This window comes from Nesoenas mayeri (assembly GCF_963082525.1).
Source record: "Nesoenas mayeri genome assembly, chromosome: 6".
Classification (NCBI taxonomy): Eukaryota; Metazoa; Chordata; class Aves; order Columbiformes; family Columbidae; genus Nesoenas; species Nesoenas mayeri.
Genome location: NC_137545.1, coordinates 24,558,075 through 24,699,088, shown reverse-complemented (window position 1 = coordinate 24,699,088; position 141,014 = coordinate 24,558,075). Strand labels below are relative to the sequence as shown.

General features: G+C 36.5%; 3 protein-coding genes across 3 annotated transcripts in view; all 3 read right to left on the bottom strand.

Annotated features, from left to right (window-relative positions):
- Positions 1-7,134, bottom strand: part of GALNT3 (polypeptide N-acetylgalactosaminyltransferase 3) — a gene marked incomplete at both ends in the record, with an annotated part of 11,228 nt that extends 4,094 nt beyond the window's left edge. Inside the window, 7 exons of the mRNA XM_080346541.1 lie at positions 459-590; positions 1,708-1,908; positions 2,299-2,416; positions 3,180-3,414; positions 3,721-3,870; positions 5,112-5,284; positions 6,623-7,134. Of these exons, the coding sequence (XP_080202667.1) occupies positions 459-590; positions 1,708-1,908; positions 2,299-2,416; positions 3,180-3,414; positions 3,721-3,870; positions 5,112-5,284; positions 6,623-7,134 (1,521 nt within the window). The remainder of the gene's footprint in view (positions 1-458; positions 591-1,707; positions 1,909-2,298; positions 2,417-3,179; positions 3,415-3,720; positions 3,871-5,111; positions 5,285-6,622) is intronic.
- A 12,380-nt stretch (positions 7,135-19,514) lies between these two features.
- Positions 19,515-53,819, bottom strand: TTC21B (tetratricopeptide repeat domain 21B). The gene is made up of 29 exons (XM_080346543.1): positions 53,654-53,819; positions 53,294-53,423; positions 52,199-52,309; positions 50,834-51,000; positions 49,276-49,398; positions 47,237-47,394; positions 46,786-46,870; positions 45,165-45,263; positions 44,474-44,666; positions 43,362-43,459; positions 42,651-42,851; positions 40,690-40,819; positions 40,093-40,250; positions 38,496-38,720; positions 37,485-37,723; positions 37,134-37,206; positions 36,014-36,124; positions 34,943-35,081; positions 32,695-32,801; positions 31,706-31,894; positions 30,546-30,656; positions 29,326-29,407; positions 28,408-28,558; positions 27,765-27,926; positions 27,185-27,380; positions 25,247-25,471; positions 22,446-22,566; positions 21,173-21,240; positions 19,515-20,238 (listed from the first exon to the last, which is right to left on the bottom strand). The coding sequence occupies exons 1-29, from the start codon at positions 53,672-53,674 to the stop codon at positions 20,161-20,163; spliced, it is 3,951 nt and encodes a 1,316-aa protein (XP_080202669.1). The 5' UTR covers positions 53,675-53,819; the 3' UTR covers positions 19,515-20,160.
- A 3,864-nt stretch (positions 53,820-57,683) lies between these two features.
- On the bottom strand, positions 57,684-109,135 carry LOC308041661 (sodium channel protein type 1 subunit alpha; the record flags this gene model as incomplete). The annotated part of the gene is made up of 24 exons (XM_080346540.1): positions 57,684-58,852; positions 59,203-59,473; positions 59,838-59,962; positions 61,596-61,737; positions 62,062-62,115; positions 68,988-69,269; positions 80,489-80,611; positions 83,204-83,377; positions 85,650-85,804; positions 87,281-87,398; positions 90,778-91,260; positions 91,962-92,318; positions 92,951-93,124; positions 95,195-95,433; positions 96,288-96,420; positions 97,597-97,977; positions 98,703-99,008; positions 99,492-99,698; positions 99,853-99,994; positions 100,605-100,668; positions 106,157-106,429; positions 107,341-107,432; positions 108,141-108,269; positions 109,056-109,135. The coding sequence occupies 24 exons, from the start codon at positions 109,133-109,135 to the stop codon at positions 57,684-57,686; spliced, it is 5,673 nt and encodes a 1,890-aa protein (XP_080202666.1).
- Positions 109,136-141,014: the final 31,879 nt, after the last annotated feature.

Sequence of the window (141,014 nt, the reverse complement as noted above, 5' to 3'; positions counted from 1 at the left end):
AAAATGTATGTATAACTATAAACACACATTTTCCTCATCATAAACCCAGTTCTGAGAAGTAAACAACTGTCTAGTTTTCCTCATGAACATGAAGTAAAAATTCCCTCAGACTACTTACTATATAAAGCTACATTCACCTTGATAGTTCAGGAAATGTCTCACCACTGGCTTAGTACTTTGGTGTCACTTTAAAGTGACTGTTAGTGATGGTCAGAATGTTGCTTATCTTAACAGGTTTCAAGATCCCATTAAGCTAGGCTACTGTTAGTTATTAAGAAGCTTTGCTTAAATTTCATATCATCATTGACAAAGTTATAAAATATTCAAACAGCAAGGTATGCAGAAGAGATTCTTTGTCCAGAGCAGCGACAGAAAACCCTAGAGCTATAGCTAAGGTAGCAAAAAAGATTAGCAAACTTCCTAGATTACAGAAGACTATAGAAAATAATTAAACTTACATATCCAGAAAACAAAGGATTCAGGTCTGGCACATATGCTTCTGGATAAACATTACTGAGATACCAGGTAAAATTTTTACACTGCAGACGCTGCCTTAAATCAAGTCTTTTTGAGATGTCTCCAAATGTTTTCTGTTAGAGGAAGGGAAGTTAAGGAAGGATGGAAAAGAAACATACTAAAATTACTAATAATGATTTTGTACATATAAAAATCTATCATGTTCTGTATTGCAGTATTAAACAAGTTTTACACTTCATTTGGTTGTGGGTTTGTGGTTTGTTTTTTTTTTTAGTACTGTACTACTACGGTTACTCCTGTTTATTTTTCAAGATCATAACATCATTGACTTCTTGCCTTCAGCATTTCAAAGCATGTGCAAAAAACCTGCAACATGGAAAAAAACAGTAATATCCTTAGTCCTAAGAGGGTTCTAACACAGTGCCATGAAGTGGGAAAGTACAAACACGACCATACTGATGACAGCTATGAAGCTAACTTATCTCACTCAAAAGAGTGAGCTGAAATAAAGAATTAGATTAATTAAATAATTAGCATAATAGTCAGTACAATGCAGAATCTCCCAGACAAAATTCTGTTGCCTATCTGCTATCATGCTTATAAAATCTAATGCTACTAGTAATACGATATTCACAAAAATTTATCACACAACGGGAGGAAAAACAGCTTCTTGAAGAAAAGTCTAGATTCTATCCGGTGAAAGACCAAAGTTCCAGAAAACCTGCAAAAATTAATAAACCAACACCCACACCCCCTGAATTTAACTTAAGCTTTCAAATAGATCGAGACAGGACAGATATCTATCATTGAATAAGCTTTTTTCTGCAGCTAAAGAGCAACAAAACCTGCTTTTTAAGTAATAATACTAAGCAACTTGTGACTAATGAGACACTATGTTTCTCACTCCAAGTTAGTTTGCATTTTCTGTGCTCAGTAACTTTTTTCATGCTCTTCTGGCAGCTGCAGTAGCTGTTCAATGCAAACATGCCAGGATTTAAGAGAATGTATGAAAAAGAACTACCAATCGAAAAAACCGCACCACACAAAACACCATCACCACCAGACACTGAAGTTTTTCATGCTTGTTGGTGCTACAGCATTAAGAAACTGAACTGTCTTTTCATTAAAATATCTGGAATCCTTACATACTTTGTCAGTAAATAACTTTTGCTCACCAAAACTTTCAACGCAGCAAGTGTGATTTCTAATACCACCACCACCACCACCTACTTGTTTCACAATTTTTGCTGCCTCTGTGTTTCTTCGGTAAAATATTTCTTTATATTCATCCATCCAGACTTCTGCAAGGCGGACTTGATTACGTGTGATCACTTGTGTACCTTTTGGGAAAGTATGAGGACTCTTGCTGCGAAAGACATGGCCAACAACAGAGCAAGGCATGATCTCCAACTGTCCACCACATTGCCACACCTAATAATAACATTTTTGTGTAAGTGCACTGCAATTAGAATTAAGTGAGTGGAAAAAAATTCAGCAATGTTAATGTTCACCAGAAAAACACCCAAACCGCTAGCAAGAGTGCATATATCAGGCATACCATAAGTGAATTTCCTAATCAGGTAAACCCTGGAAATATACATTTCAGTTATTGAATCTAAATACATTTTAAAAAAAAGAAAAAAAAAAAACAACAGTTCAGTGATCATATTTGTAGTTTACTTCATAGGTCATTAGTAATTCATTTTCCATGTTCTAGTTGGCTGATTCAGCAAAGAACTGAAGATATCATACTAATTTATCCTCAAAAATCCTGTCCACTTTCAGTATAGAGACAGCTGATAATTAAGTAGCTAAACTTACTCTGAAAGACATTTCTATATTTTCACCTCCCCATATTTCCATTTCTTCATCATAGCTTCCAATGTGTTCAAAGTAGTCTTTTGATATTGAAAAGAGACCTCCAGCAAAAGTAGGTGTTCTGCAAAAAGAGAAATTTACTGAGGAAGACAGAATTCAAATAGGTAGGCTTTAAAAAATACAGATGTTTTAAAAACATTGTTCTAAACATGTTCTAGGACGTTTCTGGGTATTTGTCAGTGTTTCACTACATTGATACATTTTCTTGGCATAGATAATACTTCAATTAAATCTGCCCACATTGAGTCTCATTTGACAGTTTTACTGTAATTTATTATCAACCAGTTTAGACTAATAACCGCTGGTATAAAAAGACAGCACCAGGAGAAATAACATATTTTTCCTGTATGTAGGATATCAAGCAAAGTTATTACTCCTCCAAGCCAGTAACCCATCCAAGACCAAAGCACATACAATTATCATCAAACACACCACTGTAACGGTCTAGTATTTTGGTGTTTCTGAACTTTTGTTGTCATCCTTTCGAGGATGATGAATGGGGAGCCAGAATCTCTGGTACTGTCTCTGAAAATAATTGTTTATAATCCTCTTCTCCCCACTCCCTCCTGATGAAAAAAAATTTTATCGAAATTCCTTATTATGTTTCTAGTGTATGTAGAAAAAAGATAATGCAGAACAATTACTGTCTTAAGGAGGTTATATTTCTGTGAAATTTTAAAAATTAAAATGTGGTTCTTAAAGAAAATATTACAACAACTATTTAAGACTTCTGATCAAAATCATCTGAAGAATTAGTTCATTTACAAACTGCTGCTCATTAAAAAAACCTGAATTATTTAAAATATTAATCAAATTATGTTTACCTAATTGGATAGGTTTCATCTTTTCTTCTTTTATTCTCATGTTTAGGTAGAGACTCCCATCCAAATGACAAACTCCAATCAAAATTTCCTCTGTTGTGGCCATGCCCATAAGGAGATGGTTTAGTGAATTCAAAAGTATTGAGATCTATAGAAGCAATATCAGGGCTTACAACAGCAACCGGGTTCTCAGCTATTCTTGCCAATAATGGCTCTAACCAGCCATAAAAGCATTCACCTATGGAGGAAATGGGAACAAGCACTGAACTTCTACTTGTCTATAAAGTAGCACACAGCAACTATTTTAACATGCCCACGGCAAGCCAATATGCACTGCTTTTAAATAGCATTTGCTAATTATACTTTCAATAATGTAAAACTGGAAATAGGAATATATATAAATAACAATAGGAAATATATATAAAATAGGCAATATGAAAGATGATCCATTGCTAATGTCCATGATTCATAAAAACCCTGCAATGTTAAATCAATGACAACAGTGTTATAAATCAGACCTGGCACAGTCACAGGTTACACTTACAATGAGCATCCAGGAAGGTCAGGGTCTCTCCTGTTGCTACTGAAGCTCCCAACAACCGTGCAGTGATTAGACCTTTTCTTTCCTTTTGACGGACTACTTTAACTATTTGAAATTGTTTCACATATTCATCTAGTTTATCATGCAAGTATTCTAGAAAGAGAAATCAATTTCAGGATATTCAGTGTATATCAATGCCACTGCTTAGAATTTTACATTATAAACTAACGGGATAAACTATTCACACTAATCCCAGGAACGACCTCAACATCAAAGCCATAAAAAATTCCTGATTGTTGAATATTATTTTTAGGGGCTGAGTTTTTTGGGTATGGGGGTGTAGGAAGAGGTGACTAGCAGAGAACAGATGATGGAATACTAAAAATATTCTAAAAGAGAAAGGTTGTGCCAGTGCATCTCTTCTGCACTATCAACAGTTTGAATATCAATTCAACATCCATTTTCAGAGCAAACAGATCACATACTTACTTACTCAAGTTATCTGCAGAACATGCACATTTTTTCCTTAATGACGGCACATTTTACACAGAGTTTTCAAGTGCTATAGTATTTACAACAGCAGCAGAAGTTATATAAAACTCTTTAAATGTGCAAAATTTGAGCAACAACCCCACATCCCTCATTAAATATCCCATATCATCTTCCTTCCTCTGCCCATCCTTAGTATTAAACTGTACAATCAAGCATACTTTATACCAAAGTGTGACAGTGCACTAAATACAGACTTGCAAAAAGTGTAAATAAATTAATATAAGCATGTATGTATAGACATGTCTATCCAAAGTTAAGCATATAAAGTTTTTTGAACTTGCATTTGTGATCACACTCAGTATACATTCAATTACTTTTGGCAGTCAACTTGAGTATCGAAGATTTTTTTTTTCCATTAATAACTTCACCTTCTAGGAAACACATTTCCCTTCATATTAATGAAATTAATTTGCATAAAGACAATCACTATGATGAAATGCAAACTGGTACAAGCCTTGGCAAATTTATCCTTGGATACTTTGTTCTATAAACTGTAATTCTTTTGAAGCACGAATTATAGATCTACTTGTCATGCAACCAGTTATGCAGTTTAAGCAGCACTAGAATTAGAATAATCAGAAATAGGGTTTAAAAATTCTTTAGAGGACAAGAATTCCATATTTGACTACCTTATAAAAAAAGATGGGGGAGAACTAATTTCTAGAAAAAGAAATCAACAAAACCACTTAGAACACTTTATACATGTTACTGGTCATAGTGATATCCTCTTTTAACAAATTTATTTGCAATTCCAACATGCCTTAAATTAAAGTGTGTATATATATATATATATTATAATAATATATAAAATCAAATCAGAAGAAAATAGAAAGGCTTCTTACCATCTACACTGGCATCATCCACCAAAATAATCTCCTTTAGTAGTATGGCAGGAGAGGTATACATCACACTGTGAACAGTTCTGAGCAGAGTAGACCATGCTTCATTATGAAAAACTATTATAATACTTGTGGTTGGCAATGGCGGGCAACGCTTAAACTTTTGTTCGATACATCTACAGATTAGAAAGTGTTAACTATTAGAAAATGGACAAAAACTTTTGACTGAAACTCTTAAAAGAAACCCTCTTCTCATACCCTGTAAGTATGGACATTAAATATTTTAGCTTCTCCACTTTCTGTCCCAGTTTTGGAGCACAGAGGCAGGTACTGCAATTGAAGAAGCTGTACAAAATATTTTTTAAAAAAATATGACAAAAAAGAATTCCACTTGAACAACTGACTTAGTTCTGCTGCTACATCACAAACGTTTGAGTATGTTTCATAGAGCACTCAAGTCTCCTCAAAAACACATGCTATTATATTGAGAGCGACAGATACTGAGCTGCAAAATTAGACTTTCAGTCACTATTACTGTTGAAATACAAAAATACAATGAAGAATATTTATTAGAAGAATGCAGAGTTTTCAATGAAAAATAGGACAGATCTAATTCAGAACTTCAAAATCTTGTACAAATAACATATAATCCTTACGGCAAAATATCCCATTCAAGGGATACAATTTTAAACCCCCAGTTTTTCAAGGCTGATGTAGTCTGAACAGAACTTTAAATCCAATTGCAAGACAAGTTGACATGTCAACACTTCTGTATTCAGAAGCTGCTTGCTTACTGTTTATTGCCGGTCACATTTAGAGACTGGAACACTCCCTAGGGTAATTACCACAGCCATTGCCTCACAAAATAGGCAAAAACCCAGCAGTTACGCTCTAGCAAAGGTTATTGTGAGTGGCACCACGTGTAAGGTGATATTCATACTGCCAGCAGCAGCCCAGTAAGGTCAGTCACTTCTGACACAGACAGCTGAGAACACATAATCTGGCTGTGACAGAGACTGCTCATAACCAAAACTCATTCTGCGCAAGTCCTACTGTCTTCATTAATAAAGTTTATCAGTATAACAAGGCACATGAGATGTTCAATTGCCTTCTTTGATAGTTTACAGTTACTAATTTATTAAACTATGCTGGTGGTTTTATTAATGCTGAATACTTAAAAAAATAAACGGGGGGAGGAATGGTCTTCAAATTCAAAAAGAGTTTAAACCACATTTTTAGTTTTCTTCTAAGTAAAACTTAGCAGGCTTCCAGAAAGTTACTCAGAAATTGCAGCTTTAAGGCAAAAGCATGAAACTTTATTTAAAAAACCATGACAGAAGTGAAACTTTCTAAACATTCTTGGCTTCCGCACAGTGGATCATTAAGTACAGTCACTCATTATTTAAAGCTAGCAGACTTTCCTAAACTATCACCTAATGCTGAACTCAAATCACTTTGCAGTCTGCATTTCTGGCAAGTTTCTTAACTGTCAGGACATACACATTTCAACATACTCAGGAGGTCGAGTGTCTGGTCCAAGATCTCGGTGTAAAGAAATCCTGTCACTTGCAAATGCATTAAAGCAGTGCTTTTCTTCTCCACGCTGTTTTTCTTTCTGTTCTTCTGAATTTAAGCTGATGGTTTTAAATGCTTTACCAGAAGCTCCAGGAGAATTAGGATCTTGAAGAGGTCGATCTAGAAAGGGTTTTAGTTCCACTGCAGTATAGTATCCTGGCAAACAGTGGCCTTCTCCAGGAACCTTAGTTTGCCTAACAGGTGCTTTTATCTGCATTTTTGGATTCGCACCTTTGATATTGTTCATAGCATTTAACATGAGACCTAATACATGACTTTTCTTTCCAACAACTGGCTCGATTCGTATTTCATCTTTAAAATCTTGAACACCCACTTCTCTTTGCAATAAAAATAAAAATACCAGAAAGACAAACACAATAATACTAAACTTCCAAAGTTTCCAGTGAAAAAATAGTTTCTTGAATAGTTTAGGTGTCTTTTTCAAAGCCATTCTAGTTTTAAAAATTTGTCACCAGACAAAAGTTTTGTGAATTATGTTCTCCAAATAGGTCACTGCATTTCTTGAAATTATAAGACCTGTAAATTAAAACAAAAAGTATACATTTCAACATCTAGTATGTTCAACAATGTAAAACCACAATAAAGTAATAGACAGAAATTAATTCACAACTCCCAACTGTCATACGTGATGTGTCCATCACTTAAGGTGTAATTTTAGGACTGTATAAATGTAACTACTTCTATTTCTATACAGTCCTAAAATCACATTTGGTCCTTTGAAGGCAACTGCCAGGCCGATGTGGCCACTGGTGAAAATGAGTTTGACAGCCCTGACTTAAAGATAGGTTAAATCTATCTATAAGATACCCAAGATACACTTTGCCTGTTTGTTTGGGTTTTGTTTGTTTGTTTGTAGTTTTTGTGTGTGTCTGGTTTTGTTTGGTTGGTTTTGGCTTGGATTTTTTGGTATGTTTATTTCGGTTTTGTTTTGTTGTCGTTTTTCAAATATACTTTAAATAGAAGAACAAGAAAGCAGGCATATCACTAAGAATAAAACAATATTTTTACACAATGTCACTACTTCAGATTAATTTTCTTCCACATCTTGATCATAAAGTTGTTCTAAATTGAGAAGGGTGTTGTCTTAAATCTTCTAGAAGCAGGGAATTTTAGTCGAATAATGAGACAGAAGGAAAAGAGATGGAATCAATACAGTAAGTTCAAGTTGCATGTAAGAAAGATCCACATTAAAAAGTGAACTATAAAGTTAGCAAGGACTTCTCAGTCAACTCATTTCAATAACATTGACATTTCTAATATCTAAAAAAAAAAATCCATTTCAAGATTAGGCTGAAGTAATCAGACTTCCAAGTGGGAAAATTTTGCATTAATTTAGTTATCTAGTATACATATTCAATGCAGATTTAATACATGTAATTTGAAGTAGGTTACTTTAGCCTGAGGATCAAATCATCAACCTTTTTCACTCATTTGTATTGCATTTTCGGGCATGTGCTGCTGTAGCTCATCAAGAGAACATGTCAAAGAGCTCTCCTCTTTCTGGAACTCTGCCACTATTTTTTTCACAGATAAGCAATTATTCAGTAGTTTTCAAGATGGGCAACTATGAAAAACATTTGAGTACTACCAGAATCCAAGTGATTTGAATTAAATTCTGTCTGCAAAATTGGCACTTTACTAAAAGGGTAAAAATAGCAACCATTTTGAACTTAAAACACAGCTTTATTTTTGTGCAAGTGGCATGTACGTGAACTGAGAAAAGAAATAAGCAGCATCTAGATAAAAGCCACAGTTAATTTCCACTTGCTAACTACCGACCACAGAATTACAAAAAACTACTTTTCTGTTTCATCCTTTAAAATTCGAATAGCTTCTGTATTTATTAATTGGAATAACATATACCCAGGAAGAGTTATAGTAAACAGAAAAAACCTCACCTAGTTTCCTTCAAGAACTTGCAGGATAAATTAAGCATCTGGACTAGTTCACATTATTATTTATTTCAAGGCTTAGGTCAGCTTTTTATAATAAACCCATATATTCAAACCGCAGTAGTTTTATCATAGAACTATTGCTGTGAGAGTGCAGATGGGAAGCTCATTACAGCATTGCCGTATAAATACTAAAAGGTACCAAAAATGTGCTTCACAAGGCTCCAAAAATTTCCAAGAAAACACATTAAAAAAAATCTCCATGCCACTTCCGTCTCACACATTATTTTCCCACTTTTCTCTAGCGCTGAAAAATTTGTACTACAATAGTGGTACTTAGACACTGCAAGACTGAGAACAAAAACTTTCTTTCCTGGTTAAAGGATTGCAACCAATTTAACAATCTGCCCGAATAAAAAAAATGCCTTGTTTCCTCACAATGTCTGGTGGGTTGATGTTGGCTGGCTGCCAGATGCACCACCCAGCCAGGACAGTGAGATCACTTTCCAATTACTGTTGCAGGGAAAACAGAGTAGGATGGTGAGAAACAAAGACAAAACTATAAACCAGCTTCCCAGGTTCATCTTGACTCCTTCATTCCCAGCTCTTCTTTCTCCAAAGTGATCTGCCAGGATCTTGCTCCTGCATGGGCCCTCTATGGGCTGCAGCTTCCTTCAGGGGATATCCACATGCCGCGCATGGAGTCCTGCACAGGCTGCAGAGAAATACCTTCCATGGGCTGCAGGGAAATATCTGTTCTGATGTCTGCAACACCTCCTCTCCTCCTTCTACACTGACCTTGGTTTCTGCAGGGTAGTTTCTCTCACATTTTTTTCTCTGTCACAGCTGCTGTGCAGCATTTTTTACCCTTTCTTAAATACATCATCACAGAGGCACCACCTGCTATGCTGGGTGGCTGAGCTTTGGCCAGCAGTGGGTCCATTTTAGAGCTGGTTGGAACCAGCTGTGTCCAGCACAGGTGCAGCCCCTGGTCTCTTCTCACAGAGGTCACCCCTGCAGTTATCCCTGCCTCGCAGCCTTGCCATGTAAATGCAATATGCAATGTAAAACACTAAGCATATATAGAAGTCAGCACCCAGCAAGGAGATGCTAACTTGTAGAACTACCATTGCTGAATCTGCAAGGGCTGTGCCCAAGTCTACAGCTTCTGCAGCCTGTAACCAGAATGTTTTCATAACATCATAAAAAATTGCATTACTCTTCCTTAGTGCACCATGCACAAGCACATATATTAGTAAATCTTAAAGCTTCGGAATCAATAAAACAAACAAACCCCAGATAAACAAACCTCAAACCCCAAACAAAAAAGTATATATTGTTTTACATATATTTGAGAGAGCTGGCAACTTCTTTATCTCACAGGCAGTCATTAGGCATAGTCAATCAGAAAACACCTGGAGAGGGGGGCTGGCTGATATGTGTCCAAACACTGCTGCCCTCAAATTTATTTTGTATCACTAAACAAGCAACAAAGTTGTCCAACTTCTCTAGGCCTCTTCCTCTCAGTAAGGAGACTTAAATTTGTCTGTTGCAAGAGAAAGGTAATTAATGAACATAATGGTATAAGATCTGTTGTGAAAAGACAGGTTAAAGTTAATTCTACATAGCAACATTGACTGTTTTACACTGAAATTATGCTGAAATTTGAGAACTTAATCAGTATTTGAGTCAAATATTTATATCTGTCTCTTCTTGTTTTAATAAGTTGGCATGAGACTACTCGGGGTAGAAAAATTACATGGTATGGCTATATATCAGTTATCCACCTTAGTACCACAGAAATCTTTTAACTAATTTAACAACTACTTCAGAGAGCTATAAGTTGCAGTTGTCAGATTTCCACTGTCCACCTTCAGCATTTCAATTAATTCAGCAATGTTTACTTATGCTAAGCTCACTATGCCATAACTTTCTAGTTTTATGTTTACTACATGAAGTTCAGCTTCACTGTCTCCAGCAACAAAAGCAGAAACAGACCAGAAAGCAAAGATTTCTTCCACAGAGTTTTAGCACACACTTCGGACTTTTGCTGCTGCTGGCTTTGATGCTGACACACTGACCTATTCTTCACAAAAGGTCAAAAGTCTATATGGACATTTAACCAAAAACTTAGACTAAATTACCATTAATTTTATTTGGGATTATTTCCTTCACAAATTGAGCATATACAAATCATTAGTATATTAATCATCAACACAATAGTCAAGATATCTACAAACTAAAATAATGAAAATCTATAATCCATCCAGAATATTTCTTGCACTACCTGTGTTTTACATACATCTGTCTTCCGAAACATAATTCATTAAAGACCATAATAAGCAGATCTAATGAGCAAACAAGAACATAGAGTAATTTATTTAGCATTTGGTTTCCTATGTAACTATATTCATTTTTATCTGTAATACACTCTGACAACATATTTCCTTGCATTGGATACAAGTGTCTTAGCTGCTCAGGTCTAAAGTAGACCAGGCTGCCATAACACACAGGTGAAATGTGTCTGTCCCTCGAAATTAAAAGACAATTCACCTGAGTCGGGTAGGTCGTGCAAGCAGAGCAACACAACCCCATGTGGACTAGCACATTCCAGCACACATGGCAGCATGCTGCGCACAGAAAGAAGTGCAAATGCTCTTTCTTTTTTAAAGAAACTATCAAGTGACAGCCTTGGGATATTATTTGCAGCAGAAATGAAGTGGACAAACACAGGCTTGTTTTTGTTTGCCACAAATGTACAGCAAACTCTTTGATATCGACAAATGCTGAGTGTTGTTTTACTGAGAAAATCTTACTGAAATACAGCTTACAATAAGGGAAGAGCTCTTAGTCATATAAAATAGCAGTTTTCAGAACACAGACTACATTGTCCAAAGAACTTTTGCTATGAAAGCTGTATCTCTTCCTTAGGGCTTTTACCAGGATAATTTTGTGGTCAAAAATTAATCTTTATTTCCCACAAATGCCTCACACATTTTTATGGCATAGCAATATCAGTAAGCACAGAACAAGCTACTATTCCATCCTCCAGGACACACTGAAGAAATATGTGGTATGGTTAAACTCCCTGAGGTGGCTGTTTAGCAAAGTGTTTCATCTTCTACTCATTAGTGTTATTTTCACTAATAGTAGTCTGGATTCTTACAGCACTTGGAAGTAATTAGCCCTAAATACCAGAAGCTGGAATTTAGGGAGGTTTGTGGGTTTTTATTTTATTTTTTTGTTTTGTTTTTTAAAAGAAGAAAATAACCAGAAAACCAATATGTACCACAAAAGTCTTCTAAAAAGTGACAAAAATCAGCTGGCACACTACTTCAAACCACATCAGATGAGTAGCGTGTGAATTCAATACACGGTCTATGTTACATTATGCCACCCACTAACTAACTCTGATGTCAGACTGCAAATACTCTGGCTTACAAGAAAGCCTCACTACAGTAGCCAACATGTAGACAACTCTGACTTTTTGTTACCTTGGTCTGAAAAACATTGTAGACAATCATTTAGAAAAAAACAAAAGTCAAGATAACCCAAATCAGCAGAAATTCTTCCAGACCATGCCAGTAGGAGAAATTTCTTGGGGTCAGTAACAACAATATACTTGATCTCATTTATTTAAACTAAACTGTCTTAAAATTAACTTTTCTAAAATTTGAATTATATATAGGCTTCTAATGTTTCCTGAGAATGTTGCTTATGAAACATAAAAATAAAGAAATAAAACCACTGAATATAAAATTAAAAACACTTAAGAAAAAAGTTAAAAAGAGAAAAATAGGAAAATATTATAATCATTCAGAATGACTAATCACAACTATTTAACTACACAACTATGTTTCACCCTTAATCCTATTTCTTCAGTAACTCCAGGCAATCAAGAACATTCAAAAGCACTTCAGAACTTGGGGAAAATGAAAACAGTTACTTCAGTTTACTAAACTATGCTACTGTATACAAGAATACTAGCACTTGGCTTCAATAAAGGAACAAACTATATAATGAAACATAAGTAAGTTAAAAATTAAGGCTTCACATGAAAAGGAGACACAGAATCACCTGGCCAGTTTCTGTCTCTACAGTTGTAACAAAAGATACTTGCCTATCTGTTCCCCTAAGAATTCCCACTGAATACATTCCTAGCTGGGGCACACATGCCTAAAGGAAATAGAGATTCACAAATCCCAGACACCGTTCCTCTGGGTACATTCTTTGAAGCTCAGCCAGTGGAAATGTGGTTCTACTCCTGAAAAAAAGTAAGCTTTAAGAGGAATACTGAACTTCTTCAGTTCCTGAGTCTTAGTTTTAGAAACATTATGAGCATAGGTTATTCTAGCAAACACTGGACGTAATCTACCCCAGTGACTATTACAGAAAAATCAGAAGCTGTAACTAGATGATAACACAACAGGCTGAAGAAATTCAGAGCAGCAGAAGCCCAGAACACCTAACCAGAATACAACTTTGCAAACTATCTTGTTCAGCAGTTTGAGAAAATAAATACAACACCCCCGCCCTCACGTATTCTGAGGGAAGTACTTCAAAAAACTCTTTCAAAATAAGCAGTAACACTATTTTTCTACAGCAAAGCACTGTAGATGATAGGCAGAAATAGATAGTCCCCTGTGACAATAGATATTATATTAAAAGTATATATTAACCATATACTGTAAAAATTATTTAAGGTCTACTTTTACAGTCTAGAGACCATAAATATGCACTTATCTCAAATTTAAATTTCACTCAACTCTGCAGCTTCCCTTTTTTATTGGCCAGATTGGTTTGGGCCTCTCTTAAAATCATTTTATACTGTCCCTAAAATGCTATGATGACAAGTGAGCACCACAGCAGCTGTAAAGTGCTGTTTTAATATAGCATCTGATTTTCACTTAAGCACCAGAAAATAATCTCTGGATCATAACCAAGGGAATCTTCGTGATTGTAGTAATGTTTGTAAGATAACAAAACCATTTAAGAATTAAAAGCATAGGGCTTGAAATCAGTTTTACAGCCTAACTGGCCTATAAACTTTTAAGTTGTTTAAATTACGTATGTAAAGCAAAGCGACTCTCATCACTGATTCTTGGAGATTTACAGAGGTTTATTGGGTCAGTGACTGCTAAACTAATCTTTGTCAGAATCTCCCAAAGGTGTCTTCACTTTCCTCCTCTCCCCACTTCACTGGTTCTTTTCCAGCTACATTTCATGGCTGAATAACCTTACCTAATAACAAATAGTCACTTGACTATAGAATTTAATTACTAAGTCACTGTCAGTAGTTTTGCAACATGACTTCTCTGTTTGTAAGCAGAACTCCTTCCTATAGCACGTGATATCAGCAAATCTTAGGCAAAATCAGACAAAAGTAAGACAGCAAGTGAAAAAAATCTTGCCTTACACAGGTGGACACAATCTAGCACTTCGTGGTCTAGAAACCTGAGGAACTTTCAAATCTTCTAGAAGATCTGGACAGAAATTAGCAGATTAGCACTCATCAGTGCTGGCAGGCACCTGATCAGCAAATCATATTATGAACGTGATTCTCTACATTGATTCAAAAGAAAGGAATAGATATTAACTCTCAGAACAGACAGACCAGGCAACAAAGCAAAAAGGAATGTCGTGAAGCAACACAGTTTGTCACCTACAACTGCAGACTTTGGGGAAATGTCACAGATAGGGTAATTATATCTTGTTCCTATTTTGATCTAAATCAAGATTACCCAGGCTGATACTGGAATTGTCCCAACTTCCCCCTCCCCCCCCCCCCCCCCCACAAAAAAAAAGGGACAAAGTTAGATGGTAACAGCAGTTACAAGGAGGAAAAGTGATGGTCTGCTCCCTCCCACAGTGCAACAAAAATAGTAATTTTGGCTCTCTGTAACCAACTCAAATTTTCTTTGCTATGTTATGGAGAAGCCTTGAGATGATAGTAGCAGATGCCAAACTGACCAGCCCACTGAGCAAACCTAGTTAAAAAAAGAAACCAAAAGCCATAAATTGGCTGCTCTGTCTCAGTCTTTAATTCTGTCGCTTGGCTCAGCAGAATAACGCTACCTTTAGTCAAGACTAAATAGATCAATATAATTCATTTTTTTTTAAACAAAAGACGTATTGTTACAGAAAACTAATATGTAAAACACTACTGAGCTGCATGCATAAAATGCATATTTCCAGTATATTTTATTTAACCAATAAAAACATTAACACTTCTTTATACAAGCATATTTTATACAAAGTTAAAAAAAACCCACAACACACCTCTATGAAACTATGGCTACGTTACAATTAATTTTTCCTATCAGCTCTCCAGAGCCACGAAAATATGTCAGTACCATCACCTACTGTGTAGAACTAAGACTAACAAACCGATGGAGAAAAGTGACAATCTAGTAACTTAAAAGTACTTCATATAGGATTAAATACGCCAGCAGAAGCTGGCAACGTACACAAAGAAACGATCACCCTGCTGTTATCAAATCAATGCGGTTCTGTGGACAAATACTTGGGTGGGATCGGTACGTGTCAAGGGACACCTCCTTCAGTCAACACTTTTGGTTCGCACAGTGCGCTCGGCCAGCACTTCACTTCCCGGACCCCGCACTTACTTCCCGGAGCCCCGCTCGCCCAGCTGCCGGGCAACAGCGCCCTTCCCCGCAGCCCCGGCCCCGTCCCGCGCCAGCCCGGAGCGGCGCACACAGCGCCGGGCGGCCCGGGGGGAACCGGAGGGGACGGTGCGTGGGGCGCGTGAGAACGCGCACGGCCGGCGGGAGCGCGTGCGAGCGCTGTGTGAGGGGGACCCCGCGGGCAGGCCCCGGCCCCGCGTGTCACGCCTCCCTCCCGCCCGTTGTGCCCCGCGCGCAGCCGGGCGGCGGACGGGCACCGGAGGGGCCACGACCGGTGGCTAAGCAGGAGCGGAGCCGCGCGGGGGCTCCCGAGGCCAGCGAGCCGCCCCCGCCCGCGGCCGCCGCACTCACCTGGTCCGGCGGGGAGAAGCCCGAGGCGCGGCCCGCGCGCAGTGCCCTCCGCCGCACAGGCCCGGCCGCGAGGCCGCCCACGGCGCGAGGAGGCTGCTGCCGGGCGCGCGGCTGCGGCTTCCGTTCGGCGGCCGCCAGGTGCGCGCGGGCGGCCGGCCCTGCGCCTGCGCGCGGCCCCGCCCTCACCTGGCGCCCAGGTGCGCGAGGCAGCTGCCGCCGGCGGGCCGCGCGCGGAGGAGCGGGGCACGGGACACTCAGGGCCGCGCGGGTCCGCCCGCGCCCGCAGGAGCGGCGGCGCGCCCGGGCACAGCTCCCGCGGCGGTTCCCGCTGCCGCTCCCGCCGCGCCTCCCGCGCCCCAAGGGAAACCAACTTTCAGACAATTACATAAGGCACAGCGCAGCGGGGCACGGCCGGCGCTGCGTGCTGCAACACCCAACTTACAGAGTGCAGTTTAAGCATCCCAGCAGGGTGCTGTGAGCTTTTTCTTCAGTCACCTAAGTGTTATGCCGTGTAAGATGTGGTTGACCAAGCACTCCCAGCTCACGTTGCTGGGAAACAGAACACAAAATCCCTTAGAGGTGAGATCAGAGTTTGAGAGAAAGGATATCACACTGAGCTCCCTTCCTTCACAGGGCTGAGGTTCCCAGAGGATCAGATATAAAACCACTTTTTTATAAAAGCACAGTTTAACTTTGGGGAGGAAAAAAAAATAAAGCAATAAGCACACAAAGTTTGCTCCTAACTTCCCCTAATATAGCATAGTTTCTCTCTTTCTTCCTCCTTTCAAATGGAAGTTGCACAACTGCAGTCTCAGCTGTGACCTCAGCTGATTTCTTTCAGTTGCTGAGCAGCAGGTAGGTAAATTTGCTCAGCAAATACACAGTGAGTTCACAGTAATTATACTGATTCTACAGCAGTGATAAAAATGCAAATACCTGTATTTCATAATGGAATTCATCTTCCTCAGGAACACTTCATGAAGATTTAGACCAGAATTAATCGTAATTCATGTGTTCTGGTACTTCTAGCATGTTAAAATCCTTCCTTGTGCCTTTAAAAGTTGAGGCCTGAGCTGTACCAAGTACTTACATCACCTTATACAGGCAGAGCCAATATGCAACTTTTTGTAGCACAAAATTCAAGTAAGGCAAATTTCTAGCATGAACCTTTTAAAAGCTGCTATTTTCCAGAATAAAGCCTGCATTAACAGTCATACTGATTCCTAAAAAAACCCCACCAAAACCAACAACAACTTCAGAACATGATTTAGACCACTCACTTGGCTCCTCTTCTAGCAAGCATCATGTCACATAATTACCAAACCAAGTTTAAGCAGAGATAAAAGCATGTAACTTTTGCAGTAGCAGTCTAATTCTAAACAATTTAAGGCAGGTGAATTTCAAGAAAATTGTTTCAATTTCACTGCAAGATGAAGCAAGAGAGAAAACCATAGAGTGAATGAAGCTAGAAATGAAAATCACAGTTGTTAAGGAGCCTAAACTGACAAAATAGCGACCTTACTTTAAAAAGTGACAGAGTCACTGATGGAGAAGTACTTGATAGTGACATTTTTCCTTAATTTCTTTTCCTGTTTTTCCCTGTTCAGTATTGTGTAGGGAACACACTATTGAGTTCTTTATGATCAGCTTCCTAAGAGCCAAAATCCACCCCCGCCATCGAGCCTCTCCTGAAATGTCTCCTGGATCACTTTCAAAGATAGTTCATTCAGAAAATTTTAAATTCTCTAATACCATAATCTCTGTTTAAACTACTATGTTTATAAAGCTAATTACTCGTCTAACAGCTACCAAGATTTAAGGTTTAGATTACTAAACCTTATATCAGTTGCCTGATTTATGAGCCTTTCTAAAAACTGTTCTAGCCACTTTTGAGAAATTCCTCAGGATAGTCAAACCTGGTCCAAAAAGAGGAGAAAATCCCACAAATTACTTTTACTCCAAGAGTCTTGCTAGTTTAGTTATGTGAGTTATATACTAGTTATTTTACTTAATGATACTTTCTCAGCCATCTTTCTAGTATTGGTACAAATCTGAAAAAAAAACACAGTAGGGATTTAAAACAGAAGTATTATTGAGTACACTGTTACAAAAAATGTTTACATATCCTCTAGAAGATATTCTAGCATTCTGTACCTACAGGGGAAAGAGAGGAAGAGAGGAGAGGAAGAGACACCTCTGGCTTATGTTGCTATAGCTACGAGATGCTTGAGTGGGATCGGTACGTGTTGATGATTTTCATTTTCAATGAATGAATCAATAGAAACTGCAGCTTCGCTCTCCTCTTTTATTCACCAAAGGCAAATCTGGAAGATGGGTTGCTAAGCAACACCACACTAAAGACTGCAGCCTTTGAAATCAGCATTACTGACTCCCCTCCGCCCCAGGAGTCTCTTCCATTCAAAACCATTTATTAAGAAATTGGCTTAAAAAAAAAAAAAGCCCTACCAGGACATGCATTTTTAAAATAATCTGTAAAGGCAGAAGGAAAGCTGAAATTAACACTCTCCATTGCCTGGAGTAAAGAGAAGTGAAACAAAGCCATGCCATTCCTTGTGCAGGGAAAGTAAACAAATATTTAGTAAGGACAGGAAAACTGAAATTGGTTTATATAAACCAAAATGGGAAGGCCATTTATTTCTTCTGGAAATACTATATTAGATGCAAGATTTTTCTCTAAAGGACTATTTATAGTCACTTTTTTTTTTTTTAATTGAAATGCAAGATGTGCCTCATTGGCACTCTCTCTTTGAAGGCCTCATCTATAAAAAGACACCAGTGGCTAGATATGCTCAAGATGGTTAATAGGAATTCAGAAATCTTTTACCTGCACCATATACAAACAAAGCTCTTCACCAAAAATTCACCATGAAAAGCTCAGTCTCAGTTCAACTTCTATCAACTAATTTCTGTATCTTACAATTGTCATGACCTAATCTGTTACCCATCTTTTGAAAGAGTAATGCCTATCTTATGTTCATTATAAAACCAAAATAAAGTAGATGTAGATGCAGATTAGTTTTTCCTTTTTTGAAAACATCTTGCATGTATTGATATAAAGCAACTTATTTTTATTCTGAACTTCAGCTAAATGTTATTCCAATGCTACTACGGAAGCAAAACCACATAGATCCTGTATCAATAGGGCAGCATACAAAGAACTCCTGTTTTACTGGTAACTGCCTTGGAAAGGCCTGTGTACTAATGCTTTTAGAAGTGGAACAACAAACTAAAACAGCATAGTTAAACAATTCAGAGTGTACTGACCCCTAGAGCCCAGGTCCCTTATACTTCCCTCCAATCTCAGCATCTTCCAGATGCTTCCATATTTCTCATTCCACTCTCGTATCATTGTTTTTTCCCCAGTCTCCTAAATCTTCTTCCCCAGAGCTCTGTCACACTGCACAACCTGCAGGCAAAACCCAGGGAGCCTGTAATGTGCCCAGTATGGTTATGGACCCAACAACTGCCAGTGCTCAAACACACAGGATAAGGCTACAGCGTAAGTTTCAAGGTTCCCTAGGGAAGGAGAGGCCACTTACTTGGATCTTTTCTCAATTCTAATATTCATACAAAACTTGTAAAAGTGTTACAGTCCTGATGTACATCTATTAATTTTCGTTCAGCTGACCAACAGCTCAAAATTTACTGGAATGCAGAGCCTGGAAGCCACCAGTAGGCAGCATCATTGCATAAATGATGCACATCAATCTACTTAGGAAACAAAGCTATAAAGTTACCCAAGATACAGCACCCAGTTATTCATAAGCAAGACTAGATATGATTGTAAACAGGCTCCCTTTTGTAGGCTTAGCATTCAGCTGTTGTAAAAAAATAAACCCAAAAACCAAAATAAAGTCACTTTACATCATGTCAACATGAAAAGCTAAAATTGCCTAAGGAAACTGAAATTGGTTATTTAAGAAAGTTAATCATTAGTATTAAAAATTCTCTTTTCATGCCAAAGCATTACTTTTCTAGTCAAATACATACAAAATCAAGTGCTGTTTGAAAACCAAATACAGCAGTGTAACAGTGGTTTTTGTCAGGCATTTGTGTTTTTGCAGTAACCCTGCATGGACAAAAAGCCTGATCCTTCATTTATGACAGGTTATTGCTCCCTTAAACATCCACAGATTTATTTTCTATGTGTGAAAAGATCATGATCCCCTGTAATCAAAATCATTTACCCAGAAAGGTGTTTTATAGAGATTAAACAAAGTGACTGCTAACTTCTGCACAAATGACTGCACTGTCAACACATACAATGTTTAAAGACTAAACACTCCAAATTAAAGGTGTTATACATTTCTCTTAATGGAAACCTGACAGGTAGATAATGGAAAGCATGAATGGAAAATCAATTCAAACACAATTTCTTTCAGGGCTACAGATTTTTCATTAAAATAATCCATATCTCTAGTATAATTAAATATATTCACAATACTTTTGTGCTGGTATGGTCTTTGTCAATCCAGTATTTAATTCATAGTTTCGGAAGTCAGATTAAACAAACAAGTCCCATAAGCGATATAAAAAAAAAAAAGAAAGTCATGTTCTTAGTGATGCACGGGCCTTGTCGAGTATTTCCTTTTTGATCTTCGGATAGTTCGGATGCACTTCAAGGACCTGTCAAAATACAAAACAACCCAAGAGTTCTGTGTCTAAAAGGAAAGAATATTTTGTTTGGTTATCCCCCTCATCACTGAGCTTACACATTCAGAACTAAAATAACAATATGACAGGTTTGTTTTAAGAATGCACACATATTTAACTGTGCTAGAGACTACCACCTTCAGAGGTCAAGAACAGCTTTATCAAAGACACCTTTCTCCCCTTGCACACTGTCCTGTCACCTTGGTGCAAAAAACTCAAGGGTCAAGGGCTAAAGCTTCTGGGTGGCTTGAAACACCTGCAGCCAGCACAGTGACCCCAGAAGACATTTCCAAGGTTTTAAGTACACTTGCTCTGCCATGATAAACTGCTTTTATGTTTTCACTCCCTCAGGCTCTTTCTTATCCTTCCATTCAATTTGTCCTTTCTAGTTATCTTTATTTCCCCCCAAAAGAACAAATATAATTCATTTTATTATTGATAATAATAATTATTATTAATTCATAGTGTTCACTCTGCTTCTGCAATAGTAGCCCTTCCTCTTATTCTGCATCTGCTCTATTAATGTTAGGACCATACAAAGATAACACTGGAAGTTACTTTCTAACAGTGTGACTGATATTATGATTTGATTAAGTTCTTCAGCCACACTTCCCTATGGATTTACCAAGTTGCAACCAGAGGGCCAAAAGAAGGTGCCACTATTTGAATATGCTGTCACATATGATAGCCAGTCACTTTACCTCTTATTTACCCAGTGGCCAAGGAGCTCAAGATAAAGCAGATTATGTAAAGGATATATAATTTAATCAAACTTAGTAAATAGGGAAACTTTCTGACATTAAGCCATGTATTTTAGAAATTTAAACTCAACAACAAAAAAAAGGATCATTAAGTAAAAGAATGCTGCTACCATAGACAGAGTATTAAGTACATATACAAATTGTACCTTATGACAAACATCGATTGCATCAACATATCTCTTTCCTTTCAGGTAATTGAAAGCCAGCTTGTAACCTGTACGTAAAAGAGGGGGGAAAGGTGACAATTTCAGTTTTTGTATTGAATAATGAAAATATCACATTCAAATTAATTTTGGTCGCTGTATGTTTCTATAGTTAGCATATTTGTTTCCTACTATTCTCTCATATAAGCCTGTAGAGATCAAAATTGCTACTGAAAATCACCTCAAGAACTAAGTAAAAGTCCTTCACACACTGATAGCTAATATGTGAATCAAAGGGAGACATTATTCTGGAGAGCATGTGTTACTCCAGAGAATACATCATGGTTGCCCTCTTTCAATTACTATGGTAACCCACAGAGCTTCTTACTGTGACCTACAATACACTGTCCCTCTCTAAAGGCAGTTCCATTATCAAAGGACAAAAGAAGGAAAAAAAAAAATAATCAGGATAGCAATAACAAACTAGGGAATTAAAAAGAGACCACAAAGTATGTATTTTTGAGGGACCACAAGCATAGCTCAAAACCTGGAATAGAATCTGTGGAAAACACCAGCCTTCAGACCTAGAGACAGACTCTAGGTATTGAGTAAGAAAAGGCATTTTATCCTATGTATAGGGTTCATAAAAGTTTTCCTACATCAAAACAGTCTAAAAATGAGACAGCTTAGCATAGGCTTCAATTAACTATCCACATTGGAACTTGAATTGTATCCCAAATTTCCAGTTAAGCACCTTCATTAAACTGGATATAGTTAAAGACATTTACATAATTTATTTTTTCAGTCCTTACACATGTATATAAAACCTTATCCATATGAATAGATAATCTGTCTGATTATCAAAATGAAATAATTAAATCAATGATCTGCCACCATCAGCTATATATTGGGTATTAGAAAAGATTCTCTACCATAGACAGTACATACTGCATTACTATAAATACATTCTTAAAAATTAATACTGTACTTAAGGACAAAGTTGTTCACAAAGAGCAAACTAAAACTGTTTCAGACCAAACCTTGTACTAAAACAGTATGCAGAAACTGCAGAAGGATCATAAAGCTGCTACCTCTGGCCACGGGGGCGTTTCAAGTGACTGTTAAATACACCTTTGTACATCTCTGTGTTTTACGTGAAGAAAACCAGTGATACTCTATCTCTGTGGAAAATTAAAAGCAGTCTTTTAAGCAAAGGGTAGCTGTTCCATTCCTACTGCAGTGCATGAAATCATACATATAGCTTCTATATACATGCCTATTGTCGGATTTGTTTGGTTTCCGTATTTCCAGGCCATCTCATAATTTATTGCTGCATCCTTATATGCTTGTTCTTTTTCCATTATGTATCCCATGTATTCGTAAGCTTTGCAGCATGACTGCAAAATATAAATATTCATTCACAATTTTACTTAGGAAAGCTTATATATAATAATACCAACAGCTTAATTTCTTAAATACTTCAAATCTGTGCAAGGGGAAAGCATCAGTGATATTTGTACTATGACAACAAGTTAGTCTTGACTTAACACATCTGTAATACAAATCAGTTATATGGAATTCTGCACAGCAACTTCTTAAGTTACTCTGAGTCAAGTACAGAGTTCATCACAGAAGACACTGCAACTACTCTTAAAAATGTTTAAAGCCTCCGGGAACACTGTAGATACCCCTCTCAGCTAATCTAATAGCCCTACATCAGCCATGTGTCAAGACCAGCCGGAAATCATTTTATCTTCCACAAATATTGCTTCACTTTTTATTAAAAAGGTATTTTCACAGCCTTATTTTTGGAAACAGTTTTGCATTGTGATTTTCCATTTAAAGCTGAAGACAGACCCAAATATCCTGAAGATTACATAAACCATTAAATATTTCATTTTGTGTAACTCCAATCAGCAAGCTACAAGCATCCAAAAACTATTAAGCACTAGATGAAAATATTAGCTTTGATTATGTTACACATACATGTAAATCGATTTAACGCCATAAAAGTTAATATGCAAGATACAATAATTCATATGGAAATCTTACATTTAATTCAAAAAGTGGAAAAAAAAATTCAAAAGTAAGCAAAACTAACTACCAGCTGGCCTTACTGCGAACAGCTTATATTATCATGCTGCCAACAGGTCCAATATTTTCAAGAGAAAACTGAAGCTTCTCTAAAAACGTGCACCTGGTTTACATAGGCAGAGTAAAGAAATTCTGAGATACAAATTACATTCCATCTTCACTATTTCCAATTAGGTTTCTAAAATCTACAGATGAAAAGCTTTCAAATCACAGCATGCTGGGATAAGTAGTATGGGAATGCCTGGAAGATAAAAATACACTCCTCCTCTCATTTGTGATCAACAAAAATATGAAAATCAAGACGAGCAATCAGTGAGAAATCCTAATTTCATAGAGGTAATCTGCTCACTGGGATGTTGCTAACCAAACCTAAGTCTTTTAAAATCAAAACAAACCCATATTACAAGATAAAAGATTTCTATGAAGTTTTCACTCACCGTATTTACTTAAATTGTATATACAGATCCACATCATTCAATTCTCATTGCTAAAAAAAGAATCCTAAAAACTAATTAATCACAATAACATGTTTTCTCAATCTAATAAAATCTTCCAGATTGCAGAATACCACGCAAAATATTGTGTTGTGAATTAACAAGATAAAGATCTAAAATATTCAGCATCTATTTGCATAGTACAATTCCTGCTTAGCTGCTCTGCTTGCACGTTGGAGAAAAGTCAGTATTTTTACTGTGCTGTTTTGTTAAGGAACTGGAGTTGGAGACTTGTAATTTGCCATCCTCCTTACTATAAAGCAGAGCTTGTTTATCCAAGTCTCTCGTATGTCTCAGACTCTTTAGAAGTTGTTACTTGGTAGGATAACATAGGCTATGTTTTGAGAGCTGCTTGGGAATTTCTGAAAAGTGTCATTTGTGGCATACACCTGCTCAACAGAGCATCTATTTCAAGGTATGTTTTGTTTTGGAAGATGACTCATGTTTATCCTCCACTGGGATAGATTTTGCAGCTTCTCTTGGTATCTGGACAAGTGTGTAACTGACCTTGACGGAGACTTTTTTCTCAACTAAATTCAAACTTATTTTCTGTAAAAATGAAATTGAGTATATCCTATCTTAAGAGGCATCTCTGCAGAAACACAACAAGAGCTGTTATAGCTGCCTCTTAATTTTATATTTAGAAATAAAGAGTACAAGTTCAAAAAAAGTTAACTTCTCAAGGAGATAGCAGAAATATGACTTAAAAATGAACTTTAGCTTTCATACTGGTAAATTTGGAAAAAGAAATACACAGCATCAGGTCCTTTCCTAAACAAAATCTGCGTACTAAAAACAGTATCTTGAACCTGCAGCACAGGTATCTATTGGATATGCTTCATGTGGAGGGAAGTGTATAGATGGAAAAAATGTGATAGCAAAAATGGACAAACTGAAAAATAAGCACAAGACCTAGGATTTGTGCCTGTTCCTATAGTCAAAGCAGAATTTGCCTGCTCAGAAACCCTGAGGTAAAAACATCAGAGCTTGTCCCCAGACAAACTATCAGACAGTATTTTCACAAGAGGATTAATACTAGCATTGAAAAAAATATCCTTTATAGTAGCAGGCTTATGAACATAAATGTTTGAAAATACACTTTAAGACATTAAGATAATATCTCTTAATAAATGGAGCAAGTCTCCAAAATTCATATGGTTACATCTTCAACAGCTTTGTCAGACTCAGTAAAATGCCTCTCTGACTTTCCATAAACACCTTAAGCTTCTAGTGTCAACACATCTAAAACCTGCATAACTTTCTATGGAACATGAATAAAAATGACTAAGCAGCATTCACAGGTTTGTTTACTGCGCTCCAGTGTAAAGTTGTTGGTTTCTTGGCTTCTTTTGCTCTGCTTTTCCTTCAGTGAGATACCAGGCAATTGGAAAAAGAAATACATCTCAAAAACCACGTTTCAGAGAAAAACCAAACATTTACATGAATTAAAAAAAGAAGTTTACTAAGGTTACTTTCAATGTGCACTCACCCTGTTCTGACGAAGGCATCGTTTTAATAATTCACCTGCCATATCGTATTTTGCAGATTGAATATATATATCTGCAAGCAGAAGCCAACTCTTTTCAAACTCCTCTGCATCAATCGGATTCCAGTTCATTTTTGAAATCCGTTTTAACTGATTTCTGGCTCGTGGAGTCTGTTTCAAGATCATGTAGGCTGTGGCCATTCCCAAAAGTGCTGGTATGTGATCCTTCTGCAGCAAAAAGAATAGTGACTGCTTGGTGCTTTTTTATTTTTCTTTTAACGTTTTTTTGAAATTAGACTTTCACCAGGTATGTGAAAACTACACCAAATGCTAAATCTCAGTAAATAGAGAATATCAAATCTTACGAACATGTTTTCCATCTATTGCTATGATCATTTCTGTAAGACTAATAATGATAAACACCACGCTGAATAACTAAGAGGCTAAATACAAGTTTGGGGTCAAAACAATTTTCTTTGGGCTCAGGAAACGTTGAAAGCATCCACAGGTATTTCAACTCAACAAGAAACATTCTGATACCACTGGGATCTAGCCTTTTGATAAACAAATAAATACTTCAGATAGAAACTGAACTCAGTTGAAGTTACAATACAAGTGGTATTTTCCGCTTTTAGAACTGCCTGTCAAATGTCAGTAACAGGGACACCAATTTCTATTATTAGGTGTACAGATCCTGAAAGTGCATGTCCAAACTGCCTGTTATCCAAAAGCTCTGTAAAACAAACAGGATTCTTAAAAGCCACTGCTTTATGCAAGAGCCTTGAGCAAGCAGTAAGAAGCGCAGGAGCAAGTGTAAATCCTGCCTTTATCAGTAAAGAGTATAGATAAGAACAGGGCTCATATCCCAAACCTGCTTGCTAAATGCAGAGAGTAATTCTACCAGCAGATAACTTAAAAGCTTCTTTCTCCCCCTCAGTGTTCCTGGCTTCCTATCAGTATTCTGCCTCTACACGTCTTTGTAGGGTTGTGCTGTAAATCGCCTTGCCACAGCGCCTTAAAAAAAAAAAAAAACAAAAACCAAAACCAACCCACTAAAAAACCTTCTTCCACATAATGATCAACTCATCCCACCTCTTCCTCAATAGCCACACCTAGCATGGATCAATAACCTTTGAGGAGATTAACACAGTATATTTTATGTGACCCTGGAGAGAAGGCTAGATAGACTGGAGCGTTTTTCCTGTTGGAACTGTGTCACCAGATGAAAAACATTCAATATTCACAGGATCTCAGATCAATTCTGAGCAGGACTGGGAAGCCAGTACTGGAGGCAGAGGGACACCTTGTTTGTGATCCTCTAAACTGCCTTACACACAAGATGAGCATCAGTGTACTCAACTCAGTCAAGGAGCAGTGTAGCACACAGTTAATGGTAGTAGTAACTGAAATATTTCTTGGCATTCTGATGGACTAAATATGGCTACACATGCTTAAATAAAATCTGTTGAAAGGTGCTGGTAACAAGAGTGTCTCTTCTTAATGCTAAAGCTACTGACTAAAAGTAGCTATAAAATAATGAAGATTTCCATCATAAGGATGAATTTTAAGCAGATGGATAATCTTGCCCTGGAATCTAAGTTCCATCAAATTGCTATGAAGTACACGAAGGCAGCTTATATTTGGTTTTGCTTACAGAATGAAGGTACTGGATAGACTTATATCATCAGACATGCTGGTGGCAAGACTGGGAATTAAAAAGCAAACCCAGCAACTCAAACCAAATAGTCTATTCACATTGCAGTAATTGGCAATATTAGCATTTAGAGTTATAAATTTGCAATCCAACTGAAAAATTCTAGAAGGTGGTGTTATTTCAGCATGTTATTACAGCCCCTATTCCTGAATGTAACTGTGAGACTAGTTAAAAAATGTGCAGTCAGTGTGAAAGAGAATAGTGAGGAAATGAGACAGGTTACTAACCTCAGCCACTACTATTTCAGTGAAAGTGTTCAATGCTCGTTCAACACTTGATTTTTGTTTAGTTGCCATGAGACAATAATTTTCCATGATTCGTAGTTGAATGTGACCCTGAACGGTCTGAGGCTTGAGTTCCTTCAGAAGATTTTCTGCTGTTTTTACAGCCAACTGCACAGACTGCTGCTTCTCTTTTGAATTACTGTTAACAGAAAGAAAGTGTTTGTAAAAGCTTATTTTTTTTAATATACACCAAATTAATTACAAGTTGGTACCAATTTCATGCTAAACACATGTCATTTTGGCTCTGCTATATAGGCATTCTACATTCATTCTCTTCCGTAACAACAGTAGATCCAGCCAAACAAGCTGTTTTTAACACTGCAAGTGACCCGGATTCCCAATAACATCATCTATATTTTCTGTTTCAGACTGACCTATTACAGTCTAGGATGGTCTCTCACAATATAGTAAAGCATTAGATGGACTCAAAGTTCTAGCAATTTAAGTTAGCACACATTATTAAGGGGCAGCAGAGGAAGGGGATGACAGAAAAACCCAAGCAATATTTACTTCATTCACTTACCCTATGTCAGCATCCAGACTTTCAAAGACTTCACCACCCACAGTTTCATTATCTGGGTTCAAACAAATCTCAATCATGTTGTAGACTGCATTCTGTCCCCAGTCACTGTCCTTTCGGGCTTTATTAAAATGCCGGAGTGCATCATTCGGTTCACCTGTATACCTAAACAGATAATTAAAATATTTAAAGCTGGGGAAATAAAGTTTCCTGTCCCAGCTCCCAAAAATAAACCCAAGTATTTAAAAACAGACGATACACTTGCACACACCGATAATGCAAAGATTGAACAGCATGCATACTATTGCAAGGAACCTGCTTTTGCAGAGTAAAAACAGCCTGATAAATTCTAAAATTTGAAACTAATCCTATATTATCAAACCAGCAAGAATATCCATTTTAACAGCAGAAAATATGAAAGATGTATGTGAGCTTAATTTTAAAGAGAAGCTCATTGGAAAGTATTTCAGAAAAGAAAATGAGACCTTTCCTAAAATCCTAGTACCTCAACTAATTAGGAAATTAGTGCTTTATTACATATCACACTATATGTAGCACCTTTGAATGATAATGGATGACAAGAAAGTTAATTTAAATATGTACCACATAATCAAATAAACCTTATCTTAATCATAATTGCAAGTACCAAAGATACAGTCCTTTGCAGTAGTGAAATCCTGGTTCAAGCTTTGTTCTGGAAGAATGCTTTTCAGCCATTAAAAGAAATCTTGGGACTTCTTCTAGTTTCCCAGCTCTTCTTAACAGATCAATTAATCGCGAGAGGGTTGCATAGTTATCTAAATACACAAATAATTAGGACATTGTAATTCTAGTTATTTGCTGTATTAATTTCTTAAGAAATGAAGAGCTTGCACCTTGTGGTTTTCATATACAAAAATGATATATGGTGTAATACATAAGGCATATTACATAGTAACCACAGATACAAAAATGAAGATATCAAGTGATACTTGCAATACTTATTAAAAAAACCCAAAACTGTATGAAGGGAAATACAATTGTACTTCACTTTCCAAAGTACTCAAACAAAAGTATTTGCTGCACTCTCACAACTTCTTGCACAAGCTTCACTAGAAAGCTTTACATTTATTATAGTACTATTTTAACAGATTTTAGTATCTTTCTCTCTCTCTGTTTGTAATTTGCAAATTGCTAAAAGCAACATTCCTGTCTGACACAAGTTTCCTTTATCTATATTGAACTAAAATGCTAGCTTTGTGTTCATGCACTTAATACCTTAAACATAGGAGAAAGTGCTTTACAGTTACAAGTAAATAACACCCCAGCTATATTTTGCTTGAGGTAAACGATGCACATTACACTGCAGCAAATTACTGTATCTATGATAAATAATTTTCCCATTTTCCCCTACAATCACTTCATGTTTTTATATACACTAATGGTCTTTGGTTTTAGTATCCACTGCATTATAAATAGCACATTTCTTTTTAATCATACAAAGTATTTTTTTTGATTTCTATTCCTCTCTCTCATTAGAACTATGTGTCATACAGAATTAAAAATATCACTGCTGAATATTCACCTGGCTTGCGTTCTAAGAGCTGCTGGAAATGAAAGACAGCTTGTTCATAATCTTGCTTCCTGAACATGAGATCAGCCATCATCTACAGTATCGACCGATTTAGAAAAAACAAAATAAAATATTACAGATTGCGGTTTATAATTAATTCTAGTTCTTCAAAGCAAGGAGCAGAAACTACAACTTTAGAGTTCTGCAGGAATTGCACAAGTTGTAAATTGTGTTGGGTTTTTCATTACTCCCTGGAAAACAAACACTGTCTATATACAGACAGACAGGATAATAATGAGCAGGAACAGGGTCATATCTTAAATTTTCACTTAATGTAGAAATTAAAGGAGCATAAACCACTTCAATGTACTTTTCAAGTATTTTGGTTTTCCTTGTATAGTTTTACTCCTAATTTTATTTCCAATAAATGCAGATTAAACATGTAGAAAAGCAAATTTAGCTTAAAATTAGGAGGAAAGAAAGACCATAGCCCACCTCAGCCATGGAAGTAAAACAAATTATTTCATTTCAGCTTTTCTCCTCTGAGAAGTAACTAATAAAGAATAGATTTAATAACATATATTAAGAGTGCTATTACCCTTCTCCTTGCACAATACTAGAATAAATTCCTGATGTTAGACTGCAGTGAGAAAATAAATTATTTCCATTTTAAAATCATTTTGCTCCTAATATGTTAAAGCAAAAGCTGCTCAATCTACTGAACTGTCTTGTAAGTCAGAAAGTATACAGAGAATCTGTAGCTGTGATTAAAATTTGTTTAGGAATATGATTAACTATGATCGTATAAGGATGTAAAACCACCTTAAGTACACAATTCTTTTCTTCTGAAAGCTTTTTTTGATAGTTGCCTTAATATTACCGTGCTGGAAAAAAAACTTCTTCCCTGACCATCAGTGAATTGTTAAAGGAACATGCATTAACCTATGCTTTAATCCATTTTACAAGTATTACTTTTTCCTCCACTAGTGCTTTTAAAGACACATTTTTGCATTAAGATAGAATGAAGGCTATGATTGCTAGAAACTTCATATTGAAACATTATCCAACATAAACAGAAAAACATCATCTTGCACATTGTTGTACTGCATTTTTCACATATATTTGAAATTGGAAGCTGAAGGCTCTCTTAAAAATAGTATTTTATTGATCCATTGCATTGCAGACACACAAACCTCAAACTTCTGATACAGGATGGGTATAATAGCACATACCATCGTTGCTGCTTCATTATCTTGGTCATTCTTCAGTAGTAAGGAACACTGATGTTGACAGGCATCAGTATCATCTTGTGCAAGATATAAATGTGCAAGTTCCAACATTGCCTGTAGATTAAAATATATGTAATCAAAGATGAAGAAAGCTGGTTCAGCTCTACAAGTATTAACCTGAGATTTCAGAGCCTCAGGGAAAATTTCTTTCTTTTCTAAGGAGAGAGCTTTCTGTGCTGTTTCCTATGGGTTCTTGGTCAAGTAATATAATTCATTTTCATTCCCTCACCTTTAAAACAGATAAAACTTTTCTTCAGAGACTTATTCTGAAGTTACACTGAAAACAGAGCCACTCAGATAGCACTGTTCTGAAGACTTCAATACTTTGGTAAGAATAATTTTCATCAATTGGTTTTGGAGTATAAGCAAATTCCAGAAGAAAATGGAAATTTGACAAAAAAAAATTATTTTAATCTAAAAAACGCACTAAAGCTGACACTTAATTTTGGTGCTCATTACAAATTCCCTAGCATTTTGCTTTTCCCTCTCTTATCTCTAAAACCTGGGGCTGTGAAAGGAGGAAGAGTGGATAAAAATAAGCTCAAAGTTACCAGCATGTATCAAGAGGCAGACTTGTGAGAAAGAGGCAGTGTAAGGAAGAGAAGCAGCGCAATAACCACTGCTCAACAACAGCAACGTTTTGTGACTAGATTCAGAATCCTATCAAGTCTGAATAAAAGTATGAAACTGCTAAAGCAGATACAGAAGAGACAGAAATTATCTGAACTGACTGAAATCACTGGTTCTTCATTCCAGAAGACAAGCAACAAGCAACACTGAAACAATCTCCATTATTACCATGTCATACCTTACCACGTCCTCAACTGGTACACGACAGGCTGACTACATAATCTAAGAGCCAACTCAGAGCCCGTGCAGACCACCACTTGAATCAGCAGTTTATGTAAGAGACAGAAATTAGCAATACATACAAATATTTTATCATAACAAGCAATGAAGGGGAGAAAGTTCAAGGCTCTGTCCATATCATAAAGCAGAAATAATTGCAAATATACTTCCACACTGTGGATAATTAGCAAAATACATTGCTAGATATCAAAACTTAATGGAAAAACTGCAAAATACTCAGAGGGAGAACTGACCTTGTTATCGGTTTCACAGTGTACAAGAGCTTCTTTGTAAAATTGAATTGCTTTTTCATAGTTTCGCTGGGCTGTAGAATGTTTTGCAATCTCAGCACAAATTTCAGCTGCTAACTTTTTCTGTGCAGGAACTGCATCCAGCTGTTCTATCTGAGCCCGTTTAAGCACTCTGGCTTGTAGTTCTCTCGCCTAGTCCGGGGAAAGGAGCAAATAGTCAAAAATTTTCTAAGACATGAACTTTATATTATGTACTTTAAAGTAATGCAATTAAATTTTTAAAAGGTTCTATAAGCACACTAGGTATTTTATAGATGAAAACACCGAAATAATAAAAAAGCAGGAAAAAATGTCTCCACTATGAAAAACATCCATGAAGAGAAGCAAAACAAAACAATCCCCAATATCTCCCCCTCAACAACCTGTCTCAAATTGCCTTGCTTCCCCAAAATTCACATTAAAAACATGCTGAAAACCAACCTAATGTTCAACACTTTCAAGAAGATAGAAAGCCAGTACACTTTTTCTAACACACTCCTTATGACAACTGCATGCCAATCCAATAATGTATAATCTACACTGTATAGAACATAATTTTGACATAAACATACATGTGTTGTTTTGTGAAATGTAAGGAACCAGACATTAAAGCAAAAAGCTGCGGAAGGATCCAGTTTACCCCTAGTGTACTTTAAGAAAAGTGTGGTACAAACAAGCTCCATACACAAATGAAGGCACGTATGAATGCAGGCTTCCAGTAAAAGCCTGAATTTTGATCTAAAATTCAGATAACACCACTCACAAAAAGTTTAGTCTTTGTAACCACTTATGCTCTTTACATTTTGCACCAGTCACCGGTGCTTTATCCCTACCATGTATGCATTTTCCTCATTCACAAAAATATTATTGTTAGAATCTTGAATAAAAGTGAAACCAGGGATAAAAGTGAGGATGTGGCAAGCTTTCATAGAGTTTTTTGTTTTCCCCTTTACCTGTTGCAGTGAAACAACAGCTTCATCAATCATCTTCATTTTGCTGTAAATTTTTGCCAGAAGCACCTGATAACGTGCATCTTCCATCAGAGAAGACAATTCGTTAACTGTAAGAATTACATTAAACAAACGTGAGTCCTGTAAGAACTGATCCTGGTAAAGTCAAAGAAAGGTGAAGCTTTCTACATACTCCAGGAAGAGCTGATGTGAAAACTTCACATCTTGATCTTATGTATTTAGGATCGTGATTTGACTCATGTTTTTAGTGGGCAGAGCAAACATTACAACCTACAAACAGTGAAATTCAAGGCCAAAGACTTTGAAAAGATGCTTTCCTCAAAAGGGAAAAGAATCAGGTATTCTCTCGACTGAGTTACCTGGGTTTTCTCCCACTGGAGCAAGGATTCTAATTCAAGTCCCTCAGACAGAGTTCAATACTGTCCCCAGTCCTTTGACCTAGAAATGAACTAGTGACCATTCCAAAGACCCAGTAATACCAACAAGCCTCGCTTGATTCCCCAAGGATACCCAAAATCCTCAAGAGCACCTGTTATTTGTCCCAATGAAAACAGCAAGGTATAATTAAGCAACTCTATCAAGCTGCTTTAGAGCCCCCAAAATAATACAGAAACACTGTCTAGTCTATTTGCATTCTCAAAAACATGAGAGAAAAGCTTTTAAGCAGACAGGAAATAAAGCCACTCGTGACATTTCTTGTCTAAATACACCTCAAAGCCAATGAAAAACATCCACATTGTTTCCATGGGTGCTACTGTATACCTAAAAAGCATAGGACTGTTTGATGAGATTTCTAGTCAGACCTTAAACTACCCTTCTTTTGCTAGAGTCTGGAACTGACACAAAAAGTTACTTGAATTAAATATGTCAGTATCTACTCAAAATGCAGCAAGCCCCTTTTGAATAATGGATAAAATATATATGCATAAAATATTTGAAGAATACAAGTTCTCCCTTGCTTGTGTTCATTTTAATCTATTGACAAAGTGGTATGTTGAACACAGTTCCACATTAAAAACATACATCACTGAAATTCATGTTTTATCTTTAAGAAAATTAGAAAAATGAAAGTATGTTGAGCTATGCTCTATTAGGACACTGTCTTCAAAGGGCTCTAATTGCGACAAGCTATTCTAAATAGGCAATTAGGCCATGTAGCCAACCTCATAAGATTATTCTCTCTAGTACATTTCCTACATTTCATTTTTCTTCCACAAATGAAGGATATTTTAGCATTACTAAAACAATAGACTGAACTGTTCAATAATCTTCCTAATCATCCAATGAGAAACATTTTCTTTTCATGTAGAGAATGCTTGTGTATCAAATACATATAAAAGGGGTACTGGCTTATGTACTTTTTGCTTCATTTTAAGATGGAAGAGAAGATTGTAAAGTACATGGGGAAAACTGTATTTACTGCTAATTTATCTTTCCACACTAGGAGATCTTGTCTTGAGTGTGATTGTTACATTAGTTAAGCCTTGGAGGATCTGGCTAAGACAGGAATAGAACATTAAATTGGAGGATTTTTTTCAGTAAATAAGAAAGAAACACAACATTCCCCTGCACAACATGAAAGAGCAGTAAAACAGCAACAGAAGAAAAAACTTACAGAAGGGACTAGTAATAAGACTTGATAATACTGTTTCTGTATTGAGATAGCCACAAAAGTTAACAAATATGATTAAACCATTACAAAAAGATTCCTTAAGAGTATAGCTCAATAGCTCTTCATTGCCTTTTAGCAAAAACAAGGAAAGAAATCTAAAAGGTTTAGCTTTGTTAGTGTGTATTCCTATAAGGTAAAAGAGGGTCCTAAGAGAGGTCTTCAACCAGTTCAGTCTCTTTGCTCTCAGGACACTGGGTAGAATTCACCAGCTAAATCACCGTTCCCTCACAGCAGGAATGACTTATCTATACTTGTTCAGTTCAGAAACCGACCATTTGTTAACCACAGAACAGAAAAAAATTTGCATGTGTAGAGCTCTGCTGTTGTATTTACTGATTCCGTCTATCACAGATGTTCCAAGTTTAAAAGTCCTGGCAAAAGCACTTTTAAATATAAGTTGAGTTTATTTTAGAGTGCATTTCTCATTTATCACTCGTCTCTTATTTTTTACTGTTAAAAAGTAGTTTATGTGGAACTTGTTTATTCCTTAGAATCATGCAGAAAAGACAAGCAACAGTATAAATTGTATGTTTTGCTGTAAATTAGTAATATTCCTACCAGGCTTATGATCTAAAGCTTGCTGAAGTACTTTTGCTGCCTTTTCATACTGCTTCAACTTCATTAACAGCTCAGCCAAATCATAGCAAAGGAAATTCTGTTGACCGCTTCTCAATGCAGCTTCATAGTAACTGATCGCCTAAAAGGAAGAAACAAAAAAAATCTGCATGTTAAAGACAAATTTTAAAGACAACCACCTTACTACTCAGGTATTTAATGACATGCTACCTAGAGTTCTCTCCATTTTCTTCTCTTTTCTTGTAACCAAGTCATTTCTAATAAATACTATATTAAAAATGTTATTTAGTTGCAAGTTCAGGCTTCCAAAATGTAATGCCAAATTAAAGCTAGAGCCCACATTTTGATAAACATGCATTTACATAGCCTAACCCCATCACTACATTTTATCTTTGAGAGGATCGCTACCAATTAAACTACATTTTCATTAGCTGCTGAAATTGTATAATTCCAGCTCCGCCCTATCGTATACAAAGGACAAATATTTTCCCAAAGTCTACCTGCAAAACCTGAAGACGAAAGATGTTTAAAAATACCAACTAAGCATAATCTAATAAAAAGGAGTCTTCTCTCTTTGCATTTTTAAACATAAAAACTGAAAAACATATCAATTAAAATCTCAAATATTTACTCAAGAAAAAAAATGCAATAATAGTTTATTGATCCAGAACATTGCTAAGTTTAAAAAACCCACTCCAAAATAACAGCTTAAATAGTATTGAAATAGAATGTTATGTCTTTAAGCCAAGGGAAAAATGAGAACTGAAATTATGTTGAAATGTTAAGTTTCCAAAATGAATTTGAAATATTTTTATTAACTTTCATTGTTTTAAAATAGAACATACTTAAACATGCTTGTGCAAGGGCCACAGAGTTGACTGACCAGATATTCTGAAGGGGATCTACAAACATAATTCCTGGATATTAATTCTGTTTAGCACTTTAAAGTGAAACGCTTCTTCTACCCAACCTGAAAACAAAGTCAGGCAAAGCCTGATGTTGACCATAATGGACACAATACTTTCTTAGTCTAGTACAGTATTTACAGAATACCTTTGAATAGTTATGCGTTTTTATTAGGGCTTTTCCAATTTTACTTGCTAAAGCCGGATCTTTTGGGTCTTTCTTCAAGGCCTGCTCATAGACTTCTATGGCTTCATCAGGCTTGAATAGTAAAAGATAAAAACACAGCAGTGCAGGATTAAGATAAAACATGTATGAAGAAAACAAAACCTGGTAAAATCTCCAGGAACGACTACAAAGTACTACTGGTTAATAAACTGCAATATTTCTGAGGGAAGAATGCTAACTATGAAATTGCAGGAAGCATAAAGCCCATGCAAATTTACATTTCCATGCTAAAACAGAATGTGGAGAGAACTTGGCAAACAAATAAGTTTGAATCAACCTGATTCTTTTTCCACTGAAATTTCTCTACTAATATTTTCACTATTTAACAAACTTATTACTGTCTTGGATGACCATCCAGTTCTCTCCTCTAGCCATATTATAGCTGATCTAAACAAATTGCCTTTTGCTTTATAATTCTTGATTAAGGAGAAAACTGGACACCAACATTAATAAGTAAGCAACAATTCATCACCTACAGATCCCCAAACTAGTAATCTAAACTATTAGTTACGCATCCTAACCCAAACTCTCCTTTCAAAATATTAATTTAAATATATATAATTTAAATTCCTATGTCCACCTGACTACATTGTCTTTTACAAACACTGAATAACATTTCCATTTCATAAAAAAATCAAAGCACATAAAAAAATGTATAGGAGTTCAATAATTTATTTTTTTTAAAAAAAGACTTATAAGATGAGAACTGCTACCTAGAATTATTCTAAGCTTTCGAATCTTTCTGAACATCTCCAACTTCTTTCTGAATTTAATTTAGCTCTCACTGTAGATTTTTGTTAGTCCTACGGGTCAGTGTACTTCTCTCCTTCTCTTCCATCCACTCAGTTATTAGAATACATAAATTTTCTTTGAACTTGGAATAGTCACATTGTAGCCAGCAAGGAGGGAGGGGGTGGGGGTGGGGGTGGGGGTGTGTGTGTGTTGTTACATCCTAAAGAAAGAGTCAGCATGCTACATTGTCTCAACTTGCCAAAGTCAACAAATGACTCAATCATTCCATTCATCTCTAGTAAACACTTACCTCTTGAATATTCATGTATGCATCACCAAGAAGAAGAAACGTATGAGCACTTGGCAGTTTTTCTACTAGGTCTCTGGAAAGAGAAGACAGACCTTTGCTCAATATTTAACATGTCAATACTGGTTATCTAAACAACAAATGGGGCAAAAATAAAACAAAAAAAAATCTGAGATATCTTTCCAAAACAGGACTTATAACTTCTGTTTCAAATGTCACAACACTTACTCAAATGAATTCATCATGTCACTAAATATTTCTGATGTATCGTATTAGAAAGGGAAAAATGCGCTCACCATGCTACCATTACAAAATCTATAAAAATACACCACCCCCCACCCCACAAACTTTTACCTATAGCAGCCAGCATATAACTTCTTATCTTTCCTGTACTGAAGATAAATATCTGCCATTTTTTCTTTAGCTTGTACAAAGTAAGGTTGTTCAGGTGTAATATGTCGAAGCATAGTCAAGGCTTGTTCAACATCTGCTTGAGAAATTGCCAGATCTGCATTTGCAATCATGACTCTTAGTTCCTCAGGAGTTCCAGAAAATTCATTAATGGCCTCTTGCAGTATTATAGCAGCTTCATGCTGCAAATAACAAAACCAACAGAACTGTCATTGAACAGTCAAATATAAAGACATCATAAGAAAATGAATTTCTGGGGGCATTACACAAACCAACCAAAAAACCCACCAAAAACCCCAAAACATGCTATTCATTTATTTTGCTAAAACTTTTAAAATGCTTTTTCCTCTTGATTTTGTAAATAAAACTTATGATATGCACTATCAGAAAGTTTTCTTAGAGAAAGCAACTTTTTGTTGCATATATACAAGGAGATACTCAAAATTCAAGTGGACAATGCCTTCACCACCTTGCTCTCACAGGTCCAGCTTTGAGCAGGGTGACCTCCAGAGGTCACCTCCAGCTACACGATCACGTGGCTTCTCTTACATTCTTATATGTATGTAGTGTCCTGCTGTTTATTAAAGACAGAGCTGATGGCAAGGATGTTACTACACAAGGAAAAGGACACAATCCAAAAATATTTCTAATAGCATTCCAACAGCAAAACGGGAATCTACATGTCAACAAATGAACACCAACAGTATCTCCTCCTCAAAACTAAAAGGTGTTTTGTAGACTCCGAACTGATCACCTGCAAGTAGATTTTTTTTTTTCTCTGTACAATTTAAGGTACAAGCTGTCGAGTCAGATATTAACATCTCTGAAATTTTACCAAGCCAATCCTCTTGGTAAAAGAGGTAATGATTTTCTATTCTAAACTAATGAGGATAGACACTTTCCGTGAAATTGTTTTCAGGTGTGTAATGCATCTTAACAAGTTTGCCATCTTACCAGTTCTCCATTCAAACGATGAGCTTCTGCTAACTCCAGGAAGATGGACACACGGTCACCTGCATCAATTTCAATTTTTGTCCCTTTACTTTTTGAGGAAGCTGTAGGTTTTCTCATACCAGGCAAATTCTTTGCCATCTGTAAGGTCTTAATAGCTTCTGATAATTCTCCCATCTTCTTCTGGATTTGGGCCTTAATTAAGTGATAAACAGGATGTTCTCTCACCTAAAAAAAAATATAATGAGATAAAGAGTTCTGAAATTCTATTTTACACATAATATTCAAACTTCCTGAAAGAAGATTGATTTTATTTTTTTTTTTTTTTTAATATTGACCTTAGTTCCTTCTTTCCTCCAAATATATCCTGTTTCAATGTCCATAATTTACTTATGAACATACTAGAATTTTCAAAGTGAATGCAAGCTAGTAATTAAGTAGGATTTTAATTAAAAAAGAAAAACTATGACATGAGACTTTGGGATAGAAAAACATTCATTACAGTATTATTTGAAACTAGACTGAATTTTAAAGGATTCTGAGTGTCCCCCACACTGCTGTATGCACACTTCATTAGGCTATTAATTAAAACAAGTATACAATTATTATTTGGCACAAGTCCTGCCTGCCACTTCTCCACCTTCTTAAAATACACTTCACATGAAAAGGAAATGTCAATGGAATGGCAATGGACCTGTGTACAAGGTTGTGAGCACCTCAGTGTCTCCTTAACCAGGCAGTTAATCTTAGCTTTCTTGTATCACTTGGAGGAGGAAGCAAGATGAGAGCACACTTGCAAGGAAATGGTAGTTTGTCACTTTTCAGCTAAGCTCTGTCAAGAGACCCAGCACAACTCAGACCTAATTAGTGCTCTGTAGAGAGTGTTCCCAACTCAGTGTTAATCATGAAGTTCTACCGATGTCAACAAATGAAAAATCCCATACTGCAAGGTATTAGCCCCAGGAAATAAAACTGGTGAGGACCACTGCAAAGCAGTGAAAGTTGTCTAGTACAGTGCTTAATTTACCAAATTTGCTCCTTAAGGGACAGAAAAGATGGAGAAAGATGTGACATTAATGGAAAAGTGCATAGAATATGGCTGGTTTCTTAACACTTAGACCACTTACAGCAGCACGAATTACCAAGAGGTAACTACAAACCCCTTCTGATGTCCTCATACATCTGTGCCTGTCTTCATTAGCAACTATACATCCGTGCAAAAAGTCCACAAACAACACTGGATCACTCCTCAAGTCCTTCTATGTTGGCTTTTAAAGATTTGCAAGGTTAGTGTGGAACTACAAGTTCTATTTATAACATCTTTTTAATATTTATGTAAGGATTTGAGAAAAAGCTAACATTTCTTTCTTTTGTATTTCAAAGCAATTTCAGCATGTTGTAATAAGGTGTTAGTTTTGTTCTTATGGTCATTCCTTTGATAAATATTCAAACATCATGTTTATATAAACATATATATTTAGGTATCAAATTTGTAGTGGAAGAGTCATAAAAAGATCCATTTCAAAGTCAGTTTATACAAAAACATTCAAGTTCAGACAATTGAATAAATAAAATGGTTTCATTCTTTTGTCCAGCTCACCTCGAAATTGTAGCTCAGACAAAGTTCCAAGGACTGAGAACACAGTTTAGTATTGTTTTGAGCTAAATAGACCTGGGTCATCAGTAAGTGTGCATCTGCATAAGAGGGGTTCCTTTCAAGACAGTAATGTAGATTACTATGGGCTGCTTCAATATCCCCTAGGAAGTTAAAACAGGGAAAGTTAAAAAAATAGTTGATATGAAATACAGAGGTTAAATATAGAGCTTTTACTAATTATTCACCAATTTTATAACTTGTGTTTTTTTAAAATAAGCATTTAGTGAATAAACTTACATACAAAGTATTACATGGCTATTAAACAAAAGCAAAACCAGGTCAAAAGGAAGATATTTTCCCATTGTTCTATCTGTAAATCATTCAATAAGTGATCATTTTTGGAAGCAATAAATTTTAAAAATACCAAATGTATGTGTTTAATATATGCTCACACAAACTACAAAACTACAAAAAAGGCAGTGCAAATATTTGTCCATTAGCTGTAATGCAGTGTTCTGCAGAGAAAGAAAAATATTCATTATGATTTAAAAGTGTGAAAAACTACAGAGGTGGATAGCTAACCATTCACAAAACTATTACCTGACAAATACTTCACTTTTGCAATTAAAAAGATGGCTTGTTGAAGACCAGGCACAGTTTTTACCACAGTTTCAAGAACATAAGCACAGTGCTTGAGAAGTGGTGAAGGAGACTGCCCAGGTCTTGCAGGCTAGGAGGTAAAAAACAAAACAAAACAAAACCACAACACTTCAGTTAACAGGTTTTGGACTTAGATTTCATTTTAAGTCTGAGCTTCACTCAAAACTCAAATGAGCAACAGCAAAGCATTGTTGGTTTTATTCAGCCCGAAAAGCCTAAAGCTGTCATTGTAAGGAAATGTTAAAATGCATTTTAAATGTAAGGGGGCAACTTTTTGATATCAGCTGGAACACAAGACAGCCTCATAGATTTTAAGGATGATAAACCACTTTAGAGCTGACATAAGCTGAAGAGTTGGTCCATAAGCATTTGGCAACATACTCCGATAATCCATGCCAACTCATCCGATGCAATGGTAACGTGAACTAAATTTCAAGAGAGTTGAAGTTGGAATGAATGACCAGAAGGATGAGAAGGAAAGATTCTGGTACTGTCCCTCCTACCCTCAGTTTGACCTCACAGAATGCATCCTTACTGCTAGCAACAAACTGAAAATAGCAGCTGAGAAAAAGCTACTTACATGTAAACTGCTAGTACAGTGTGCCACACTTCAGTAGCTCACTATCAGAAACACTGGTCACTTACCTTTATTATTTTAACTAGTTGCTAACTGTTATATATATTAAAAAAAAAAAAAGGCAACCTAGAGATCCTTTTGTTCAAAGCTAACATTTCCACAGGACCTATGCCCTGGGGAAGCAGCAATCCTCCACTCCCAAACTGGCAGCCTCCACCACCTGGCAGAACTCCTCACCTTCTACTGCCACAAACTCCTTTTTGCAATAAAGGGATAACGACGGTTTAGGAAAAGCCTGTCTTCTCTGTTACAAATGTTTCTATAGACAATAGTTCAGGAAAAACAGTTTTCATTCCAAATTAAAAACCATCATTGCCACTAAGTACTTCTGGAGTATACCCCAGGGAAACCTTCAGACAAGATGCTATGTCGTAGAATGACACTTGTTATTTATCTCCATCTGTGACACGCAATTGTCACTGCTTCTAATGTTTTAGACTTTTAAACATTACCATTTCATTACAGATGGTAGAACAGATTATAACAATGGAAAACTACATGTTTGCCTGTTACATTTTAAAACTGTACAAATATTTATGGGAATGTTCTGTAATTAGACTAGAAATCTGCTAATGACAGGATAACAAAAGTCATCTCCCAGCTGTTTCAGAAAGATGGTTTATTTAAGGAAGACACTAAAGAAACTTTAAATGTGTTTCTTCTGCTTTAGAGATGTCAGGTGTCCATTCAACTTATTAAGTTCTACATGCCTTTGTTGCCAAAAGTAGCACAAGAAAATTCAGTCACAGAAAATGACCCATCTAAAAATGTGAGATTTACTTTGGAATTAGTTATAAAATTTTTTAAAAGTAGATTCTTACCAACACAAAAAAGAAACTGAAACAAAGAAAGAATATATGTGTATTGAAAAGATATCCTGAGCTGATAAAAATATTTCAAGAATAGGACCATCAGTGTGAACATCCTGCTTTCATATTGAGATAGCTCTATTCACTGTGTTGTTACAGTCTTCCTGATCAAAAGAGATGCTAAAAAGAGTATAAATACACACAAGTGCACTAAGCAAATATCCCAAGTTTCCTCAGGTTTTATTATTGCAACTTTCTCACTTCACAAAAAAAAATATTTTCATAGTTATTTTGGCTAAATAGTGGTATGATGTTTTAAAACATGCTTTACTTCAAATAAATTCACATTTTAAGATCGAAAATTCGCTCAATTTTTGCTTCATGATTAACTGATCCCAGAATTAAAACCAAGAATATTTTCCATTTTCAGACAGACATGATATACAGCTGCTTACCTGTGCTGGGCAAAACTCAAGATATTCACTAATGATTTCTAGCAAGAAATCAGGGTTTAGTTTTTCAAAATATTCCACACTAAGAGGAAAGCCATGCAAAGCTGAAAAGTGAGTATCCAGAACGTCATTCAATAAGGCAATAACTTCTTCTTGTCTCTTATGTTTTTTCATAGCTAGGACTGCACGCAAGAAAGACAATTCCTACAGAATTAAAAAGAAAAAAAAGAAATAAAACATTCTCCATATTCCAGATACGTTCCTCTGTTACCAATACTACATAACTATTCACGTTAGCCATTTTTTCTTTATATTTAGGAATTATGTAAGACATTTAGCATGTTCACTGACAATGACATTGACGATTTTATTAATGGATTCCTTTAATTTGTGCAAGAAGCTCTAATTTTTTCTGAGCTCACAATCCTGAAAATAATTAATATTCTTCCCTTCCTAACATTTCAAACTTATTGTCAGAGATAAAGCACTGCAGGAAGGCAACGATGCTTTTGCTCTGCAAGCAAACAGCCTCATGTTACAAAGTTAAGCAAGACGTTAACTTAGATTGACAGGAGGAAAAACTGAAATTCAGATTTAATGGTGCTCCATTACGAATGCTCTGCTCAAGTGTCTGAAATACAGAACATGAAGCAGGCAGTGGACCAGAACTGAGATTGTAATCAAAGTACTTTAATAAAGAAAGATGTTTCCTACCCCAGATTTCCCAATGGATTGTTGAATTTCATTAAGAAACTCCAACTGCTGCTCTGCATCTTCTAATTTGCCTTGTATTAGCTGACAACGGATAATTCCTGTAACATATTTAAACATTTTAGTGCAGATTTGTCTTCCTGGTCAAGCACATGCTTTGGTTTCCAGAATTAACTTTTTCTCTCATTAGCCTCTTCACAGAGTGGTGGTATGGGAAGAAAGAATAGATCAAGACTTATGGCAATGCAGATTTTATGTACTTAGAAATACCTAGGATAGATGATACATGATACTCTAATATACGCAATGCTATAAAGCAGTTTCATGAGAAGATCTCATCCCTTATATTACAAAGTTTAAAATTAAATCTTAACTGGATCTAGACTAAGCACAAGCATCATAAAGTTTGGCTTCTGAATTCAGAAAAAGATGTAAAATGAACAAACAAACAAACATGCACACACCCAACTACACAGATAAATGACTCCCTCCCTCTAAATTTTTTGTAGTGTTTGAAGTTTCAGATTACAAGGCAATGGCATAGTCACCGACAAAAAACACAGGGGAAAAATGTGTTAAGCACATACGCCATATTTACTCTCCATTTTCTTGACAGCAATTGGACTTTATCAAAGGCATTTTTTTTTGTTGTTTCAAAGAATGCAATATATACATCAAAAGTCTCATGTGTTTTGACTTGATCATGTTTGTCAACCTAATTTAGACATGTATGTAGCCGTGGACAGCTTGTTCTATCAACCAACCTTGAATTTTCTATTTTTGTAGTGCCTACAAATTCTCTAGCTCTTAGGCACTACAGAAATGAAATAAAATAATAATAATTCAAAAATACAGCTACATCTCTATCCTTGCCGTTACTTTGAGAGTTCTAATTTTAAAAAGTTTCGCTTTTCAAAAGGAAGACCAAAAAACACATCCAGTGAGGAGAAACTTGCTACAAGGAAGACAGTATAACATGAATGAGGAAGCACTATCCAATGCTCCTGCTCTAATACTTCTAGATTTTCCTAATAGCAGCAGTAGAAAAACTTGATCAAGAAAACATCATCTGTTTCAAGATGACTAAAAAACCAGACAAAAGTTAAAAAACTTACCAGTTAGAGCAGAAAAGCTTGTTTCATCAAGTGTAATAGCAGTCTCATACCATTTTAAAGCTTCTTTCACTTTTCCTTGTAAAATCATTTGGTAGCCAAGTTCAGTAGCAAATTCTGCATTGTCAGATGCCAAATCAGCTGCTCTTTCAACTAAGGTTTGTGTGTGTTGAAGGATGAGTTGGTTCCGGCCACACTAATGGGAAGAATAGTCATTGAAGTTTTTCTTATTTCTCAGATTCACTTGGAAAAACACACTGAAAATTGCTGTAGCAGTGGAGACAACAACATCTCATAAGACTAATACAATCTGTAAGTAATTCTATAAAAATGTGACATTCAAGTGTGTGGGATTCAAACAAATATACAATACCATACAATAAGTTGGTAGTTGCTTTGAATACCTCCTTCGAATGATTCTGATAAATACAAAGATTAAAGAAACCCTCAGTTTCAAGGCTACGTGATTAACCTGGTCAGTAAAAACATTTTTGAAATTAGATAGCTTAAGTATTGTAATTTATACTGAAAGTAAAACTTAAAGTAGTTAGCAAAGGCTACCCAAGGTAATCTATTTCAATCATCTGCAATCTTCTACTTTTTAGTAGACATTTAACATCTGTCTACCAGAAAATAAAACAAAAATAGCATATATAGATAGTTGTATGCTGCTTAAGAAAAAAAGCATACTCACTGTTCTAGCAAAAGCTAAAGCCATTTTACAGAAGAGCTGCGCATTGCGTGATTCTAACCTCTCCAGTGCTTTAATGAGGTCTCCCAGTCTTGCTGAAGCCTTGGAGAAAAAGGAATAGCATCGTAGGTAATAGAAAGAATTAATAGATTAGGACAATTGAAGTTTTCACTAAAAACTAGTCACATATTTTAATACGCAATGACAGTCTGCAAGTTAAAGTTAAAAGTTTTCAGGGCTAAGAGTCAGATTTATTTTGGAGTTCCTAGCAAAATGCTTTGGAACAGTAAAGTGACAATAAAATAGATTATGTGTCCTCTATACATGCTCTAAAAAAAGTGAAAGACTTGAGCTGAATCTGATATAACAGAAGAGCCCATAAAGCACGACAGCCTGAGGAATCCAATCTGTCAATCTTCTTTGGCCTTCAGTGTTATACAAACACACATGCTCAAAATCAAAGCACTTACAGATGCTCAGATTTTTAACATCACAGCTTCTCAAATGACCTAAGGTATTTTAGACATTTCTAGGCTTACAATAATAACACCCATGGGTTTTTTTTTAATATGATTTTAGAAGTAGACACCTGAATCATGTTTAAAACTCATCAGCTTATTTAATTTTTTCCTAGATATGGGGCTTTGTCACATGTGACATTTTACCCCGGAATCTTTTGTTTACACCCTACCGTGTCCAGCAAGTTTCATTCCTGGACAGCTTTACTGAATTGGAGTCTGCAATTGTTACAGTTTCTGCATATTTCCTATGATTGTGCATAAGTAAGACTTAAATTTTACTAGGAATAAAATAATGACTAAAGAGTTCTTTGCAATAACTAAAAATGTGTTAACCTAACATATCTTTTCCTCTAGAACTTGAAAAAACACTGGAAAGACTTGACTTCTGCTAAGTCTCCACTGAAATTATACCAGCATTTCTACATAATGTGAAAGAGATATTTAAAAATATTTAATGATTTTTGTTACAATTTAGTTGATTTATTTTAAAATTTCTTGAAAAATGGCACAGGCAACATATGTACAAAATACATGCATACGTCTCTGTGCAGAAAAGGATCTTGAGAGTAGAAGGAAAAGTCAGAGAATTCTTTGAGCTAAAAAAACCCCAGTAACTGTCAAAAAAAAAGTGAACAGGTTATACAACCCAACATGGCAGACTAAGTGGCTATGACCCCCTTCCAAAAAATTATCCCTACAAAACCTAATTATTTCCCTTATTTCAATTAATAAAATACTTAAATGAATGGAAGACTTATGATAACTAAATGTTGTTTTGATAAATTCATAAAACAATAGGAGCTTGCTTTGATGATTCAAAGTAACATGATGCAATTAACTCTCCAGAGGAGACTTCTGTTTGTCTTGACTCCCGCTTTCTGGAACGATGGAGGAAAAAAATTATGTTTCCCTTGGCATCCAGAAAACACCCTGACAATCAGCTAGAGCAGCCATTTGAGTCAGAATAAGTGAATATGCATCCTCCTGCACAAGAGTGTGGCATGTGACCAAAGTATATGAGTTAAAGACATAAAGACAGTGCATATAGCATCTAGTCCCTACAAAGGCTCTGTTATGCTCAGTCTGCTAATAAAAAGACTCACCTCAGATATATTTCCTTCCCTGCACAGATAATGCAGAGCCTCCATTCTTATGGCTTCTAAATTGAAGGCATCTTTCTGCAATAGTCTAAAGTCAAACAAAAAGTGAAAGTAAAGAAACCAAAACAAAACCTTTGCTCAATCATCTGTTTTATACTAAGAGGGGAACAAAGTAACTTGTATCACACAGTCACTTTAAGTTTTAGCTCTCAACTGAAAGCACAGCTTTGTTACTTCTTGCCTGTCTCTGAAAGGTACTCTTCCAGTCAAAATGGATTCACATATTGATGTAGCATCCTCACAGAATTGCAAGGCTTGACTCTAAGAAAACTTAGATTTAACTAACTCAAATTCATTTAAAAAAAGTGGAAACCTATCTACTTTTGTTTCAAAGTCTTCTTACAGTGTAAACGCAGCAAGAATACAATTAGTGGTGTGCTACTTCATACTCAACCTGTGTGCCGTTTCAACTGCCTGCTCCCAGTCCTGCAGGGCTAGTTGTAGCTTCATTTTCTTTATGAAAGCAGGAATGAAGTTCGGAAAGTTTGCAATTATCTGGTTCACAGTTTCCAGAGCTCCTGAATAATTCTGTCGGACCTCAAAATACTGTGTCTAATGGAAGGAAGAGAAGTCACATCAAAAGCCTGTACACTCACATAGGTTCTTTCATACAGAAACTAGGAAAAAGAGGTAGTGAGAGAAAAATATTTCTTTAAGTAATAGTTTTACCTCAGCGTCAACCACAACTAGAGACACTGCAACAATCAAACAGCATAAGATGGTTCGTAAAACCTGGTGTTTGGTGGGCACTCTATAACAATGGTAAATGCAGCATTTCCAAGCTACTAGTCAGTTACAAGCAAGAAAAACACATGTAGATGAAGAGAAAAATTGTCACATTAGATTTCAAATAACTTTGCATAAAGCATCTCACAATTTTAGGCTATTGAACACAACTGGCAGATTAAACATTTTTTTCAAGCCCTGAGGTGTGTACCATCTACCCACACTCAGTAAGTCACTGTTGTTGTTGCCAGAATGAACAATTTTTTAATTGTAAAGCAATTTACAAAGCCGTCCAAATGCAAAACTGCTTCAGAAGTATCAGGTATCACAGTTTCATATGAATTTGAGTAGAAATCAACTTAGGGCTTAAATTTTCTATTTCGCTTTGATGCTTAAAATTTCCGTATCATATTCCAGGTAACTGTGTGCCTGACATTTTATTTCCTATTTTTGCAATAGGAATAGTGCAAACATAGTAGTTTCTGAGAGTTAATTTCTTAAGCCGTGGCCAGAGAGCTGTCTAAAATCTAATTGCAGTAACTAAATTTGAGATGTGCTGGTAATTGAGCTAACAGTCCACACACAGCCAAGCACACGTGCCAAACCAAATGCCATTGTGCACGCTCTCCTGAACTTTAGCTTTCTTATTTGCATTGAACAATTATTCTCTGCATGTAGCTTTAGAATATTAAACAAAAATTATATTAATGAGTAACAATGGCTGTGATATAAACAAGTAGCATACCCTGAAACAGAAAAATGTGTACAGAAAACAATTAATACCATTCCTTTAATGAAATATAATCAAGACAAACACTTGAAACGGACTAAAGACAATTAAAAAAGAGTGTTAACAATATTCACAGATGATCACACTACAGTGTTTAACTACTACCGTTTTTTTTGCCATGGCACACAGCAATTCTGTAATGTGGTGTAATGTAGGTGGTCCCACACAAAAACAAAGAGATCACACATACTTGTAAACTTTCAGGTGATTTGAAACCTCATTTCTTACATACAAATACATGAATAAATACAGTTTTACTTGTGTAAATAGTAAAATCATAACCTCAATATATATTTAGACAGACCATATTTAATCTATATCAATCTTTTTTACATTGGGGTCTAACGGACCCTAAAGTATCATCTGGTAGCTAATTTTTTTTCCCAAGGAAAAAAAGAAAAAAAAAGCGTATCATTTTAACATACTTAAAAGAAATACACTAGTGCAGGAAGAACCAGCTACAGTTAGTTTAAAAAAAAAAAAAAAAAAGCAATGTTTAATACTATAGAAAAGTAATAATACAATAAGAATGCCCTGGAAATTCATAATTATGTGTATAGTAACAGCCACAGTGTACTATCACTGCAGCCCCTGCATGCCCCTTTGTTTTAGTCTAGAAGGAAAGTGAGAAGTCTTACCTCAGCTATTTCTTAAAATTAACTACAAAGTATTTAAAATGGGCTGTCTACCACAGGAATCAGAAGTGACAGCATATTTATATTGTGCTGGTAATCAATTTATGTTATAAGCTTCATTTTCGCTAAAACCTAGTGTTTTTCTCTGAAGAAAAAGAAAATGACTGAGCCATATTTCTAGTCCTTGGACAAGCTCACTTACAGACAACCATTCTCAGCATCTATCACTCTACAAGGCTAACATGACATTTAGGAAGTGTTCAAATCATGAAGTAAACATACTTTACCAAGCAGAGCAAAAACATCATTGCCTTCCTGCAGCGCTTCATCAAAGTATTTCACAGCTTTTTTAATGTGAGTTTCTTTCCCACAGGTGACATCAAGCCATGCTTTCAAAATCAAACCCTGTAAAGAAAATATAAATTGAAATTCTTCACTAACTAGGTAGTAAAAAAAAAGTATACTAGGTAGAGTGGTAAAGAGAAATAACCTAAAAATAAAGTAAGACTTAAAGTATCTATTTTTAACTAATTAAAATACATATTTCAAATTATACCCAGTCTACAGAATAACCTCAAATATTAGTAATTCATGCCAGCATTAAACAAATAATATATTTTCTTGCAGGATTAAAAAAAAACCCAAAACAACAGTGGTCCAGGACAATTCTAACATGCTCAGCAGACAGAACAAAACCTCACAGGATTGCATGAGACAGTAAGAATATTTTCTGCAAACATGTCTGCAGAATATTTTCTTAAGATTTTGTTTAGATAAGACACAGAGAAACACATGGGGTGCTGAAACAGGAGAGAAGCTTTTTTTCTTCTACTGTCTGTTAAAAAGAAATACCTGTATGTGAAGGGAAAGATCTGAAGTTTCAACAGTATTTAAAAAAAAAAAAAAGTACTTCTAACTTTTAATAGGTGAAATCTGTCTTTTCATTGAAGTAACTATTGCTTATAATTAATGAATGATATTTTTCTTACGTGTTCCAGACATATAATTATACACCTTAAGTAAATCAAATGTATTTTGAAGTGCTGGATTATTTAACCAAATTATAATTGGCATCAAAGCAAAAATTCAAACTATAAAATATCAATAGCTCTTTTGTAACATAAAATTAAAGAAGTGAGTCATATTTAAGACTCAAAGGTTAGTAGAAGAGCCATATTTTGTAATGGCTAACAATCAGGGTCATGAATTCATACACATATCAGGGTTGAATTCATACACTCAAGTGTTTAAAAAAAACAATGGGGGGTATTTTACTTCTATACAAGGAGTACATAAAGTATCTTATCAAAATGAACTCTATACACTAAGCAAATCACATTCCATCAAGTTTAAGCACCCCAAACACCTCCCCAAAACATTGCTATATACAACACTTATATAGACTTCAAAATAAATTACATTTGGTAAAACCCTAGGCAAATTTTCTCTTTAACAGCTGCTGAAAATTATAACCCTTAATCCTCTGGGTATTTTTGAATCTTTGGATTCAAAACAGATTTCTCCCTCTAGTGCAAGAATCACACTTAGTTTTTTGGTAGGAATTATGATGCTCAGTATCAAGTAGCAAAACTGGCATAACTACATATTATTTCCATTGGTCAATGCAGACCTCTCATTTATTACATGAAAATGAATACTGAGAAGACAAAAACAAATCATTATGTGAATTCTACTCTGGCCTGTCAAATGAATTTATGAGATCAAGAAAGTATTGACACACAAAACAGTTAATGAAAACCTCTGAACAGTACTGGTGCAATAAGCCTAGCTTCACAGTACACGTGATCTTATTAAAATTTTACATAGGAAAAAAAGTTACCTCTTTGCTACCACCAGAAACTTTGATCATTCTATCAACATATTCACGGGCTTTGTCCTCACGACCAAGATGCCACAAAAATAAGCCAGCGAAGTACAGAGCCTGCTGTCCTGCTGTTTTACGTTGCTCCTTCAGTTTGGCATCCAACTCTAGAATAGCTTCTCGATCTGAAAGGGTTTTGTTCAGAGCTTTTGTTGATCACATCTCAGAATATTACACATGAGCAGCATGTAAGCCAAGGGCTTCCAAAGCAAACATTGTTTCATGTGTTATGCATTGAGAAATACACAGGCAATCTGGTACAGGAATTAAAGACTTAAGAGAGTTCCCATCAACATAGTCATTTGTGCAATAATCCTGCAGTTTGTTAAACCTTAGATTTGTAGCTGAGATTACTGCCACATAAATGGAAACTGGACAATAACATTCACATTTATACTAGTGTCTGCCAAATAAGCAAAAAGTTAAGTGTAGAGCACCCTAAAATGCTGAATACAAGATGAATTAGCTCCAGTATCCCTGGAAAATGTGTGATGCATTTCTTAACACTAAAATTTATTTTCTTACATTCTCATTGTTATTGTCAGTTGCTCTCATCAGGTTAATCCCCTATAGAAATTTACTTTGGTGTGTGGGACTTACTGCCAAGTATTTTCTTTCACCCTCCTTTATTTCTGGTCCTCTTTTAGGAGCCATTAAAAGCAAATGTTTGACTCTTACTCCCATGACTTTGTCAGAGTCTTGAAATGCATGATAATTTTGCTGCCCTACAGTAATAATCCTCAGGGACCCAATTAAGAGTAATGTCACTAGTCAGAGCTGTTTCAAATCATACCACTTAATGAAACTGTCAGTAACAGTTATAAATCTGCACAGCCAGGAAGATACTACGGCAATAGTTTAATGACAACTCAGTTTATCTGATAAACCAATTCTTAACCAATTCTTTTCTCCCTTTTTAAGAACAAGGTAACTTGAAAGACAGAAATGGTGTGGCTTTAATGCCTTCTTAAATTGCACTTCTGCTCAAAAGTATCAATATCAGATAAGAGTGAACAACAATCACAAGAAGCATGATTCAGCTCATTTTTATTATTTTTTTTTCCCATAAAAGATTTTCCATCGTAGTGGGCAAGTCCATTTTTTTAGTGTTTTATTTTAACACTCAGTCTTACTCTTCACATTTCTGTGTTTTGGTATTTTTCTTTACAGTTGTAATACGTGTCACTCAATTCAGTCCTAGATACTATGTCAAATGCAAAGCTGGAGTATACCTTTTTAAATTAGGCAGAATTAGTCTATAGCTCTCAGATCTTCAAACACAGCTGTTTAAAACATGAAGCAATATTGTTTTAACAAGCATACCTGGATTAGGGCTCTTTTTATGGGCATAAATCAGAGCCATTAATGTGCAAAGTGACACCTCCTGTTTGTTTTTAATAGACTCCAACTGTCGAATGCCATCTTGGATGTCCCCTAGTGAAGACAAGCGCAGAATAGGCTTTAACACTTTTCAAGACAGAGAACATCTGTATCAGATCTCAATACAACTTAAATTGTCCCATTTTTTCTTTTGTGTTTTTGATAACACTTCCTTTATAACTTCCTTCATTATTCACACATCCATCTTCACTTGTTTATGCACGTCTTTCAAACACCCACAAGAAAGAAAAAAATCATCTCAATGCAAAGAACTTGAAAAGAATTATGTGCTAGTTCTGTCAACTGCCATAAAGATGAAAATCATCTTCATTATTTGCCTTATACAGGGCACCAAGCAGGCCTTGTTGCTCCTGTTTCTTTACATAGCCAGGATTGTCTTATTTGTCTGAATCTTCTGAACATCAAAAGAAGAGGCACTATCTTGAAAAATAGGACTGTGTAACTATAAAACAAAAGAGTCAGACAGCTTGGGAACAGATACAACACCTCAAATGCTTTCAAATCCTTCCCAGCCCTTGCCTTAGTCCTCCCCCACTTTGGGTTACTTGGTAGTATTCTGTGACATCCTTGAAATACAGACTTAGCTAAATAAACTTCTCAAACCAATTTTATGTATACAAATATCCTCCCAATAGGCATCAGTTGCCAGCTCATTTGAGGCAGATGGATATAACAAAGTTAGATACAGCTGCATTGAAAGGGATATTAGCTGGAACAAGAAAATGTATCTTTGTGATACAATGCAATGGGCATTTGAGTAGGGCTCAAATTCCCTTCAAAAACCTCCTTATTTCTGACTTCATCATTATGCAGTCTAGATCAGTTCCATTCAAGCTGGCAGGAGGGGTTACAGATCATGAAACAACAGTAATCTTCTCAACATGGAAAACATTCGGACTCCATAACATCACTTTCTTTCTGTATAGGAGACTACGGACAATTTTGTGAGGCAGGGGAGCGCAGCGTTTCGGAGCGGGGCTCAGGGCCAGCTCCCACCACCGACCCCAGCCCCGTTACCTGCCCGCAGGGCGCCGTAGGCCCGGTAGAACAGGAACACTGGATGGCTGCCCAGCCGCCTCAGCGCCTCCTCCGCCGCCGCCCGGAGGTGCTGGAAGAGGCCTTCTTGGCAGTAGTAGTTGAGCAGCGCCTGCGGGAGAGGCGGACACCGCTCACTGCTGAGAACGCTTCACTCCGGGACGGCCGAAGGCAGCGCCGACCGTCTCGGACCGGCCCCGCCTGGCCGCTCGCCCTCCTCCCCCAGGCTCCACCACCCGCTCCTGCGGCTCGTCGCCCTCCCACACGCCGCCCCCAGGCCCCGCGCGGCCCCACACCCGCGGAGAGGCCCGGGGCGGGACGGCGCCCGGCGGCAGCGCCCACCTGTTGCCCCTCGGCGTCCATCGTTGCTACCCGGCGCCGCTGAGGGGCCTCCGGAAGGGCGGCGGAGAGCCCGGCAGCACGCTGCCATTGGCTGGCCAGCTGCAGCGCCCACAGCCATTGGCTTGGAGGAAAGGAGGCGGGAGAAACACGGGAAGAAAAACTTGTTGCAAACGCCGGAACGTGTATGGCGACCTATGGGGCTCCAGGGAGATGGGGGCGGGGCCGCCCGGACGCGAGGTCCCGAAACATTGGTGCGAGGGGGCGGGGCTGGAACGCGCCTCGGCGGGCGGTGCTGGCCGGGGGGCGTGGCGCCCCCTGTCGGCGGGGCCGGGCGGTTTCGTTGGCCTTCCCTCGGGTGCGGGCCTGGAGAATTTGTTTTCTCTTCTTGCTGTTTTTTTGGCTGGATGCACGACTAAGTGGCCCACACTCCATGTGTTTCAGTTTGTATCTCAATACTGAGCACTTCAGGTTACGTGAAGCTTGACTGCAGAAATTAAAGAGCAGTGGGGTAAAAGCAAATACATAAAGTCCTTCCTTCCTTCCTGCCTTTCTGCCTGCCTCCCTTCTCTTCCCTCCTTCCCTCCCTCCAGGTGAAAGCATTCTCAGTCATCATTTCTAGGCACCAGAAACAAGAAGCCATTGCCAAGTGACGTTGCTCCAGAAGGGCTGTGTTGTTGGTCCCACAGGAAAAGCACCAACAACACCATTTAGCACAAGAAGACAAACCCATCCCGCGCTGAACAAGCAGGTGAAGCTGATCTGCCGGCCAAGAGCACTCAGGACTTTCCCGACAAACCCACCGCACGGGGCACTTTGTTGCATACCTCCCAGCCACGGGCGCAAAGAGGCAATGCAAAAGCTGATGTATTTTTTCCTTGTTGGCCAAGATAATCCTCAAAATTTCCTGTTATGTTTAAGTGATGCTTTACCTGCTCTGAAGTAACTTTTTGGCTTCTGTAACACTGCAAACCTAGAACAGATGTGAGAAACAAGTATTTTTGCTTGGCCATGACCTGTGATCTATAATGACAGTGGCATAGTTCTCATCTATGTTAAAATTACTTCCTTGAAAAAACAAAGTTTAAAAAGCTGTGCATAGAATATTAAAAAATATTATTCAATTTACTACCGTATTTTTGAAGCAGTCTATTATTCCTATCAGTTTGTGGATAATTTACAGACTTTTTAAGGTTACCTTTTAAGAGCAGGCACAGACAAATTGCTTATAAACTGGTTTTTATACTAAGTTCAGTATTCACCTCTGAGTGTTTTCATTGGAAGTTGTAGAGGAATGCATGTGAGCATATAAAATGAACATTTCCAGAAATTCACTGAAGCAGTTGATCAGGAATAACCGACAGACCCACTTCCCAGCTGCATTTGTGTTTTTCCGTATCAGTATCCACAAATGATAGCTTCTGGGAATTTGGTGGTTCCAAGAAAAATTGCTGAGGAAAAGTGCAATGGTTACTCACTCCAACGCCGATTCACCGTTTTCAGAAATACAAGATGTTCTGTAGCCTACTGGTGAAGAGTAAGTAGCAAAAATAAACTGGTTCTCATAATCCAAGTTGGGGAATGTATCTAGTACCATTTTCAATCCTCATTGTTTTTCTTGTTAATCTCTTGAATGCTCCATTCTTGTTCCTGGGAACACTCTGAGCCTCCTGGGACGCGCTCTGGACAGCTCTGGTGTCGGACAGTCGAGTGTCCCGCTGCACGGAGCTGCTGCACGGACTCCGGGCGGTGCTACTGGTACTCACAGAATCGTCATGTGCAGCGTCTGATGTGCACTGAAGCAGAAACTCCTGGCTGGTGACTAATGAGCAAGTCCCAAGGATTTGCTTACATGGAAGAATGGTACAGCTGGCTGTAAATGTTTTCAGTGTCCTCTCATTCTGTGGTTTTAAAAGCATACCTTTTTATATTCAAGACAGATAATAAAGACAAAAGGAACATACAATAAAAAATGTAATCTTTATTATTTTGGCGCATTAATAATGTTGTTTAGCATCAGTTAGGGTAATAGTAGCATTTTCCTGCATGCAGTCCACTAATACAGTATTAGTCAATAATTTTAATAAAAGTAATCTATATTTAATTTTCCTGTGTAAGAAACATAAAATGTCCTGATGTGTTGGATTATACAATTTTGCTACTTTCTCTTTGTGAAAAAATATTGTGGACCCAAGATAACATTAGTTCTAGTGCAGCATGAATTAAAAAAAACTATGTGAGTAAATATGAGAAAAAATTAAGGACTTTGTGAAACAAAGGTTGTATCTGAAAACTAATGATGCAGGCACTGCTTAGACATTCAATTTGAACTTTACATCGATTCCCAACTGCAAAAAACAAATGATGAACTTATTTCACAGAATGTATTGATATGTTTGCAAATATTGTAAAACATCAGAACATACAGCTATCCCTTGTTTTAGTTATCTTGTTCTCTGGAGTTCTTGTGTGAAAAGGTGCTATGGACAGAAAGTAATAAAATGGTGTGACATCAACCTGAAGATAAAATTCAGTTCTTGTTTTATGTACATAATGCCGAAAAATAAAATAAAATGACTTTTACAGTATTTATATTTGCTTATAAAAATTCTAACATTATTTTCAACAGGTTTAGTAGTTTTCAACATGACTGTACAGTTCGGATATACACTATATGCTTCTCACTGAAAACTAAAAAATGTAAAATAAATAAGCTCCTAAATAGCTGCAAAATATTGCTTAATGGTATGGTGGAATGAGGTCTTGTTGAGTAGTTTATTTCATTTAGCTCTGATGTATGGCTTCCCATATTTAAGAATCCTGGACAGTCAAAGGAACAGAAGCATAGGCAATATAAACATGCACTGATAGCATCCAAACTATCTATAATGGTAGATAATAGGTAATTTTACCTGTTGAACACTTGCACACTACACTTATTGTGGTACATATTTGATGCAATAAATGTGCTTAGGTCATTATCTGTTTGCTCAAACATGCACCACAGGTTAAAAATTACTATTTACATAGCAGAGGGCTTTTCATTAACATGTACAACAACCACCTTACTGAGAGCTGAAGATGGCTAAACAATACTGCAGGATAAAGCAGAACAACTGGATCAAGGGCTCCTTCTGATCAATTTGGAAGGTTGAGGCAGATTCATTTAGTATTTGTATGCAGAAATGCACATGACAAAGACAAAATCTATGACTCCAGAGCTAGAAGGAAGTTTGCACTTTCTGAAACTTAATGGTCTGTGCAAAAAATAAACTGTCTCTACCGTTGCTGTGAGTTATAGGGGACTTCACAGGCATTTCAAGACTTGTTTGGGCATGATACAACATGAGTACAGTAATTAAGCACCTCAATATCTGTTATGCCTTTCCAGAAACACTGCGCTAAAAAAATCTGTTGTTCTTTGTGACTTAATGTTATTTTCATGCATGATCTATAAGTGCAGCATGCCTTCATGCAAAACATTTCTGTGTGTATATTAGTTGGGTATTAGAACACAGGTCCCTTGTACCTGTAAAGACGTACTTCATCCCTGCCCCAACAGAAGCCCCATTTACAAAAATAGTCACATGTAATAAACAACATATGAATAAAAATAAGATGAACCCACTAACACAGGTTTTGTAAAAATATGATGTGTATGGCAGTTGAAATGCAAACAGTGGATACAGTTACTGTATTGTTTTATGCTAAACAAACAACGGCGTGGTTTGCACTCCTTTTCACTGGTCCCTACAGTCTGAGTAGCCATTTTGTCTCTCCTCTTCAGCAGTGTCAGCTGGTAGTGAGAACAGTAACCTCCTGTCAAGGTTGTTTCCCCATATCACAGTCACAGTCACAGTCACTGACGAGGGGTCACTGTCTTTAAATAGGCACTGACCTTTAATGTACAGTATATTTGTAAAAATTGTCAGTTTGGCATAGACCTCCAGCAGGAGTCCTGTTGACACAAACACATGATCCGTACAGGCTGTGAACTATTTTGCACATAGATGATTTTGCTTGCTATTTGCTTTTATTTCTGAACGTCTTTCCCTTCCTTTTCATGCTTTTCTTTGACTGGCCTTGTTACACGATCATAAGAAGGTGGACAAAGTGCTGTTGATGCGGTTACATCAGTTTTCTCTGTAAATGAGTTTTCATTTAACTTGTCAAGAAGGATTTCATCCTTCACACCCAGACCAGCCCCTCCTTCAGTTTTGTTTTTGTTATAGATAAAGGAAGCTTGTTTTACTGTTCGTTTTAAAAGGTGACGTCTATAAGCCCGTTGAATAATGACAGCAGATACTTCCTCCTGTTTTCGTTTTAATGTGGTTGTAATTGGTTCATAGGAAGCTTTTGAAGGATTGGATGCCATAAACCGATCTTCCATCTGTATTCTGAGGGCATCCATCTCCCCGCTTTCCCCTAAAACACGCTTTGTGAAAGCGAACAAGATGTCAAGGCAGTGAATTCTGTCACCGCTCACCATGGGCAAATCCATTGCAATAAGCTGGACTTTGTTGGGTTTGGGTAGATGAAGAGGAGGCTCAAGTGCTGCTGCAAAATCAGACAGTTTCTCAAATTCCATAAATTGTGTTGCATCAGGATCAAACTTCTCCCAGACTTCGTAGAACATCTCAAAGTCATCCTCGCTCAAGGGTTCAGCACTTTCTTCAGTAGCAACACCAAAGTTCTCCAGAATCACAGCAATGTACATGTTCACCACTACCAGAAATGAGATGATAATGTAGCTGACAAAGAAGAAAATCCCAACGGAAGGGTTGCCGCAGTCGCCTTTCACAGAGCTCCCTGGATGAGCTTTATGGGGGTCACAGTCCGGCTCCCCACTGTTAAGAATTGGGGCAAGCAAACCATCCCAGCCAGCAGATGTGGTGATTTGAAACAGGCAGATCATGCTGTTGCCAAACGTTTCAAAGTTGAACATGTCATCTATACCAGCTTCCCTCTTGACATAGGCAAAGTTGGACATGCCAAATATCGCATAGATAAACATGACCAGGAACAGCAGCAGACCAATGTTGAACAGAGCAGGAAGAGACATCATCAAAGCAAAAAGCAGAGTGCGGATTCCCTTAGCGCCTTTAATGAGACGCAGGATTCGACCAATTCTGGCAAGTCGGATGACTCTGAACAATGTGGGGGACACAAAATATTTCTCAATCATCTCAGCTAAGAACATACCTAAAACAGAAAAAGAAGAAAAACAACATACATTGCCTCTTAATATCATAGTAGAAATTTAGAAAAATCCTTTGAAAATCGGAGGTTCTATGTTGCAATTAAAGATATTCTCTAGATTCCACTTGCATGAATTCTGTTATACCAGTTATGCTTAATTTCTGCAGGTGCAATATATTTTGAATGATCATAACAGTTTTGATGGTTGGATTAGGTAGATTAGACAAAATGAAATGCTGCATGACTTAGTTGTAAACCTTGCGATGGCAAAAGCTAACCATATAGCTCTATTTGAGTAAAAGTTCACCTTATATTTATTTTACCTTCTTTTTAGTTTAATAAACAAGACTTACCTACTATTGAGAGAATAACAACTACAAAATCAAAAATGTTCCAGCCTATAGTGAAGTAGTAATGGCGAAGTGAAATCAATTTCAGGACACATTCTCCAGTGAAAAGGACAATGAACACCAGGTTTATCCAGTATAAAATATTTTCCATTTCTTTACTCTGGTCATCAGTTTCTACCATCATGGTAACCATGTTAAGACAAATAAGAATCATGATGCTGATGTCAAATACTTGTTGTGTCACAAAATCAAAGACCATGCCTTGGAATTTGTTCTGAGGAGAAAAGAAAAGAAGAAACATCCAATACAGCTGTAATTGTTTTCCTGCAAGAAGAAACTAGAAAAATACATGCAGTAAGGCCAGTGAGACTTCGATAGAAAGGTAACTAGTGACCTTAAGTAGAGTAGTCATATTAAAATGAATATAACAGCTAAGTTCGGCCTCCTTTGTTTGTATATTCATACATAAAACAGTTGCAAAGGAAAAATATTTTACTGTGTTTTCATTTTCCATTTTTGCTGACTGATACACTAGTTAATGATAATTTTCACATGGGTATATTTCTGCTCTCTATATATCAATAAAAATTGAACTGTTCATAAATAGCTATTAGTCTGATGTATGTAAATGATTTTACCCCTGGTCTTGGTATAGGTTTTTGTGGTTTTTTGGATCCCAGCTTTTTCATTGCATTGTAATATTTCTTCTGCTCTTCTGTCATAAATATGTCTTGACCTCCAAAGTAAACACATGAAATCAGAACTGGTTATAACCACATTTATATGCAGTGTTGAAAAAATCTCTTAAAAAGAAATGTGATGTGTTTATTTATTTATTTCAGGAAAATCAGGCTTGCTGAATTGGGGAAAACCTCTTAGCTATCAGATGCAGCTGTCTGAAATCTAAGCATTTAGTCCAGAAGTTGTCTGGACTTCCAGTACTGCATTTCACAAAAAAAACCCAGAAACGCAGCATTCTTCTGCAGTTATTTTCCTTGAGCTGCAAGAAAACCTTTTCAGTACCTCTTTTATTTTATAGGAAGAGATACAGTAAACAGCACCTGAGATAAGCTCAAATAGTCTGGGCTGCTCAGTACAGTCACTTCTGAACTGCGATTTTAATGTAACAAAGGAAGCAGACAAACTCGAGTTTTCTGTACATGAATGTGTTAGTGCTTTACGTATCTCTAATTTAGCAATCACAACAGTAGCATTGGGAGTCAAAGTCTTCAAGATTTTTGAGAGATGGATTTTCAGACTTTGGAGAACACAGCCAAAGTTTGAAGCACTCTCAATACTGTTAACAGCAAAATGGTCTTTTATCTTGTTTAGCTTTCATGTTCAATGAAGTTCTGATTAGCCAAAGCCATTACTGGCCTTTGGAGTCTGACGGGGAAGATAAAGAGAGAATTATAGGTCTTTCATGGCAACCTAAACAAAATCCACTGCCCATAATAGCTTTTTCATAGAGACAGCTTGAATGAAAACTCATCAGACTCTACATATCTCTTGAAGTAAATTTTTCCTGGATAAAAGATACTTGCAGACATCTGATTCCATGAATGTCTGCAAAGACATAGGACTTGGATGCAGCCCTTTTGTGGATGTTTGGGAAGCCTGAAGAGATGGGAATGGATACACCATACACTGGACAGGCTCCCTAACCATATTCCTCTAGGCCTTAAGCATGTATGGCTTCCAAAAATCTTACTTAGCACCTCTCATTAGTAACATAAACCCACAGGAAGACCAATAAGGTAAAATTACTCCAGTAATTCATAGCTGCTTTTGTCCTTTAGCTTTCATTACCTTATCTATTTACAGAAAATAGTTTTAAAGACGAGCATCTGATACTCAGACCATCCTTATACCAGTGAGATTGTCTACATCTACACAATGAAACAATTAAGAAAGGCCATGAGATAGCTACAAACTGCTCCTGTTCTGTATAATTTCAGATCCTTTAGTGGCAAAAAACTTGAACACTGGGATCATTAAAGCAGCATCTGTAGTAGTGTGATGAAAGAATGCTTTATTTTTCATAACCAGGTAGCTATTTTGTGTGTGTGTGTGCTGAGAGAAACACTACAAATCATAAAATCAATACATTAGAAATGCTTTAATGTACAGGCCTAAGTTAGGCATTTGATCATGTAAGGAGATTTCATGCAGTTTAGGCATGGAAAAGCAGATGACTTGAGAAAGACTAAACTGGACATTGAATGCAGAAGGGTCTGTGATGTTAATACATACTACATCTTGATAAGATTTTATATGCTAATATATTTCAGCTTTTCCAATTTTGAACAAACCTTGTGCTTATATTCCATATATCATGCACTTGCAAAAAAAATGCAATATTTTAGAATATCTTTAGAAGAGAAATGAAACAATACTTATCTTCTTTTTTTGCTGATTGAAGTTATCAATAATGACACCAATGAACAGGTTCAGGGTGAAAAAAGAACCAAAAATGATAAAGATGACAAAATACAAATACATGTACAGGTTGTCTTCATACTTGGGTTGCTGTAATATCTAAGGACAAAAAAAAAAAAAAAAAGTGAAAGGTCTCACATGATTATTTCAACTGAACAAGTGGCAACCTAGGGCAAAATATCCTTAATATTTTTTGTCTAGACAATACTCCTGTCATCTATTTCAATGTATTTTGCCTATTCCATCTATTACTGACAGCATCTGACAGTTTTCCTCAATTTGTTAGAGCAGAATCTCATATTAGTTAATTTAATTTTGTTTCATTGTATTGTATGAATATTGTTTTTTGAAGATAAAGAAATACACACTTGTTGATAGATTGAAAGAAAAAAAAGATAATTTAGAAATATTTGCAGTACTTACATCTCTTGAGTCAATAGCTGCATACATAATATCCATCCAGCCTTTAAATGTAGCCTGTAAACAGTACACACCTGTTTAAGCATAGAGCTTGAAGACAATTCATGTAATTATTTCAGCAACTGAGTACAGCACCAGAAATAATTAGCATAACATGAGGTTTTAGATAATTTTGTCTCTCATTTTTCACAGCTGCTCATCAGATACATTGCTGTGCATTCCCGTTGTCTCTATATGAACACTTTAAGCAGTAAGTGTAATTAACTTATTTCTAAATAATTATCACAAATGATAGAATGCAGTATCTAAATGTCCAACAAATCTTGCAAACTGCAAAGGCTACATACAGCTGGGAAATAGCTTTATGGAACTGAGTTGCTACCACTGAAGACTGATGTGGAGTCCCTCTCAGATCAGTCAGAAAGGTGGCTACCAAAGGGAAGCAGAACTTTGATCAGCTCAGAAAAGGTATTTTCCCATCAATCACAATTCTAATTTTTCTCTACTTCAAAAGACTTTACCTGATTTAGGAATTCTATTTTCACTTTAAATATATTGTATTGTGTTTTACAGAGGTTAGATCCATCAGATATGTTCTGAAATAAACTGGTAAGAAAAAGATGTGTTTTATGTGGACCAAAGACTTAACAAGCCTCATAGGTGGCAGTATTTACTGAATTTTTATAGCTATTTCCTCTGCCCAAAATCCATAAATGATTATATTTGACAGAGAGGTGGAGATTGCCTTATCTGAGTTCAAAACAGAAAGCAATTTCCTCGGTTGTAGAAATAAGTTCTTTTGACTAGGCAACACCTCCAAGTAGATATCACTCAGTTTTTAATCCAGTTGTGCCCAGAATAAAACAAAGAAGTGAAATAGTTCTTTGCCATTTAATTCCTATTATAATTCTGCTAAACACGGCTGCAAACCATCAGTTTCTTCATATTCCTTGCCACAGAGATCAGCTGCAGAAACAAGTTGAGAATGGAACACTCTTCATCTGTGGTTATTTCTGTATCTCCATCATCTTCAGGCTTCATTTCTAGTGAAGGTTTCAAAAAGGCTTTGCTTATGCAAAGGAGCTGGCATTGTCCTGAAGTGAACTTAAAGGAAAAAAGGTCCCCTGAACTTTTGAGACAGTGGAATACTAAAAAGAGCTGATTATCCTGAGATGCAAATCCAGTTTGCAACAACTTGCACATCTTGGGGCCAACACAGAAAATACTAAATTCTAGCAACGTACAGTATGGTGGTGAAATCAAACTGTAGTATCAGAGGACCAATAAATCTGGAACAAGTAGAAGTCTCAGCTGAAGAATTTAAAGGGGAATATTTGCACTGCAAGGGATTAGGAGAGGTAGGATCAGCTTTATTTATCTAATTCTTAATGTATGTTTAATCTGTTCTCAAAGACTTTAATGGTGGACACTCCACAACCTCGTAAAAATATATATTCCATCCCTTATCTTGATTTTTTCCCTGATATCTAAATCCTTCTGTTGCTGTTTAAGAGTGTCACTTGTCATAATCGTTACATACCTGGAGAACTGAGTACTAATCATCCTTTGTGTAGCACCTTTTACTTATTTGGAAGCTGTTGCTGCCTTTCTTCATTAGGCTGTGATCACTGTTCCTTCAATTTTCCACGTAGATTCTGTTTTCCAGAACTCTGGTCATTCTCATTATTTTCCTCTGAGCTCTCTTCCACTAGTTCATCTCTTGAAATGGTAACCAAATCTGGACTCAGTATTTCCGCTGAGGTCTTAGAAGGTCTAAATAAGGCAGGATGACTATTTCATGTCTTACAGGCACTATTTTTGTTTCTGTCTTGATACCTTATTTGCATTTCTTGGAATGTCATAACTTAGGTTGAAATCAGCATTTCAACCTGTAACACTAAATGCAAATAATAGGCATACTTTTACATCAGAAAGATGATACAAAGGATGGCTCTTCTGCAAAGTGTGTGCTGGTGCCTCAGGTTCAGATGCATGATGATCCTTGCATATCATCCTCCGGGCAAGGCGGAATTATTGGTTTTTGTAAATTTATTGGTGTACCCTAGACTGATTAGACTGAATGGAAAATAAAACCCAGACTAATTTAAAAATATTAAGCTTCACCATCATCAGTAAAGGACCCCATTATAAAGAGACAGTTCCTTTCAGCTAGTGCTAGGAAAAAGAGCTGAAGAACTGAGCTGCTTGTTGTTATAATTAAAAAAGGAAAATTGAAGAGTATGGGGGGTTGGAAAATATAACATTTTACTATCTTGCAGTTCAAAATATCTAAAGTAAAATACCTGTTTTCCACAATTAATTTAACAAAACAATAAGATATCACCATTCTTGAAGAAATAAAGTAAAGAATCCTCAAACCTAATTAAAATTAAGTAATTGCAATAATAAAAATGTTCCCTCATCATACTATTTGTTTTATTCTAAATCTCTTCTGAAAATCGGTAGGAATCAGTGAATACAACCATCATTATGCAAACCCCTTTACACCAGTTAAGAACTTATCTGCAAGTAAACGGATTCTTAATTCCCAAAGCAGAAGCATCAGTTCAGTAGGAGAACTTGTAATTTTTTAATATGTTGATTGAACAATAGCAAACAATGGAACTGGAGGTTCAGTGTCAAGGCATCACATTTGGTGAAAGAATGTTATTTCTACCGCTTTCAGTAGAAGCTTAGGCCTGGCCATGTTAGACTTAAATTTAATCTGCAATACACCTTCTTTAACAGAAATAAGGTAGTAATTGGGCATTTGTGCATAATGAATAGAAAATAAGACAGAACTATTACTAAGAGATCAAATTCTTAGTTTCCTTTTTGTATATTCAAATATAAAAATATATTGTATACTCTCAGTGACACTAAATCAGGAGTAATTAATTGATTTCAAAGATTACAGCAGTGTAACTGAAACTGGCTTCTGTTCCAAATGTTGTATTCCCCAAAGAAATTTGAAAGACATATATTCAAATGCAGATTCAAATGTAGTTAGAAAAATCAACAAAACAAAAATCTCCCAGTCTACTGTTGTTAAAAGTACATAGACTTTTTTCACTGATTAATAATTTCTAATGGAGCTATAAGTAATGCTGGAGTTTCACCAGTCCATTGCTTTACCAGAAATAACCACCAGGAAGATTCACATTCCCTTTTGGAGATACAATAGCAACTTGCTTTTAAGATACTAACCTGCTGGAACTTTGGAGCCATCCTAATCTTATAGCCCTAGAATTCAGCTTCTGGTATTTTACCCTACACTTGATTAAATGTGTTTTCTTATTTATATTGGTAACAGAAGAATAATATAACATTGTGCTTTGAGACCCACTGGTTCTCCACATTTTATCCCTGTAAGCAGGATATATGCTTATCAGCAGGATAAAAGCAGGTCTGCGGGAGATTTACTTACCAAAGAATCCAAACACTAGGTTTAAGTTAAAAAGGCGTAAGGCCATAAAATTATCAGGGCAGATGCCACATCTCTCTGTGTACACCAGCCTCTTCCTCTTCAATCTCTGATGTATGCAAACTGTGAAAGGAATTTCTGCAGCAGATCTGTCTCCACTTTGATGCTTTTTTCTTTATGGACAGAGAAACACTCAAGCAAGTTCAGACCAAGAAATGAAAAAATAAGTTTGTAGATCCATGTAGACCAAGATGAGCTACGCTGGATCATAGAAGAAAAATATTCTTATAGAGAGAATATGTACTTATATGACCAATGGCATGAATAATTACACTCCAGCTTCAAATTATGTAAGAATTTTGGAAAATAGTCTCAGATCAACAATGTCTATAAAACTTGATTCGATCAATGGCCTACACTGTTAGCCTGTATTTTGAGGCAGAAAGAATTGTAACGCTGCTATCAATACTAAAGAATTTCCACACACACACACCTCCCCAAAAGAAAAAAAATACAATATGCAACCCAAAAATTAGTTTGTGTTCTTAGGTCCCTTATTCATCATCACCTCCAAGGAACCTCAAGAGCCACTCAGAGAGTTCTTTTTGATAAAAAAAGCCACTGCCACACATTTTCAATCTACTTTTTTGAGACTAGAATATTTCTTTCAAAAATTATCCCACTTCTTTTGAGTATTTCTGTGTGAAATATCTGTTTCTATGTCACTCTTAAAAATGAGATTTTTTTTCCCTGTGATGATTAGACTCATCTATTACTAGTAAAGTCTTTTCATGATTCAAAAAATAAATTGTTCATGAGACTCATTTGTGTCTTTCCCAGAATAATAAGGTCCTCAGTGCTAGGGTCTGGAGGTGTTTTGACTTGTTCTTTTTCTTTTCCGTGAAATCGGCATTACTTTCAGTAGTGGTCACCCCAGACAGAAAACCTCAGTGATGCAGAAAAATATTTATGTTGTGTTACAGAAAAGCTGCAGGGAATTACAATACTCTTCCACTGGCTCAAAGGGCACAAGTAAGAGGTGGGAATTGAGAATGGAAGTAATACTGGAATGTAAGAGGCAGCTTTCTGTAATCAGTTTCTAGCTTCCTGAAAAAGGAACTTTGTATCTGTAATTCATCCATTGATACTTATCACTGAATTTATCCATAGAAAAATGTCATTCACCTCTATGGTTTTTTTTTTCTCAGATTTGCTACAACCTGAACGAAAGTCTGTCCTTGAGGTTGTTCAGTACACTTTTCAACTTATCACAAAGATGTCAACAGAAGGCCATTAATGTTCAGCTTGCGTGCAGAGAAGGCATATTCACTTGCAACCATGAGTTTTATTCCAGTTTTTCAGGCTTAATACCTTATTTTGGGCCAAATACTCAAGTTTCAATAGCTTAATCTTCGTTTCTGACATAATAATAGATACCTCTAATTAATTCTTAGTATTTACTCATCTTTTCTCTTACTACAAGCTGATTAGGGTTATGACATACCTGTTCACTTCTAATGTTTCATCTGAACACGATGTTCTAGATTCTCATCAAAAGTGCTTTATATATCAAATTGAACATCACCTTAAAAATATCTTTGATTGAGAAAGTGATGTAAGAATCTCAAACATTTTTTAATTGTGGCCTTTCTTGTGTTCCTGAATGTGAAAAAAAATATAGATTCTGCATATTTTAAAGCACTAGCTGAAAATCAAGATGATACTTTGCTTTCTCTGGCCGAGGGCTTTTATAAGTCTGTAACTGCAAAATCACTACTAGCAGCTTACTTACCAAACCCTAAAAGGTGTGGAGCCAAGTGTCTGTTTTATGGAATGACAGAAGTGCCCATTTTTCTGGTATGTGAAACAAAAAAATGTGTTCATGTTTTACAAGCATTTTAGTAATACAGAAAAAATAAGTGGTCTTATCACTGACATTCTACTCACACACACAAAAAAATCGATCCATGAGGAAGCCTTTGATATCGGTGCAAAATCTCTATGTTGTAGATACTGCAAAAATAACTGGCTTGTCCTCCCATAAGACCTAGCATCCCCCTTGGTAGGTATAGATTAATTTTTCCTTTGGAAGCATAGGAAAAATTGGCAAATTTCTCCCAATTTGCCTCCCAGAACAATCCAATAATTTAAGAATCTAAGTCTTACTGTAAGAAATATTTGTTAATTTCAGTGAAGATGGAATGAGCTATGCATAGCTGGGACACTAAAATATGTATGACTGCAAGTAGATGAGTGGGGTGATTGTGGTCACAAAACCAGGAAAAAATGTACCTGGTGTTATTTCTGTCCCAGAGTAGTCTGGGTTACTACTGGAAGAAGCATTGCAAACCACTTGGAAAGAGTGATTTTGCTGATGTCTCATTTCTCTTGAACATGTGTAATAAAGCATTCTGCCTCCCTGGCCCCAAGGGAAATTATAGATCAGTGGATTTCAAAAATAAGACAGAGTAAATAAATATTTAAAGTCTTTCTACTACAATCTAATTTTTTAATCAAATTCTATTCAGTCGTTTATTTTTTTAATACTGCTGGTTCCTGCCCTTTCCTGATGTGACAATAAATACTTAATCAGAATGAAATGTATATTGTCAGAGTTATCAGTCACACAGGTGAGATGCTGTATGAGCCGGGAAAGGCAGTTCACAATGCTCAGAACTATTTTTTTAGACCCTGCGCAGGACCATCTCAGTACCACTGCATCATGTTACTGAAAACTAAGAGTTTGCAGAATTACACAGTAACCTCAAAAAAAACATAGAGATTGCTGAATGCATACAACACAGGTTGGAGTCCAGTGTTTTCTTGAGTTAAGCTGGGTCAAATGTTAGCTAATCTAAAATTTAAAGACAGTGTTGTCAGGACACAATTTTGATAGGGAAGGCATAACCTTATAGTATCTTTCTGCATATATTCCTTTTTTTCTTCTCTCAGTTTTTACTAAATAAAGTCCACTAGGTGCTTTTGCACAGAAATGGCAGGGAAAATATTTCATAGACTGCAGTAACTAATGATATTTTTCTTTTCCTATTTCTCTTCTGAATGAGAAATTGCTTCTTTGATCCCATAAGTCTGCACTGAGATGGGATTTCCAACCTGGAATTCTTCTCTGTGACTTATTCACACCAATCAGATTTTTGGTTTTCAGCAACAGCCACGCTTAAAGTATTCAGACAGCTGAATACCATGCCTGGGTGCTTCTAGAAACTTTTAAAGTTAGAAGGGTCTAGAGGACTAAAGGAGCTATAAATGGGAAGAATAGCAATTGTTCTGTCAGATGTCCTAGCAACTCTGTATTCTTCTTCGTAGGCTCTACTTGCTGCTTACTACAAAAAGAGTAATCTGTTATCAGTGCAGCGGTAATACTAAATTACAGATAAAAATCATCAGGCATATCTGTTTTCTGCCTTTTTTGCTTGCATTGCTTTTCACTATTACGTACAAACAACGAGAGGTATATAAAGAGTGATAAAGAGTGATCACTTACTACTTGAAGTAAAGAAAGATACCCAAATCCTACATTATCAAAGTTTACTTTCACGTTTTTCCATCGGGCACTTTGATTGTTTTTTATGAGTTCCTCGCACTGACTAAAATTGTTGATTTGGTCGACTTCAAACCTTTCATCAGTTGTGGTGTTAACACAGTAGTAGAACTTCCCAGCAAACAGATTTACTCCCATGATGCTGAAAATTAGCCAGAATATAAGACAAACGAGAAGCACGTTCATGATGGATGGAATTGCTCCTAAAAGGGCATTCACAACCACCTAGTACACAAATACAGGGGAAAAAAGAAAAGAGTGTAAGAATATTTACAGCAGTAAAGGCTTGTATACTGTTTTACCAATGCTTAATAAAAGGTTGTTCAGAAACTAATACTGTAAGTGTTAAAGCAGTACATTAATAACTGTAGCATTGCACTGTTCATTTAAATGTTCAACATTAGAACACATAATAAAAGCAAAATAAGTGAGAAGATTAAAATAATTAAAAGAAAAACAAGAGAAGATCTGGTGGTAGAAAGATGAAGCCTGACACTGATATGTTCTATATAAAAAAAGACAAATGTGTTAAATAAAAATACAGACATAATAAAATTCTAAAAATGCATCAAATTATGTTTAAAATGTTTAAAGAAAAATGGCAACCTATAGATTTGTTCAACATAGCTTTGAAATTTAAGCTGAAAACATAAATGCCATGAATCTAGAAACTAAGCTCTACATTAAAAGGATTATGCAGGAATTAAATACATATCTTTATTGCCTTTTTGTTCCATGCAGATTATAACAAAGATTAATTTCTTTGTATAGAAAAGCAAGACAGTTTTGCAATATGTGCCTACTTGAATCAACATAATTTATTTCAAGCTCCAGTCTTATTGTTTCATGTATTGCATTTAAGTCAGTAATACCCTTCATTTATCTAAAGAAGGACATATATCAAGGGCATATTTAAGGGTTTTGATTTTGCATTTTAAATTACTTTTGTCCAGTTGCCTTCTCATCCACTTGCAGGCAAGATGTCAATAATTACTTAAGTAGATAAAAAGTGTATTTTTCTGATATATACAGTAATTAATCACGTGTCTGTCAGAGCTATCAAAGCTTTTGTGATATTTGTTTGGCTAATAGCTCAGCAATCATTTCTCCTTAAGTATCCAATGCCAGGTCTCATTTAAAAGTTATATTTTAAATTTTACTTTTTTTCTTTGTGAAACTTTTAGGACCTTGTAGGAAGGTAAAAGAAAATATATAGTAGGGCTCTGATTCCAGGTAATCTAGCAGCTGCAGTAAGACAGGAAAGGACTGGCATGGATACTTGGGGTGTATTAAGGCATCATAGTCCATCTTTGTTTCCTTCTTTCTGCAACACAGAAGGATCTTCTCCACTACCAACATAATTCTGAGCAAGCTCAATCTTACTACCTGTATTTCACAGCCTCTTGAAGGCCTTTGGAACCCGAGTATTGTCTCAGCACCCTTCTCCTCCCAAATGTTATGGCCAGGAATTAGGACCTGTTTAGAGATCTTAGGTAGAAATGTTATTTCAGGGCATGTTTTCTTCTCATTTAGAGGGCCTCCTGAATTGACAGAGAGTACAAATGGGACCTTTCTGTAACTGAAAATTCTCCCTATCTTTTATTAAACCAAGATTTTTTTTAAAATTAGCTTTTCTTGGCAGCTCCTTGAGATTTATACTATAGAAAATGTGAAGGTGATGTATGCATAAGATAGCCATTAAAAAAATGTTTAAAAGGCTAACAAGGTCCCAGTAATATTCTGAACATCGGAAACCACTTTCAAAGGAGTGAGGGAAATGGTTTTTTACTATCATAGGAGGAAAAGAAAACTGTTACTACTTAAATTGATGAAACTGAGGACAACATAATAATTAGGAATGCAATGATTCTGGAACTTATTCCAAGTCTGACCTGATGTATGAAATTGTATTATGCTATTGCTGCTTTGAAATTCTAGGCCAGCTAGTGCTTGTCTTTTTTTTTTTTCTTCACCCATAAAAATGTGTTATACTGATTGAATTCCTCCATTTAATCTTGGTAAAAAGCCTGAAAATAAAGATGCCAGGAAAGAAAGATGGGAATTTAGGCCTGCAACTTAAATAAATTAAGGTTACTTGTGCTCACATGAAGAATGGTTTTGCATGAATTGAGTGCCTGTAGCAGTTACCTTTTTAGCAATTCTGAGATCCATTGGACTACAGCACAGATCCAGAACAGGCAGCAGAATACTAACAGTTAAAGTAATTGTTACAACAATGATGAATTGATAATAGTTGTAGAAAGAAAGATTTCTAACAAAATGCCATCAGTGCATCTCACATCTTTAGATGAACAGGCAATACAGTCTCACTGCTGAGACTGCCCAAAGATCAGCCACGTCCTCTTGAATAAGAAGTGACAGGTTCCAGCAACTGTTCCAACAATGGTTCCAACAACTTGTTTCATGTAGGTCCCTGAAAACCCATCAAATGGTAACAATTTTTGGTCATTACTGACCTGGCCTGGATGCGAACTGGTGACCTAGAGATGAAAGGCTCTGTATCCTATTACCAACCCCTTGAGCTATCCAGTCCCCCTGGAAGGTTTTTTAAGAAAAGAAGAAAAGAAAATTAAAACTTTTAGAAGCTGTTTTCTGCTTGCATTTTGTTTTTGTTTGATTTTTCATATTGTTTTTATCCAACCAGTGTTAAGCCTTTGACCTACCATACTTATAATGTAAAACTGCATTTCTATGTGCTGGTCAGATGGTCGGCTGACTGACAGTCTACCTGAGGACGAAGTCTTTAATTTCTTCAACATATACAGTTGAAGGCAATTGCTTTATCGATGGATAGAATGCTTTTTTCCATTTACTTTTTTTGGTATTTTGGGAATAGCTGAGGTAATGACAATAACCAGGACATTATCTCACATAATATATATCCAAGATAGCACCCACACATACATACACAACACCTACTCACATAAGTTACAGCAAATGGACACAAAAAAGTGAGAACCAATTGAAAAGTGAACTGAATGCAACTGAAAAAATAAAAAGATCAGCTTTTGCTACCAGAGCTGTGCATGTGTATAGAATGAGGGTTGTGCAAAATACCAGCTTATCACTGCTATATGAGTAGAATATAAGGAAGCTTTACTAGATTCAGCCTTGCTGTGGGACACATCTGAAATACACCATGAGATATAAATTTATTATATTTTCCCACATCAAAACAGTTTGAATAGATCCTGGCGCCTCAGCAGCCACAGGCTTTCCAGGAATTCCTACATTGGACCTCACTAATGGATACATCGAGGCCTCCTAAAATCTGTAAACAAAACAAAAACAACCTTCAGTAGTACTTAGCCATTTTTTCCATAACTTTTACAGCTTCTGTGAAGAAGTTCCAAACTCTGTCCCTAGTGCAAATGAGGAGGAAGTTACCAGCTTGGGGATGGAAAGGGAGATTTATGTCAGGAACATTCTTGCTACTTAAAATGGCAAAGTGCTTTATTTGCCTCTACTTTGGAAGTTTTCAATTTAATAATTTTAGGCTTAAACAGGAAAAGTTTCTCAAAGATTTGATATGCTAGATCTCACATCAGAGTCCTTCGAAGGGGTCCATCAAAGGCTATAGAGGTTATTTAACTGTTGCCTCATATTTTTTTCTGCATGTGCATTCTCAGGTAAGGTTCACAAGCACAGAAAAGCCAAATAGTTTTAACTTCACCAGGACCTTTATGGATGAAATCAAACCTTGTCTTCTATGCATGCTCTATGGCCCTAACAAGCATAAGATATGTTCCTACTGTACTCAGTTCCGTGTTAACTGGAAAAGCCTGAGAAAGCCTTCAGGAACTTCAAGGAGAGGACCAAATGTCCAAAAAAAGGAATAGTGTATTTCTCTTTAAGTGACTATCAGCATAGTCACGCAGTTGTAGACTTCAGATCATGCTCGTTACAAGAAGCCATCCATCTCTCTCTTATCAGTAAAAAGACTAAAGAGCCAGTAGTTTAAAGACAGCAGCATGCAGATGGAGTTTGACAACAGCTTATTTAGCATAAGCCGCATTAGAGCAAAACAGGAAAATTCATTCCTGACTCAGATGAAATACTAACACTGCCTTGGTCAGGATTTGAGAGTAAGTGTTGCCTTGTCTTGAACAAGTATGAGGTAAGAACATCTGCCATAAGATTATGAATCTTCTGTGCTCAACTGGCCCAAGTCCAGATGTACACAAAAGGAATTTGCACTGAAAGATGAAGGAGGGAGCAAGTTGCCATTGTTTTAGATTCTTGGTAACCAACAGAGGTACAATCCATGAATGGACAGGAATGGAGGCTCAGGTGACATACATGAACTGAGTTTAGCATGTTCTCATAGTGAAGAAATTTGACGACATCACACAAGGAAAGCTAGAAAGCACACTGACTTGACCAGATGGTGGGTGTCAGCTCAAAGACAGGTGTATTCTCTCTTAAACTATGGAGGAGTTGAGGCAAGGGAGGAAAAGACATAAAGAATACAGTAACTTTCCCAGTCAGGGCATCAAAAGAGCATCTGAGAGAGACTGTGAGGAAAGCCCATACCAGAATCAAAAAGATTAGCACTATTTAATAGACCAAGGCAAGAAATCATGGGAATAAACCTCTGCCTTGAGAGTTATAATCCCTGGCTCTTTGCATTCATGAGTCAGCATCCACAAGAGAACCAGTGCACCAGCGGATTTCTTTCTGTTACGGCAGCATAAGCATACCAGTGGACCTTCACCGACCAAGTACCAGCACAGTGAGATCAGCTGTCCAGCATCTGGAATTCAGTGCATGGCTCCCCTTCATGTACTTTTAACTGGCAGCTTTTCCACTATCACTGGATCCCCTATCACATGTATACTATATGATTTACAGTTTACCCATCATGAAGCATGGGCACATGTTCCTATCAGACCACTCAGAAATATATAATAGGAACTTCTCCATACGCAAATAACAGTGTTTTCCAAAGACTGCTGCATAAAAAAATAGACAGATGCTCATACAGTGACATGCAATCAAAAACTTGTTATGCAAACTAAATTTAAGAGAGATGTGCACCCATTCTGCCCTTTATGTCCATGTGAGAGGAAGACCCCTACATCAAAAAGAAACAAACAAACCAACTCCACCCCCCCACAAGCCCCTCAATTTTGCTAATTGCACAGCAAAACCAAATTCAAAATGTCAATTGCCTTATTCACAAAACCTCTTGAAAGGTAATGTGAAATGCAAGGGTAGGAAGTATAGAGCAAAAGGTTCCCAAGAATTCTTTAAAGTACCTTCCCCCCAAAATACTTGAACAGCTCCTCAGTCCCCAGGGATTAAATTCACTTCATAATTATATCTATGAAGAATGGGGAAAGTCTCGCAGACTCTCTCTTAGTAAGCTTTTCACACTTTGGGGATCATAGCTGGCTTCAACTTTATGAGATGGCAGTTTCTGGCATTTCACTACAAAACTGTATACATAAAGATAATCTGGAACCTTGTAGATATGCAGTGTGATGTAAAACACAAGACTAGATTTCCAGAAGAGAAGTACCTTTAGAAACGTGCAATTCCTTCAATTTTCTCATTTGGTTTGTCAGGTAAAAAGAGGAAATGCTTGGACCTGCAGAGTAATCAGTGATGATAAAGTCTTAATCAACAAACCAAATCAACAGAAGAAAATCTCAGCAAATAGTATTTTCATCGGTTATGAGATCATCCACCAGTGCAGTGATGAAACTTGCTACTATCCAGGTTTGTGCAAAGATTAACAAGGGTGAAGGTGAGCTTAAATATTTAAATAATTCAGACTAAAACTGTTAAACCCTTAAAATAATTCAGTTGGAAGATGTCCAGTTTATGATAACTATTTGAGTTCATTTTCATGGCAAAAGCATTCTGTGACACTGAGATAATGATTGGCAATGTGCTATCCCTCAGTAAATTGTAAACAATCTCTAACAAAACACATAGTTTGCCTTAATGCCATATACATACATGTAATTTATTCTTCACTACATGATCTATGAATATGTAAGCCCAGAATTACAAAACATTTTGAAAAACATTCAGAAAAGTTAGAAGCAAACAAAAAATAAAACTGAAATCTTATTCTAGCAAACTAATGCTTACCCTTAATTCAGGATCACTACAAAGTAGCAAATAGAAAGTTTGTAAATTATGATAATGAGCAAAGATACTATTTAAATCGAGAAAAATGTCTAAAAGGTCGTTCCATGAAAGAAATGAAAGCAATTTGTCAGTGTTAGAACTGGCATGAGAAGCACCTTGCGTATGAAACGATTGAAAAAAATGAGTATTTAAGACAAGATTTATGATAAGGTTTTCGATTTTTGAGTAAAATGAAGACTGTACTGGGAATACAGAATGAAGATTATTAGAAAACTACCATTTAAAGCAGCAATTGTAAAGAAAAATTTGGACTTTACTGGGAGTCTGCAAAGAGAAGATAGGCAGATGGAAAGAATCAGAGACCTGACAAGGAGGTATAGCTTAATACTAACAGTTATGAACAAATGAAGTTGAAGAAAGAGAGGAAAGATCTCAGAGGAAAAGAAAATCACTCCCTTAACAACCGCAGCCCTTTCTACTTTTTCTTCCTTCATCGTTACTGTACAAGTACAGCTGACTGAAGAACATTTCTACTAAATAATTTTATCTTCAAAGAAAATACTTCCTCAAACACTTATTACACAAACTATTTTTACAAGACTTTGTGCTGGAAAAATTTCATGCTATTGGGTGATGAGTTTATGTCTTGGAAAGCTGGAACTGTTAGCAGGGATGTTCAACTAGATGATGTCAGGAGGTCACTTCTAACCTCAATGATTCTACAGATCTGTCCTAGCTCTTATAAGAAAATATAACTTGTTCAAAGTACCAACAAAAGCATTTCTTATTCATGTACCAGTCTATTCAAAGCAAGCTACACTGTTGGATTTAACCAAATACTGGAGTTCCCAAAGCAGTTTTGGTTCTGTTTCTCACCAGAAATCAAGTATACAACAACATAGAAGAAAAGACATAATTTAAAATACTGTATGATGAAATGCAATAATTATCTGCTAAGCAATAAATTACAGGGCTGCATTTGTTTGAGAAGACCTGGTAAATATTGTAAATACACATGAGTATGAAAACAGAGTGATTATTTCCTGTGGGAACAATATCTTTGAATTTCACTGGAGGCAGTAAAAAACAAAAACCAAAAAAACTCCCCACACCTGTTTTGCTCTTTCTGTTGCATAAAAGAAATCTTATTGACCTTTATGTGTTTTTGAGCATTTTGTATTAAAATATAAACGATATTATGTTCCTCATGCAAATTTCATTAAATTTTGATCCTAAAAGTAAGGATTTTTTTCAAGATAAAAACATCTGATAGTGAATGCAAATTTTTATATCACTGATGTGTCTCTTTAGGACATTCCTAAACTCCAGGAAAGATACTACAAAAATAATACTGCTATTGGCATTTTATAAAAATCACAAAAATAGTTTCAAACACAGGCCAAAGATGACTGAATTCAGATTCAATAAAGGATATATTATATGGTGTCTCACGTTATTTATATACACCTGGAGTGATTTGCTTAACGTAAAATGTAGGGTGTTAAAAATTATGCACAAATTTAAATTGCAATTATATAAATATCTATAGATGTGACTATTCAGATCATAGTGTTTTGGTGTGTGCTTAATGTATTACAAGTAATGTTCAAAACTTTCTATGAGATGTTTTTGAATGTATGTAGCTATAAATTGAGTAACAGAGTAAAGCACAGATCTTTCCAAAACAACACAAAAGCCAGATTCAAATTTTTAAAGAAAGCCATTTCTTATCTTGGTTAAAAAAGCATCTGAAAATCTAAAAATAGCTGAGGTACCTTTCTCCTGCAAGAACTCGGCACTAAATAATAATACTGATTTTATCAAAACTTTTCATGTTATTTCTCTAACATCAGAAATTTCAAAGGATTTCAAAATATTTAAAGCAGTTAAGAAGGGCGTGTAGGGTGAATAGTTTTTGCTCCTAGGGGATCTCAAACAAGATTGTTTCTACTTCTAACCCTAAATACACAATGTAGTGGTCAGTCACACTGCAAGCAGTAAGGGTAGAAAAGGGGGAAATACTGTACCCATAATACAGATAAGGGGAGGAACCTGTGGTCCACCCCATCCAAGCTGAAGAAAGGTTATCCTATATGAAATAGAAATATATAGCCTGTTATTAGTTGTGAATCTGTAATGACAGACACTTGATGTAATGTTTTATAACTCAATCATATGAGAAATGTCTCTCTCCTACTGATGAAGTTTGGAGAACTCTTGAAAATGCCTCATTATCGCTTTCTTGGTTGAATTTTAGAGGATATTTAGGACATCAAATACTCTAATTTAATTTTAGAAGTTATGAAATTGGACTGGAAATTTGAAATACAGTAGATGTTTAAAGCCATCAGCCAGAAATATGCATAAGGCATGCAAAACTGAAAGTGCAAGTGGATTTCAGATTGTTTGCTGCCTTCTACTATTTCTCTAATAAATAAATCAAGCACGGCATGACATGCTTTATTTTGTGGAATTAGACACAAATGCATGCTTTATTGTCACTTAATTCTCTATCTCAGCAAAGCAATGTATACTCAGTATTCTACATTTACAAGTAGCATACCAGTTCAGAACTAGTGCAAAAGCATTATATTGCAAGTACTAAAAAAGCTAAACAAAAAGCAATGGGTATATTCAAATCTCAATTTGCAGATATTTCTGCTCAGTACATACACTAATTGAGATGAGAATATAAACCCTAAGACAGAAGTTTAAATTGAATTAAAGCAATCCTTTACTTTGCCTTCCAGCATCTGTGTGGAGTTGGGTTTGAGATTTGCTTTAGAAAGTATTGTAGTTTCTCAGAATTCAATATAGTAGCTGATATTTTAAATGCCTTCAATATGGCAAAATTCACTTTTTGCTCAAGGCAAGCACAAGCTATGAACTACTTGTACCCTATTCACTTTGGAAATAGACTTTTAAGAATATAACTTTAAAAGTGAAGTATGTTTCATATTTAGGATTAACAAAATAGTTATGTGTATTTATTGACTATGTAAAATGCTGTATTCTTCTAATTCACCAGAATGGTAAACTTATTTAAGAAAAAGAACACTTTAAAGTAGCTGAGAACTTAGCAGATAGTTTCAGAAAATGTTGCAGAGCTTTTTACATACAGGGACTTTTGTGGAATACATATGATCTCTTATATTTTCAAGACAAAAACTGCACAGTTTTGTACATGGGAATAAGCATGAGTATTATAAATACATGCTAAATAAAAACTCAGCTTGTTTTGTTGTAGTACCGTGTAGGTATAGGCAATGTAAGAAAGCAAAGAGAGCTGATTTATTTTTACATTCTGCTGGCAGATAAAAGAATCTGTGTTAAAGGATTTTTATGAAATGAACTCAGTTTCTGAGAAGACTGTAATTTGACTAGAGTCTTATTGTGAGCTGAGCTGGTCAATTATTTGGTATTTGAACCTTTTTACTGTTCGTGAGTCATTCATCACGTAATGCTACTATCTGTCAATAAGCTGTTGTGAGTACTTGCCAAGTGCTTTGGAAAATCCATTTTCAGAAATACATGTAACTAATAGCAAGCAGAGGGCCTATACAGTTGGTCAGTCAAATTTGCTAAGCAATAGGAATTAGGTATTTCATTGATTGTCATTAACATTGGAGGATGGAGCTGAAACTTTTTTTCTGCTTTTCCAGACTTGTCTGTGATTCCTGTACAGTAAGGTGCTCGTGAATTATTCATGTTGAGTATCTGAAAATCTAGCATATGATTTGGCTTCTGGCATAGTTTCATAGTTATTCAGTGAGAAATAAGGGAAAGCAGTAAATAGATTTCAAATAACAGGTACTTTTCTTTGAGCATTAATATCCTAAATCTTTTAAGTGGAAAATTTACTAAGGCAATTATGTAAGGATAAAGAAAAATGGAATAAAACATTTGGCAACTGATTTTGACATTGTCTTTCTCGAAATGATCTGTTTTTTCCAACATCATCCAAAGAGCTGTATTTCTTATCCCTGTTTCACTTCTGTACTGGTCTCACAGTCCTCCTGCAGCTGACCAGAACATTATTAAAAAAGTAAAGCTGACAGCAATTTCCCAACATTTATCTGTATAAAACCACATGTATCTGAATGTTCATGAACAGTAAGTACAAAGAAAGACAAAGAGAAAATGGCTAAATCAAACAGTAATTCCAAACTGAAATGAAAATTCATACATTCTGTAGTACTTGACCAGCTCGTACCCTGCTGAATATTGATTAATAAATTTCAAATGATGAGAAGACTGTTAAAAGTCAATTTGCTATATGAAACTGAAATTCATTAATCTAGTAATCATTGGTTAGCAAGTTTTTTTTTCTGATGCATTCTGAAGTAGAGATATGTAGCCTGATGAATACAATTTAAGGAACAGAATTCTAAGCCTCAATTTGACTTGATTAAGCTTAGATTTGTACCTTAAGGTTGTTCAGACAGTATATTCCAGGCTATTCCACTGGTTTCTAATTGTCTTGAAATTCATAGTTTCCTCTTTTTTTTTCCAGGAAGTAGCAAAAAGCATTCTCTTAAAACATATTTCAATGACATGCATATAGAGTTAGTTTGTATTCAGTGGCTTTAAGGAACAGAAGGTATAAACAAATGAAAAAAATAAGTTAAAATGCTTTATTGAGTGAGATGAATAGTAAGCAGGGCCTCTATGTTACTGAATAAGAAATAAATAATCTCATATATATATATTGTATTGAATAGAGATTTGTTGAAATAAGAAAAGCATTTATCTTAGAAAAAGAATTTCATAAAGACATCAAATAACTTGATTTGTTTTTAAAGTCAGCCAAACTCAGAAATAGACATAAACCACTAGAAGGTATGAATATATCTCTAGTACCATCTAGTAAAATTCAGTGGGGTTAGACCAAAGATGGTTCATCAAATATGAAGAAAAATGTAGGATTTCAACTGGCAACAGAAAATATATTTATTAACTAATGCTAAATTAGATTTCTGTATAAATATTGTGATAGGTTTATCAGTAAACAATTAATAAAATCTTATTACATTTTATTCATTATTGTCTGCTGAAAGAGTTCATAGTTGGTAATTTCAAAACCTTGTATGGAAAACTCCTGAGATTGGCTAGAAAGTAAAGTAACCTTAATGAATGTAACTTCTATGCAATACTGCATATGGTTTTAGGCGAATTGATGAAGCTTTTTGCTTATCTGTTAGTAAAAGATATGCAGTAGATAAAAAGATAGTGCAGCCTTTCTGCATGGACTTGTCATTCCTTATTCTGCATGCATGGATTCTTTCTATGCATGCACAGTTTCAGATTCTTTCATGTTGTCTTACCCTCATGCCTTCAAATCGTGACAAAGCTCTTAGAGGTCTCAAAGCTCTTAGTGTCCTAAGGGACTTAATGGCACCAAGTTCAGAGTAACCCAATGCATTTGCTGTTAAGCTAACCAAAGAGACCTATATGAAAACAGGAAAGTAAAAATTATTATATTGTACATACTGCTTTACATACCATAGATGTGAGATATAAACTTCCTTACAATAATCTAATTTTGGACCACTTTCTTCTGGAAAAAAAAGTCTTCTAAATTAAATTAAAAAAAAAAAAAAGTAATATGAAAGAAGAGTAGGACAGGTGAATAAACAAAAATTTCATAAGATAAAAATACCTGGAAACATTAATACTTTTGAAATTTGTATTTTGCTAGTGATTTGAGGGAATTTAAAACCATAAAAAGCAAATTAAATTAATCTCTCCATTTTACAAATTTAGTTATTGCTGTCACTTTTTCTTTGTTTTACAATGCTGCTACAGCTGGATCAGTAGTTATACCTGATAATGCCCATTTGATTGCCTGCAAGTGAAAGGGAAATAAGTGAACCATCAAAGCCTCTTTTGAATTAACAGATGGGTCACAGAGCAACAGTGCTCCTCTGGAAACTGGTGGAAAGGATTAATTTTTCTGTATTCAGTTTCACTGACTAATCCTGTTGCCTGACTGCTGAACTTATGTGCTCTACAGGCTGGCATTAACCTGGATTATGCCATTTCTTGAAGACCTTCTAAGAACAGTTCCATAGGCACCAGGTGTAATGAAGTCTCATATCCACAGGCATTTATGTATTCTATGTCCCTACATTACCTCAGTGAGAAGAAAACATGTTCTCTACATCTGCCTTGGCTCCTGTCCAAAAGAATACCTTCTGTTTTCTTCCCATTTCCCCTAGATGCTCCTTCATCACTCTGTTCTAATGCTTCACATAGTTACTCAGCCAAAAATAGCACAATGATCTCATGTGCTCTTTCATTATAAATAACAATGCATCAGGTAAAGATAATTCTCGTACAGTGCTCTATATGAACCATATTTAAAAAAAAGCAGTATGTGTGAAATCTTGAGCTTTTGAAAGTTCACAGTTATTTTGTACTTATCAGTCCCGAGCTCTAGCAAGCCACAAAACTAGGTCCTTCTGAAAACTGAATTTCTTTCTTCAGTACATTCATCATAATACTGAAAACTTCCAAGCTGCCATAATCTAAAGACAACTTAAAGAAAATAGCCAGGTTTGTACATCCAGGATTTAATAATGAGCTTGTTCAGACACTTGAATGGGTGTAATACCTTCACACAAAGAAGTATTCGAATTTTCACATTCATAAGATGGGTGCTCGGGATATTATGATTTAAATAAGGTCAAATTTTAGTGAAAGTGAGTTCAGAAAAGGAATCGGTGCTTCTGCTTGCATGTTTGTTCAAGCTTTTTCATTATAGGTGTCACTTAGGTACCCACTTTGAGAAGAATTTAGATATTAAAGAATGAAAGTGTTTTCTAAGGAGAGAGGTCTTTGTAAGAGCACTATGTTTGAACATGGTTATCTGTAGCTGTATATGTGAAGCTGAAACCTAGATATATTTCATCCATAACATATACCAATCCAAAAGGATGAAGGCACCGGTCACAAAACAAATGTAGAGAAAATGAACTGCTTTGATTAGCCCTTGTAGGCTGGGAACACATTCAGAAACTGTTGGATTTTTAGCAATTCTGTGGGTCAATAACTACTTACAAAGTTTACCTTTTACCTATTCAATGTCTGCTTCTAAATCACTGAAACCAAGACAAAATGCATCTTAATTTTAAAGTTGAGCTTGTTTAATATTTGGTTTTGAGATAAGTTTTATCAGAAATTTCTATCTTAAAAAAACAGGAACTGTTGTGGCTTTGTAACTACGTAAACATAGTATTTTAGTTGCGCACACATAACTTCATAGACTGCAGAAACAGCATGTGTTTCTGCACATGGAAGGTTCTCTCAAGGGGGCCTTCTTAGGACACTACTTGCATTAATTGCATTAATTATTCAAGTAATTGCATTAATACATCAAGAAATGGCCTCCCCCATTTCACAGCGCGACAAAGTTATAACTCTTAGATCACCCTTGAGGAGAAGATTATCGAGCCTGATTTCAAGCACAGCTGTGAAGACTGCAAGTTCAGTAATATCCATTGGACTTTTAATACTAAGTAAGCCACATCACAAATGCTACAGATACATCTTGCATTCCTTGTAGAACCCTAATTCAGACATATGCGTAAAGTTGTGGACTTTTGTGATGTTCATTCTCTTGCCAGATGCGTTTTAATTGAGATGAGAGTTTGATGTCTGGTGGACCCATCTAAATGCTGGATGCAACACAGATCACAGCAAGGGGGAGGCAGATCTGAAGGTGGGAATGAGCTGCCAGGAGCAGAACTACCTCTTTCAACAACAGTGCTGGGCGAAACCCTTTAACTGTTTGTGGGGATACAATGTGAGCTTCTTTTGTTAGCAGGAGATCTGCTAAGATCTTCCAGTCTTTCTTAACTCTGTGGTATAGGAAGGCAGTGTTATAAGTGTAAAGTGAAAGACAGATAAATATGGTATTTTTTCTATCTATCTTACTTTTTAAACTGAAAAGTAAACTAGAGCAAGAAATTAGAAAAACAAAATAAGAACAACAAAAACAAAACAAACAAAACAGATAAAGTAGGAGAGATGCTACATACATCAACAATCAGGAAGTCCAGCCAGCACCAGGCATTAGTAAAGTATGTTTGATAGCCATAGGCCACCCACTTCAGCAGCATTTCTAGAATGAAGATGTAGGTGAAAACCTTGTCAGCATATTCCAGCATGGTCTTGATAGTTTTGCGCTGTTCAATATATATGTCTTCAAAAGCCTATGGGTAAACACATACAAAAATATTTGTTGTTCCTTTTTGTAACTTTGTCACTGCACATACTTCATGTTGTAACCAAAAACCAAACAAATACAACAAAAAAGGAAACAATCTTTCTTCACAGAAAAGCATAGGAGTGTCATATCTATCCGATGTCTCCTTTTCTGCTCAGTATATACCTGTTTTTCCCCTATGAAAGTGTATTTTCCAGCTCATGGGAAGCAGAAATTACAGTGCAACCACTTCAATGGTCAGAGATGTTTTAAAAAATTTATTTATTGCTGATGGCAAATTATTCTTCTCAGATAATTTTGGGTACTCACAAAGAACACTGATATTGCAGAGTGAACTGCAAATTCAGCCTGAACTGAATTCTACTGAGATCATTTGGTTTGTACATAGGTAGATCCAATTTCAAAATCCAGAGCCATAGCTGTAAAGTTTTCAGGACAATGGCAATACAATTGATTTTATGTTTTTAAGTCCTGTTGCTTTTTGAAAATTTTAAGTAACAAATCACAAACCAAGTTCTTTCTTCCTTAAAAGAATATTTATTTCTCTAAATCAAATACCTGCTTTATTACTCAGCTTCTATGAGATACACACATTTTCTGAGATCCTTGCAATGTTATTTACATTTTTTGTGTGTTTTCATTTTTAAACATTTGAAAAAACATATAGCTTCTGCTTTTTAGAAATTCTTGCTGTCCTCGAAGACATTTCCGCTTTAATTGCATTTTAATTATGCTTGTATTTCTTACAGAGAACAATTGATTTTTCTTAACTGAAAGAACAGCAGTGATCTGATAGTTCGTAAAGACTTGGATATTCATTGATATCAGCATTCATTTTTACCCAGCCTGCTTTTGAATTCCTTCACATCTGTCAGTTCCAATGCTTAGTGTTTGTCTATGAATCATTGAATTAACATCTGTGTATCAGTAATTTGGGACAGTTAGATGAGGCACTATGATACCTGACACTTTTGTATGCACTAACAACTCCGTTGCACAAAAGTGGGAAGACAGCAGTTGCTAAGCCAGCGGGGCTCTGGGCAGCTAGGACCATGTCTGCTCTCAGCCAGAATGGCCCTACAGAGGGGATTTGCAGGCAGCCTGCCTGCACCTACGTCTGCCTGCTTGTTCCTGCCTGCACCTGCCTGATTTCCTGGCTGTAGTGACAGTGAGACTTGCCTGGAGCATGGTCTTGGGGTGAACATTGGGATACAGCGCTGGCAGGTCCAGAGAGACCTTTTCACTACCACAAAGGAAGCTGAAGGCAGAGCGGGATCTCACATCTCCAAGGGACTGGGCTAATCCCTGGTCTCTAAAACATTTTCACAACATAAATGTTCTGTGGATGACACATGAGCACGAGATGCTAATACTGCGGCATCTGATCTCAGACTTCTCCTAAACATAATGATGGAAATTCACCTTTATCAGATCTCCTGCCAGTACTTTTCTCTCATTTAAATTCTTGTCACTGAAGGCATCCTCCACTTGGTAGCATGAACTAAAACTAAATAGATGTGAATCTTTTGCTATTTTGAGGGGTTTAAATCACAGGAAACATGTCACATGGTATTGAGTAAAAGTTGCTTATTTGATGGCTGTGTTGATATTATTAGGCCAAACAAAAGCAGAATAATTCTTAAAGATTTAACAGAAACTAATGACAGGTATAAACCACTAACCAGTAATGGTATTTTAAAATGTTGGGAGTGGTATAAAGAGTTTGATACAATTTAGCAAGGCAATTTGATGATTATTATGATTACTTAAGTAATTTACCAAAGGGTAATCGCAACTAACTAAGCAATATGCTAGCTATACTCTATGTTATCTGAGGGCAATTTATTGTTATCGATTCATATTATGGTTGGCTTCTTTTTATTTTGCCCTCACATACTTGTTAACTTAAAGCAAATTGAGTTGGATCAGTAAATACCAGTAAAACCAGAGAGCAATCTCAAATAACAAAATCAAATATGTCCTCTTCTTCACATGTTGTCCCTTTCCCTGCTTCACGAGTACCACTCACTTTAAGCAAAGGAGTTAAGCTCTCTCAGATCAGCTTGTCTGCTGTTTTTTCAACATATTGTTGAGAAGAGACTTTTTCTACCACTCTTTCAAAGGCCTGACTAAAATGTAGCCCTGCCATTTGAACTGTGTGTTCTTTCTGGTGGAGAAAACTAAATTAAAACTGTTTGAAGACCAAACTTCTAAGAAATTTTCTGACAACATTGTGTCACCGTTCATCTTCTACTTACCAGAGCTCCACTACTGAGGAGAATCATAAAGACAATGAAAGTCTCAAACCAGTTGTGTTCGACAATCCTGAAGCAGGTTTTTCTAAGGTTCCACCACTGCTTTCCTCTCCCTTCTTCTATACTTACTTGACAGCACTTGAACCTTCGTACACACCCTTTAAAAAAAGGGTATTGGAGGGGGAGGGAGAAGGGAAAGAAAGAGATTTTGTTGAATTGCGTTAATTTTAGTTATGCATTCTGTTAGTGATACAATGCTACCTTTCCAGAAGCAGTGCTATTTAGTAAAAACAAAAGTAGATTTTCACCCAGATGACCTTCTTTTTCTCCAACACAAAAAAAAATTTAACACTGAGGCAACCGGAATTTATGATCAAATGAACTCGTGAAAAGAAAGTATTTTTCTTTCATCAAGAACTGAGTGCTCAATACAGGGCACACAAAAAATTAGAAGTCCATGGAACTTGAAGCAAAATTACAAAATAAAAAGTACGAGTAAAACCATACAAACTCATCAAATACATAGTAAGTTTATGTAGTAATTTATAGACAAGTATTATTAAATTTTATTCTCTCTTTTGGGGGGATACTAAATTCAGACAATGTTGTGTTTATTGTATGAAAAAATTCTAAGCCTCATATCTGAGTTCTGAGCTTTTCAGTATTGGCTAACTTGTGGCCTTAATTTGTTTAAGCTTTTATGATTTAGCTGCTAACTTGATTTTATTTCTTCTTTCACTTAGGTAGAAAAATACTAGTAACCAATAATGGTATTTTCTTTGCCAAATCCAAGTCTGTTACAGTACTACTTCTTACTAGTTCATTGTAAATTTCTAAATAAATGTGTATTATCAGATCCAGAAATAACCCAACCCCAGCACCGAGTGTAGCATTTTTTTTCCAAACTCTCAATCTAATTTTTGCTTACAGATACAAAATATTACATTTGTATCCTTACGTTACTGTTTTAAATCTATTCCTTTCCCCAGTTCCTTTACATGCACACATCCATAAAGTTTCCAACATGGAAATGCTTTTCCAAATAAAGTTTATGACCAGATTCTTGTTTTATTGAGTTCTGTAAAAGGGGCAATAGGAGGAAGCATGAAAGACAAATGAGTCTAACAAGTGAGACTTTTCTTGCCCTAGGTGGCACACAAAGGCTCTTTCTTCTCTTTTGCCAACTTGTGGAAGGTTCCTTTAGCATTTTGCACAAAACCATCCAGGTGCAGTTTTTATTTACCACTCAACAGCTATTTCATTAATGCACACTTTATAAAGCACTTTGATAGATATCTATGAAGAATAGTGTGTTATTTTATTATTTAGGAAACTGTAACTAAATTCAGGGAGCACAGTATTTTGTACGAAAATAAAACTTGCAGTAATATATTTTTCTTATTTTAAAAATAACTATAACTTTCCGATAAAATGTTTTATTAATTGCTTATCTGATACATAGTATAGTGGTATCAGTACCCATATGGTAAATTATGGTCTAAAAGTACTATCACTAATAGTTGTAGTTTAAACATTAACAAAAGAGTAATTCAATAAATAAATATTCTTAGTTTAAATAGATAATTATTCTGCATTTCATGAGTAAGTATTAGCGGTATTTTAGTTCCAAACACCTTCTGTGAAGCAGGCCTCTGGCTCCTGGGCTTCTTCAGGTTCAGCTTCTGGTTGCTCTTCTGCAGGAAGTCCAATATCAACTGTGCTACCTTCAGATGAACTAGATGTATTTAACTTCTGTAAAGGGAAAAAAAAAAGCATCACAAATACACAAATACACAGTAAATATTTTTAAGGCAAATATCAGTTGTTTTCAGAATAAGGAAATACTTCTGCCATGTTTTTAAATGCTTGAGTATTCAACATAACTAAATTGCTGATTAACATATGTGAAATAGCTACAATCATTTGGTTTTCTCCTACACTGTATGAATCTATTAACTAGAAGGTGTATTAAGCTTTAAACTGAAAAGTATGAATTAGTGATGTTAAGGCTGCAAAGTTTTATGACCACTACTAGTTGTAAGTGGCAATGATCTCTCTTGATCATCATAGAAATAATGAAGCTCAAGTATATATGCAGGAATCCATAGCGAACACTGAAAAGCAGGTAAGAGCCTAAATATATGAGGTGTGACCTCAGAGGAATGAGGGAAAAGCATTGGTCAGCAGACAAGGCTGTGCTTTACAGGTCAGCAAGTCCAGATTAAAAGTGCTGAATGTCTAGCTCGGAGTGAAGCAGAAGCTGTGTACAATAATGCCGCGGTAGTTTAAAGATGGCCCATAAAACATCAGATTGTGCTGTATAACGTAATCAAATTTTCAATTTGATTCATGCTCATCAACATGATGACCATAAAGAGAGAGCAGTGAAAGGTGGAAAGTAAATATTAAAACACTGAATACACTTAGGCTAATCCTATCCTAAAAATTCTCTAAGTGTTATAACATGTAGCTGGCTCCTGGCTACAATCCAGCTGGTTGGTAATGTAGCTAAAGATTGGGTAAAAGCTGTGAAGGAAACATATTTAAGGATGTAGGGGTAAAGAAAATAATGGAATAAATTCAATACATGCTCATCAATGCTAAGCTGCAGCAGTCTTTTTGATATTGAGGACAAAAAACTCCCCAAACCCTAACAACAAAACTCTTACTAAAATATTGCCAGTCCATTCTTCAGTAACAATTCCAGAACTCATTGACATTGAGTTGCATGGCACCTAATAAAATCTGTAGTATTTTTAAGTAGCCTGGTTTTAGTTAATTTCATCTTGTGGTGAATATAGATAGATTAGGAGAATAATGTTTCAACTTTATCAGAAAAATGAGTTGATGTATCCAGTTTCAGGCTCTGTCATTATTTGTCACAAGAACCAATTTATAAAGGTTATTTTCCAAATTACCTTACAGAGTTGCCTCTCATATTTTTACAAAAATATTGTATACTTGTAGTAATAAAATTTTCACAAATTGTCCTTTGCAGAACAATTTACCATTTTTCAAAATAATTTTGAAAAGACTTTTTAAAACTTTTCCACAGCTTTTTCATTTTTGGAAAAAAAAAACCCCTGTAATTTTATTTCTATATTTTCTTCTAAGAAGAAGATTTTCTGTAATATTACTGTCAGCTACTTTTTGCACACTAAAATTAAGATCTTCGAAATTAACCATCTATTTTATGATATTAAGATGATTAATTTGTTACTTTGCTAAGGGAGAAAAGAGTACTCAGCAGAAAAACAAAGGAAACCAGACCAACTACCGAACCAACCTCCTCCTGAACACCGCCAGAGGGAGGGGGAACTTTTAGAGCTGACCCAATCAGCACGAAGGGATCCAGCCCTGTAAAACTCCAGGAATGGTGCTGAAAAGCTCAGGATAGTCTGAAGCCAGCTGGAACTCACCTGTTAGTGCCCTCTGGCCTGAGACGTAGAGAACCCACACAGCCTTTCCTAAGTGGCTTCTCATCAAAAGCTCAGCTAATTCAAAGCCTCTGCTGTTCTAGTGTTTATAATTTCTTTTCTACAATCCCATTATACTAACAGTCAATATAAAATAAGGACTTGGACTCCAATCCAAAACAGCACTGCTGGATGGATCTTCATGGAAAACAAGATAACAGACCTGCTCTTTCAGAAGCTTCTGGAGAAGGTCAGAAATGCCATAGTACTTTCTCGATGGGATAAAAGGTAACCCTGGCCCTGCAGTAGCAGCACATTTACAGACAGCTTCCTAAATTGAATCTGTTGCCCACTGATCAGTCATAAACCAGCCCGTATCACTCCATTGGTCTGCCTGCCCTATGATGGGTTGGACCGGACTGGCCGGTGTTTAAGGTAGTTGTGGGGAGAGTAGATGACCATTGTTTTTCTCCAATGGATCTTTCGTTAAATCATATGGATCATAGAATACCAGGTTGGAAGGGTCCACAAGGATTGTCTTGAAATGTTGTTCTATTCAGAAATTCTTCTTGCTGGGGCAAGTTCTTTATGTGCTCCAATACATTCCCGTAACCCCTATTGGTGTAGCAGTTCAGAGGCTTGAGTCAAAGCCAACTCATAAGAATTTTGGCTAATATTTAACAGGAAAAGAAATATCAATGATTCAGACACTAATCGGAAATGGGAACAACACTGTCTCTGAAAGAGGTTGCCATGAGGAGAGGCTGTTTGGTACACGTTTGCTTTCCTGGGGGAGGAACCAATGATTGCACTTAACTTAACACTGGCTTTTGTTGGGAACACTAGAGGGCTTACACACACTGCAGTGACTGCAGCACAGAATTCAACTGGCCTAAAATCAGGTGTCTGAAGTACTGCTAGTAATACAACAGGAGGGGGAAAAGATGATCTGTCCCACAAAGAACCCGGATTGCTACCAGAACGGACACTAGCTAGTTTACGGCTGAAGTTCCTCAAGTCAGAAAACCAGTTTTGTTAAGTGTCTGGAAATAGCATTTTTTTATTTGATTAAAATGTCAACAAACTAAGTCACTGAGGGTGTAGCTGTTTTGCAAATCATGTTATCAAATAAATTTAAATCTTTTGTTAAAATAGTCACAGACAAACAGTCATGTAAAGGAACAGTTATAGCCTTAATATTTTTTTTTAATAAATAAAGTTCTCAACAAGGCTTTATATCTACCTTCTGCTTGGCATTCCCTTAGCAACATGAGATATTTCAGTCTGTTGATACTATTTTTTAGTTTCAACAGCTAAGTGAATAGAGGGGGATTTTTTTGAGTGGCAGAGAGAAGTTGCATGACACTCCTCATGGGACCTTTGCTACAGGAGGCAAACAAAAGTTTCTGTGCTAAGGCACTGCCCTGCTCTACCAGTTGTTGCAACTACCATATGGATCATAAACAGTTCTTGTGGATTAGTTTGGTCTCCCATTGCCTGGCCTCTTCTCTCCTCTTGGAGACTGTAATATTTAACCCTTTCTTACACTTTTGTTCATGAAGAATAAAACCCTTCTTTATAGACTCATTTATGCCCATGTACAAAGAAGCATAAAAATAACAAATGATCAAGAACTGAATACACTGGCTTATGCTGAAAAAAAAAAAGAAAGACAGTCAATAGATCAGAGACAAATGTACAAAATATCTAAATACCTCTTTGCTTTCTTCCAGGTCTGATTCACTACTAAATTCCTCTGTGTTTAGATTTTCAAAGTCGGATTCACCCAATGCAATGGGCACTGTCACAGTGAGGCTTGGGTTGTTTATGAATGACATGTAATCACTTTCATCAATTATGTATTTTTCCACACTGCTGCCTGTGCCTATGCCACTAGTTGTTCCATTTGCATCTCTAATATAGTCATGGTCCTTGCTTAGTTCCACGGTAGTATGGTTAGAAATACAGCTATTTTTGTTGTTCAAATCTTCAAGTGGTTTGATTTCATCTAAAGCTTTTTGTTTCTTAACAAAAGCTTTTTGGATAAATTCACGTGCTTTTCTTTTTACATAATCTATGCCTTTCTGCATTCTTGCTACAGCAATTTGCAGATTATTCATTTCCTTGTCATCATCTGTCACGGCAAGGTTGTCCGCACTAAATGAGCTCAAGAGCAAGGCCAAAAATAGGTTCAGTACCTGCACAAAGAGAAAAAAAAAATGGATGTTCTAGACTTTATCCCAACAAACAACATTTAGTTTATTAAAAATTGTCATATAAGTGATATCAAAGACTACAATCCCAATAATTCACCATAAGCAAAGAAAGACACCCTCAAAAGTTTTAACTTCTCCATAAAAATCTGAGCTTTTTTCATTTTGCTTAGGTCCTATTCACCATTCAAAAATATTCCTACAACTGAATAATATCTGTAAATGTGTTTTTAAATCCCCACAGTATATAAATATTTAGGTGCAAAGTCTAAAAATCAGATAGCAGATTTGCTATTAAGCATCATTAAAACGTTTAATTTATCCATCACACAGCAGACATTAGATTATTTAGGTGACTAATCCTATGGGATAAATAATAAAGAAATCCACAGCAAATGGTTTATAAAGAGCCCATACACTAAAATTATTTGAAGCACAAAATATTTACAAAGAGCAAGAATACAAATCAAGAATGTGACTAAGTGCTCACTCTAACATTCTTAAGGATTTTGATATTGCAGAACACTTTGTTCTCAATCCAAAAAACCTCTTAAGCTTAACTTAAGCATTGCTTGAATCCACCTTCTTAAGTGCTTCATTGAAGCAGGGCCAGAGCACTTAGCTGACTTCAGGATTGAGCCCACTCTATTGCCAAATAATTTTTTGCTAATGCTTTGATTACGTACCACTAGGTTTCCAATCACCATGACCATCATGAAGACAGTAAGGCACATGGCTTGGCCAGCAACCTCCATGCAGTCCCACATCGTTTCTATCCACTCTCCACACAACACTCGAAATACGATCAAAAAAGAGTGAAAAAAATCTTGCATGTGCCAACGTGGAAGCACACAGTCACTTGCGATTTTGCAGACACATTCCTTGTAGTTTTTCCCAAACAGCTGCATCCCCACCACAGCGAAAATGAACACAATGATGGCCAGCACCAGGGTCAGATTTCCCAGAGCTCCCACCGAGTTACCAATAATTTTTATGAGCATATTTAGTGTTGGCCAAGACTTTGCCAATTTGAAAACTCGCAGCTAGAATAAAAGAAGAATATCATTAGGACATTCAGCAAGAAAGACACAAAAGATATTTTAAAGTAAACTTGTGCGAAGATATCACTGCAAAATATGCCCTGAGTATGACTGTTCAGAGGAAATCCTCTTGTCTAAAGCATGAAAAAGGAAAGTTCACTCAAGAACATTTGGTGAAGTTAGAGCTTGAGGTTCTCAAAGCAGAGTTCTTACTGAAGGCCAAAGAAGCTACTGGCCATATTAGATGGAATTCAAAATCTAGGGTTCATCTGTTAGAATCACCTGGACCACTTTTCTACTGATATTTATAGAGCAGATCTATTCCTGTGATGCTAATCAGAGAGAACACAGTACATCTAGGGAGTCGATTTGTTTCTGCATAACAGGGTGTTTACAGTGTTTAAAGTGTGCATATAGAATAAATACATTTGAAGTGGGCCCAGGACACCCACTGCTATCTATTTGTCGGATGTCTATCAATTTCCATTGAAGACAGTAAGATACCACAAGTAACAAGGATTTAAAAGAGACATCAGGATATCACGGCAAAAATCAAGCAAATTTTTAAGGCAAAAAAAAAAAAAAAAAAATTAATGAAGCCCCACTAAAACTCAGTACAATTGATGTATATTTACCAGTCTGAAGGATCGAAGAACGGAGAGCCCTTCCACATCTGCAAGACCAAGCTCAACCAAGCTAAGGGTTACAATAAAACCATCAAAAATATTCCAGCCTTCCTGGAAATAATAGTAAGGATCCATTGCAATGACCTTGAGAAACATTTCTGCTGTGAAGATTCCAGTGAAGACCTGAATTCAAAATGCAGTTGTGAAATTCCATTGTGAAATATAATGTTACAGATTTAGCTCTTGTCTAAGTTTTTAATTCAAGCTACGTATCTGCAATGTCTTATTCACGTACTGGACAAACAATATCCCAAATTTAATTTTTACAACATAAAATGGAATGCTTTCCAAGAAATTACATGGTAAGACATCTTTCTTGATATTCTAGGTAAAATCTAACAGCAGCACGAATGAGGCCAAATCTAAGACTCTAGAAAGGCAGATCCTTTGCTGGTATAACCTGCTGTAATCCCCTTCAGTTGAGCAGAGGTAGGATTATTTATACCAGATGGTGATCAACTGAGATACAACTATCTGCTGAAGCCGAGGAACCTTGACCTGACTGTTGCCAGTAAGTTCAGTGAAGTTGATTGGCTCAGTCATTTAAACATTGGGAATAAACGAGCATTTAAGAATATATTTTAAACATGATATTGCTGGTAACGCTTTCTCATCATGGGCTGCTATGCTGAATGAAGTAGGACTCATATTTAGGAGTCAGCAAGGCAGTGATGCCGTGCAGCTTTGAGAGAAGTCTTAGAAGAATCTCCTGTAGGATATGCCTCCGTTAAAGACTGCCTGAGCCCTGGTCTGAAGTGCTGTTTTTTGGGTTTTGATAACCCATTTTCAAGCAAGCTGGACATATAATGGGACAGCTGAAGAGAATCATCTAACTGGGATAATCAGGAGATGGACAAGAAGAGTCTGACTTGCTCTGCCTAGGAACAAAAAAAGCTCAAAATAGATATTACAGTCTTTAAATACATTCCAGATATGAAAACCAGAGACGCAAAGGTTACTATTTTTTAAGCTACAGGACTAGAACCACTGAGTAAGAGGTAGAAGGGAATGAATACATTTTGAAATGCTGACTTAGGTTCCTAATAATCAGGATGGTGAGGTTCTCAAGGAGCTTTAAAGTGGAACTACTTGAGCAGATAACCCTGACAGCCTCTAGACTGCAGAAGGGGTTATGTCAGGGAGCCAAAGTCTGGAAGATCGTGGTGCTTATAGCCAGGTTCTTTCACACTCCCTTTGTAGTCAGATGTACACCAAGATTCATATGGCATTTTCTTGGTTGGAAAACAAATCTGTGTAATGCTACAAAACAAGACATTACATTTTACTATGAAACTCAGTTTCCCTTATTTGAAGTATCTTAAAACCAGCATTTATCTACTAATTCTCCCTTCTGAATCCTGTAGTTATCTACATGATCTGAGATATTCTGTTCCTCATTACAAAACAAGGATTATTAAAAATCTCATAATAAGAAAAAGTCTTAAAATAACAAAGTAGGACTGCAGCTGCAGATACATCTATATGATCAAACCTGTCAGTTCAAAAGCACCAAAGCTACAAAAAATTAACTCCTGAATTCTTTAATAATTTATCTTTTTGAAGTAGAAGGGAGAAAATATAGTTGACATCATGAGGAAAAGATATCTTACTAATTATCTGATGATAAAAAATATGAAAACTATAAGAGGAAAAAGTACTGCAGGATAGTTTTCGTAGTTTTACATAAAGCACATAAAGAAAACAATCCACATATCCACAGAAGAAAATTCTAGAAATACTTTTAAAAGGCTCTTTTAGCTCTTCTAAACCTGTGCTCAGGAAACAGAGCAATTAAAACCACATTCATAATTTAAAGATCTGTATTGTATTGATTGTAAAAGTGACACTACGTTTATTTGCATACTGTCTTTTTCATAGTAATGCATTTCTTCATTTAGTAGTTAGACAAATCAACTTCTGTTTAAGATGGACTCTACTTAATGTAGTGTTGGTGCCATTTTAAAAAAAAATTTATTTGGCTTAGCAGAAGACTGCAATATATTGATTTTACAGTATCCTAAGTGACATGAGCCAAGGTAGACAGTGAAATTTCCAAAAATATTCAGATAGAGTAATATCTGGAGGCCAATAAACATCCAATAAATCTACTTTCTAAAGAGATAAAAGAGAAAGAAGAAGAAAAAAAGCTATTAAAGCTCCTTCTTTCAGTTATTTCAGTGCCAACAGACTTACCAGATTTCCAACTGAAAGTACGTTATTGAATTCATCGGTCATCGGATAATGTTCCATAGCCATAAAGAGTGTATTTAAAACAATGCAAATTGTTATAGCCAGGTCAACAAATGGGTCCATTACCACTAAGTTGACGATATGTTTGACTTTTAACCAATGTGGACTACAGTCCCAGATCAAGAAAATATTTGCAAATTTATACCAACATGGTGGGCATTTCTGTCTTGATTCTTCAAGTTCTGTGGGTAAAGAAAATTCATACAGGTAACTATGCGATTGCTCTAACATTCCTCAATCTTGTATGAATTGTATCAGCCAAGATGTCAATCTAAACTGGTACTGGCTAACCTCTATAAATATGCCATATAAACCTTTTTAAAGAACTTTTCAATAAAGTCTTTAAAAACTGTTATCAATCGAATGAATTTATTTTGTTCAAAGCTTATCTATCAAGCACAACTTCTTTGTATTGTAATCACTATTCTGATCAATATAAATCTATGCATTGATTTGTAATATATATTTCATTATTCGTTGATTACACTTCAGCCTGCTTCTCCCACTTACTGTTCTCTTATGTAAATTTTTTTATTTTGAAATTTGTGGTGTTTACATAAAATTTTTTAATATAACTTTCATTCCTAGTTCAAGGAAAAAACAAGTTTTTATCACCTAGAATAGCACTTCTTTAAAGAGTAACTGAATGAATATAACCGCTAAAAATATGCATATATTTTAACAACGGTTGCATATATTTGAAAAATGTTCAGTGGCCTGTTTGTGTCCAATAATATATCGTTAATTAATATGCATAAGCATCCACTCAGTTATGACCATCAAACATAACTCTCTAGTCCTGATGGCCACATGAGGTAGACAGTGGCAAAACAATGAGATAGAAACAGTTACTTATGTAATAACTTTAATGCTTACTTGCGTAATAACCTTAATGAATAAAGCTCTGAGTTTACTGATAAATATGTGTCAGTTTGTGGAATGCTATCTGTTAATTAATCTATTTAAAATCAGTTCTTAAACTTCAAAACTTACTGAAGTCCATTGCAAAAAAATGTATTAAATACTAAGCACCCACCTTCCACAGTGTTTGTGAGAATACTGGCAATACTCATGGCTCTTTCCCTTAAAGCTGGATCTTCAAGTAAGTCCATAGAAACGTGAAGAGAACCCGATATTCTCTTCCTCATTTCTGTTTCTGTAGTGGTGCCCTATACAGAAAACAAGAGTGGGTGAGACCACCTTGGAATAATAAGATAAGCAAAGATTATATAGAACCCTGTTATTAATGTTGTAGCTTGGATACGTGCTTCATGCACTTCAATTTTTATCATGTCAGACTTTTATTACTTTTTAATATCTTTTAAATAATTTTGAAGTATATCAGGCAATAGTTTCCCACTGTTAAGACAGAGAGTTTATTTACTTAACTTTTGCATTTTCTTCAAGCTATAAAAAAGGAATAAAACAAATGTAAAAGGATTGATTTCAAAATATTGTATAAAATTTTTGCAAACTGGAAGTTTTTTCCTTGCTCCTGCTGACAGAGTATTCTGCGGTTTGTGATAGAATAGTCTTTTCCCCTAGGCAAACTGCAGCAAGTAAGAAAAGTCTGACTTCCTCATGCTTCCTCATGCTAGTATCTTATTAGTAATTTAGTAATGTGAGCAGAAAACTTAAAACTAAGCAATGAATCTTTTTCAGACATCATCTCTTAGGTTGTGTGTGGTAGAAGAGTGGCAGCAATATGGTCTGTTCACACAGACATCTGTATTTTTGTACGTTTTGAAATGTGGTAATCCAATAGCTATTTGTTATCTACACTACAGAATTCCACTAGCAACAGATGGAAAATATATAGGAATGAGAAACAAATGATAATAAAGAATTGATAACTTCCTTATATTTTTAACAGGGCTGATAAGGAAGAATGTTTTCAAAATTAACTGATAACACTGATGTTGATAAAGTGGTAATAGCAGCATCATATTGATTGCAGTTATATGTTAACACTTTTGTATACTATTTTCAATTGCATAGTAACTATGATTTGGCAGACGATAGCCAAATGGACCTTTAGATCAGCAAAAGTAAAGTAGAGTACAGGAATATAGTAAAGCATCGTGCTTTTATAAATGTGTAAGTAAGTTAATATTTTATTACTTGGAGACTGGAAATTGCATTTTTAGTTATGAGAATATTTGTAAGCAAATGCTTAGGCTGCAAAACTATCTTAGCTGTTTTATTTATTAAAGATTTTACAAGATGCAGAAGCATTCACAGCTTGACCAACCAGGAAGCATTGCCAAGGGTTCCATTCTGTAGAAAACACTGGCTGGTGCACTAAGAAAAGGCCACGATGCCTAAGCTATTTAAAACTTTCTTACATTGTCATCAGTAGCTGGTTTATCTATTATCACCTCTGGCAGAAGCTGTCCAACAGGTGATGTAGGAACAGATGGTCCACCAACCAGGGAAACCACCCCATTGCAATCCACAGTGCTGTGCATCTTCCCATTCACTGGAAACACTGCCAGCATCCTGGATGACCTACTGGCCTGACTAATGTTACTGTTGCGCCGTTCACTGTGCCTGCGTGGCACAAAAAGAGAATCTCTTCTGCTATCATTGTCTTCAAAAGTGCTGTGCTCATCATCAGCAAAGTCATTTTCCGATCCAACATCCTTTGCTCTGCCTCTGAAGCTGAAAAGACTTGTTCTGCTGTTGCGCCTCGGAGAAAATAGAGAGCCGCGAATGCTCAGCAAAGACTGCAGGCAAACAGAATTTGTGATTATTAGCTGAAACCTTCACATTTTGCACTGTTATTAGGATAGCAGAGGGGTTTTTTTCTCATACGAGAGTAAATATTTTTCCCAGAAACTAAATGCTTATGTGAAGTTGTTGTATTTCATTATATTTATATTTTGCAGATAGAAATGCTGTTCAGTGATTCTTAAGACAAAAGCAATTATGAGCACTCCTTTCTCCTAACATCAGTTAGAGTTGCTGAGTGGAGTAGTTGCACAACACTTCAAAAAAGGGAGTCTATACATGCGCATTCCTTCATGTATGCAGTATCCTGCATATATTGAACCAACCTCCAAACACTGAAGCAGGAGGAAAATATAAGGCTATCATAATGGAAAAAATACTATAGCATTTTAATAAGTCTGCATAATATATAATCATACACCCTCCCCCCACTCCATGGAATCAATCAGAGAATATTTTAAGATGTTTTTAAACAATCCTGTTATAAGAATAGAGATATGAGGTTACATTTAATTCTCTGTGTTTTTTTACACAACAATCTCGCAGCTACAGCACTTTCTCTCAAGCACTAGCAACAATAATAAAGTTTAATGAATATCTTTGTGTTTCCTTTCTTTAGGCAGCAGGGTCATATTACAGTACCAGGAAGACTAAAGTAGTTTTCTAACAGCCTATAATGCTTTAAATGTAAGCTGCTACTAAAAATAACTATATACAATACCTGATGTGGAGAAGAATACTTCTTTTCATATGTCAGTCTATTGCCTTCAATAGATAATCGAAAACCTTTCCTTCTGATGCTGTCTTCTGATTCAGACTTGTGAAATTCATCTTCATCTTTTTCCTCCCCTCCAGATTGTTCTTTTTGTTTTCTTTTTTTCCTTCTATTTCTCCTCTCTTTTGCACTCTTTGAGCTCAATTTTGATGCCTCTGAGGAACTTTCTGAGAGCCCTCCTGCTTCTCCCCCAGCACTGGGCTCCCTGGATTCTGCGGATGCTGTTGCTGCTGCTGCTGCTACCGCTGCTGCCTGCCATATGCAGAATGAATTTGTGTCACTGAGCAAACCATGACATCGTGTTTTTTATAAATTTACTTATACAGAATTTCTAATCCAAATGCGCTGGATCTTAACACCTTTTTTTTTTTTTTCCATAGGATATCCCCTCTCTAGATTTTTTCTTATTTCTGTTATTCAGTTGACTCAAAATCTGTGTTGGTCATAGTATTCTTCCATATTTCATGACTAACTTTTAAATGCAGAAGTCTAACAGACAGTAGGGTAGGAAAAACATAATGAATAATTGATACCTAGTTTTGAATATTCCTTCTTGATTATGACTGTGTTGTTCACAGGACAACGTCTTTAGTGCAGATCAGAAAAACCTCTGAGCTAGCTCTGTTGAAAGCCCAACAGGGTAGTTTTATAACTCCAAATTTAGAAAGCAGAGGGTGAATACCTTTGGTAAAATTACATCCATACATTTCAGCATTACTACGCCATAAATTATACCTGAGCTGCTTCTTGTTGCTTCTTCAGTTGTTCCAGCATCTGTTGAAATTCTGCCTCTTTTTGTTCTGCCTCTTCCATGGTTGCTTGATTCTGTTCTTCATAGGCCATGGCAACCACAGCCAGAATCAAGTTGATCAGGTAGAAAGAACCAAGAAAAATTACAAGAACAAAAAATATCATGTATGTCTTCCCAGCAGCACGGAGTGTCTGGAAATAAGAATACATATATAAGCAAGAATAGGTGAACAAAAGTTTTGGTTTTCATATTGTTAAAATTAAGATTACATAAGAAAATTGATTTTAGGCCTCTTGTATTACTGGTAAAGAAATAGTTAGGTTATTTTTCATTAAAAATTCTCACCAATTGATAAAGGTTTTCCCAGAAGTCTTGAGTCATCAAGCGAAATAGTGACAGGAAAGCCCAGCTGAAAGTGTCAAAACTTGTGTAGCCATAATTGGGGTTTCTACCAGCTTTCACACATGTATATCCTTCTGGGCACTGCCTACAAAGACAAACTGAATGTTACCTAACATAGTTATTTTGAAATTATCACCTCGAATGTCCAGGACAAGATTAGGATTAAAAAGTGGATTTTTCTTTAGTTAATCAGAGTAGAAATAATAGTAGTTGTGATTTTTAATAGAAAATTATTTTAAGGCATGCTAGAAAAGTTAAGTAGGAAAGGCACATAAATAATTAGGGTTAAAAGTTTAATCTAAGCTTCTGAAACATAACATTCCAAATATATTAATTTTGTAACAATAATGTAAATGTCAGTGTTTTCTGTTCTCTCAACCTGCTAGTACTCATATGTGCAGGTGGAACTGCAAAATTACACATTTTCCAGCTGTTCCATCTGTTACTCCTCATTGGTGCAGGCAGGAGCTGCACCAATACCAAATTACTGATTCATTTGTGCAAAGACTAAGCTCGTTTAACCAATCCACTCAGCACTGACCACGAACCCAAATTCTCAGTCCAATGTAAAATCCTAGTATTTCTATGTAAAAGAAAGTGGTCAATCAAAATATAGTCCCCCCTTCAACTGCACAGCTAAAGAACATGGATCTCATTTGTTCATGGTGTAATAATATGGCGAAATTGGGTCTTACCCGGCATCAGAACTATTTCCGCAAAGCAGAGCATCACTTTGCCCTTCCAGAAAATAAAAATGACCTGTTTAAGAAAGAAGTTTTAAAAAATTATAAAATTTGGAATATGAAGGTTTTCCTACAGCTCTAGGTGATTTCGAATGCAATTTTAAACTAGCAGGATTTTTTTTTCAGCAGGAACATAACTTTAGAGTGAATGACAATATGAATTGCAGCAAGTGCCATCACTCACTGCACTTACTGTTAAACTGCAAAAATACACTTAAATTCCCATCAAATGCTGCTGGATGTAGATGAAATGTACAATTCTCCCTTCAGTCTGATCACTGAAATTTGTGAAATTATATTGTAGAGTTACTTATTATAATAATTAAATTGTATCTGAAAAAAATATATTGATAATATATTAGTATTGCCAAGGGCTCCAGTTTGCCACTTAGAAACACTTGTGGCAGTTATCTAACATGCGACCTCTGCAAAAAGCCACCAGCTGCCAATGGCTCTGACTGTTACAAGTGCGTGCACATTGCAAGTCGTCCACTGACTGATGTGAATGCCCTGGTGTACATCTAAATTTAATTCAAGACAGAATTACTGCAACAGTCATGGACTTGTGTAGGTAGGATTTTAGGAGTATATGATGAAATTATTGATCATCTTAGCAAAGAGAAATTGGGTAAATTCCACCAAATCATCCTGTAGACAACCATCCCATAATCTGTATAGTAATCCTGTATTTGAAGGACATTTTAGATGGTTTAAACAACAAAGACATTGACCCGTATGTTCTTAGAAGAATAAAGAGATGATGTGTAAAACATTGTGCCTATTAAGATTCACTTTGACCATATCCTTAAGTGCTTTCCTTTTTCTCCTCAAAGCAGATGCCTACAGCTGCTAAATTCTTGATTTTGGGAGAATTATCAAAGGAGGAACTTCCTCCTGCAGTAACGATCTCCCATTTAGTCACAGGCTTAAGGACGCAATTTACACAGGGTCAGACCACGTAGCCCAGTATCCCACTTCCGATGGAGACCAAAAGCGTTGCCTCAGGATGTCTGTAAGGACAGGGCAGGAACATGATGAATACTCCCCATAGCACCTCCTCAGCTTCCAGTTCTTCCGAAGCACAGCAGCTTTGGAGTTAAGGTGGTACTTTTTAGCCTTCCTGAGAAGACTTAAATCCCACATTGGATTTATTTTCCATTGAACTGACTTGTTAGATTACCCTTAAAATGACCTCATTTGAAATGCTACCAGTGCAGCTCTGTTTAAACGTGGCTGTAGCTGTGCTGGCTGTGCAGCCCAAGCAGGGCTACTACAGAGGCTGATGAATTCCCAGTCTGAGGAGGTGTCAGAAGATACTGGCTCAGCAAATTGCTTTGCTGCAGGAGGGACAAGGTACCCCAGCCAGCTGCATCTCTCCATCCTGTGAGTGAAATTCACCATCCAGTAAAGTTAGGTTCTGAGCTGTATGTAGACCTTGTTCTGACACTCTGTGAAGGACTCAATTTCAGTGTCTAATGCTAACACCTGCATCTTACAGGGTACAATATTCTGTACTCTGCAAAGTGCACAACACTACGTGCGGCTGCTGTCATTTCAGGCTGGTGTGCATTGCAGAACTGCACTCTGCTGAAACACAGCTGTAAGTAGTAAAGGTCGCTGACATGATGCTGACTGCAGCTGACCCCTATGAAGCCAATCTTATTCTGCAGTACGTCAGCTAATCATGATTAAAACATGCTGGAACATAGCAGCTGGTTGGTAGGAATGCAAACCTGACTTGATACAGCTTCCATGGAGCAGTCACTCATGATTAGTACTGCATCAGCTGAGCTGAACTGCTAAAATAGGGTCTGCATCCAAGTTCTGTGGTTCAGACAATATGTGCCCTGTAAGCACGCTGTACCAGCCAGCTCCACAGGAAATAACAGCCACCTGGGCTTTCTCTGGGTTTCCTGATACAACTGTGACAAATGCTCAAAATATTATAATGAAACGAAAATTTTTATAACAATGCCAGCTGAGGGGTATAAGAATGTGTCCCTAACTAGATGCAAAACTCTGAACTGTATTTTATTAAAGTAATGTGAAAAGTCCCTCAGTACCTCAAATGTTTAGCTCCCCTTTATTTGATTAGGGAATAGGAAATAATCCCTGGTAGGTGAGCAATTTACTCCAAAAGAAGTTACCATTGTTTGGATATACGTAGGATAATGACTGAGGATAATTGTTTCACAGAATAGATTGCAAGATGTTATTTCCTAGAACAAAATGGCTTGTGGCAAGCTTGCCAAGACAAACTTTAACTTCTCTAGCATGAATCTAATCAGATTTGCTGTGCTAGGGGGAAAAAAAATTAAAAAAAAGTGCTCAACTCATTAATGCCAGAAGTGCTTATATAAGATTTCTCTAAATGGTATTTCAAAAATTAGCTCAGTGGCAAAACTAGGTCTTACATGCCTTTTTCTGCATAGTATACACAACTATTGGCACAAAAAATTTTATAATTCCTAAAAAAGACAGTGACATTGCACTGCCCTGAGCTCCAGGTAAGTCTATTTTAATTGCCCTATGGCATAGCTGGTTTAAGAAGCATTTCTGTATCCTGTCTGCCCACCTGGAAGAAGAGAGTAGGAAGCTGTGAGAAGATAATTTCTCTCTTTGAAACTGCTGGTAGGCAAAGACAAGCTTATTAACTTCATAATAAGACTCATAATATCATTATAAATTTCATAATACATACGAAATCCTGTGTAAATATACCAAACGGTGAAGTAGCCTTTCAATAAAGTATTTTTCTGTAACTAATTCATTTCAGCTTTGTTTTTCAGTGGCTTCAGCTCTTCTTTAAATCAAATGAAATCAGAGCCTGAGTTTATGGATTCTTTGTTAAAAAGCAGAAAATTAAGCTTGACCTTAAAGTCCGGGTCCTTCGTTATGAGACTTTGTTTAGACTTGCTTATACCCTGTGGCATGGGATCTCCATGAATTCATATGTTCAAGTGGGTTTCACAAAAAGATTACATCTTGATTTAAGAAATTAGAATGGAAATCTATCACAGCCATTGATCAGCTATGTGATCACAGTTAGAAGGTGTCTTTATTTGAAAACTGTCTGGCTTGGACTTGCAGCTGTTGAACCTGTTATATCCTTGCCTGCTAGATCAAAGATATGTCTATGATGAAATTTCTTTTCCCCGTGAGGTTTTTCTCAACTGTGATCAAATCACCCCTTAAACCTTCTCTTTGATATGCTAAGTAGGTTGAGTTCCTGGTCTATCTTGGTATAAAGCATGTTTTCCAACCCTTTAATCATTCTGCTCTTTTCTGAACATCCTCCAGTTTTTCAACATTCTATCTAAATTGAACTTTATATAGTATTCCAGTAGCAGCTGCAGCAGTGCTAAATACAGGGGTAACATTGCCTTCCTGGTCAATTATTTATGTGAACAGGATACTATTTAGCTTTTTGGCTGCAGCATTTTAGCATTAATTTGTCAGAGTCCTGGCTGCTCCACAGTGCCTTAGGTGTCTTAGCCTCAGCCTCTCTATTGCTAAGGGCTTTCCAATTGCATCTATATATCCTGCCTCTCAGTTGCAGCTCTGCAACCTTTCACGTAAACTGCTGTCGCAGTGTTTTTCAGAGCCTCTGCGGCACCATTTTTCCTTTGTTGTCCTGCTGTTTTTCACACTGCGGTTATTCTCATGACATTATACCTGCAAACACACGATTGTTGCAGCAGACAGGCATGGGAAGCAATTATCTCTGGTGCGAGATTCACCCCTCTTCCTTCCCCTTTTTCCTACTCCTTGCTTGTAGCTTTTTGTTTATATTAGGCAGCCTAATAACACACATGCACAAGCTTAAAAACCAACCAGCCAATGCAGCACCCAGCCTGATCAAAGTGCACTCAAATCAGTGCGAATAGCACTGTAGGCAGGGACAACCTGCGGGGAGTTTGAGGAGATGCTAATGAAAAATACATGGCTGCTATTGGAAATGTAGTATGGAGTGATCGCTGCTGCACTGGAAAGGATACCTGGGGAGAAGACTCACACAGAGAGCCCATCACTTCTCTTTGCAGCTGGCTACTGTGGTCAGTTTTCCCTTTTTTCTTCCCTTTAATTTCTCTCTCTCCCCTTTAGTTCTCATTTTTCTCCAAAAGTTACTTTCCCTGTTAGAGATGCTGTATGCCATCAGCTACAGTCTATCAGTCTATGCACGTGAACTTGTCTCAATATGAATTATGCAGCATTGATTTTCAAGATGGGGAGCTTAGGTTTGTAACCTCACATTTAACCGTACTGGAATGCATTTTTTTATCTATTCTCAGTTTGCCAGACTGCTCTGTTTCAGCAAAACTGGTTGGAAAATCATACTTTGGGAAATTATCAAAATGGAAAGATGCTTCTGAGCAATCTTTGAGATTGCTCCTGTTCAAGGTTTTAACTAATCTAGATGACAGAAGAATGCTTACCAAGTTTGCAGATGATACTGATCTGATAAGGGTGATGGTGAGTTTGAGGAAACAATTACAATTTAAAATATGCAGTATAGCTGGAGAGATGGTCTGAAAAAATAAGGTGCTGTTCAGGCTGGAACAATAAACTCTGCAAATACCAAGTGGGAACTCAACAAGCTAAAAGTCTGTAAAAGATTCAGAAGGCAGACAGACCACAATCTGAACAGGATTTAACAATGTTACAGTTGTAAAGAACCGTATCCTAGTCCTAGCCTAGGATATCTAAAACAGAAGTAGAAGTTACTATGCCACCACATAATCCTTCTTCTCTACTTAGTATGCCTCCTATGGAGGACAAATGCCTCAATGTGAGTTCTGCACTTCAAGAAGGATGTTTACAAACAAGAAAGGATCCAGATGAGAGATCGAGATCTAGAAAATAAATTGTAGGAAGAAAAGGTTAACTATCTGGGTTGCTTGGTGTACGAAAAGACGACTGAAAGAGCAGGGCATGGCAACATAAGAACAGGCTCTAAATACCTCAGAGATCAGTGATTTAAGATAGGAAATAATTTGGTTTTGATGCCTGTTGTGAAGTTGATAAGAACAATGAGCTTAAATTGCAGCAGGAAAATTTGTTAGACCTTAAAATATCCTTTCTAATAATAAGGATAGTGGAGCACAAGAATGGATAGACAATGCAAATACCAAGGACTCCATCACTGGAGTCCTCATTGAATGTCAGAAGTCTCTGACATCTGTGATAAATGACATTGCAGTCCGTTGGAGTATGGGAATAGAAAATGCCTAAGATTATTAACCAATTTTAAGAACTCCTTTGGACTTCTTTCTGTTTCAGAGATGTGGATTTGGCAGAGGGAGCTGACAAAAAGAGCTGTATCAAGTAGAGAGACCATGTTCCTTGCTCCCTGTTCCATGCCAGCCTTTGGAGTAATCTATGAGAGAGAGAAAACACTTCTCCTGCTCCATCTTAACTACATGTATCATCTGTTTTCCTCCTTATTTCTAGGAAATGGGTCAGCCACAAATCACTTCAGTAAGAATTATGCTGACAATACTTACTTTCATCTTCAATGTACCCCTTCCAGTCAAACGGAGTCACTGTTGAATTAACCAATGTACCATTTTCACCTATGGTGCTGTTCAGCTGGGAAGTAATATTTGTTTCCAGAGTAAAATTTTCTGGAGGCCACTGCAGGCATTTATTCCTCAAGTTGCCCATGAAGAGCTGCAGCCCTATTAGTGCAAATACACTCAGACAAAACACAGTCAGGATCATAACATCCGAGAGCTTCTTCACAGACTGAATTAGGGCTCCCACAATAGTCTTCAAGCCTGCAAATGCAAATAAATTTTTATTCCAATGTTCAAAACTTTTTAAAAGCATAAAAATAACAGTGTCTCCCAGTGAAGTTCTAGATTTCATGCAGAAGCCCAAATAAATGATTGTAATGTCTGTGAAATAACATTTTTGTGAAGAGATTTTTCACTTGTGAAAATGAATAAATAGCTGTGTTCATTTGAAACTGTGAATGGAATGAGTTGCATATATTTCAAAACACTTGTTTTAATGCTAAAACAAGTGACTTTTTAAAATTCATGCTGTACATGAATCTCACATAAAAGTCTTCTTTCTTTGTATTTGTCAATACCTCTTGCCCCAAACCTTTGCTACTATCAGTTTTATAACATACTAGATTTAGAAGACAGTAGTAAAAAGCCTGTTCAACAACAAATAGGGTTAAAAATTAATGCTATAAAACTGGAGACGGTTTGGAAAAACGTAGACTGTTAAGATAATAAATCCCCCATGCAATGCCCATGCTACACTTTATTATCTTATTCCTTCATCTTCTTACTAAATCAACATTTCAAACAGTTCATTTTTTTAGCCACAAATATTCACCAACATATACCACACAACATCATGTAGGTAAGATACACATGGGTAAGAAAACTTCGGGATTACTGATATTCATTGAATGTGGAGAAGGAAGCTTGACATCATACGATGCGAACCACACACACTGTGTACTGCAATGTCTCATGCAAGAATCTGTTAAACGCAAAGGCTGATTTCAAAAAGAAAGAGCTCATGTTAAAAAGCAATGAATCAGAGATTTCAGTGAATTCTAATATCTTCCGATTCCTGCTTTTTTGTGGAAAGAAATAAGATTTATGTTCAAAAAATATGAATTCCATTTCAGTGAATTAAAGTCAGCCTCAGTGTTTAACCTAGCTCTCACCTGGAATGACTGATATTGTTTTCAAAGCTCGGAGAACTCTGAATGTTCTCAACGCTGAGACATTGCCCAGGTCCACAAACTCTGTCACATATCTGTAATAGGGGAGTTCACACACAAACACAATGACAGGATAAAAAGGAACAGTTGGGAGGTACAAGGGGCCTAACACCTTACACCAACTACTTCTTACCTGGAATTACAGAAATAGTTTTCAAAGCTCTCAATACTCTGAAAGTTCGAAGAGCTGAAACATTGCCTAGGTTTACAAATTCTGTTACATACCTGTAGGATTAAATCACAGTTATTCAGAATTTAGGCAAAGTTTATGCTACTTACTTGGGTCTTTCATCAAGACCGCTTTGGTGTTTTTAGCAAGAAATTAAATAGCAACAGTCAGAGGTTTACCTTTCACTGCAGTTTGCCTTGCATTTATATGCTTTCAGAGCCTTCAGTTAAATTAAATGTCTCTGAAGTGAATCGTAGTGATTTAACTTTGAAAGCCTAAAATTTATCTAGACTAGATTGGTAAGTTTGGAGAATGAAGTCAAAGGGACGCTCCTTTTCTGCTCAGAGAAAAAAATGCAGGACATGAAATTAGCCGTTCTAATACTAGCTGTACTAATGGCTTCTGCAGTATTTATGTTTACATCAAAATATGCATATTAGAATGTGAAAACTGTTTTAGATAAAAGTAAATCCATACAATAATTTCCATTAAATGAAATTGAGATGTATTGATACTAATTTCATGCCCTTTTTGCCCTTCGCTTTCAAAGAAAAAACGTAAAACAAAAACTTACGCAAAGGTAATGACAGTGAAATCAAGCCAGTTCCATGGATCTCGAAGAAAAGTAAAATCTTCTAAGCAAAAGCCCCTTGCGATGATTTTTATGAGTGACTCAAATGTGTAAATTCCAGTGAACGTATACCTGGAAAATACAGAAAAATTTAATCAAAATAAGTAGCAACATTTTACATTGGTATTGTGATAGAAACGAGATGATCAAATGAAAGAGTTTTTTATTTCAAAACTTGAAAACAAACGCAGTAAATAAGCATTATACTTATCCTATACACGTGTGTATTTGCATGCATTAAGAGTGACATGCTGTTGAAGTACAGCAGCCCTGACATTGTACATAAATCAAAATAAATATGTCCATCAAATAAATGGAATATATTAAAATTCATTGGTGACACTCAATTTAAAAGTATGCAACACCAGATCCATTACGTTTAACCAAGTAAGCCATGAGCATAAGTTACTGGATACTGTCTGAATCCCTAAAATCTAAACCATCTAGTATTAACTCTAAAAAGGGAAGAATGCAAGCATGCACTGCATTCTCACTTAAGGAATACTTTTGCTTATGTGCTGTCCTTAACTGACATGTACAAATAGATGACCACAGTTCTGCTAGTAATGTAGTGGTATAAAGGAGGGGTGAAAACATTGGGAGGAGGTAAAAACCATTAGAACGAGAGAACAATAGTGAAATCTCAGTAGAATAATATCTGTAAACAACTTCCAATTTTTTCTACACAATCATTCTACTAGAAGGAGATTTAAATCATTATTCAACATTTCTACATAGTTTAGAGAGGAAACAGTAGTAGTGGCTCATGGCAGCTCCTGGCAGCACACATGACTGCAGTTACTGACTGAGTCCCAGAGGAACACTCCAAGATATCTTCAAATAACATAAGCAACTTACTCTACATTCTTTGTCCAGTCCGGAGGGTTACTCATGGTCATAAATACACAGTTGGTCAAAATAGTGCACATGATAAGCATGCTGAATAATGTAGATACAGTTAAGGAAAACCCAATAATAATTCATAGAATATCACGTCAGTCATATATCTTAAGTAGAGAAAAATATTGCCGCTTATATGAATCTTTTAGACTTTGGTAAACATTGCACATATATTTTGCTTAACCTAGTAGTTTTCACTTTATCACATTAAAGTTTTAAAATAGTTTTGATTTGCTGATGTTCTGGTGTTGATTTATTGATGTCCTCGTGTTTTGTTTTCAGCTGGAACCAAAAGGTGAAGGAAGAGGCTCTCACACGTCTGGGAGGTAATGTGAGCTGAGGAACAGCCAAAACCAAAATAACTTGCAGAAGAATACTGTTTTACTGAAATACCTGACACAACTGAATAAGCGTTAGTCTTTCACTTCTGCAGTTCCGGTACTAAACTCAACAGCTGGCATATCCAAGTTTAAAAATGTTTATCCTGTTCACCATGAGTCAGAGCTGTAGAGAAAGCACACACCACCCCAGCACCCAGCACAGCCAGTCTGTCAAAAACAGAACACAACACAGAATACTGGTTTTAATTGCTGAAGTGACTGTATTCCATATTTCCCTATCACTAGCTTAGCAGTACATACTTCAGTCAGAGAAACAGAAATCCATAGGAAGATCAGAGATTAGAGTAATTTTCCAATATCATTTTGGGGCTCTCTCAAAACACGTTAGCAGCAAAAGGAGCATCGCTTGTTCTACCAATGCTATCAGTTCAAAATGGATCAATAGTACCTTGAAAAGCATGAAAAACTGGTGAAGATTAGAATGAAAGTGAATTTTTATTTAGAGTTCCAGCAAGGAACACTTAGGTATTCTGGGACTGTGAAACTCAGACTAACAGCTCAAAGGGCCTTGTGGTAGGGAGGTGGGACAGGCCACAGAGGCTTTGATACACTGAAAGTGGTGTTCTTGGTTTACAAGATCTCTGGCTCTACGAACAGCATGATCCTCTTTTGTGGCAATAAAGTAAAATAAATTGTTCAAAATTTGGAAATATTGAAGTAACCAAACTAGACCAAAACCTGACTTAAAATGGCCACATGATGGCAGCAAAAATTAAGAACCACTACACCTTTATGCCAAATAGTTAATCCAACTCTTAGTTTTTCCTTTAGTCATCTCTCTAAATGATGCCTTAATTAAAAATAGTTGCATCAACACAACTGTCAAAGAAGCTACCTTAAACACAAGAAAGCCATTTACAGATAAACTTGCATATAAGAGCCCAGGACCTTTTTTCTTTCTTTTTTCTTTTTTTTTTTTTCTTTTTTCCCCCTTCCTTTTTTTTTTTTTTTTTTTCTTTTTTTAATCAAGTAGCTCGGATTTTGTTGGTTTGGATATATTTTTATGCCATGGGCAAAACCCACCCCCCCAAAAAAAACAATCCTTCACTCTAGGTGAAGGAGGAATAGGAGAAGTAAGATACCATAAACTTTTTAGAAACTTGGTGCAAATGTTAAGATCATAATTTACAGCTGCTGAATGATTCAAATGAGCATATATTTTCAAGTAAACATTTAAATCACATGGAAGGATTTAGCTCCCTGATTCCCATAGACAGGTGGATGACCTTTGTCTAACTGCCTGACCAAGCAGTGAATGTTATGGTATCTTTCATTAAGTGATTGAACTTGTTTTGAAGATCATGTTGCCATACAAGCCCTGTACAGTAAAAATCATGGTTCAGTGGCTTAGAATAAATTATTAGAATGCCTTACAATGCTTGTCCTCATGGTCCACAGATGGATCTAAAGAGTCTGACTAATAGAGTTGGAAAATTTCTCTAAAGAAAGAGAATGCATTTTGGAAGTTGAAACACCAAAAACTGCAGCTTCAGTGGTCTCATAGAACAGTCAAAGAAGTGGAAAGTCCTCTTAGGAGAGCTGAGGTTTTACCCCCCTGCAGTGCATGACGTGTTTACAGCTAGGTATCATCCATAACAAAAGTCACAGGCAGACCCTTGCACATTGCTGGCTCTGTACATAATTTGCCACCTCTGTGGGCTGCATGGCCAAAGTGCTGTTCATTCTCAAAGGGAGCAGGTGTTCAATGAGGGCTCACATACTTTGAACTCTGGCCATACTTTCCCTTGTAGGAATTTCAAATATAACTGCCACATTCAATGTCTGTGCCTCTCTTCCTTCTTCTCTCATATTCTATGTTCTATAATAATTCAACTGTACACACAGGTAAACAATTCTGGTGTGTGGTGACTTCTTCGTGGAAAGGTACGAGCTACTGTCTTGTTCATGCTCTTCCCACACAGGCAAGCAGAAGGGTTGGAGGCACTGTACAGCCTCAAGCTAATCCGGAGTGTTTTATCGCCTGTGTGGATTTGGTGGAAGATGAAGGTTGGAAAAAACAAAACTATGCTAATTGGTTTCACAGATAGCTGTTGGCAGTCAGGCCATACTGAGTAACACTGTAATTTCAGCTTCCAAAGGCTACCATGGGGTACTTAGGAGGTACCACATTTTCTCTAGAGCAGCTCCCTGTTCCTTTGTAACACTCCTTCCACTCTGCAGCTCCAGCCACTGCCACCTCCCTTCTTTTGTGTGCTCTACCCCCCACCTATTCTCACCTCTTTATCCTTTCCTATTAATTGCCAAAGCCTGCCCATCTTCCATCAGTCTTGTGTTGCCCCCTCAGCTCCACACTCTACCTTAACTCGAGTCAAGCAGGAAAAACGGGGGCGGGGGGGGAAAGGCAGGACACCAGGAAGTGAGTCAGCAGAGCATGAGAGAGAAATTCATGCTGTTACCAAGTCCTGTATGTGGTATTAGGACAGGTACTGGCAGTGAGGAAGAACAATTGCAGGGAAGGTCTCTGAGCACTGGGAAGAGACACACACTGTTTCTTTGCAGGAGGAGCAACATCTGACCACGGGTCTGGGCACATATGACCACAGCACCCTATGCAGAGGTTTGGAGGATTTGGAGGACATGCAGATGAAGGTTTTCCAATGAACGTGCCGATTTCACTGTGCTCAACACACACCTTTCACACTGAAAGGGAAAGGCACAGTTCTGTCACAAAATCCAACATGCCAAACACACACACCAAAATGTGAAGGCAGCAGAGCTTATCAGCAAAAGTCAGAAGATTATTGAAAATAATGAGCAACATTACCTCATTCTCCTTATAGGTGTCTAATCTTGTACAAGCAGCAGAAATCTAAAGTGTATTTTGGAACATATTACATGGTTCTTAGTTAAACACATACATATTTGCAGTGTTTGTACCATAGAGAATTAAAACAGCAAAACCAAAACAAACCAAATACTATACATTTATTATTATGTTTAAGATGAAAAACAAAAACATCCTACATCTATACCTAAGATAAAAATATCCCATCCCATAGTTGGCTGGCTGGAAAATAAATTAGTCCATCTAGTGAAAGGAAACCTCCTCCTATAATGGAGCTAAAATGCGTGATCACACAGTTAATAGATAGAAGAAAGAATATTGGAATTGCATACTGTTTATTAGCATTGCTTTTGTTCTGACTGCCATCAAGACCAGCTGGATTCTCTTTGAACACAATTAGGAGGAACTTAAAAGAAAACCAAACTCTGTAATCAGTACACCAGTAAAAAACATTACTCACAACTAGGACAGTTGCAGGGTTGGAAGTTATTGTAAATTAAGAGTTTACAACTTGAATGCTGAGCACTCATTAGATGCTTCAATCTGACAGTGTTTGGCTGCATTCTCTCACCATCACCACCACTGTGTCTGTAGGTCTCCATTAGGCCCTTTAGCTACTGTCCACCATCACTCCCCGCCTCCTCCTCAGACACCTTCCTCCCCTTCTCTCGCTGCTTTAACTTCCAGGGAGCTCAGAGGAAAAGGTTTTCTGGGTCTGCAGCAATCAGCCTTGTTTCTTGCTTTTTCCAAAGACCTAGAAGATTCTTACAGCAGTCTCTAATAATAAGGCTTCTGCCTTTGACTAACTGTTTAATGTTTAAAAGTCTTAGTAACACATTAAAGTTTTCATTTAGTGACCAGTTTTCCCAGTCCTGGGGGTCTGCAAGAAAGGTGCTCCAAAACCTCACCCGCTAGAAATTCCCATCAACCTGTCATGAACATCAGGCACCAATACCACATGCCAGTCTAAAACTTTACCTTTTGTACCATTCCATCAGTTTTGCTGCCCCAATCTTTCCACCATCTGCACATACAGATGCTTTGCAAACCACTTGCAGGACTCCTGCCTACACTTTCTGGCAACGTATTAAATTTGCCAGAGGCTTATGGTGCAGCTGGGCAGGTTTGGGAATGTGCTATTCAGCATGCATGACCCAGGCTCCCAGGCATGCTGCTGCAACAGTCTATAAAGTGGGTCTTGAGGATGGCCTAAATGACAATATAAGTACACCCTCAAGCCAGCTATTCCTGAGCAGTTGCATATGCATTTAATAGCTTGCAAAACTGAGAGCTCTTCTGGAATTTTGAGCACAAACTGCATTAAAAACCAAAACAAAAACCACGAGCACAGTAATTATTTAATTAATAGACTTCACAGAGCAAATAATAATAATAATAATAATAACAATAATAATAAGGGATGCAATAAACTTCAATGTTAAAAGAAATCTGAAAAACCTTGTGAAAAATTGATCAAGATGGATTCTTAAATTGATCTGCAGTTTTGTACAACAGAAGTATTGAAATTCAACAGAATAGCTAAAAGTGCATCAATATGATATATACATATTTTGTAGTATATATAAAGCCTTACCACAAGTCTTACCCTGTAAAATAAAAATTAACAGCTTATGAAAACCTTTACTTACAATGAAATAGAGTTACAAATTTTCTTACTTTCACTGTGTAACTTTATGAACCACCATTGCAAAAGGATATGAATGTACCAAAATTTTAATAGCTATTTTCCTAAGAGGATTGAAGGGAGTTAAAATGTACAGGGCAGAGGTGGCACTGAATCGGAAGATTGCCTTCCCTTTATTCAATACTATAAAGGTCTGAAAAAGAGAAACACAAAACATTTTACATTTTATAAGTACTTATTCACTGTAATAATAGATGCTAATTTTTAAACTGTTCATAGTGACCAGTCATGAAAAGGTAACCTTTTAAATAGCTAATACATAAAAAACATGACACCTTTAAAAAAAAAGATTATTTCCAGTACCTACCTGATGTAACTTACATGAAAATATAATTTTAGATATCAAACACTCAATTTATTCATGTTTTTATAATACTACTTCATTTAACAACCTCAGTATAGCAACATGATACATTTACATGTGTTTCTTGTAAAAAAAACAGAGGTGCAGAAATTATTAACTATAACTATAATTTCTGAATACCATAAGCAGGGAAACCTTACCTGTGGATGTAATTAGTGTTCATAAGAGAAGTCCTTATAGAAACCAATTTAACACAGTATCCATTTAAAAAAAAATTTTATTATTCTAATCTGTTTCTTGGTCTTTCTGCTAAGGAAAGACAGAAATAGCAGTAACACATATAGCCATGATTAGGTAGATCTCTGAGGATTGTGGGCATCTGAACATACCTAACCAGAGGAGCAAGAGATATATTCCAGATGACCTCCCTGGACAATTGTGCTTTGCAGGTGTGAAACTTTCCCAGAACATACATGTTAAATTTAAATTTGAACTGCTAAAGAGCCTATCAAACTTAGAGAAACTCAAAGGCAAGCAAGCCGTACTTCAGACAACTGTAGAAGACTGTGGGCTGAAAGTCTATTTTTCTCAAATAAATGGTATAAGATTAAACCCTACAAACCCTAAAATCATTTATTTGCTTCTACTATAGGCCGTCCTGGCTGCAACAGCATTAACAGTAGAGCACAGGACATGAGGACTGTCACGTTTCTTTGTGGCACTAAGGTGCTCTTCAAATGCAAGACCAATCAGAAACTAACGAAAAACACTGCAGAAGGAAAGCTCCCTAACTCAGAAGAAAGCTGCATGCAACGGAAGGGATGATGCAAGGATTATAGCCTAAATTCACACTGAATTAAAAGTACTAAAGAATCTGCCCAAGAGAAATGTTCAAAATTGCTTTTTGTTTGTTTGTTTTGTCAGAGTTGTATATTTTATAAATAAGCTATGATAAAGCCTTCTTATTTTTCATTACATTCCTGATGAAGTGAACTGTGAACCAGAATGCCAGCTGTGTGTTGGCCTCTTCTGGTGTCCATGACATCAAGCATTGCTTCAAGAACGTAAGCAAGGCTATTTCTGGGAAGGCTGGCAGACAGAGAAAATATGACAAGGAGGTTCAAGAAGGATGATTCTTCAGTCTGCTTACATTTGGGAAGCTTACTACCTGTGGACCATGAAGAAGTGATACAAACCTAGCAGCACCCATGAGGTGGAGAGAGATATGGAGATGAAGGTTTCCACCAGTCTGTGACAGGTACTGAGCACTGAAGGCAGAGAAGGAGCAGGAATTAAGCTCTGAGGAAAAGCTGTCCCAGACCCAACTCACTTGCTGGCTTCTTCCCTGAGCTGTCTCCCTGTCATAGCTCTACATGGCACACCTTCCGACATAGACCAAACCCCCTAACAATAAGGCACATTAGTAGTGAGACTTTATATTGTCTTGAGTACAGACTAAAGGAATGGTATAAGGTAGGTATTTCATACCCCTGCTTCTGCACAGAAATGGAGAAACTGCATATGAAATTGAGGACAGTGGGATAGAGCCTGAGCTAATGCTTCCAAATTACACTTCCAGTTATGGATTACAGATAACAGCAACATTCAAAACATAACTACAAAAGATCTGACCTTAAATGAAGCTTTAATTTGAAATACTGAAGCAACCAAGCAGATGAAGGGGGAAGGCGAGTTTCCCCTCGCAGCCCCCAGGACTCACAGCACAGAAGCCTCCAGCTCACCCTCTGGGCTTCTGTAGATATGAGGTAGTTGACAAAACACATTAAAAATCACACTCCCTACTAACTCTGTCTCTAAGTCTACACCACCTACTTTTAGTCAACCTACATTTTTTTAAGAATCTTTGAACACAAGCATATTAAACATACACCTCTTTTCTAACATGCCTTATGGAAAATAACAGCACACTGGCACCACTCCAGTTTCAGTTGGAGGCTGCTGCTATTTTCTCTGTTCTACTTTTGCTGCCCTGTATAAGCAGAACCAACAAGACATAAATTCCCTACCTCAGTTTTAATTTTTCACTCAGAGCATGTTTGTGACTGCAGCCTTCAGAATGATGTTATTGGTCCTCTGACTTCTAAACTTAAACATGCACTAAAATTGTATCTTATCTCTGAAGAAGAATTGTCATCCCCAAATACAGATAACAGCTGATATCCATTCCCTGTGCAAGCTTCCCTCCCTGGTAAGCCTGCTATAACTCACTCCAGACTCAGCCCTGATGCAAGCCAGTGTGTAGGCAGTGTGGATGAACATGAAGTATTGTACCCAAAGCTGTCAGGATAAAGTAGACATACACGGAGAAACACTAAATAAATTCTAAACAAGTTGTAACATTAGTGTATGTGAAGGATTAAGTATATTTTTCAGGGCTTAGGTTTTATAAAGTGCTTTAATCATTTTATAAAGGCAGAAAACGTGCTCACGCTCGAAGTATTCCAGTGTGAATACAAATTCAAAGAAATCACTAAAGAGAAGTCCCTGATTTGCTGCTATTGCATCTGTAACCTGGATTCCAGTTTTGTAACTTCTGCCATATTTGATATAAACCCAGGACCTGTATTCTTAACAGGGCAAAGAAGGAGGAGTATTTTGAGAAGATGCAGCTAAGAGGGAAGTAGAGTCCACTCCGAACAAAGACACAGATTCCAAGAACCTCTTGGGACAAAGAGTTCCCAAAACCTTATTTTTCCTCTCCTTCCTCCCAGTGAGCTTTAACTGTAGTTTCTGGAAGGCTACATTTAGCAGGCTGACTGGTACTCCATTGCATTTCCACTTCACACAGTTAAATAAACACCATCTAAAACCTCATAGGACCTTCTGAAAGACAAGAGGTGACATTGCTGGGCTGGATTTGTAGCTTCTCAAGAAAAGCCCCAGGGGCAGCTAGAACAGACTCATGTCTGTGGTGGATGGACCTGACCCCCGCCCAGCCAAACCAGCAGTAGTTTGGTACAGACTCCAAAGAAGAACCTTAACCACTCATCCGTGACAAAACCATATTGAAAGTTGGCATTTCTTGTTTTCGTGGTTATCTTTTGAAACCATGTTTTCTAGCAAGACCTTAATTTTTTTTGCTTTGCTAGAACTTTTCATTTCTCTCACTTCTACCTATCAAAGATATCTAAAATCACTAGTGAATTCACCTTTTCTGATGTAACTATATCAAGTAAAGCAATTTTACAAAATACTTTTCATTTCTGCAGCCCAAGATAAGTCTGGGAATCCCAGGAGTTAGTGGTTTGTTCAGACTGGGGACTGATATTGCCCAGTGCCAGGACAAAAGGAGGAACCTTTTCTGACAGACATTCAACATCTTTCTGGAAAGAAGCAGGGCACAGAGTGGCAATCAACAATGTTATATCTATATTATAGCAGAAGAAAATTGAAGTAAGACCCATTTAGTTCCACTTATTCTTTCCCTCCTCTTTAAAGTAGAAGCCTAGGTTCAAGAGAAAACAGCCAGCCCTTAAAGTGTGAAACCAAGTGGACCAGATTTTGATCCATGCCTGCAGGTCAGGATCTTAGGGGGTTCCAGCTGATCCTTTGTCTACAAACAGTGATGTGAACCTCCTTGATCCTTTGTGATGGCAGCTTGAGCATGAACAGGCAGTGACTATTATACTGGGGACACACAGATTCGCACTTACACAGAAGTGGAATGCAAAAAAATGAGTTAAGTCCAAGTTCATTTTTACTCAATTTTGGATTAAAAAGAGCATTGCAACCATGTAGGATGCTAAACTTCACAGTTCTAAAGATCAGCATTATTGATCACCACAGTGAGCAGCATTTCATTATAGTAAAATCATAAGAATATAAGAAAAGGTATTGTATTGTATTGTACTGTATCATATTGTATTACATTATAATAAAATAATGACATTCCAAGGGTAGAGTTGCTGGCTATCTGTGATACTGTGTAAATCATAATACTATCAGGTGTGTAAATTTGCTATAATGGTCTGCTCTGTCATCAAACAGAAATTGTCAATTTTTTTCCTTTTCCTTTCAGCTTCATATTGGGCATGATTCTATTCACTTTGGTTGTAGGTTTTGCATGGAATCACAGTTACAAAACCATAAAACTAGCATATCTCTCTGTTTTTATTTATTTTAACAGGTTTACCCATTTTTAACTTTCCATCTCAGGATTTGACTACAAAGGTCAAGGATAAGCTGTGGGCAGGTAGGGATATAACTACATGTGATTTTGTATGATAAACAGACACAATTAGTACAGAACTCTATGAGGCCTGCTTTTATAGAAGTGCATCTTTTATCTTTATGACAGTAGAATTAGGATTTGAAGATAAATCTTCATATGTTGTGAATGTCAGATAAGGTTCTTTCAGAGGCATCATATAATAAAGATAAAAATATTGTTCTTTCACATAGTATTTTCTTATCAAAATCAGACTCATAAATCACGAGTTATAAGCAAGCTAAAAGACACTTAGAACACAGCACTTTGTGAAAATCACAATAACTCCTGTCTCAATATTTAAGGAGTTTTCATAATCACAGTATGTAATGATTAAAGTATCACCAAAGCTAGCTATCACTATAAACAGTGAACTTTTTCTGCTCTATATGGGCTGTGCAACAGAATCATCCTGAAAATATTCCCAGAACGGTTTGATGCCAGTTCCACTAGAAAATTTAAAATCAGCTTTACACTCTCTCTATATTTTCTGCTTATCCATGTATTCCTCTATTGATTCCATAAATCTCTGAAGAATTTGCCACCAAAGGAGATTTCTGAGAACAAAATGTGCTATGCATTGGTTCATGCTGTCAATTTTAAATCTGAAGAACGTTAGAGAAAGTGTGGTGTGTTGGTGTACTCAGTTTCAATATATCTTCACTTTTTTACAGTTTGCAAAGTATGTAATCCATTATGTATACACATATTTGTATAGATATTATATATTGCTTATAATCAAAGACAGCATATCATTTCTGCTTGGATAGAAATGTTCCTTTGATATAAATTCAGTTATATCAAAGGAATAACTTTTTATGTAATTAAAAGGAAGAAAGGGTAGTAAATATTAAGGATGATGGATTCTGTCCTGTGCTATAAAGGACAGTAGGCACTTGGCTAATGCTTTGGAGAACAGTGAATAGAAGCCTAAATATTCACACTAGTTATTTATACCCTGCTATATCCATTGTACAATGATATTATAAAATCAGTCTAATGTTACATTTATTGCCAATTTAATTAATTTAATGTTAAAAATAATATTACTGCAAAATTCCTCCTCTTCAAAGCAGGAGAACCAGAGTACAAAGAACATGAGAGAGCGAATGTGTTCTAAAAACAAACATTAGCTAAGCCAACATTTTATAACTAGAATATATTAAACATTTATTTATCAACTTTCTCACAGGTAGAACGTATATGCATCAAACATTTTTGGCTTTTACTGTATAGCTAGTCCTCTTAGCAATGCTCTACTGTTTCCACATTATTAGAATTACATTTTCCTACATGGTTGCCAATTAACAGATTGAAGTAACAGACTATATAACCCATCGCATGGCAGTGAAATGAACATGACCAAGCACTCCAAATGCTTGCATATGAACAGAATTGATAATAGACTTACTTTTTTATTGATGTAGTATGGGTCCATGTCTTCCAAGGGCTCAGACACCATTCCAGGAGGTATGTCGCCGTATATAAACGGAAGCGTTTTTCCTGCCTCCAAATCACTGTTTGGTTTTGGCCCGTTTTCATCATCATCTTTACGATCTTGTTTAGAATTCTTAGCTTTTTCTGCAGCAATGCGTTGTTCAATAGCTGCAAGAGACTCTCTAGTGAAGTATTGGAAGCTGTCTGGTCCGGGTGGTACAAGCACTGGCTGCTCCATCTTTTCATCCTGCACATTTTAATTACCATTTATTCTTCTGCATAGGAAAATACTAAAAGAAAGCAGAAAATAAAGATGGTAAAATCACCAAGTAAGAAAGATACAACATTTATTTTGAGTGCTTTTCTTTATGCTATGTTGTAACATTCAAATACACAATATTGAAAATTACGTAAAGAAAAAGAAAATAAGCAGCTTAGTCAGTGATGTGGCCTTTGTAAGAGGCACTTGTGTGGTTCTTATGCTACTTACAGAAAGTGCAATAATTTCTCAACTCTAGGACTATAATGGTCTTCTAGTCCAAATAAGTAAAATCATGATACCTAAGAACAATCACATATATTCTTTCCTTATAACTTTAATTATCTTAAAATCACTTCACATTCCTCTGGCATCAATCAGGATTATCTTGGTAACTATAAATTGCACAATTCATCAGATTTAATACAGAAATGTCCCTTTAGTTCAGTAAGAGTATCAGAAAACACGCAGTGTAGAATCAAAATTTCTATTAAAAAAACAAAACCCAACTCTGGATATTAAGAAGTGAGAGTAGTTCCAAGTAAGTTTTTGTACAGGTATTCTAGATAATAAGAAGAACAATTGCCTATTTGTATTTAACTCTTACTATATATCTGGTTCTGTAATTAGATAATTCTGAAACTATTCTAATACATGTATTTATCTGTATATTGGAACTGAAAAATAAACCAAACAAGGAAAAAAAAAAAGTTCTGTTAAAACTAGGGATCTGTCGACTTTCATGCTGCTGAACAATATTCTGACCACATCAGACATACAGATTAAATGTGTATTTGGGCACTCAATAGTGCATATACCTCTCATGCCTGTACATAAAGAGATATTTGCAGTCTCCACCCTTTACTGGGGTCCTTGCAAAATGATCAGTCAGGAGACTTAAGGCTAAATGCAGGTCAATACCCTTTGAAATAAACTAGAGATATGGAATCACAGAGAAGTAAGAACACAATAGATGGCTGGGTTGAAACATATGAAAACAAATAAAAAGGTGACAAATGTGAAAGGAAAATATAGGAAAACTAGAAGATTAGCAGTATAAAAATGCAGAGGTGAAAACAAAGAAAACAGAAAAGCAGACAGAAGAACCAAATACTGGGAAAGGAGTAGGAATGGAAGCAAATACAGATATCATTAAACTTTCCATTAAGAAGAAGTCAAAAAGCGAAATAAGAAATTAGATAAGAAATAAAGAGAGAAGAGAGAAAAACATGGCTGGGAAATGAATGAGAAGGTCACTGGTATATATTAAGTAATAAACCCCAAATCCTCTGGAGCAAGGATTTGGGGTTTATCACTTAATTTATATTAGTAGGAGTAGTTACATTTACACAGTCCTAAAATTACATTCAGCCCTTTGAAGGCAACTGCGTGGCTGATGTGGCCCCCGGTGAAAATGAGTTTGATACCGCTACTCTAGATCGTCAATGCCAGGGTTAGCACAAACATCTTAATCACACTCATGCATTGAGTAGTGCTATACAGTGGATAAAATAAGAAAGAAGTGTCAAAGTGCTTATGGGCTCTATTACCCCAATTTTCTTGATTTCTCAGAAAAAAAACAAACAAAAAAACACAAACAAAAAAAGTCACCTGCATGTATTGAACGATCAACCACAATCAGAAGAATGCCTTCCAAAGAATCAAGGTGGAAAATTTATCACCGTAAAAAATTAAAGGGAGCTAATCTATCAAAATATGAAGTATTGACCCATGCAAAGCATCGACTCACGGCAAAACCAGTTCTCTAAAGCTTTCCCTTCTTTCTGATCCTGAAAGGAATCAGAATCATCCTGTTCTCTCTCTCCAGTAGGGGGAAAAGGGATATAAGAAAGTGTACCTCAGCCAACAAGGATTTAGAATCTTCTCTTCCTACACACAGAGAACATCCTCTAGGCTTCCCCCAGCTCCCCATTTTGTGGTTTGGTTTACTTCTGGGAACTGACTCTTCAGTCTCTTAACTACTGAACAGTTATAATCTCATAGTTTGTACACCCTGAAATTATTTTTTAATGTTCAACCACACCTTGTGGATACTGAGAAAGAAGCAAAAAAACCTATTAGCCACACCACTGATCTTGGCTGATCCTCAAACCGATCCCTGTAAATGGCACCACCATTTGGGAACCAGCTCTCGTACTAAGCTACTATTCGAACACTATGAGAGCCATAGCTGCAGGTGGGTACAACTTGCTCCGCAGGCTTCAAGAAGATACAGAGACTCAAGAGACAGTGAACTCCTTCTCCTCTCCTCTCCACAGGTATAATCTCCATGGGCACCAGCAAATGAGGCTACATAGCCATGTCTGCCTTTCTCTCTCCTCCTCCCTGTGGACCAAGGAGGCTGGTTTTCCTCTTTGCCATTTTTCCTTTGAAAATTCTCTTCATTGTCCAAAACCCCCACCGTACAGGGCACTCCGTGTTCCCAGCCATGGTGGCCAGCGAGGGTACAGCAAGCCAGAGTAGTCTGGGCACAGCAGGAGGGAGGTGCTGGAGGGTAGCAAGGGCAATCTCATGTTTTGAAGAGGAAGGAAATAGAAAGTGAGCAAAGCTGAGCTCTGAAGCCCTCTGGTGCTCTGTCAGGATCACCTTCTCGCTCAGCACACTGTCCCCAGTTGGCACACAGAACAAGGAGCTAAGCCTGCAGGTGCACAGAAACAACCTACTTCACAGCCATTAGCCAGGCTGCAAAAACATTTGATTCAGCTACTGTGTTTATATAGTGAGTTTAAAACCAGCAAATGCCATAGACTTTTCTAATAATACCTGTATTTTTTTTTTTTCTGTAGAAAGGAACATTACATTTTTTTTCTATAATTAGTCCTAGAATATTCTCAGGTCTGTCAAATGTACATGGAGCTAGCCATATATACACCTTCAGATGTATCTAGAACCAAGTAGGCTGTACTTAACAAAATGCTTTAGGAGACTTTGGGAAGATTAAATACGTTTTATCCTCTGCTTAATAGATTAGAGGATGATATTTTAGATACATTTTCCCTCATGCATTTCCATGATTATGCCTTCAGAATTGCAAATAGAAGTCTTTTATAAATTTAAAAGTCAGTATTAAATACATGCAGAATTCACTACAATCTTAATCCCAAATCACTTTTATCTGTCATATCACAGTGGTTAACTAAAAGGTCTGTATTTCCTTTACTATACTGGATTAATTTAGTCTCACTTATCTGTTGGGGATGGATAATGATTGATACTAGGCCAGTTAATCAACCGATATCCTTCTGATTTCTATCAAATGATTTATTAAATATTAATTGAATAACTATAGAATGCTTATATGATCCAAATTGACTTAGCTCATTGTTTTGGTTGGTTGTTTGTGGTTTGTTTGTTGGCTGTTTAGGGTTTTTTGGTTTATTTTGTTTTGTTTGGTTGGATTGTTTTCTTTAGCATAGCACTGGTAATTCAACAAAGGAAAGAATATAAGTATATGCTAAATATAGATTTCTTGCTAAGTTCTTTCTTACTTTCCTTCTGGAGTGAATGAGATTTTTTTTTTTCCTTTTTCATCGCCACTTGTGTCTGAGTGACTTTCTTATGAGCAGCATATCAGAATAAATATGCTCTAGAAAATAACTAGACAATAATTTATGTTCTTCACTTTTGTAGGCAAAAGCTTGCTTGCATACGTATGCCTCCTGTTCCACTTTTTTTTTTGTATTATACAGTTTCTCAATTTGGTGAAAGGCCATCAAGACAAGATTTGTACACTGCTACATGACACAATCTGAGATAGTGCAGCTCTGGTTTGCTGGATGTGAATGTGCATCCACGATGAAGTGGAAAGATGAGTTCAGAATGGAATGCACATGAATATTTCAACAAATACATTGCACATTCTTTTGCACTGCTACTTGCAGAAATAACTACTCACAGGACTTTTCTTTATATACATAACAAAATATTTGTTACACTTGGTGATGGAAGAAATAAGTAATCTCTCACCACTACTAGAAAATAAAAATGACACTAAATCAAATTACAGAATCACAGAATGGTTGGGGTTAGAAGTGACCTCTGGAGATCACCTAGTCCAACCCACCTGCTAAAGCAGGATCACCCAGAGCAGATCACACAGGAATGTGTCCAGGCAGATTTGAATGTCTCCAGAGCAGGAGACTCCACAATCTCTCCGGGCAGCCTGTTCCAGTGTTCTGGCACCCTCAAGGTAAAGAAGTTTCTCCTCATATTCAGATGGAACCTCCTGTGCTTCAGTCTGTGCCTGTTGCCCCTCATCCTTTTGTTTGGCACCACTGAAAGGAGTCTGGTCCCATTCTCTTGACATCCACCCTTGAGATATTTATAAACATTTATGAGATCCCATCTCAGCCTTCTCTTCTCCAGGTTGACCAGACCCAGCTCTCTCAGTCTCTCTTCATAAGAAAGGTGTTCCAGACCCCTAATCATCTTCATAGCCCACCACTGGACTCCCTCCAATAGTTCATTATCTTTCTTAAACTGGGCAGCCCAGAACTGGATGCAGTGCTCCAAGTGCAGCCTCAGCAGGGCAGAGTAGAGGGGGAGGACAACCTCCCTCAACCTGCTGGTCACATTCTTCTTAATGCACCCCAGGATACTGTTGGCCTTCTTGGCCACAAGGGCACATTGTTGATTCAATATTAAGAAATTAGCAAATGAAACTGCACTGTTTTCACTGTCTGGTTAATCTCCCTTTGAATTTCAGGAAGACACCCTTAAATGTCTGCACAGACTGCTGTTTCCTTGTACTTTCCAGTGCTGTGAAACTGATTGCTAAGGGAAAACTCAGGCAAGAGAATTCTGCTAGAATAAGCAGAATTTAATCTTTGCCCTTCACTTTGCCCTTGTCCTATGACACACATTATGTTTTTGCTTTTGGCATTAACTAACGAATCAGTTTTATTAAAAATCATGCATTTTACTATTTTTAAGAAGCATCAGAGTAGTAAACAATAGCACTAAAATTTTGAGGTGCTCTAGATGCAATGATGTAACATTGGTAACTTCATTTTTATACAGAAACTAAGTGTTAGTGAGGTTATCGGTGATGCACACAGGGAACATCATTTGACTGTGTAACTAACAAACCACAGCTACTACAAAATAAAGATAAATCAGTGAATCTACATGTGAACTCACAGAGGCCAAATCTCTGTGTTATATCACTTATTGTTTATTGGCGCAGTTTCTCATCATTTTTTAATTTATCAACAATTTATTATTATTCTTGTATTTAAAGTAAAGAATAAATATAAATTACATTCCTCAAAGTGTGGATTTGTGGAAGGAGAGGAAGGTATAGCCAACTACTGTGGTTTTGTTTGTCAGGCCTTAGCTAAGGAAAAACCCCTGTTTCCTTCTTCACAGAAACTTGCCTTTATCTGGCCTGTTCATCTCTATTTTAGGGCTGCTCCAAGTAGCAAAAGTAGGTAGCATATCCAAAGCAACACACTTGGCAGAAGACATCAGATTAGAATATTAGGACTATGCAACTTCTTAAGACTCGCTGTAGCTCATATATAAAATTAAATTTAATTTTAATGGACAGCTTTATAAGGGGAACGTCCTGATATTAGGATTCTCCCTTATCTTTTTTCACCAGTGTCTTGATGTTACCTCTTGGCAGGGATAATGCAGATCAGGGCACATGGACTTGCTTGCATTGGCTAACTATATTTATTTAATGCATATTCATTTTAATTAAAGGGTAGGTACATTAATACTGAACATACCAGAATAGGGTACATATATATGCACTGAGCTATAAATGAATTATCTGAAATACTGGAAGCAACCAAAGAGTATATACTAGCTCAGGTCTAGATATTTCCACTGCCTAAGCTGATACACAAGCAAGGTTACTGGCACGGGGACTTCCAGAAAGGGAGGGATGAAGGAAGAGATGACTAATTTGCAGAGTTGCAGACACGCGTGGGTAGCTATGTGATTTAGGAAGGCGGTTTAGTGCCCGAGTCAGGGCTGCTCAACAGCCAGAAAGCAGAACAGACAGAGGCAGGAAATATAGTTGATGTCTCTGATATCCACGCTGCTGTATAATTGCTTAGCTTACATCTCATTACATGAGTATCTGTGCTAAACTCCCTCATCAGCTCCAGGGAATTCAAAGCCATATTTTCCAACGATCAGCAAAACTCTTACACTACCACGGGCAACAGACCATCTGATGTCTCTGCGCAGCGCTCTGCCATCACTATGCAGGAATGAAATCAAGATTAATGGGTTAGAAAAAATAGAAGAAAACATGAACTTCACATCTTAATGGTAAGCATTCATTTGGGAAGGCAATCCTGGCTTCTCATCCCTGCTCCTAGAGCTATTTCTCTATTATATCTAATAAATTCACTTAAGAAGAGTTGGTTGAAAGTCGCTGGAGGTGTATTCATAGCTGAGAACAAAAAAATTATGAATAGAGGGTTCCGTTCTAGTTTTCATTCCCAATTAATTTCTTCAATTCTGGAAGAAAATACAAGCCTCAGTTTTGAAAAATAAAACAAAATAAAACAAGCCAGCTCTCTCCAAACAAAATAACTAACCAAGCAAAACCCCCATGCTGGGAAAACAAGAATGCTCCCTGTGAACTATCTGTACGAGGAGCTGTTGTCTGCAGCACTCAAAGCAGACTTCTGTGTAGCCGCAACCTTTGTCCCCCTAATACTTGGATTCTCAGTTCTATCCTTGCTTCTTGGTTACAGTAAATCAGAAGACCACATGATGTGGACACAGAATTGTATTAAACATTAATATTTACATATATTTATATATGCATTGTTGAGACGCCTCATTACATTTTTAAATTTACTAATGCATGTCTAAAACAAAATATAGCTCCTATGTTCTGCTTTAGGCTAAAAATAAATAGTCTGCGTCTGCTTGCTGCTTTGCTAGCTTAAATCCATTAACTGCAAACAAGTAACTTCTATTTCAGCAAGCTGCAAAAACCAAAATTAGTTATGCAGTTCCATAGGAAGAAAAAAAAATATTTTAATGGGACAAGCCACAATGCATCTGCAGTACTACTTCATCTGAGTAAATATATTTAGTAGGTTAGAAATACTGGACTGCTACCAAGCTGAATGAATTCCATGCTTACTGTGTTCTGCAGTGTATCTTGTGCAGCAAATGACTGCAGTACAGGACAGCAGTCTTTCTGCTTGCTTTCATTTGATCAGAGTGGGGATCCATTCTATTTGCAATCTACATTACTAATTCAAGATTAATGTTCTCAAGCAATGTCTGAAACATCTGTTTCCATTTGCCTCAGCAAACATAATAGCACCTTTTGTTGGTTGAAAAAATAAACAAAGCAATGCAGGCTATGCAGGGTAAATTATATAATGCTACTGATTCATTTTACATTAAAGTAAAATTGAATTTAAGACAAGGTTTAGGTTCTTGTTTTGGCATATTAGCACACTTGGGAAACAAGAAATAAAAGCTGATGGAAAACAGATTACTCTATACCCTTGAATGATGCAGAGCTAACAAGCTCAAAGACATCTCTGTACTCAAAAATGTTACTAATTTACCATCTTAGTGGGCTACTTAACCCCATTTACAGCATTCTGGTACTTGCTGTCTTCATGTGGTCAACAGAAGGGCCAGTCTGACATCATAACCAGAAGTCTTGAAGATGTAAAGGCAAAAGTATTTACATTTTTCAAAACTTTCTGTCAGTTTTAGTTATGTGTGTATCTTTCTTGCAAACAGAACAGCAGGCACTGATTTCACTCTTGAGGTTCCTGAGTCAAGGAAGAGGATGGAGGGGACAACAGGAACCTATTTAACACACAAGATAATGGGAAAAAAACCCACAACTGCAATTAAGGAAACCAAAAGAATTGCTGTTTTGCAAGCAAAATGATGGGACTGCTATGAAGTGATTAAAAAACAAAAACCCCAACAACAAAATCACCACAACTGTAGAAACTTGTAAATACTTTTTGTACTGCACAGGAAACCCTTACACTCCATGAAGGGCAGAAGAGTTGAGTTTCAGCTTTCTTTAATTAAATATTAGAAACCACTCTTGATACTTCATCACCTTGCATTCACTGGGGAGCCCTCCAGGGATGTTTCAGCACATGCTTGTGCATAGTGCAGAGAGGAGGCAGGAACAGCCCCGCAGCTCTGTTTTACATGCAGGGTATTACATACTAAGTCAGTGCAGTGCAGCACCCAAAGTAAGAGATTCATCTCACAAATCATCTTTGAAAGGATGGAGCGGTCAAGGAATTGGAAATACTCAAACGACAAAGCAGTTCTACAGCCCATGAGCTACATGTGAATCAAGTGTTTGTTAAAATACTTTCTATGCTATATGTTAATGTCACATGTGACACACAACACATGCCTGCAAACACGTGGCATTTTTATTGCTATTTATGTGGGCAAGGCAATGTATCCTTTTTTACTGGCCACTTCTGATCCTGCTAGGGCCAGATGTCTACAGTTCTCCCTGCATGTCCCTCTGCAGTTCTGTGATTCTGAACTCATAAATGAGCAATCATTTTTACCAACAGTAAGAGGATTCTGCCATTTCCTAGTAGACTACTTCCAACTTATTAATAATTTTGACAAGAATATGTGAGAAAAGGCTTATTTCTAGGAGATTAACAATTTCTCTTTGCAGAAGCATAATTAGTATCTGTTCTTGCAGATCCAACTTTATTTAAGTTCATAAACTATTTATATATACAGATATTAATAGCTCTCAAAATTTCATACAATTAATATAAAAACTCACATCACTGCTGTAAAGAAACTTCTTCCAAAACACAGGCCTGGTCAAAAAATGACTCTCACTTATTTCCAAATTAGTTTTGAACTGATTTTCAACAAAATCTGAATTAACAATGGTAATCCAATGTCATTTTGGAAAGTTCTCATTAAACGGACATTCACAAGGCCACCGTCTCTCAATCTGTGTCCAAGCACGGCTGGACATGACAGTAGTCTAAAGACCTGACAGTGCTCAAGACCTGGCACCTTATGCCCTAGAAGTAGTATAGTTGCACAGTTAATTTACTGTATTGAGTATCAGATAAAGTAATTTCCACTAACGTCCAAGAATTACTGCTGCTACTAATCAAGCAAGCAAGCACATCAGAGCTGTTGTCCACATCTCTTCTTTCTTTTGTGATTGAGGTGATGTACCCCATGTAGGTTACACATTGCCTTGGTAAGTCTCTCTGGCACATCTCCTAGGCACAGACTGCCTTTCCTACAAATGGCACCTATGGTTCAACAACCATCCTAAAATTCCAGCACCAGTACATACTCACAGACTCATCATGTCTTAACAGATTCATCCCAAAGCTTCATACTTCTCACACTGATGTGCAGCTCATCACTTAGAAAAGCAGCAGCTGAAGCATGTGATTCAGAAAAGCAGCATTTGAAGCAAGTGACACAACAGAGACTTTGCAGAAGTCCTTTATATGGTCACGCTTTCCTCTGAACAGAGTAAAATACGTAAACCCAAAGGTAAAAGTAATAAACCACTCCTCCATTACTACTTCTCTGAATTTCCCAGAAACGCTTAGCTTAACCTTCAGGATTTGTTCTGAGTCATTTCAGTTGTCTCTCACTTGAGGGTTCTCTCAAAATGGTCAAAGGGAACCTCTTGCTTTTACCACTCCCAGCTTCTGCATCAGGAGACCACCTGGTCATCCCCATCAGCTCATCAAAATCCATCCATTAATTTGCTGTTTGGTTATCATCCCGTTTCGCAGAATGAGTTTGCTTGGTCAGCTCCCATTGACAAACATGCCACCTGTGATCCTGTATTTACGTCTTAGTTGTTTTACTGAAGCCACGTTAAGACCAAGGCTACAGATCAGATTTGCTTTCTGCTTACACTGTTTCCCTGTGGAGCAGCATGGAAGCTGGGGGTGACCCAGCTGGGAAGCCTGAAGAAAGACTTACTAAAAATGAGTGAAACGTGGATGACATTAAAAGGTGCATTGACTTCCTGTGTGGATGGGTCACAGGCGTATTTACCTGTCCCATCCATCCATCTCTGTCCCCATGATATTCCACACAGCTGACACTGGGCAGAGGTAAGGTCCCATGTTCACTGCCAGAACACATTTAGCGATTTGCAAGAAGCCTGCACTCAGCTTGATTGTCTTGGTGAGCACTGGTGTCCACCTAAAGTTTCACATAGATACTTCATAACTTGTAAGAGCATTTTGTGTAGACATGGAACATCTTAGCCCAGAAAGCATGATTTAAAACATAATATTAGTAATTATAAGGGTTTAGCCATAAAAACAAGAAAGTATCTCAGAATAATAATCTGTAATGTATAATTCCAAACGATCACAGTTGGATTTAAGAGACCCAGCTCAACTTGACATGTATATTAAAGATGCCCCACTCATTCCTCAAGACTTATTTCAGCATTTTTTTAAATTCTCATTTACGTCCTCCAGTGTTTAGCTTGGTTTGAGATCTAAAAGTTCTTACATGATACTCATTGTATTTTCAGTCACATAAAGAGGAAAAAAAAATTTTGAAAATTCCTAGAAGCAAAGAAATAGTCTTTGCTACTAAACAGTTCACCACAAGCAGCAGCAGCAGCATCTGGTGCCTCTGGCACACCCTTTGAGCAATGCCTTAGGGTAAAAAGCTTCAGATTTGCACAGAAAGGCAGAGCCTGGGAATTAGTATTTCTGCAGAAGCAATGGTTTGAAAGTCACTGACTGAAGACTGTTAGCCACACTGACCTTGATCTAAAAGCAAAGATGTCACCTTTTTTTTTTTTTTAAGTGTTGGTGAGTTTCTAGTCATTTAATATTTTATATTCTAAGCCTACAATACATTTTCAGGATGTTAATTTGATTTTTGAAAAATAGTAATGTAAATATATAATAAATAATCCATTCAAAAGCTAGAAGTGCTAAAATTACAGACTATGAAATCTATGAGTATTGAGATTTGGGAGTTTTCTGGGTTTTTTAATCCTGTGGTTGGTCAAGAAGAAAAATTAGAGAAATGCGCTTCTTTAAAATAAATAACAATCTATTATGTGCACAAACTTTAAATGTTCAGCAGCCCAAAACATTTAAAAATTAATGAACTTAATGCTACTAAGTGTACTGACAAAACAGACAAAATGTATATTGCAGGTAACAACAAATTTAAAAAATAGGAGAACTAAGGGAATATCACTGGATAGCATGTGATATTTTAAAACAAAAAATTTGTGAAATGTATGTATAGACTTTTAAATAGTATAAATTATAACAAATTTTGCAGAAACACACTCACTCATTCAAACTCGGAGTCACTTCTAGTACGTTCCTGAGGCCCAGATCACAGAATAACAGAATGTTAGGGATTGGAAGGGACCTCGATCATCTACTAAAAAGCATGCTGCATTTACTTTAGCAAATCAAGTACTGAACTATGTGGCTAAAATATAACTGTAGGGTGCATTTATTAATTATTTTGCAATGAAGCCATTCTCAAATACAGGTACAGAAATAGAAAAAGGAAAGCAGCTTGAGATCTGCAGTTCCTACAAACATCAGTCGGTGGACATCAAATGCGCAGTTAAACTGTATTAATGAAGCTAATGACGTAACAAAATATTTAATAATTTTAAAGCCTTCTGTCTTGCACTCTATCTTGAATTGAAATCGACAGATTACAAGGTCTGACTCATGTGAATCTGTTCATGGGGATCCACCTGTAAGATGAGAACTCAAATAGGAGCAGCAACATGGTACAGTGGAGACTACAGCAAACACTGGCAGATCTGACTAATGGCAAAACCACATCTCTCTCAGCCTCAGCTCCGCTGATGGGGAAAGAACAGCTTAACCAATCCTTTAACCAAGGATTTGAAATTGGTGATTAAAATACTTTGAGCTATTCTTCTCATTCAAAACCACACATTTGTCTTTTTAATGACTGAAGGTACTCTTGCATTTGTGATTTTAACTGCTTCTTGCTGTTCTGAATTGTCATTTTAAATGTTGTAATAGAGGTTAAAGTGTTTTGGAACACTTTTTCTAAATAGTAATTTTTAGTTTATACTAGGGAGTTATAATGCCTTCTGGTATTTTAGCACTGGGTATCCAGGGAAATATCTAAAATAGTTTGAAAATAAATGATAAGATTAGTCATTTTTGTACCATAGCTCTTTACTCTGCCAATAGCACAGCTGGTGTGAACGCCAGTTCTAGACCTACTAGATGAGAGAAAGCTTCAACCAGTCAAACTCCCAGAGTCAGGTATTGATTTACAACACACCCAGCTGAGAAACAATGCAGAGTGACATTCCTCAGCACGTCACTCTTCTTGTCTGATCAATACGTCTGAAGACAGGGCACCATTTCCTACCAGACTCAAAGCTGAATGATGTTTCTAAGGCATCATATATATAACCTAGATGCATTTGTATAACCAAACTTACAGTCAGAGGCCTAAGTAGGAAACTTTATTTTCTAAAACTGCTTGTGGATGCACTTGAGAGAGGGCACGATGACAGAAATAAATGCACTGCGTAAAGAATATCCAGTTATGAAAAGCAAGTCTTTAGTATGTGAACAATGAACATTGTCAGAGAAGAAATCAATGCAATGTGTAGGTCATGGCTTTAAGGAATCAAAGGACATGCACAATTAAGAAGCTTAGAAATGATCACGTTACACTGTTTATGAGGACTCAATATTTTTAAGTGGAAATTATTTCAAACAAATCTTCATTTGTTTTTGAGGAAAAAGCCTATGAAAAATATAGATACAAAGAATTTTCATGGCTTACCAATTTTGAGTAGGAGTTGGTTTGTTATGCTTGATTACCCAGTTTTCCGTATTTATTACTCTTAAAATTCTTGGTTTTCCCTATGATTTAAAATTGCACCAGGATTTATGTTTGTCATGTTACAGATGCACACTTGATCCTAGTGAAGCTGTTCTCAAAACATGCTATTGACTTGATTCATACATGTAAGTTTTATTCCCTAATGGATATATTTTATTTATATCTTGAAGAAGAATTCTGATTTGTGCTAGATTAAAACGTCATTTCAGCTGAAACTCTTGTCTTACCTTAATGTAGAGGCACACTAACCTGGAGGAATACTTCCCTTTAGTTTTCTTTTACATACTGAAATTTTACCAGCTGGCTTTCACGTGTGCTAAAAAGATGCAGTCCCTTTTTCTGAGCATATTTTGCTACTTCAGTGCTGTCAGACTAATGCATAGAGAAGAAATATGAGTGAGAGATAGTTGTATTAAGAAATTAATAAAAGTACTATTGCAAATCATGTAAATATACATATATTCAACTATCCATCATTCAATAATTAATTATTTAAAAAAATTCTAGATTATATATATTATAAATTCATTATTATGAAGGTCCTCTTTTGTGACTTATAGTGCAAATTATTTCTCATACTTTAAGTTGTGGGACAGTGAAATGCTTTTTACATTATGACATGTAATGGCATAGAACATATAATGTCATTGGAAATAATTGCAAAGTGGGAAAGGTTGAGGGTGGGGGAGGATCTGGGAAAAGTAATTTTAAAAGAGTATTAAAAATTTCATCAAAATTTTTGCTTTCCCTTCCTCTCTTCTTACTTTTCTTGCTCAAACTTTTTTCCTCATGAATTCTTTTCACCTTTCTAGCAAGCCCATGAGGGTCTTGAACCGAACATTGTCCTAAGGAATGAGATGGAAGTGTGCTCCCTCCCTGTCTGCCTGCTCCAGCCCTCCCAGGCAGCTGGGCTTGCTGGAACCAGAGTGCTAGAGGGGGGCGCTTTAGGCTGGACAGGATCAGGGCTGAGTTTTCAGGTATGTGGTTGTGAAATTTGGCTTATTGCTGGGCTGGGTGGTGAGGGAGTGCTTGGGTTAACTAAAGGTTGACTGCAGAAGCTTGGAGCAAGCCAGCAAGCATGGAGAGGTGAATGTATCCAAAATATTCCCAAACCAAAAAAGGTCAAGATCAAAACTGTTGCCATTGCAAAAGACAGTTGAAGAGAGATGAGAGTGTAGAGCACAAGGCATTTTTTTCAGTGAGAACACAGTGATCTGATGCATAACAGATGGCCAAAGCATAAGACTCTGAGTAGGTACCTTAGCGACTATGTTCCCTAAGAAGGAATGGCCTCAGTCAAAATGTGCGATAAATTACAGTATCAAATCTTAAGATGCCTGTTATGAAATGAGCACATAGATTTATCACTAGCAATATGAAATGTTAAGATTCTCTTTAATTTTACTACCTATTTTTCTCAGGCTACTTCTGTACTATATTTGACACCAAGCAGCCAAAACTGCATTCTGTCACAAGCTGCTCCTGAGGCAATAGGAACCTGTCCACATCGCCTTTTATAGGACCTACTTCTGGATTTGGGAGGGAGGTTGCTTGCAAATCCCCAAGTTTGCAGCAGCAGATATCTGAGCTTTTCTAGGAAGATGTCCCTCTCGAGTTACTTTTGTTCTTGTGCCCTGAACAACAGACAGCCAAGATGTGTTCACGCTGCAGGTAAATCGGTTTACGCACCTTTGAGGATTACCTTTTCAGAACAGCATCAGAGCTGGCCAAACCACATGGGCCCTGCTGAAAGCAGGCAGAATGGATGGCTGTAGCTGTTTTGCCCTCCAAGCTCCCTTCAGAAACATCCTATTTATCCTAAATGCAGTCCAATTGACCCAAATTTTAATTATTTCAGACTTCTGTATGCTGCCATTGTTGGTATAAGCTTTTCAGTTCTTAGGTAGAGTGATCCACCTCAATCTATGAGTGCTTAGCACAGCAGTTTGGCACATGAAAGGTCAGCAACCAAGCCTAAGGGCTTCCAAGGTTAATTGTGTCTGTGCTACTACCCCTCATGATAAACCTCTTACACGTGTCAATTTTCCTCACCTAAGTTTTGGAGCCTGACCACATCTAAATCTTACTGTACATTCCCCACTCCTCATACACACCTAAGTTGCAGCCTTTCTTAGCCATCCACAGGGGTATTACTGTCAAACAGTCTCTGTTTTCCACCATACTTACAAGAAAGTAAGTTTATTTGGCCTCATCAAACAAAAACTGCCCATATTCAGGAGGATTTTCTTACTGGTTCTTAGGCTATGTTATCCTGCTGTATACATTCTTAGAAAAGAGATGACAGGTTTCCTCTCAGAGGGTCTTTGCAGGCTTTCTTACTTATCTCAAACTCAATTTTTTAAATTATCACTCCGTTGTTCAAATTTTCAATTTACATCAACATTGTGCTTTCAAAGAAGACTCCCAGTCACATTTAGGAGACACAAATATCTGCAAAGCTCCCTCATTATCTTCCTTTTAAACTCTTATTTTTCAAGGTACCTTCCATTTTCGGTGGTTAGGCTCTCAGCTACCAAAACTATCATACTCCTTCACCTTCAAGGTCCTCTTTCTCTCTGTGCCACCTGAGTGTTTTCCCTTATACTTACATTGTATGTTGGTTGGAGCAGTGATCCACTTTCTCTCTGTGTTTGAACAACACATAGAGACTGGGGTCCTCGATTCACTACAGAAACCCCCACCTATTATAGGCATACAAAAATATCCACATGTATGCAAAGCAACGGGTCATGTTGGGCACAAACTAGAATAGAACCATTTGAGGGTAAGAATCTAGAATTTACGAGGTGTTGAAGTTCAAGATTGTGTACTTCAGAGTGGTAATAATAAAGAACACTTTCAGAACTAGACCCTGACAGAGCCAGAAAGCAGGAAGTTTTTAAGAAACATGTTCCTTAAACTTCCAGAAGCAAAAATATGCCCTACAACACTGAAATACAGTATTTTAACTGAGACAACACATCAAAATATACATTAAAAAAATCTTGTTTTAATCACCCAAAGCAGTTAATAATTACTGCTTCAGGAAAGCCACCTGAATGAGAAGCATTACACAGAGAAAATCAGACCTGCAGACCTCTAAAGTGAAGGGAAAATTGCTTACTGTCTGGATTTCAGTATAATACTAATCACAGTGTCACTACCCACAGCCACTATTTAGCCATCTTCGCAATATTTTCTCACATAAAAGAGAGCAAATGACCCATATTTCATATGTGGAATTTATCTGAACAGACAGCTAAAGGCATAAAGCCATGCTTTCCCAAACGCTAAGCAATCAAGAATTCACACAGAAGTCAATATGAAATTCTTGTCACTCTGTTCTGGGACACGTTATTTTTTGCCTAAACACCTAAATATAGACTGAAATACATACTCTTAGGCCTATCTTATGAAATTCCAGCCACATATCACAGTCAGTCGCACTTTAGTAACAGGAGAGGAAAAATAAACTATTGCCAAAACTGACCAGTTGCCTGCATTTCAGAATCCTACAAAGCATAGGACCCTGAGAAATAAATGTCACTGCTGAGATGCCCAAAGAAACATTATGTGCAAAGAGGTCAAAGAAAAAGGCAGACAAAATTTTGAATAAAACACTGTTATGACTATTAGTTAAATAGTACTTAATGTTCTGAAGACAGATTTGTTTCAGAACAGAGCAATAGCTGTTAAAAATAAAATTGAATGTTTACTACTCCCCTGTATTTTTAAAAAATTATTCATACTTCCTCAGCTTTTTTAAAACATTATTTTTCCCCAAGAAACTCAATGTTAGCTATTGTCTCTGAATTAGGTGTGCAGACAGAAGAGAGGGGGTACTCTATCAGCTTCTTCACTTTCTTTTGTTGGCATGTCTCATAATTTATCCTTCTCTACTCTCGAGCAATATGAGTTTTTGTTTCTCCCAGCAGAGCAACTAGTGTTGCAAAAAAGTGTTTTCAAAAAATAATTCCAAAATAAAAACCTAAACCTATTATTTGAGTGAAAGTAATCTTCAGTTAGAATTCTAATTAAAAGGAACTCAAATTAATTAAGAGGTTTTTTCTAATCTCATTGCACATGTACATCAATGAAGTAAGTTTGTCTACTATATGTTCCGGTCATAAAATATGAGCGTGTTTTCACTTCAGGGCAGGTACAGTCCTCATACCTGGTGATGCAAGACTGCCTCTATGTTAGCATTTCCAAATTTTCTATTTATATATCTACTAATAGACATATTTTATAATTTTCTATATATTATATATACTTTGTAAATTCTATTTCTATTTCTATCTGTATTTCTATTTATATTAGCAGGTCTTGTATTTTGGTGCATAGTTGCTCCTTAATATAGGCTTGTAACATCCTCCACCCTGTGCTCCTAGGATGTGGCTTTGTTTTACAGCATCACAGACAGGCTGAGGTGGAAAGGCACTTCTGGAGTTCAGCTTTTGGATTAGAATAAATATATTTTGCAAAACTTTCTCAAGTATCTCTAGGCCACCTGAGCATAAATTCCAATTGTATAAAATGGTGCAGGCAGTTTTGTATTTGCCCATCAAAAAGGAAACAGTAAACCAGACAGAAATATGCTGAAATAACATCTGGCAAGTCTTCCTCATCTGGGTGTGTCAGTAAATACAGTTTTACAATGCTCTCCAGTCCCAGACAACAGCACTATGGAGTAAAGTATATTATTTTGCAGCAGATTTTAAGTATATCTGATATGTCTTCCTTTTATCAGACCCTATATATTTCTTGTCCATTGTTTGTTAAACAAAATCAATTTAGCCTGCCATTAAATAGGAATATATTTTTAATGACTCATGTACACTGGTTTTCATGTAAGTATTCCAAATTATTACAAAGATATAAAACAAGTTTTTGTTTTAATTAAATCCAGTTTGGCACCTGATTTAGCAGGATATTTTCTAAATTGGTCTTGCATTTCTTTTAAGTATTGATTCACAATCTTCTATGCTACAATTTAATTTTTTTAATTAGCATTAAAGTCAAACAGTCTGTCTGAAGATGTGTCCCTCCATAACATTGACTTTCATGGAAGAAAAATAAGCTTTATTTTTCCCAACTATAAACTGTTCCGGAAGGACACTCAAGACATTATTGTGCTGTTTCCTTTGCCATTGTTAATCCAAAAGTTAAAAAAATATATATTTACTCAACATGTTATTCCAGTTTGTGAATTTATTTAGTCTATTCTAAAGCCTTACTCTTATAAAATAACTGCACAATAAAATGTTATTACTTTTTTCTAGGTAATTTCATTATGTATATGTTTATATGAACAACATTTATTTTACTTACTCAGTCGCTTAGAAGCCAATGCACTAATTGATGGTATAAAATCCTGCTGTATCTGGGGACACAATCACCTCTTGTTAAAAAGCTGACCATGGCACAGTTTTAACTTGTTTTAGTTAGTAGTTTCCCAAGGAGTTTGGGGACATGACTCAAGGGTGAGCTCCCATGGGAAGGCACAGGGGACATACAGGACAAGACCCTCTGAAGACACTGGGCATCTCAATGCCACTTAGTCTTGGCATAGATGGAGACAAAATGACTAAGAAAAATGTTACTGTAATACATAGATCCTTTTACTTGGAGGGCAAATTTTGTTTCAGACACAATATTTTATTATTTCAGAGTATTATATCTGCAATAAATTTCTTTTAGACAATATGAAGTCCTGAAAACATAGTAAAAAGGGTCACCCTTTCTGTTCTAGCTCCTCCGTGTGTGTATACAGAGAAAATAAGTTGAGCTGAAGGTAAAAATGTTCAAACGTGCGATTTCTAGATAATATTTGAATCACATAGTTAATGTTTAAGAAAAAAATATTTTTAAAACTATTGGATAACTTCTTTTCCAATTAAGCACGGTTAACGTAGCCAGTATGGAGCTCTGAAAAGTTGTCTGTTTCTATCCATCACTGCACATTTCATGTCTGGCATTATTTAGGCTTTCATTTCAGAAAATGAATGTATCAGATTGTGTTTCTCAGCTGTAAAAAATACTGAATATTAACATAAAATATAGAACATTGAAATGGCTCTGGAACACTCACTTTAACCAGCTTTAGAAGTGTTGTACTTCTCTGCTGAAGATAAACTACCAATTTAAAAATGCTTTTTAATTAAATGTATGGTATTCTCCTGATAGTAAGTAAGAGTCAATCAGATTTTTCAAATATCCTTTCCTACTCCTTTTATTCACATACTCACTACGGTTAACCAGTAAACCAGATTCAAGCCTATTTAATCTAAAGAAACACCACAAAATTAGATAACTTTTTAGGACATATTTTCTGTTCTTTACAAAAATATATTTGGTGTTGCAGAGTATATATTTATCAAGACATATGTAGAATATACTGTAGAATAAATGTCTTGAGGAGAGGCTTATATACTTTAAGAAAATCCTACTGAAAATAGCTTCTAGAGGGCCTATTTTGGACCCTATATAATTGATTACATACTTTACTTTAAGTCTGTTGTACCTCAGTTATCTAGTTGTTTTTGTAGACTCGCAGAAAAATTGGTTTGGAAACAATTATCAGAGGCCACCCAGTTCATCTTCCTGTCCAAGACAAAATTGCTATACCTATTATATTTCCCAAGAGATGTTTCATCTAACCCCTTCCTACAGACCTTCAGGACAAAATATCCCCTGATATCCTATTGCCACTCTTCACTGTCATTTGTCTTACAAAGTTTTTTGCCCTGTATCTCATCTGGATAAGCCCATTTCTTCAGTCTTCCTGTTCCATCCACTAGGAACATAAAGAGCAGAATTCATCTTCAGTATCAGCTGCTAATGATCCACCCGCCTCTTCCCTTCTGTTTTCACTTCTAGACCTGCTCCAGGAATCCTGCAAAGACACTGAAAGAGCCCTGCTGGGACATTCCTAGGAGGAGCACCTATCACCTTCCTCAGAAGTGTCTTGGTCATGAATTCCACCTGGCAAATTCTTACAATAATGTGCAACAAAACAGATAGATGCTTTAGATCATTTGAGAAAATGAAAGATCTCGCTCTGAAGTAAACATCATTGAAGAGTAAGTAGAATATGGAATCCAGGGAGGAATGAGAGGATGGAAGAACTGCAGGCAAATACATCTGGAACACAGTCAAGTGACTGGCTTAAAATGCACTTAAATAACCATGCATTTGAAAGCATCCTCCAGATACATTACTTCTGTTGAAAAGTACTGTAGCTGCTGCTTAGTTTTGTCATCTTTGACCAATACCACTATTAAATACGGCTTGTTTGAATCACTCAAGGCTTTACATTTATTTCTAAGCTTTTCTTTCTGACTTTGACAGGATTTGGCTTTTTGTTTGTTTTTGTTTTGTTTTACCAGGAGGACGATCTTCAGTGTTTTGAACAGTATTATGAAGTAATTCTAAAGAGCCAATGCTGGAAGCAAATCAGAGAATCTGTTTAAGGAGTAGGAGAAAGATGAAAAAGATTGATCTGCATGTTTACAAGGTACTAAAATAAATTACCAAGATAGAAGGCATGAGATGGGATAAAGCTTGAAAGCATAAACTGAGCTGAATGTTTCTGAAGCCAAAAATAGAAGGGTTATGTCCTCTTTTTTTTTTTTTAATAGATTTGTGAAAAAAAAAAAGATAAAATTAATAAAAATAAGAATGGAAACACTTTAAAATAAAGCCCTGGAAAGATGGCCAGAGATGCTTGGGATACTGCTGAGACAAAAAGCAATGGAAACTTGTGTTCAGAAAAAGCAACATAATGAGAATTTCCTAACACAAAGAGGAAGGAGAGAGCCTTCCAGGGCTGATAAATGCAAATAGTAAACAGAATTGTGGCTCACTCAGAAATCCATTTTCGTCAGTGATATTTAGTATGGCAG

Excerpts from the sequence above, each read along its gene's own strand:
- TTC21B (XM_080346543.1), bottom strand. The coding sequence starts at position 53,674 with ATGGACGCCGAGGGGCAACAG. Across the intron at positions 46,871-47,236 it reads GCAGTTGAAACGGCACACAG|ACTATTGCAGAAAGATGCCT; the intron begins GTTGAGTATGAA and ends GTTTGACTTTAG. Across the intron at positions 37,207-37,484 it reads TTATATGCTGGCTGCTATAG|AGACCTAGTAGAAAAACTGC; the intron begins GTAAAAGTTTGT and ends TTCTCTTTCCAG.